Source organism: Pyrus communis, chromosome 4 (genome assembly GCF_963583255.1).
Source record: "Pyrus communis chromosome 4, drPyrComm1.1, whole genome shotgun sequence".
In the NCBI taxonomy this organism is placed as follows: Eukaryota; Viridiplantae; Streptophyta; class Magnoliopsida; order Rosales; family Rosaceae; genus Pyrus; species Pyrus communis.
The window spans coordinates 4,462,376-4,579,607 of NC_084806.1; the positions used below are offsets into that span (position 1 = coordinate 4,462,376).

Sequence of the window (117,232 nt, forward strand, 5' to 3'; positions counted from 1 at the left end):
ACCTGTAGCATGGTTCGGTTCAAAGCCTGGTAGCCCACCACCAATAATTAGCCTTCTTTGCTTCACATCTTTGTCATCTCATCCAGAAATGGATTCTCTCCGGTTTTCTTCCACCAAATTCACTAATCTAGGCTTTTAAAATTTGATCAAACGACTAAAATTATTATAAATTTTAAAAGGAGCACATGTTTTTAGCCGTTGTATCAAATTTTAAGAACCTGAATTGGTGTATTTGATGAAAGGGATCCGTAGATGATCCTCTTCCTTCTCATCCAATCTCGTCTGTAATGGACCAACACTAACAAATGGTTATGCTAGAAATAAGAAAATAATAATAATATCACAAAAATATCTTCTTCTTCTTCTTCTTTTCTTAAAAGAGAAACAATTGGTGGCAAACCACGATTATTTATCCTTTTTGGAGGCTCGAAATACTCATAGAGGCATTTCAGCCTCCCATGGACACATGTGACATCCCACATCACACAGGGAAGTGATCCTTATATGTATATTCCCATCCTTACCTAGCACGAGGCCTTTTGGGAGCTCACTGGCTTCTGGTTCCGTAGGAAATCCAAAGTTAAGCGAGAAGGGGGCTAGAGCAATCCCATGATGGGTGACCCACTGGGAAGTTGCTCGTGAGTTCCCAAAAACAAAACCGTGAGGGAATGGTAAGCCCAAAGCGGACAATATTGTGCTACGGTGGTGAAGTGGGCCCGGGAAGTGGTTCCGCCCCGGGCCGGGATGTGACAATTTGGTATCAGAGCCTAACCCTGACCGTGGTGTACCGATGAGGACGTCGGGCCCCTAAGGGGGGTGGATTGTGACATCCTACATCACCCAGGGGAGTGATCCTTATGTGTATATTCTCATCCTTACCTAGCACGAGGCCTTTTAGGAGCTCACTGGCTTCGGGTTCCGTAGGAACTCCGAAGTTAAGCGAGAATGGGGCTAGAGCAATCCCATGATGGGTGACCCATTGGGAAGTTGCTCGTGAGTTCCCAAAAATAAAACCGTGAGGGAATGGTAAGCTCAAAGCGGACAATATTGTGCTATAGTGGTGGAGTGGGACCGGGAAATGGTTTCGTCCCGGGCTGGGATGTGACAACACAAGTCTGGCTTCCACACCAGCATCGACAAAAATATCTTTTTAGTGAGGAGGAATATTTCAATATACTGGAAACACGGCCTGATACATCAAATGTTATAATAAAACTAGTTGAATTTTTCTTTTAAGTATTCAATCACTTGTATTATGACAGTTGATGTATCGGACTGTGTTCCTGACATACTAAAAAAACCTCTCCATATCTCTAGTAGAGATTGAATTCACATATGTTGATAGATATTAACTCTATTAGAAAAATGATACAAATATGGTGTAAAAAATAAGATGCGTAGAATTGCTCGTATTTTATGGTCAACCTTTCAATGTTTAGGATGTTATTAATTTTTTCTCTTAAAATAAAAAAAATAAAAAAAATCTTAACCATGTTTTGTTACACGTGTTACTAAATGCCCAAATATTTTTATTTCAAATTTGGATGATATTTTTTTACAATAAGAGCTATGTCTTTATTTATTTTGTATTTAGATGATTTTTTTACTACGAGTGATACGATATTTTAAAGAAGGAAATTGCCTGCACAATAGATAAGTTACTAATTAGATTTTTAATTTAACAAAAATATAATATGCAGTCTTTTTTATATGAATTTTTTTTAACAAACGATATTATTTACATTAAACGAAAGGAATGAGGGCTCAGCTTCACAATGGGCTAGCAATAATGTAGTTCAAACTCGTATTTTACAAGAATTGAATCTAAGATGTAACATCTCATATCGCCCAGGGGAGTGATCCTTAAATGTATATTCCCATCCCTACCTAGCACGAGGCATTTTAGGAGCTCATTGGCTTCGGGTTCTATCGAAACTCCGAAGTCATATTGTCACATCCCGGCCAGGGGGGGACCACTTCCTGGCCCCGCTCCACCACCGTAGCACGATATTGTCTGCTTTAGGCTTACCATTCCCTCACGGTTTTGTTTCTGGGAACTCACACGAGAACTTCCCAATGGGTCATCCATCATGGGATTGCTCTAGCCCCCTTCTCGCTTAACTTCGGAGTTCCTACGGAACCCGAAGCCAGTGAGCTCCCAAAAGGCATCGTGCTAGGTAGGGATGAGAATATACATTTAAGGATCACTCCCCTGGGCGATGTAGGATCCCGGCCCGGGAGGACCACTTCCCAGGCCCGCTCCACCACCGTAGCACGATATTGTCCGTTTGGGCTTACCATTCCCTCACGGTTTTATTTCTGGGAACTCACACGAGAACTTCCCAGTGGGTCACCCCCATCATGGGATTGCTCTAACCCCCTTCTCGCTTAACTTTGGAGTTCCTACGGAACCCGAAGCCAGTGAGCTCCCAAAAGACATCGTGCTAGGTAGGGATGGGAATATACATTTAAGGATCACTCCCCTGGGCGATGTGGGATGTTACATAAGACCTCTCATTTATAAGTGAAAAGAAATACTAATAAATGTAATACTAAGTGACGAATTTAAATTATTTTTAAAACTTAACAAATAAACCGTTGACATCATTGAAATACATTATTGGATAAACTTAAGAAAGAGGCACTTAAATGATTGATTGTTTGGCAGAAAACGGAAGAAAATTGATATGAATGCCACGTCATACGGTATATATGCCAACAGGATCCTTTTCGGATTTTTTTGGTGAAGATTATAAGAATTCGTGAATTGTGTTCGTTTATCGTATATCGTGCGTTTAATTTATCTATAGTACTATTTGTATTTAATTTTAAATAAAAATATTTAAATAATTTTTAACTGCACATTTACAGATTATCCTGATAAAGAGGATCCGACGTGGATCGGATTCTATGCATTGTGACGCTGTCTGGATTAAAATTCCAGGTGGAGGGTGGTGGAGCTAAGAGCGGAGCAAACGCAACTTATTTCCAAACAGAGAAGAAGCAGAAGAAGAAGAAACAAGAAAAAATATAATTCTAGAGAGAGAAAGCAGACGACGGCGTATGAGACTGTCCAGAATGATCTCCTCCGTCACCGCCTTCTCATCCGCCATTAACAAAACCTCATCAACCCTTTACTCTCTCACTCCTCTCCAACCAAACGTTAATCCCATCACCATCTCCCGGAGGAATTTCATCTCCCTCACCAAATCATCATCCTTTCCCCTCAAACATTCAATCTCCATGAACAAGCAATCTCTCTCTACCCTTTCCAGCTCCAGATCAGACAACGGAACATCCCTTGATCTGCCTGCCCAGGTTCGATTGTCATCTGTTGTTAATTTTCAATATTTTTATCCAACTCGTCCTCCATGAGAGTCGATCCTGAGACCTTTCGGCTGACAGAGAGGAATACCGCTAGACAGTAGTGCGTATTTGCTATTTAGATTAATTGATCATGTTTTGCAGGGAGCCGAATCATTTTTCAGGGCAGTGTTGGCAAGCATGGAGGCTGTCTACTTAAGCAGAAACCCAACTGCAAAAGCAATCTTGGAGCTTGTTGGGTCGGCTTCCGATGAACAAATTTACTATGACCATTTCGCATTCAGGACTTTTGGGGTAATTGAATTCTGTTCCCTTGGATCAACGGATTGTTATAAAAAAAAGTATTGATTCGTGTTTTCGTTTAGACATTAAACTCTGTATGTGATGAAATTGATGATATGCGTTCATTTTTGTTGACAAAATCGATGTTCCAAAGAATATAAACTACGAGGATATTTCCGTGGCTAACTGACTTAATTCACATCTGCAATATTCCTTAGTTTTAAATTGATCTTGTTAGCATTGGTGCTGAAGTTTGTTTTAATTTGGAACAATAAATAGGTGAATGGTTATGGCATTGATTCCATGGCCAAAATTTTCCTGGATTTTGGGTACACGCCCCGGGAGGAATTGAGATTCCCGGCCAAAAAATTGAGAGCATTGTGGTTTTCTCCCCCCAGTGTTCCCATTCCTCATGGCGGCAGTGGTGTGAATGGGCCTCTGCCGAGAGTTTTCATATCCGAGCTTCTTGTAGATCAGATGAGTCCCCAAACTCAGGTATATATCAGTATATGTTCCTCTGTTCATGGAAAATAGATAACATGTTGTGTTCATACGGTTCCTGTTTCGCATATGGTGAAACTGTTGTTTCAACATTCAGGATATAATAAAAAAGTACACTGAAATATCTGGTTCTGGAAATAAACATGCTGCTCTAGCAAGTGCTCTCGGATCTTTAACGTGGGAGAAGCCGTTACATTCTGAATTCCAACAATTGGCTAGGTACTTGATTTTCATTCTGTTCTTGTGTCAATATCCATGTCTTACTATTTGCGTAAGCAAAATTTCGTATATGCCAGGGAGGTTGGGTTTGAATATTGTAGCAGCCCTGAAGTTGAACAATGTGAACATTGCCTTTCCTGGCATCGTATTGTTATTATCTCGATCTTTATAAGGCTTATATCTTATGGATATGTAGGGAAAGCGAATATGCTGCCTGGACGCTTGTCAATGGGTATGCACTGAACCATGCCACCATCTCCACTCATCAGCTGCAATCGCACTTGAGAGATATTAAAAGCCTCAATCAGTTCATTGAGAAGAATGGTTTCAAGTTGAATTCTGAAGGGGGAATTCTTAAAGGTTTGTTCCATGATTTCTAGCACAACAAAATGTCTTAGAAATGATCTTGTGGTGTTTTTGTACACGATTGATGCTTCTTTGCAATATGAAATGGGAGACATTATTGGCATTTGGAAACCGAGTTTAGTGAAATTTCATGAAGCATCTTTTATTACATATATGACTCAATGCTGTTATGACCAAATTACATGTACAATTCCGGAGATTATGTTGCAATGAGTTTAATTTTGGCATTAACAGTGAGCCCCGATGGCCTTCTTCAGCAAAGTTCAACGGTCGCAGATTCTATCCATTTCCAATTTGCGGATGGTGTAACTGAATCAGTACCCTGCTCCTACATCGAGTTTGCTGAACGCCTGGTTCTGCCTCAATACAGCAATCTGCCCCTTGACGAGGTGACCAAACTTCCGTCTCTTAGTAATTTCAGGTCTTTAAGTTTCTTTTAGTGTTGCACAGTTGAGAACAATTGAACTACGAACTTGCACAGGTTAAAGAGCATCACAGGCGAGACGGATTTGAGGTTGGAAATGCAGACAAGATCTTCGAGAGCACATCAAAGGAGCAGCTGACCAGGAAGGCTGCATGAAACAATCATCCTTTATAACGACGATGCGGATTTCACCATCGGAGAACGACCTGCCAAAGAAGAAAAGGAACACAAAACAAAACCTCTCATGGATTAAGCATGGATTTAGTACATCTAGCAAAGTGGTCTTCCAGGCTGAGCTGTTTGTAAATTACAAATGCGCGACACCATGAGAGAGGCTTGAGCATGTACATATTTATTTCACAGAAGTAATAAAAGAAGGCAGATTTTATGCGTTTACTTCAAATGCAAATAATCCCCTTTGGAAATATATGGTCCCAAAAAAACATAATAATACTCTAATCTACAAGTAGAGAATTTGACTACCAACAATATTATAACACGTGAAATAATAATACTTAACAATCCAACGATCACACTCAACTGACGTCTCGCACTCGATTGAAGTCTAGTCTAGTTAGTTGATGTAGAACAAGATTGAATCTTGCCGAGTCCAAAAGGTAAGGCCATGTAGACGACAGATGTTAGGAGACGGGAATTTGTACAGAAAATATTGAATTCGTAGGTAAAGTTCTTAACCACTTGAGGTACAAGTTTTGCAAACCCGTTGTTTGAATGTACTCATTGAGTCAAAAGACTTGTACTAATAAGAAGACAAATTAAGGGGAGGCAACAATTATGGTCTTTCTAACCAGATATTGCACAACAAATTTTTGCTCAAAGAAGCTTGGCCTGCCCTTACATTCTAAACATAACATCAAAAGCAAACATGAATCTCTGCTGATTTTCCAGTTGGTTCAAGAACAAATGCTTTAACCGAAAATTACATTTATACGGATCGAGGAAGCGGAAAAAGGGGGGAAAAGAAGAAAATGATTGCTCACAAGAGGTGGGAAATGATACAGAGAGCTGCCAACCCTATCTTACGGTTTGACATTAGGTTTTGGCGATGGATGGGGATGTTGATGGTGATATGGAGAAGCATGGGTACCATTTGGTATCGAAAGGCTCCTCTGCTGATGATGCCCGTTCCTCATCAGCAATCCTCCTTGCGGTCTGACGCTGTTTCTGGTATTTGGGCTGGAACCGACACGGTCACCTTGCATTGTCTGGAAATAATATGATGAGCTTGCCATATCCTTGAGGGCTGGCAGGGGCTTTAAGACTTCCACAACTTCACTCATTAGGGGCCTGGCTTTTGGATCTCGACTAAGGCAGTGGGCAGCTAGTTGTGCGGCTTTTTGGACACCTTTTATCGAAAAGTGGCCTTCAAGCCGAGGGTCTATCAACCGGTAGAATCTTCTTCTTTCTCCTAGATGTGGCCGTGCCCATTCCACAAGGTTATGTTCGCCATTGGGTCGGTTTTTGTCCATGGATCTTCTGCCGGTCAGCATCTCGAGTAAAACCACGCCAAAACTATATACATCACTCCTGGATGTAAGATGTCCTGCAACAAAATACAAGTGAATATACTCAGACTTCAACAAAGTATCAAGAATCTTTACGTGTATCGAAAACATAATGTCCAAGAGGATGAGCATTAATTGCACCCACCATCTTCGACCTAGCTCATGTGTAACTAACACTCAACACCAGATAATGCGTATAACTTCTACATGCTCAAGACATGAAGTTTGAGAAATTAAAGTACACAAACTAGTGAAGCGGATGGAAAATTACAGGAAAAACGAAGACAAGGCCATCTTAACTAATTATATTTGAGAGATATACTATCAATTCCTTACCAGTCATTACATATTCAGGAGCTGCATAACCATAAGTTCCCATCACACGGGTGGAGACATGAGTTTTATCACCCTCAGGACCATCTTTGGCAAGTCCGAAGTCAGACAGCTTGGCATTATAATCCTGAAATGGCACTTTATTAGATAGATGAATGATATTAAGGGGAAGTATGTGAGTTAGCCAAAGCTTTAAGCACATACGGCGTCCAATAAGATGTTGGAGGTTTTAAAGTCACGATAGATCACAGGTCTTTCTGCTTCCTCGTGGAGAAAAGCAAGGCCTTTTGCAGCACCTAATGCAATCTTCATTCGAATAGACCATGGAAGAGGCAACGACCCTGCAAATAGCAGATATTGTCAAAGAATGCCAAATAATACTCCTAATTGGCTAATTGGGTGCACTGAATGAAAATTAGATTTTCAAAAAGGCAATTACTTACTCCTAAATAGATGGTTCTCCAAGCTCCCTCGAGGCATGAACTCATACACTAGCAGCCTTTGATCATCTTCAATGCAGTATCCTACAAGTTTAACTAAGTTTGGATGGACAAGGTCACCAAGATAATTTACTTCAGCCTGCCACATAGAAAGCGAAACAAAAATCAATACTTGAATACAAGATAGGCAGAGACCACCAAAATATTTAGTAGTGCTAAAGTTACAAAAAAAATAAGGACAGATCCAAACCAGCCATTCTTTATGACCCTGAAGTCCATCATGGTTAAGAGTTTTAACGGCAACAGTAAGACCCGTGCCAGGTTTTACTGGAGCAGTTCCATTTTCTTCTATCCACCCCTTGAACACACAACCAAAACCACCTTCACCAAGAAGACTTTCAGGTCTGAAATTTCTTGTTGCCCATTTAAGATCAATAAATGTGAATTTTCGCAACCGTGAAGCAACTTTAAGTTCCTCTTCAAGTTTGGAAGTGGATGCATTACTTTCTGTATTACTAGTAGTTGACGAAGAGACTACAGTAGCTGTTGGTTGGTCCCTGCTCGTATCATTTATAGATTTAGTTTCTGCACACAAAAAAGGAGAAAACAATACATTAGACTACAGATACAAATTAAAAAACATGGTTTCTTAAAAGTACTAAGTTGAAAACATGTTCCCGGTAAGCAAATTAAGTTTAAAGCATACAGTATGTAAGAACTTATTCTTGAAGACAAGTACACATAACCGATGAATTGCACAAAAAGATATACCAGATTTATACAATGTCAAATAGAAGTGCTCTATCATATGAGTCAGTAGAGTTGAATAGGAAATTAGAAGACCAGCTAAATTAGACACCGTAACGACAGCCATCTGACATAGGCCATGTATCTTAAAAAACTTAGTTTATATCTAGAATTACCATGTAGTCAACTCAAAAACCACTCTTCCAAACCCAGGAAAATGTTGCTAAAGCCATAAATTCTATCCTCCAATAGCACACACCCCTTATGGCTTCATTTCCCGTACCATAATGATATACCCTCACCGCTGCCACCAAAATTTCATCCGCATGCCCAACCATCTCCTTGCCAATTCCTTAATTATCAACCTCACTGTCATAAATCACAACAGACTGAGCTTCCTAGTTGGTGATTAGTTTTCATTTCCTTCCATACAAGACGGCCCTAGTTTGTTGGTTGACAATCCTCAGAAGAAACAGAAAAGTTTTATACAAAGCATCCAACAAACTAAAAGAAAGTGAAAATTACAGGGTAGTACGGTATCAGAAGACACGAGCCTTCATCTTTTTAATAAGGCAGAACATACTTCAAGTTTCCGCAAACGTGTCTTATGTATTCATTTAGTCATACAGTCTGGAATTAGGATATTGTTTCCCCGCTATAGGAGACAGCAAAGAGGAGGGATTACTGTTGTTCTAAAAAACAAACTCACATGTTTCTGTGGAATGTTTCTTTGAGGACCAAGAGAATTTTTCAGCCACCAACCAGGCTATTCTCGTATGAGAAAGAAAAAAGAGCTCAATTGGGTTTCATCTCTAAAACCCCCCTCCAAAACTCAAAATTTACCCCCGTCACTGCAGGTGTACTCTTCACAAGTTCTGGGAATTATCATGCCTTGATTAAAATCTACCAAGAGCAAAGCTCTTCGGATTGACCAAAGTAGTATAATGCAGCTAACTTATGGGAGGCTAAATTTGCTTATGCTATGACTAACAAAGTAAGAACTCTACAGGTTACACAACACAAGCTCAAACAGAAACAACAGAACAATCCCCAAAAGCAATCAATCTCAACAAACACACTTGAAGCATATGAGCTCGTAAAAAAAGTGATTCCAAGAGAAGCAGAAAGTTACCACCACAGTTAGTATTACTGGTCCCACTGATTGAGCTATCAACTTTGGATCTTGAAGAAATGCAGCTTCCAAAGTACCTCAGCCTAACCCAACACCCACTCCCCTCCTCCTCCACGTCATCATCATCATCCCCATCAGCTTTCTGCTTCTTCTTCCTCCTCACCTTCGATTTGCAGATGTCCCAGGCCTCCACTTTACCATCCTCAGCTTTCAAACCCATTTCTCACAAACCCTAAAACAATCAAATCCAGATACCATCAAACACCCAAACCCACCACCTTCCCACCCCCGCAGAACCACCCAGAACCGCCTCTATCCGCCGTCGACACAACCCATACGAAAAACCCACCAAAATCCCTGAAATTTCCGAACTTTACAAAAACCCAACTGAATTTAGAGGAAAAAAAAAGACGACCCAGCTGAGAAAACAGCTAGATCACGCGGAAAGCAGATCAAATTCGACGAACCCTTGAAGCGAAATCAATCAGCTCGTGGGGAAAAAGAAGAAAAAGAAAACCCAAGAGGGAAGTGTCCTTTTTATCAGATAGGAACAGCCAAATTTTCAGTTTTAACCCAGAAATGTCTGCAGAAATCTCAGAAAATGGACTCCCACAAGCTGACAGTTTAAGTTTGGTGAAAAAAATAAATATTGTTTTTTTGGGACCAAAATAAATAATAATTAGCCAAAATATCGTTACTAGACGTATAATATTCCGAATTATCGGATTCTCTCTGTCCTCGTTTTTTTTTTTAACTATTTTTAATGGAGTAGTGTTATTCATACTATGTTTTTGTATCATATTTTCATACCAACTTAGGTGACATTTGATGTGGTTATCCATATCATTTGAATTAATCAGATTTTTAAATTTAGTTTATTATTCAATAAACTAATAATTAAGAAAAACTAGTTAATTAAATGATGATTGTGGTATACGAATAGTTATTTTTCTTGAAATAGGGATCAAGATCATCTCTTGAGCAAAATGTGAGGATCCTTCTGACCAAGCCCATCAGACCGTTGAAATTTTATTCAACGGCTACAATTTATTATAACTTTTAGAAGGCCCCCTGTTTGTAACCGTTGGATAAAATCTCAATGACCCGATGTGCTTGGTTGGAGGATCATCACCCTTTGCTCAAGAGAGGATCCTAATCCAAAAAATAGGACATGGATCCTTTTCGGATTTAGTTGTCCTAATCCACCTAGTCAAATCATCCAGGTAATTAAAATTTGATCTAAAAATTAAAGTTATTATTATTTTAAAATAGGTTCATGTTTGTAACCGTTGGATCAAATTTCAATAGTCCAGATGATTTGACTGCTAGATTAGGACAACTGGATCCAAAGAGGATCCATGTCCGAAAAAATAGGGACTGTTCGGGCAGGAGATGGAAATGGAGAGGGTGGGACTCAGTTGGATGATGACGTGGCTGGCTGCGGGCGTCAGGTTTATATCGTCACGTCACTACTCAAAGCCCGCAATGTGTGCTTCTTATAGTTCTCATCTATTTTTTTGGGTTTTTTTATTTATTTAATTTTTTTTTCATTCCAGACCACTTCTCTTTTTTTCTTTTTTCAATTTTCCACTTGTTTTTTGTTCAGAAAAAAAAAATCCACTTGTTTTTGTTATCTAAATTGAAAAGTACTTCAGAATGTTAGTTAATTCTCTGAGTCATAAATTCGTGGAGTTCGAAAGCAAAACAATATTGAGAATTTCTTTTTAATAATAGCATTTTATTTGTAATTTTGTATTGTCAAAAAGGATAATGAATTTATGTCTATGCATTATTTAGTTGTTCGATTGAGTAAATTAAACAATAAATGAATAAATACAGAAGGAGAAAACGAGAATGCGTAATCACTAAGTAAAAGAATAAAAAAGAATAAAAAATAGATTTGCTAAGTACATTACTTTAACAGTACCAATAACGCATTGCTTTTTAAAAAATCAAAATAAATAATATTGTATTCCGTTATTAATTTGACATACCGTATCGTATCCGACGCAGGTAAGTCCCCGTGGAAATTTTGCAAAAGGCATCATTGCCTGCAATGCGTGCATCTTATTATTTTCATCTTTTATTTATTTTTTGGGTTTTATTTTTTTATTTAATTTTTCACCCAAGACCACTTCTCATATTTTTCTTCTTTCAATTTTCCACTTGTTTTTGTTATGCTAAATTGAAAGTATTTCAGAATCTTATTTAAGTTGTTCAATTGAATAATTAAAAAAAATGCAAAAGGAGAAAATGAAAATGTGAAATCACTATTAGTAAAAGAAAAAAAAAATACAAATGAACAAAGAATGTTATGCCTGCATTGCACTTAGATTCGCTAGGTACGCTACTATAGCAGTACCAGTAAAGCATTGCTTTTTAAAATGAGAGACTTTTATTGAATACACTCGCTAGGTAAGTTACTATAACAGTAATAGTAATAGTAACACATTGCTTTTCAAAATGAGATACTTTTACTAGGTACGCTACTGTAACAGTACCAGTAACGCACTTCTTTTTCAAAATGAGAGACTTTTACTAGGCAGACTCACTAGGTACACTACTATAACAGTATCAGTAACGCACTACTTTTCAAAATGAGAGACTTTTATTAGAGCCGCTACTTTAATAGTACCAATACCGCATTGCTTTTAAAAAAATTATAACGAACAGCATTATATTGCGTCCTAAGTTTGAAACACGGCACCGACGTACCGGATGCAGGTACGTTCTTGTGGAAATTTGCAAAAGCCATCACATCATGTGGGGAACGGAATAAAGGAAGAAGAAAACAATGAAGAAAAAGAATCAGCCAAATCATTGCCATGTATAAAACTCAATGAAAATCTCTGTAATTTTTTTCTGTATAACATGGTTACATCTCAATACATACAGAGAATAGAGTCTCCCATCGAAGGGATATTTGTAACAATTCCTATCCCCTCTCAACCCACCATTTACAACACACAGGGAACCTTGTATTTCTAGAACGAATTCGAGAATCTCGACTAAAGAAAGCAAAAGCAAACCTCGGTGCAGCGCCTGTTGTTAAGAGCCTGATGCTGGATGACTGCACATGTGACGGTTCCAAATTCTTCAATGGCTCGGTTTAAAGTGAGAGAATGACATGCATGCTGCACTAGATATTTCCTAAATAATCCCTGTGGAAATACTGGAAGTCGCATTAATCTTCAGTGAGTACTCGGGTATATAGGTAACACCTGTTGTGCAAGAAAATGGTACTCGATCAGAACAGCAAATTCATCGGTTGGATTTTCACATTTAAGTAAAGGATAACCCTCGTAAATGATACGAGATTTAGTTCAAAGAGAGGAACCCGAGAGAAGGCAGAAAACCAACCAAAGTGTCTTCTAGATACTGATTCGTTACTTATTGATTAAAATAACTGCCCAATACTCGTTCCTTTTTTCCTAATGCTCCATCTTTAAGCAGTCAAATTAGCGGACCTAGATTCCATAACAGAATACGCCTAAACAAGTGCTATTTATCATTTTCTTTTCAGACCTACTGAGTAATAATTGTTGTTTAACGGTCAAAGCAGGACATAATTTGAACAGTAAAACTGTAGAACATAACCCCTAAGTATCAACTAATGAACCCTTATCCAAACGTACTATTAAATTTTGCTTGACATGAAGGTACATAAACCACTCATTTTTCCTAAAGTGGAGTGTGGAAACAGAAAATGGTAGAATTACGAAGATGTTTACCTTTTTCCTTCACATCAATTTGTAGTGTATCCAGTGTAATTATGCCATCAGTCAATGGAAGTAGCTCAAGCTTGACGGTTGCCATAGATTGAGAGGGGATGCATCTGATGTGACGAGAGAAACTTTTAATAACAGGAATACCCATGAACACAAAATGAAAAAGAGAGAAGAAAATGGAGCATTACCCCAGTGGAACTCTACTCTGAAGCCACAGATGTGTACAACATGGACCGGTACTTGGAATGGCATCAGATAATGGAGAAGTCTGCTCGCTAAAAGAAGCTGGCCAAACTCCACCTTTACCATGTTGTTTCTGATTGTCCGAAAGGAGTGGTGAGCTTATCATCTGCATTGTAGGACTCTTTCCTGTAAACTCAGGTAAACTAACAAATGGACTCATTGGTGAAGTAGGGGATGAGTTCAAGGAGACCACTGAAGGAGGGGAAGTGAATGAAGCTGGAGCAAGAACTGTCAGAGTTAGATCTTCTGACATTAGATTTGAAACCTGAAGAGTTAAGACCTGCAAGATTGAAAAGTTAGATGGAACCTTACCTAATACAACGTGAAAAAAGGAAATCCCCCAAAGACACATTCGAACTACAAAGTATATGAAACCTGAACAGGAAGCTGAGAGACTCCTCCATTGGGTGCACTAGATTGTCCAGACATTTCAGTTGCAACAGAGATCATAAGATCCCTTGAAACACGCGGACACCAACTTGTTGGCTGTTTGAAAAATAATCTCGACTCTGCAGATGTAACATAAAAGGAGAAGAATTAGAAATTAAAACTCAGGTCCTCCAACTACGGAACATTGAGAGATATATAATTACCAGCGTAGTTGCACCGACATGATACCATAATTGCGTACTGATCAGCAGTTGAAGCACTCTTCTTTCCTTCAACAGTCTTAGCCGGCGGACGCAAGCTTGGTGCTGCATTTCCAGCCTGCAGTTGTGATGATTGAGGTCTTCTATCACCACCAGCCTTGAAATTCTTCCACAGGGATGTTACTGGTTTAAGAATAAAGGAATGCTCTTCACCTCTCCTGCCATGAGAAACTTTAATGAGAAGAGAACAAATAAATTGGGATTCCAAAAACTATACATCTTTCTTCAAAAAAAGTGTGATGTAAGTAACAATGTAACATATGAGTTTCAAACTCTAAAGATACGAAGCTCCAACTTTACTCCAAAATGATGGTGCCCTTTTTCTGTCACCAAGTGCGTTTGCTGTGTCAAACCTGCTATCAGAGTAGCCAGAGGTTGTTTTCCTACCCCAAATTTGTATCAAACTAGATGTAAGCCATTTGTGTTTTTTCCCATTTTTCTTAGGCATCTAAGCTCTTTCTAAGTTCAAGAGAATTTGCCAACTGTTATACATGCAAAGGAACTTCTTCTACGTGAACACAGAGTACCAGGAATTTTGCCCGATCCACATAATTTTCTAATCCTAGACATTATTGTGATCAAAAAACACACAATCACCATGAAAAATGAAGTTTCTGTAACAAGGAAAACTACAGTGTGACATGAAAACCAAATTGAGATACCAAAGAGATAACAACCTGAGGGCTAGATTTGGCAAACTGTGATCATTTCCTGCTTCTATACATGCAATTGGTAATGATAAGGACTGTCCGCCTTTTGAAGCCTCCTCAAAAACAATAGTTATAGCATCTATATACACCACTATATTTGGCGCATGTGTTGGAGAAACATTCTGCACAACAAAAGGATAATGTGAGACAAAGCCTAGCAAACATGTCATTCCTAACAAGATATTAGACATAAAAATATCAAGGCAAAACAAGTATTAACCCATTTCTGGAGAAATGTTCTGCAAAACAAAATGCCAACTTAATAGGAATGTGAGACAAAGCCTAACAAAAATGTCATTTCAAATTCAAACAAGCGGGATTAGACATTATAAAACTTCCAGGAGGAAAAACAAAAGCACAATTAACAAACACCTTGACCTAGTCAATCATTGCTCACACCTTTATCTGGACACAAAGAAGGTCATCTGTATTGCAGTCAGCAGCAAAAGAATGGATTTCAACAGGTTGTATGATTTCAAGTTTTCTCCTCCACCTTCTTCCAGGTATATAGATTCCCTCCAATCCACAACAAACGGAAAATCTTTCTCGCTCCAATGACACGCCTCGAAAAGATAAAAGCCCCTCCCCACCAGTTTTTTTATTCTTCAAGAACTTCTGAGATGAATTCTGATCCCAGTCTTCAAGATCAAAGCTTGGCTTAGAACTTGCAGCTTTAATAGGTGCGGGTGGTGGTGTAGTATTTTGTGGTAATGATGACATGGAGTAACTTCTAAAATGGGAGAAGAGTTGAGAACCAGATTTTTGAGATGTGCTACCAATTCCTGAATTGGAAGTTAAAGCAGGAGATAAAGGGCGAGCTGGAGGTGGAAGGGTGTTATCCAAAGGGAGCAACCATTTCAACAATTCTCCACATGGGTCCTGATTTGCATCAACTAAGTTGTCCTGAGTCTCAGCAAACAAACTTCTCTCACGATATTTCTCAAACTGAAGAATCTCAATAACAGGGTCATTCAAAAAATCTATGCCAACATTCACTTGTAAAAGAACCTGCATCCTTCCAAACAAGAAAATGGAATGAGAATAAGTGATCTGAACAACTGCTTACAATAGCCATGAATGTGAGAAGAAAAAGAAAATTCAGTATACTTAAAAATGGAAGGTATAGAATAAACAAAGCAACAGTAGAAAATTTAACATAGGGGTCAGGAATTTGTTATCAGAGTTACAAAACTTACTTATTTTAGTACAAACTAAGACCCACCAGGGATTTTCTCTTATAAAACCTTGCAGGAAGCTTAACAACTAAAGCTGCATGAATATGGAGGAAATTCTACTCTCAACTTTCAGCTAACAAATGAAGACCAATAAACCAGCAAACACAAATAAGACATGGATTCTTCAATGTACGCCTAAAACCTGCTAAACACACCTATCTAATATTCAATTAACATTTTTATCCTACAGTCACCTGAAAACAAAATCATTGGAAATTCGATGAGCACAGAATAACATAAATCTAAAAAAATTCCGGCTGCAATAGTCATTGCCAGTGAGCCGTGGTCAGCCTAAGAAAAAAAATGAAAATTATATCAGAGGTACTTTGGGATTATACGGGGTTAAGTGTGAAGACTAGCTGGATGGGTAAACAAAATCTTTGGTGAAGATAGAAGCTCCCCAGTTTTTCACCATAAAACAATGTGCCGATATCTATTTGATATTTCATTTCTCAAGTGGGTTGAAGTATGATATGAATATACACACAATACGTACATATACAATGAATAACCTACAAGCTTCATTGCACATACCACTATGTCTCCATTAGAAAGAGAGCAACACTTGACATTATTTCTTGCTACGCCTCCAGAGACATTGGGATCAAAATTCCCTTTATCAATAATGGCATTTACTGCAGTTTTCTGGGTTCCATCTTCCGTGGACTCTTGACCATCCACATCAACCGATTCTGAAGACTTCTTAGAAGTACCTTTTTTTGCCCAAAGTGCCTCACTTGAGTCTGCAATCCTAACAAAAAAATGAGATCTCTCAAATCTTTGCAATAAAATTTCCGCCTGTCTCTTGTGATCCTCCATTCTGAGAAGAGATTCACTAGCAGAAACATCCTTTTGTGAACCAGTCTTCTCCTTTGAAAGGGTTTCACCGTTATGATCTGCACCTTGACTATCAGGACTCATATCTCCCTTTCCCAACAATGTACCATTGCCATCTTGCACATTTCCATTTTGTTTCTTTGGGCTGAGTCTTAAGCCATTTTTACTCATGGCTGCAGCTAATTTAAAGGGAGTGATAATTTCTGTGTCCTGCTTACACGCTGACAAGCATGCAAGGACATGGACTTGTTCACCTGGATTAAAAAATAGATTTCAGGTCCTAATGAAGGATGTGTCCTCCATGTGAAATATAAAAAGGCATGTCAAGACCGAAAGAGTCAGGAGATTGAAGAACTACCAGGGAAAACAAAGGACCGGTCCAGAGAGCGTAATGACTGTATATCCGGTGCATCATTCCAATTATCAGGGAGTTCTTCTGCAAGAGAAAAACAAGCTTTATGCATACTATTTTATAATCACCATGATAGAATTACTTATTTAATACATAATGTAAGCACTTAGTCAACTACATTTGTGTATATCATAACTCAGCTAAAGTGCACACCTATAAGAGAACATGCGATCCTGCACTCTATGCAAAATATCAGAACATAGTTCAAGTATAATGGAAAGCACTTACTGTATGGAATGGAGATCCATCCCTCCTCATCAGAGACATCATAATGCTTTGCTATGACAGAGGTTTCTTTCTCTGCACCAATTCCATTTTCACCTCTAGCTTCACTTTCTCCAGCATTATCTTCGATTGTGGAATACTGTGGATATGAATCTTCACCAATTAGACTCTCCAAGCTTGTTGCAGATTTTGGGGTAGGATACGTCTCTGCAGGTGGTTCGTGAACAGGAGGCACAGGCGGTACAAACGGAACAGACGGCTGCTCTGCTGTCACACGCTGTACATGCTGAGTAGATCGCATAAGGAAATTCATTGTCCCACCACTGCAAAATCAATAAATGTTGTCAGTCAAATGAAACATGGGTTATGTTAAAGCAGGCGAATGTGTATGTATAGCTTGAACATGCGAATCCATCCCAATGAAGCTGGTTTGAATCTCATCGACACGGCAATTAAAAGTGCCTAGCTAGTGAAATTCACCACCCGAAAATTCTCCATCACCTTCCTAAACACATTTCTCATGCACCCGAATTTCCGACACCCGCAGTCAAACTCCACTGGCAAGCCATCCAAATCATAGGCTTTTACTACACTACTTCAAAAATGGCCACTTGATCAAACAGTTCAAATACTCTAAATCTGAATTCATGATTCATGGCATTTGTATAACAAATAAGCAAACAAAAATCACAATCTAGAAATCCTCACAACCCGATACGAAATCTGTAAAGCTCTCTCTGGTTCCAAAGATTCGGCATTGGAATTGAATTTCGAGATTGGCCTTCCAATGCCGAATCCAGAGTCACAATTGACTGAGAATTCAAAATCTAAATTCCATTTAGCTGTTCTTCAGAACCAAATCTACTGACCTGAGATCGAGTCGTCCGTCGAACCTCGGCGGTGATCGCAATCCCGGAAGGTTTCGAAGCTGAAAGCCCTAATTGTTCGATTCCGATGCTTCTCTCCCCTGAAATGTCCGAATCCTAAGCTCCGGAAGTTGAACGACGGTGATGCGACGGTGGAGTACGATCAGAGTTCAGAAGGGAGAGTCTGCGAGCTCTGATTGTGAACTTCGGGTTCCCTTTCACCACTGCGTTGCCACCATAACCGTCACTGTAAAAACTAATAGTTTGTTGGTTTTTTCGGCCCCGAGACTTTTAAATTCATGAAGCCCAACAGAGAAGGGAAAAAGACTACGAAATTCGGCCCAAATAAATTGGGCCCTAGCTACAGGTTTTCCTTTTCTTTTTTTTTTCTTTTTTTCTTTTTTTTTTTTAGGAAAATTAATGTTCATCTAGACATTTAATCATTCATATATGTCAAATAAATCGACAATTATGGTATCAAATAACATATTCATGATGAACCTTATATTTATTTAATTTATATGAATAATCAAACGGTCTCCAAATCGATTAGATATTTAAATAGATACCAATGAATGGTTATGATTATAATGTTTGTATAGTAAAATAATGACAACTCGTGTAAAAATTTGTACATATAAAAAGTCAAACAGTGTATAAAAGTAGACTAGTTAAGGAGAGATTTTTTAGTATGCCCAGAACATGGCGTGGACGCCACATGTTTCTATTCAAGTGATATAAAGTTTTTCTTTTAGTGTCATTCCAATTATATAATTAAATGTTGTGTCTCTGCACATTAACAAATCTCTCGTAATTAACATAAGCATGTGAACTAAGTTTGAAAGGCAAATACATTTGGGAACCGGATCCCCTCCTGAGCTTAGAAGGCCGAGCCTCCTAAGCAAAGGACCAAGACGTTGAAATTTGATTAAACGACTGCAATTATTATAACTTTTAGAGAGACTTCCTATTTGTAGCCGTTGGATCAAATTTCAACGCTCCAGATCTTTTGCTCAAGAGAGAATCCGGTTCCATATATTTGTATTTATATGATAACTTAATTAACGATATATATATCTAGGACAAAACGACATCTTTGTTTTATGGACAACGAATTTAATGATCTGCTTTGGTGTTATGAACTAATGAGTATGACACATACGATTTTGAAGATTATCCAAAACAGTCAGTCTCATCACTTGCATTTCTAATTTTAACGTTTACTTTTATTTTTTTAATCTTGTTATATTTTTTTATGAACTACATTTTTTTTATAAATTAAAATGTAGGACGTGAATTTGCCAACCCATGTCCATTACTGGATGCTTGGGAGGAGTGGGCAACTGCTTACACAATTGAACCTAGTTTTTGCATGCGTGGCTCATTAAATAGATTTGCTTACTCAATGACAAGGATTCATACGACACGATCAAAGGTGAAGCCACAAAGAGATCATTATCGTCCCAAGCTCTTCCTGATATATTTTTTAACACAGAAAAGTTAGTGTTATACTTGTGATTTTCAAGATTTTCCGTAAGCGTGGAGCTCCAATCCGACATTTTTACTTTAATTTTGTTTATCGGAGTTGATTTGAGGTTGGTGGCTCTTATCACCAACCTCTTATGAAGTTCAGGCAATTTGTTGTTTGTGAACTTTGAAGAAGACTCTAATTTGAGGGCAATGGAAGGAAAGAGGAAGAAAGTCAGAGATTTAGTGTTTAGGTTTAAGGAAGAGGATGATAAAGACGTTACCATATCAAATCTAAGACACGATAGTCGATTACCAATTGCACGCAGAGTAATTTTTGTAAGCTTAAAAAAGTATTTAGGATTGAGACTTTGAACATCTTCAAGGCTAAAATCCTGATTCCGCTACTAAACACAATTACTCTGTCAAGGACACATCTCATATTAATCAATAAAAACAGTGTAGATTTTTATCTATATGTTCTTATTTTATTAATACGAAACGTGATGTAACAACGAAAGTGCGTTATGTGGATTATTCACCCGCTCAATTAGCCCTTGTACTTACATGGCACGTCAAGCACAGCGGCGCGTAAACGTTGCACAGGATGATGCAGACTGGATAAGTATGATTAGACGTTGGTTAGTGCGTTTTCGAACTCAAACCCCAGTTTTGTTTTGTTTGGACCCAGCTTCGTTTGACAACGACTGGGAACCCACAAAGATTTAATTAATGAAATGGAGCGGTGATTAAGATGTGATTAGGAGGTGAAACCAAGGGAACCCGCATAAATTAATTAATCAATTGGATGAGGCTTACCGACATCTCACCGCCAAACTCCACAAGAGTCACAAAGGTGTGTGGGGGATGTGGACTACCGACATCCAGTTCGGATTATTGTCGGATCTTTTTTGTAAGGATCTTGAGAATTCGTTAATTGTTCTCGTTCATTATATATCGTACGATTAAAAATTATTTTCAATATTTTTATTTAAGAATAAACATAAACAGTACTTGATAAAAACTGATCGCACGATGTACAATAAACAGACACGATTCACGAATCTTTAAGATCTTTATCAAAAGAATCCGAAGAGGATCCTATTGGACCGACATCCACCACAACACTCCAAACGATGACAAAGGGGTGTGTGGGATGAGGATAACCAGAATCCCACCAAAACAATGACAAAGGAAAGATCGTAAGTGGATTTTTTTTCAAATTACCATGTATTCCTCCAAATTTTGGTTCCTCCAAATTTTTTGAAATATAAGCAATGTTGGTAAATTTGGAAATATAAGCAATGTTGGAGAGTTTAAACTCAAAACGCAAGAGTTAAAGCATAAGACTCAACCCACCTAAGCAATCTATCATTGCATCTACTCTTCATTCTTTGTTTTTGTTGAAAGCACTTTTCATTCTTTGATTGATACTTATAAACGTGAATTCACTTACATCATCCCCAATAGATTATCTAAATGAGTTCCTAGCCAAAATATAGAGAGAAATCGAAAAATTTCATCTCCAATCAAACTTTCTATCATGCTCTTATTTAGAGAGAAGTCGGAAAATCTAAAAAGCAAGAAAGAAGGAAGCTACCAGCATTCGTTATTATTGTTTTAATAATATTTTAATAAAAACTTTATTTTCAACTGATCCATAATTATTAAGAAAAACTAATGAAAAGGGTTTGAAATTTTTTATTTTTAATAAAAAAACCATGTTATAAGTTTTGTTTAATGATTAGTACAAGGTCCATATTAAAGTAGTCCAACTAAAAATAGCTCAACTATAATAAATTATGATTTGTCAATTTTACCCCTAACTTTTTTAGGTTGAGTTCCAGATTTTCGTCGTTAATGGAGTTCATCGTTGTTTTGCAGACCTTCTTCTTTTTCTTTGAAACAAAAATATAGATCATCATGCTATTTAATTTATATTTTGTATTATTTCGTTGAAATGTGATCGTTGTTATTATTCATAGTGTATTCGAGGTACTGTAATTTTCATCATTAGTGGAGTTCATCGTTTGTTTATCCAGAAAATAAATTTGAGATTTGCATGTTATTCAATAACAATGACGGGTCACTGTTTCTGGAATGTAAAAATAATTGTTTCTGGAATCTAAGTCACTGTTTCTGAAATATAAGTTACTGTTTCTAGATCCAAATGAAACAGACACATTGTTTCTTAAATGTAAGCTATAAAAGAAATAGTGAAATTCACTGTATTTGGATTCAAGGCAAAATAAGCACTTTATTTTTTAAATATAATCAACTGATGCATGAAAGAAAAAAAAACCTTTGACTGTTTCTGGAACTAAGTTACTATTTTTGGAATATAAGTCACTGTTTATGGAATTTGGGTCATTGTTTATGGATTTTGGGTCATTGTTTATGGAATTTAAGTCACTGTTTATGGATTTTGGTTATTTTCTTTCTAGATACAGTGTTTGTTTATGCGACATTGTATCTGAATTTTTTTTCTTCAGAAACAGTGTTATATTTTGGGTTATCCAGAAACAATTTTATGTTTTGGTTCATTTTTTCGCTAGTTTCTGCCATTAAACCTCTTTGAACTTGTTTCGGTGGCTTTGTTTCAATGAATGCTTCCTTTTTCAACTTTGATTTGAATTTTGATTTGGTTGTTTTTAAAATGTGGGAATTCGATTTGATAAGATTATGGTGGTTTCGTGTTGGGTTGAGGTTGGTGAAGAGTCAAAGACAATATCAAATCATTTTGGGTATTTATGAAAGTGTAGATTTGCAGTAGATTGGGCTTGTAAGTTTGACCCATGGACAATAGTTTTGGATGATTTTTTTTTATTAAACTTTGAGCCCTTTTGATTAAATAATATTTTTAGGATGATTTTTGGTTAAATATTTATTGGTCAAAGTCATTTTCATTTAAGCTTCCTTATTATTATGACTTTCTACTCTTTAGCCAAACTTTTTTCTGAAAAACGAATAGCCCAAACAAAACTATTAGAATAATAAATTAAAATATTTCAATTTGACTCTGCACAGTTTGCTACAGCCTTGCTTCACAAAAAAAAAAGGGAAATTCAGATTTTTTTATTTTTCGCACTAATTGAACCAAAAACGATTGATGGGCATTTCTCAGCGATTATTGTTTATTCGAAAACACAACCTGCACTAGATATTTTCGAATTTGAAAATCCTGATGGGTTCCCTTTCACTATGAGCTCACTTTCTCACAAGAAATGTTCATCAAAGCTGCTATCTTTACATTTCATATGTCATAAAACTCACCCAGTAATCAATGGAAGACGCCAATTGATAAAATTCTCCGAATTTCTGCGTGCTCTGCTCGTTTTATCAACTGGGTTTTCTCCAATTTTTTAACTTTACGGGTGCCCACATGGGATTGGGACTCGATCGAACACAGAGCGGCGAAGGTTTTGTGGAAGTGATTGGAGAACAGGGACGATGGAATCGGAGCTGGGTTTAATTGAGCAGTCGTTCATCAGCCGCTACTCGCTCTGGGTCCAGGAACCTCTGGGGGAATTGGCCGACAGCTTCACGATCACTGACCCTTGGATTTCCGGGCACCCAATCGTGTTCGCGAGCAAAGAGTTCCTGAAAATGTCGGGATATTCGAAGAACGAGGTGGTCGGGAGGAACGGCAGAGTGTTTCAGGGTCCGGGGACTTGCAGGCGGTCGGTCATGGAGGTCCGGGAGGCCATCAGGGAGGAGCGAGCTGTCCAGGTTAATTTGCTGAATTATCGGAAAGACGGGACGCCGTTTTGGATGCTGTTTCATATGTGTCCTGTTTTTGGGAGGGAGGACGGGAGGGTGATTCATTTCGTGGGAGTTCAGGTTCCGATTTCGAGGAAGCCGGGGCGGTCTGGTGGGAGAAATGGGGTGGGTTTGTGTGAGGAGGGGTCTAGGATGAGTGAGATTGTTTACGGATCGTGTCGAAAAGAGGTGTGCTTTGATTCTTTGGTTGATTTGGGTCGTGTTTTGTCATTGGAATCTGCATTGGATGATGCTGATAGCAGAGGTTCGTGTAATGCAATTTCTTAATTTTTTTTTGTTCCAAGTAATGTTGTAATATGTTACTTTTTCAATTGTTGTTTCCTGTTGTCTATGATTGTTGGTTATGTTAATCTTAAACTACATTGTTTTCGGTGTTCTAGCTGTGTTGATTGCGGTTTCTGGTTTTGATTGTGACCAAATTTTTGTTGTGGTTGAGTCTTCGTTTACCAACACGCAGGATTCAACATTGAAGAATCGTGTGAGGCAAGTGATGTAGAGAAGACGAGAGCTGCAACTGCGATTAATAACATCTTGTCCGTACTAACGCACTATAGCGAGTTAACGGGCAGATTAGTTTGTGGGAAGAGATGCAGCTTATCAGGGGTGGGACTTCTCAGTTCAGCCTTAAATATATCTCTTGGTAGAATCAAACAAAGCTTTGTATTGTGAGTTGTTGCAAATTCTCATTTCCTTACTTTGCAGAAGGTTTCATGCTTTCTGAAGATTGCTGATGATTGTACGTTTTGTTTGCTTCGATATGATTGTGTTGGTTTCAGAACTGATTCGCACTTACCGGATATGCCTATAGTTTATGCAAGTGATGCCTTCTTCAAATTGACAGGTAACATGTACAATGTTAGCTATTTGCCAGGGTCTTTCTTAACCATCTAAACTCCATGTTGTTTGCAAATCTTTTGAATGATCCAGCATATGCAGTTACTCGACTTAGTTGTTTTCCCTGTATAGGTTATGCTAGACATGAAGTCTTGGGGCGCAATTGTAGATTTTTGAGTGGGGCGGATACAGATCCCTCAATGATATGTCGGGTATTTTCCCTTTTTCGTCATGATTATGTCGTCGCCATATATTTTGGTGATTGCGTGGAATAGATAGATGCTAGTGCATCATCCCATTTTTGCTTGTTTTCCCCTCAGATAAAGGAAAGCATTCAAAACGAAACAGCATGCACAGTACGTATCTTGAATTACAGGTTGCTGCTTAACTATATGTTCTATATGTTCCACATGCACTACAAATTATTCATCGGATTTGATTTTGTTGCTATTTCATTCTCAGGAGGGATAAAAGCTCATTTTGGAATCTCCTTCACATATCACCTATTCGTAATGCTTCTGGCAAGGTACTTTATGGCTAAAGCTTTCATGACTCTAGTTGAATCTTATTTTTTTGTACTGTTAATTGTTTTTGTCAATGAGATGTATTGGTGTGCCTTTGCTTTTCAATTGATCAGCGTTTTCTGGTATACAAATATGGAGTTTCGTTTTTGGGGGGACTAAGTTTCCTTCCTTTTTCTCTTGTTTTGGGATTGCTTCACAGTTCACATACAGTTGACTTCCATGTTTGTGTGGAACCGTATGAACAAATGAGAAAATTATATTAGCTATGACATTATTAACTTGGAGAGATGTGTTGGCGGAGCTGTAACTATGCGATTTGTGTTGCACAAGCATTGATGGATAATATCATCGGAGGTGTTACAGTTTACCAATTTCTAATCTTTCTCCATTTTATGAAAGAATTGAACCTCTTGATATTTTGGCCTGTTGAATGTGGTTGCTCATTTTCTTTATAAATCCCATTTACGAGTCTTAGGCACGGCATCCTTGAATCCCAAGGATCCAGATTAGTACTCAACTGGCTGTGCTAATTGACAAAATCACTTTAGTTCCACTTTACCCGATCTATTGGTATGGACCCAGTTGCTCATCTTGTGTCTCCCTGTTTCTCTTACTATGTTTATGGCTGTTCAGATTGCGTACTTTGTGGGTGTTCAGATGGAAGAAGGGTGTAAGAACCAGGTCGAACATGGGCTAAGCCCTGAGATGAGGCAGCTTAGCGCTGTTGGTGCAGTCAGAATTGCAGTGCGGAGCTTGACAATGGGTGCCGGCCCTTCCAAGTCTTAAGAGAGTAACAAACTCTGCATCTTGCTTGCTGCTAGTGCCGCCTTATATCTCACCAATATCTCCCACAGTCCCATGCTAGGAATTTATTCCATTGTAACACATTTATGTTCTTATCTGGCAGTAGATGGAAATGCAGACTTCGGAAAAAAGTTTGGTTCGTTGCCACATCCGATCCTTGTTGCACTTAATTGTTCATATATAAAAGGTCTGTCAGTGGAAATTTATCGATTTTCTGCTCGAAACTCTCAGACTCACTCCAGCTTCAAGCTGCTCATGATGATTGGCCGCCTTCTCCGCGGTCGTTTATCTTTCTTCTGGTTTTTGTCCTCTTTCTGTGATGTCTTCCTTGTTTGGTGTATTGTACCTTTCTTTGCAAGAAAAGAAATGTGCAGAAAGCAATTTGGAGTTGCAATCATCTATTAAATTAAACACCAAAGTTTGTGTTCTGGTTTTGTTTTGTTCTTATCAAAAGAATCAAGCTTAGGGCTGGTTTGGTATTGTTGTGCTTTGAAAAAAAACTACTTCTGCTATGCTGTGAGAATAAGCAACTGTGAATAAAACAATAGAATGTTTGGTAAACTTTTTTGTAAAAGTGCTTTTGAAAAAAAAAAAAAAAGCAGTATTATAGTGTTTGGTAAACTTTTATGTAAAACAGATGTGAAAAAGAATCGGTTTTTCAAAGCTAGGTTTTGCAGTTTTTTGTTTTTGGTTTTTTTTCATCCAAAACTGTGAAAAAAAGCTGAAGCTGAATGTTTACCTAACACAAAAACAGCTCCCAATTTTTTTTTATACCAGCTTTTTTCAGAATCACCTCAGTACCAAACCATGCCTTAATATTCCCACTTTAAGTCGGGAAAATAAAATGGCTTCAAAGTTGTAGGTTTGAGCATCTATGCCAGCTTGTATTAGGCAATTTTCTACACTACACCCCAATTCACTAATGACGCGTTTACTAATCCGTAATCAAATTGAGAAGAATTGGATTATGGGGAATTGGATTGAGAAGGCATTGAAATGAGGTGGAATCAGAATCAAATTCCTGTTGAAGTTGTTTACTAAAACTATCTGGAATCGGAGTAGGAATGATGTTGAGTCCATATAAGTTGTTTACTAATTCACTTCAATCGGGATGAAAACTAGGTTGATCACTATATTACCCTTACATAAATAAATTATTTTCATACTAATTAATTTAATTTAATTCTTAATTAAATTTATATAATAAAATTCATCTATATAAGTGTGACATCCCGTCCCGGAAACATCGAAACGTACATTTGAAATTACAATTTTACCCCTAGTTCGTTACTTTACGTGTAGTTTTGTGTTGTGTGGTGTTGTAGGACCACACACACTCGTACACTCTCTTTCTCTCCCGGGATTCCCTCCCTCTTTTCCTTTCTCTCTGTCTCTTTTCTGTCACTTCTCTCTTTTTCTCTCCCGAGCTCCCTTTTCTTCTCTTCCTTCTGAAAACGTACGGACGACACCCAAATCACCCAAACCTTGATGGATCGAAGGAACTAAGGACACCATCGAACTCGTGAAGCTCGTACGAGTGCAACCATACCATTTTCAGGTAAGAAATCATTCGTTTTCACGTCGTTTCGACTTTGGCCGATTCGAGTACTGTTCATGCAAGATTAATCTAGTTAGTTTTTGGACTTTTGAAGCTTGTAGATGTGTTAGTGAGGTCCCAAGGAGCCTCGGAGTACTTCGTTTGAGAAGTTTGGACGTCGGGATCATCGTGGTCAAAGTTGGCCGGAGCTTTCGAGGGGTTTTCCGGCGAATCCACGGCGAGTTAGGGGTCGAGGAAGGTATGGATGTGTTCGTCTCGTCAATACCTTCAATTTGATATATAGTACGTCGAAAATGGTTAAGAAATGAAGAAGTTATGACACTTTGAAGTTTACCCAGAAATTCCGGCAAAACACCCACCGCCGGTGAAACCAGTCCGGCGACGCGAGGAAGAAGACGCGCGCGTGGGCAGCGCGTGAACAGTGCGCGTGGGGGCGCGTGAGAGCTCCAAATTGAGTTCTGAAAATTGTCACGCGTTCGTGACGTCGTGTAGATCACCGTGGTATATTCATACACCCAAATTGAGCAACGTATGAGAAAGTTATGGACGAATATTTGGTGTATGCGCGTTAAATAACGTCAATTTGGTTACTTTTTGTATAGGTGAAAATATTACAGAGGAAGAATGTAACCAAGCTAGGGGAGGTTCAGGGACCTATGAGACGTCGATGTGATCAGTGACTGGGCAGTTATTTTTCAGTATATATATATACGTATGCTTGACGTATTTTAAAAGAAATGCGAATTAAATATCCTGTCATATATGAATCATATTTTAATATGTGCATTACCATAATTATGCATACTGTTGCATGGTGCTGAGGAGGCCCAGGTAAGCTACATTTCAAATACATTTGATATACGTATAAAATACGTTTGGAATACGATTGAAATACTATCATCACATGCATTAGTAGTGGCATACAATTATATATGTGTATTTGGTGCTGTGGACGCACAGGTAAGTGCCAGGTAAGTGATATTCATGTTTGTATGCAGTAGTAGTTTGAGATGTTAGAGAGCTCATAATCTGCACCCCGGTGTTAGTGCTCCCGCCCGAGGCCAGGGCACAGCCTTCACGTGTATGTTCACCAGCACCGCATGCTCGCCTTGGATCCAAGTTAGGTGCAAGCCTGTCGTACAGACCACATTAGGTGGTTCCGACTTGTAGGTGACCCGCGATTTATCGCACAGCTTCACGTGATCGTAGCACTAGAGCATATATATATTACACCCAGCCTGTCGTACAGACCACGTTAGGTGGTTCCGACTTGTGTGCAGATTCAGATATTGAGTTGAGATTGGAGCTCTATCTGCAGCCGTACAGGTCACGTTAGGTGACTCCCGGCTGCCAGATTATATGTTATTGATGTGAATTACGCTTGAGCACTTACATTTGATTATGAGTTTCCGTTGTGGCATATTCTCGAGCATGAATGGCATATTTATGAGCATGAATGATATATCTTTGAGCATGACTGACATATCTATACATACGTATATATGTTAATTTCTGGGAAACTATACTTGTTTTACGGCGAGGGGTTAGTATATGCAAAAGAGAAAAGAAGGTTTTGAATACGTTCGTTTTGCTGACCCACTCAAATTTGTTTTGCGCCCCTCCAGGTTCAAGAAATGCAAAGGTGTGGTGACTACGAGGAAATTCAACGGTGTTCTGACAGAATGGACCAAATTAGGACTCACCTTTGGGTGTTTCATCTTAGAAATTGTATCTTTAAAGCTTCCGTACTGTGTAAATGGTTACGTCACTCTCACGTGACGGCCAGCATGCCCTCCTTCGGGACGGGGTGTGTCAATAAGCATATAGAAATAGGTTTTATTTATTTATTAAAAGTTGGCAAGAATGATGTTGAGTCCATATAAATTGTTTACTAATTTACTTTAATCTGAATGAAAACTAAGTTGATGACTAAATTGCCCTTACATAATTGAATTATTTTCATACTAATTAATTTAATTTAATTTATATAATAAATTTATCTATATAAAAATATATAAATAGGTTTTATTTATTTATTAAAAATGACATAATGAGTGTCAAATGAAGGGCAATGTTGGGATAATAAGAAACAAGTGAGGGCATAATAGGAATAAAAGATGCATTCCCGATTCCCTTACCCTCAGGGAATTCAAATACCTCACAAAACTAGGGAATCCCATTCCTCCAATTTCAGGAATTGGATTCCTTGTTTCGTGTGGGCTCCATCACTTTTTTTATTCCTAAATATTTAGTAAACACTAGAATACTCCGTAATCGAAATTTAATTCCCTTTCTTTATTCCGATTACCCTTACGTAAACGTGCCATAAAATTGTTGATATTTTCAAATTACCTATGAAAATTTTAAAATATCGTGAGAATATAGTGCTTCACCTCTTTTTGATTATTTACAAGCCTGTTTACAAATAATTTTTTTTTCTTAAAAAGGAGGACAATTGGTGACATGTCACAGTTATCCACCCATTTCGAGAGCCGAGAAGACTCACAGAGGTATTTTAGCCTCCCTTGGCCACAAATCTGTCTTCCACACCAACATCGGGTTTCAAATCCGAGACCTCTAATTTTTAGTTTTAAGGAAGCCTCGTAATTCACTCTTTACTGGGCTACCAGCTCGTGGTTCGTTTACAAATACTTTATAATTTTAGAGATATTTATAACCTTACTTGAAATGCTTATGGAAATTAGGTGGTTAATTAAAGACTTGTTTGTAAGTATCATTAAAATGACAAAAAAACGTTTTTGATGAAATTAGTTCAAAAAGTAGTTAAAGTGCTTCTTGTTAAAAAGCACTTAAAATATTTTTCCAGAATAAACTTGATTTTTTACTAAAGATTAGTTTCAAAAACATTTTCATTAAAAACTCTTTCAGACTTTCAGTAATTTAAAATCACTTCCATGTTCCAAACAAGCCATATATCTCCATCAAAAAAAAAAAATTTCTCTTTGCTACAACCCTAGCCCTTAAGATAATTCATCATTTTGTGCTAGAGTTAATAAGAAGACAGATCAACTTCTTCACACTTCATATTACCTGTTCTCTGCACCCCGCAGTGTTCACTTAACCTTTTTAATTGAAAAAGTAATTTCAAATAATTAAAAACGTGTCCCATAAACAATAAAGGTAAATACGCCCATTCGGATTCACCCACTTAATGATTTTATACCAAAACCTCCCATATATGGGCGCATTGGTTAGGCCCGGCCCGGCCCACGAGCCCTGTTTAGAAGTAACGACGCTGTCTGTGGGCTCTCCGAACAGAACAAAACCTACCGCTTTGAGCTAAATAGGTAAAAACACGGCCACCGCCATCTCCATGCACAGCTCAGAGTCACTCCAGTGCAGTGAATCAATAGCCAAGAAACCATGGCTTCCGTTTTCAAGAACCTTTCTTTCTCCTCCTCCATTATCCCCTGCTTCGTCCCCATATTCTTCTCCTGCTTCTTCGTCGTCTCCCATTCCGAATACTTATCCCTGACCACGTCGCTACCCTCCAGTACGACGAAAATTAGTAATGTATCCGACGGCGGCGAGTGGGTTCTTTTGCAAAAGAGCATTGGCGTCTCGGCCATGCACATGCAGCTCCTCAAAAACGACAAAGTCATTATCTTCGACTGGACCGATATGGGCCCTTCTAACCTCTCCCTCCCCGACGGTTCCGCCTGCCGTCATTACCTCTTCCACAACAGGACCATAAATGACTGCACCGCCCACTCCCTCATCTACGACCTCGCCACCGACACATTCCGCCCCCTCTTCGTCGCCTCCGAGACCTGGTGCTCCTCCGGCGCTCTCGATGCCAACGGTACCCTCGTCCAAACAGGCGGATACGGCGACAACGGCATCCGAAGAATCCGCACATTCTCCCCCTGCGACGACGACAGCTGTAAATGGGCCGAGCTCCCGACAAACCTCTCCGACCGCCGCTGGTACGCATCCAACCAGATACTCCCCGACGGACGCGTCATTGTCGTGGGAGGAAGAAAAGCCTTCACCTACGAATTCTACCCCAAGAAAAACGACGAGTCGAACGACGAGTTGTTCCACTTCCGGTTCTTGGCGGAGACCAACGACCAGGGCGAGGAGAACAATCTTTACCCGTTCTTGCACCTTTTGCCCGACGGGAACCTCTTCATCTTTGCAAACAACCGGTCAATCTTGTTTGATCACAGTAACAACCGGATTGTTAAGGAACTCCCCGGTATGCCCGTCGCCGTCAAGCGGAACTATCCCAGTACGGGGTCCTCCGTCCTCCTCCCGCTTAAAATGAACGGGGTCTTGTCCGGGTCGGGTCTGCCCGAAGTTGAAATCTTGATATGTGGCGGGGCGCTTCCCGGCGCTTTTAACTTGTCGAAAAATAAAATACACGTCGGCGCCTCCAACAGCTGCGGTCGGATAAAGTTGTCCGACCCGCATCCGAAATGGGTCATGGAGGAAATGCCCATGCCACGTGTCATGTCCGACATGCTGCTACTGCCTACTGGTGACGTCATCATCATCAACGGCGCATCGAACGGGACGGCAGGCTGGGACGCCGCTGAAAATCCGGTTTTCAACCCGGTCTTGTACCGGACCTACGAATCGGATCCGGACCGGAGATTCGTGGTGCTGAACCCGAGCAGCATTCCAAGAATGTACCACTCCGCCGCTATTCTTGTGCCAGATGGCAAAATATTGGTGGGCGGCAGCAACCCGCACAATGAGTACAACTTCAGGAGAGCTTTTCCCACTGATCTCAGCCTGCAGGCGTTCCACCCGCCGTACCTGGGCCCACTCTTCGCTCCCTTGCGGCCGTCGATCCTGTCCGTCGAAACGAGGGACGATACGGTATCGTACGGGCAGGAGTTTTCTGTTACCTTTGTTTTATCCGTGTACCGGGCGGATCCCGGGATTTCGGTGGCGCTGGTAACGCCGTCGTTTACTACGCACTCGTTCGCAATGAATCAGAGGATGGTGGTTTTGGACGTGGCACTCCTGGAGCCCCTGTCGACGACTGCTTACAAGATTACGGCGTATGGCCCACCGAAGAACACGGTGGCCCCACCTGGATACTACTTGCTGTTTCTTGTCCACGCTGGCACTCCCAGCCACGGTGTCTGGGTTCGAGTGCAGTGAATGCCATTCATTGGCCAACATTAATTTGTATTTTTGGAGGAGTAATTTAGGATTATTCTTTTCGGGATTATTGAGAATTGAAATGAAGGTGACCTAGAGAAATGGAATCAGTTAAACATAATTATTGTGTGATTTTATTGTTAATTACTGCGTTGGTTTAATGCATTAATCCTTAACATTAATAATAATCATAATATAATCATCTATAAAGAATTATTCGACCAAGTCAGCGTTTCATTCAAGGTTCTCTACTTTTTTGATACGAGAATCTATACGATCCTATTTGAAGTGTTAGTTCCAGCTTGCGTACTATAGCCAGTGTAGGTCCCCTCCCCTTATAACCTTCACTGATAGGTTAGTTTCGACAAATCCTCTGTTTATTATCCTTAAAAAAAAAAGAGCACATGTTGCTTCCAAAAGCACGACACATATTCCATCGGACCATTTCCAATCTCACAACATGAACCAAGCTACTACATATTTCTACTAGGACAGATAACTTAAGATCACATGATTAAAAAAAAAAAAAAAAAAAAAAAAAAAAACTGCGCTTAAACCCCATTTTGGCCATCATATTTACAGTCCAAGCAGTTGTCTTGCAGGTTATGATCACCATGCCACATCTTAATTATGATCCTCCCAAAAACAACTCTTTTGCTGAGTACTCTCACGGCACGGGAACGTCCCATGTCAATAATACATAGACATGTTAAGTTTTTGTCCATATAAACTGTAGTGGTAGCGTACCCATGCCATGTAAGATGCTATCTTGTTTTACTTATTTATTCTCGTTGATCTGTATTTGTATCTGACCGCCCAGAAAAGATAGTGCAAGAAATTCAATCCACTCAGCACGCACATGAGCCAATAGAATCTCTCCAGGTGGTATTGATTCAGCTTTTTACCAGCCAGCCATTTGCGCTCGGAGTACTTCCCCGAAACATCATTCACCACAGAGACAATCACCGAGCTTAGGTAATACCCCATTGCCAAGGATGCCCAAGTGAGAGATGTGGCCAGAGACCTCATGCTTTGCGGCGCTTCCGTGAAGAAGAACTCCAACAGTCCGGCCAACGTGAACAGGTCTGCCGACCCCAGGAACAAGTACTGCAGCGCAATCCAAAAGAACGTGATCGGGAGCGGCTCGGTTGAGTCGAGCATCCCGGAGTTGGTCGCTACACGCTTGCGCTTGATCTCGACAAGGGCTGCTATTGCCATGGCAACGATGGAAAGGGCTAGGCCGGTCCCTATGCGCTGCAAGTGGGTGATCCCCATTTCGGATTTTGTGGCCTTACGTGCGAAAGGGATGATGAAGAAGTCGTAGACTGGCGCTAGGATCATGATGAAGAGTACGGGGAAGATGGGGAGGGAGGCCGGCGGGACTTTTAGAGAGCCGAGCTTTGTGTCCATTGTTGCGGCTTGTTGGACGGAGAATGTTGAGAGCTGAGCTAAGCAGCAGTTGAGCATGATTGTGCACGCGAAAATTGGAAAGATTTTAAGCACGATTTTGACTTCTTCGACTTGCTTCACGGTGCAATGTAGTTTATCATGGACTGGCTTGTTCACTAGAACTGCTCTGTTTAGGAACTTGAGGCTTTCTGTTGGAGTTTGATCATGAGTGGCGTAATTCTCCTTCTCCGCGGTGTTTGATTCCGATACCGCGTGGGCAATTGGGGTTGAAGAAGAAGGGCTTGGAGTCATGCTTACAATGGCATTGCTTGGACTTTTGGTCACACAGCTGTGAAGTGTGGCAGCAATCAAAACCTGCTCAATAACAACACAAATTAAATTATTTTACATGGAATTCAAGCAACCTTTTAGATGTTTAGGCCCCTCCCAACATTTTAGATTAGTTTAAAGTAGAATATCATTTGTACCTGTAGATCTCCCTGGCATATTAGTAATGTGTAATTTATGTTATCACGAAAATTAGAATTTACATGGAAGTTGTGCATATTGTCTTAATTTTTTCTTACCTTAAAAATGGTTGTTAGGGGACTTCCATTTGGTATCTTGTTCCGGTAGAGAGCGGAACCAGCAAGAAACACCGGTATAGACAAAAATATGCTAATGGTGGCAATTCCAAAACCCCATTCCCACCCTTTGTTGTCTTCAATCCACACTACCAGTGTCACCGCAATCAGGCCGCCGCAAGAGAGGCAGAAGATAAAGTAGTTGAAGAAGGTTGATCTCTGCTTCCTTCCTTGTGGAGTGCTCTCGTCAAATTGCTCCGCACCATGTGAGGGTAAGGAGCCCTTTATCCCTCCGACCCCCAGTGCCACCAGATACAGGCCTAGGAACAACATGGCAGCTTTTCCGCCTTCGACTTCTTGGCATGGATCGTCGAGGCTGCCTTGAGTGCACGGTGGTGGCTTCAGTGAAGGTAAGCGAGCTTGCACTGTGAGTAGGATCAAACCCTGACGATGTTGGAAATTTGAATTGGTTAATAAGACAGATAAACATTAAGCAAAAGAATAAAACATTTTCAAGTTAAAGAAGTTAAATTCTCAAATTCTGTGATTTTGGTGCAGATGTGAGTTAGCTTGGTCGGTAAGGACAATAGGTTTGCCCTTGGCACCCGCTTTTGACCTTCTTCTCTGTAAATTAGACTAATTTGGAATATCGCCTCGTTGAAGTTGTGAATTTGGGTTTTGTCCCTGTATGGTGGGCCTGGGCGCTGGCCTATTCACATGGCATATGTTGGGCCTTTGTCTCATATCTTGCTGCTAGAGACCTATCAGGTCACCAGCTGATGTAGGACATGATTGGGCCACAAACAATGGGCTCCACACCCTTCAAAGTGACCAATATAAGAGTTATAAAGTTTCAGCATGTTCCATCAACAATAAGCCCCAAAAATTTCAATGTATCCTTTTCATTGGGGAGGAAAAAAAATTGAGAAATGGCATTGTACAGATGTGATAAATCCAATAAGCAAACAAGGAAACCTTAAAAAATTGGGTCCCACATCCACGTGTTGAATCCCCACTACAATTTTTGGACGTTCTGCACAAACAAGGACTTGCTGTATGAACTGTCACTACACATGAAAAAAATGTTTTTGGGGTCTTACTTATCCTAAAAACCATGATTGATGGCCCTAATTTGATGCACATTTTATCGAATTTCACATCTCTCCGGCTCCGGCTCCTTATCAGATCTGTAACCACACACGTGGTTCAGTGAATTTGGACAGAAGACACCGCCGTCGGATTTGAAAAAACTTTCCTCTTGCATGGTTATAGGAGATCCAAAATAAGGAAATTTAATGTTGGGTATGGGTCTTTCATCTATCATGTATATGATTGAATTTACTTGGTCCAATCATGTTTCCCAAAACATGGGTGTACGTGGCAGAAAAAGGGCCGGCACATGGGTGGAGGTGGTACACTAATGGGTGATAAGAGTGAGATTTTATCATGTAGTACTGCGTAGTGTTTCTATCAAGCAAGTCTAAGCAAAGACAAGATTGTCAAGGGAGAAGACAAAGATAGATTGTATTAATGCATGCGTTGCTGTCAAGCTGAAATTGAGTAATCGAAGTTTCTCATTGTCATGGCATGATATGAGACAACAAATGCATAGCCATACATGGCCCTCAATTTTGAAAGCAATTTATATGATACCTGTTATCGTGATGTTTAATACAAATGATACATTGTCATAGGGACAAAGGTGGAGCTAGGAAAATCTATAGGAGTGAGCTATGTTTCTTTCTTGTTCGAGATAAGCTAATTTTGCCAAAAAAAAATTCTAGGCTAGTATGGAATTAGACAACTTTTGCGAGTAAAATTACATGTAATTTTATAAAAATCCAACTTGATTATTAAAACTCATAATATTAGATTACTATGGCCCCTAACTTTGACTTTGTTGCCTAACAAATCCTATCTGAAGATCACAGTGACTATAATAAGAGATTCTAATGTGTAACCGAAAGTGTGTCTCTAATACCGGTCTTGCCATCCTGCACTATATGTAAGAATTTCTCCTTATTAACTTAATAAGGCTATTACGTTTTTCCCATGAAAAAAAGAAAGAAGTATAGTGATATATTTTCTCTAGGCCTCAACTGCAACCAAGTGAACTCATTGACCACAATAAATTATGCTTTATCCAATATATCCATACGGTTTTCAATTCCTGAGAGGCTGAGGGTTTTATGGCGCTTGCTTCCAACCCAGCTCGCATAGACTCAGTTCCGACTGAAACGTGATCTTGCAAGCTACGGCCCTTTGGACTCCCTCGAGAGAACCATATATACATATATATACACACACACACACACACATATACATACATATATATATAAATATTATTTAGAATTAGTAGTCTTAAAAATATGATGTATGATGCAAAAGGTAAGGGGAAAGGAATGGAAGAAATGCATAGAGATGTGCAGATTTCAACATATACAGAGCAACTAACAAAAGAGCAAGATAAAGCTTGTAACTGAAAACAGAAAAAGGAAAGAGAAAGTTGCAAGCAGAAGTAACCAAAAAAAACGGTGAGAGAGAGGAGAGAGAGAGAGAGAGAGAGAGAGAGAGGGGGACTGGAAACTGTATTTACCAGAAATTCAATAACTGTACTTATCAGGTAGATGTGATAAGTTGTGAAAAAGGCGTCGGATAAGAAACCACCGAGAAGGGCCAGAAGGAAGGCGGTGCCCATGAAATCTGTGACATCGTTTGCCGCTTTGGACGGAGATAAATGCATGTAGTCCGATAGGTACCTGACCAAGTTGCTTGCATTTGCCAGATATGCCAAGTTCTCCAATACCTCGGCCACTAAATACATATGGATAACAACACACACAAAACGCAGCAAAATCAGTGAAAAAAACCACCAAAAACTTAGAAATACAACATCATCAATGATTTCAAAAGCCCGATTCTTTGTTTTGGGGATTGGAGTGATCAGGATTAGGTAGAAATGTTCTGTTGTTCATCAGGTGACCAACAAATGAATCATCACTCACCCTTGAATTTGATATCAAGGGTGGAGAATGAATGAACGTGCTTTCTATGTTTTAGCTAGTCTCAATCCTCATGTGAAATCCAAGGGTATACATATACCCAGGTGATCAGTTGGCCAAGAGAACGGGACTATAGAATTAGGGAACATACCCAGCACAAACGAGGAAGCAAGCATGCCACCATGCCGGCCTCTGATTGCAGATCGGCTTCTCCAGTCAACATAGCCTTCCCATCTGGTGCTGAGATGCTGTTCTTGCTCCTACAGGAACCATTACCAAAATTCATGAGGCATAATTGCAATAAAGAAAAAGCAGCATGAAAGGAAGAAAAAGGAGAAAAAACAGAGGAGGAACCCACCATTTTCTCTCTTGTGCGTCCTCCTTTTTTTTTCCCACTCTGAGGAGTGGGGGTGGGGGGTTTCAGTTTAATTTGGATCGAATCCCTGGTGCCAGAGGAGTTTGATTAGAAATAAAGAGCGGTGACTGGTGGGAGATTTAAAGAGTTGTGAAGGATAGGAGGGAAGGAGTCCCAACTTGGGGAGAGAATGGTCTTGAGTCAACAGACCCTTTAAATTAATGAAGATTAGATTAGTACTGTTTAGTCTTTACATCTAAAAGTCAATAGACCCTTTTAAAAGTAATTTTATTAATTTGTGTATACATATTAAATTGTAACTTGCATAAGAATTCTTCGTATGTAAGCACGTATTTTTTAACTTTATAGGTCTTAGATCATATTAAATTTATAGGCTAGTGATACTTTGACATTGTTTAATGTTTTTCTTTCTATTCAATATGTCAACTTATAAACATAAATTTCAGATTATAGTAAATGCTTTAAACCAATAAAAAGCACGGTCAATTAACAATCACCTTGATAAATGTTTAAACCAATAAAAATTTAATAAAAAAAATTTAATAATTAAGTAAAAATTAATTGAAGCTGCTATCAAATTTAGCAGCCCCTTTGTTGCCAATCCATGTCATGACTTGGACAACACTTGTGTTGTTTTTTTTTTGTTTTTTTTTTTGCTTTTTAAATCTCTTTTGGAGATGCTTTTATTGTCTAATTAGTGTCCCTTAATTTTATTTTTGACTGAAAAATTACAGCAAGTTCTATTAGTAAATATTAGATGGAGCCTGGTACTGTGTGTTTAAATATAAAAAATTTAAAAAGAAATAAAAAATATATCATGGAAGAGAGAGAAGTTGGAGATAAATGTGATGGAGAAAAAGAGAGAGAGAGAGAGAGAGAGAGAGAGAGAGAGAGAGAGAGAGAGAGAGAGAGAGAGAGAGAGAGAGAGAGAGAGAGAGAGAGAGAGAAATGTGAGTTATTTTTATACTTTTTATAAAATTAGAAACATGCTTTAACGACAATGTGGGAGAGATTAAAAAAAAGGTAAATTTTTTTATGTAAAATTACTTTAACGCCCATGAATTTTCTGATATTTTCTTTCAATTATGCATGAAAGGGTATAATAGTATTTTTATTGATTCTGAGTTAACAAATAATGTTTTATTAATATGTAGTATAAGAATTTAACTTTTAGAAATAGATATGCTTTGGTTTTACAGAAGTTGTGTATATATATATATATATATATATATATATATATATATATATATATTTCTTAGACAAAGAGATAGGGAAGCATCAAATCATCCAAAAAAGAAGAAAAATATGAGCCAAAAACTTTAGGGTATCCCTTGTAATGTTTGATCACCAAACTATATATTAATGTAAAGGTGTTGGTGCCTCACCTTCCTAATTATGGTATGTAGGTTGTCACAGAATGGCGATGTTAAAAGGGTGCTCAATACACACACACACACACACACATATATATATATATATGATCCTCTTTCGACTGTTACTAGCTCTCCATTCAAATGTACAAAATAAAAAATAAATAAAGAACATATTCTCTGTTCTTTTAATCTTCAACACAAGCATAACGATCAACTTACTTAAATTATAGATCCCCTGACAGATGGAAATCCAAGTTGCATGACAGAGTGGAGCTTAAACATATGGCATTATCACAATGCTTTTGGACATTTGTGAGTAAAAGATTAGTGATGGAAAATTGAAGGTCAGTCAAAATTTTAGCTTTTTAACGACTTACTTGATACCTACCATCAACAAAGGCTCACAAGTCATCGGTCTTATACTCATCAACTGCTAGTGCTACGACAGCGGATTTATTTGTCCTAATGCAAATAAGATAATATATATAATAGTATCGAGATTATCTATTTTATAAATTGTTGCCTGAACCGCTAGGTCAATAAAATTTTGTAGATCTAACATTTTTTTTCATATATTATATATCTTTATCTGACAAAACTTTCGTACAATTAGGGTGAAACATGGTTGAAAATGATCATATAGTCCATTATTAAAAAGTGGAATCTATATATAGTATTCCCCACGTTCACAAAGATATGCATTCAATCATCAGCTTTATGAAAAAACTTGATCTCTTTTTGTGCATATATACACGCGCACGCACACACAACGGCCAAGGGCCGACAGAGAATGTGGTCGCATTTTGATTATCTGACCTGTGAGAGTCTGAGAGTGTGCTGCTCTGGTCTCTACCACGACTTCAATTCAGTGTTCTGTGGACCAAGGTCTTTGCTTGGAGTTGGAGAAAACACGTATCCAGATGAAAACATTGGGGAGGCATTGGGAATCAATTTCATAGTTATACAAAATTAGGTTTTGTTTCTATAACTTGCAACAGTCCGATTCTTCGTACATATCACAATAAATATATTAAGTAAATTTTAACCTCAAACTACGTACATGTCTCTTAAAATCAGAGCTTGCATTATAAATTTTATGACGTTCAAATATAACTTTCTACTTAATTAACAATATGTGTTGTTTGAAATTGAATGGTAGGTAAACTAATTTTTAGACCAAACATATAAATTATGTGATGTGTCACTAATACAAAAATAAATACGTTGATCAATATTTAAGTAATAATCCAATCTATCAACAACCACGTTATCTGATTTACAAAATATAATTTATATAAATGGCATGTTTCCCGAGCATTACTCATGTTGTTAGTTCTATTAGAAGCCCTGTGGGTTTAAACTCAAATTCAAACAGAGTACTTACGATAAGAATCCAACTCTTTTTTACATAACAGTAAACCACACTGGAATTAGCCTAGCTAGTAGGTAGGGTAAATAAGATGATGGGTAAGATTAAGTTGGTCTACGTTCAAAACTCCTCTAAAATTTAAATTAAAAGTCAACTAATTTTTTTATACAAACGGTTTATTTACACTAAGATGATGAAAAATAAATTAGTTGAGAACTCGATATTCTCAAAATTTGACTAAAAGTCAGATAATGTTAAATAAACAAAACATACAAATTAGGTTTAAACACATGCACGGTGAGAAGACATTGCATTATGTAGCTCGTGTTTATTTATTAACTGGTTTATTTTCCTTAACATGAAAAGATGCAAAACTGAAAGAGACATGCAAGTAGGTTAATGAGCAGAAACAACACGGGGTTTCCCTTCTTCTAAAGTTTTTGACAGTAATTTTCAACTTGTGGGTTGTGGCCTCTCGTAAGTCACGATAAGCAAGTAACCCTAGCTGTCGCGTTACTTTGACTGGAGGTCACTGTTCAACAAAGACAGCACTGTTGATACATATCAGTTCAAATCAAATGCCGTTTGGATACGATTCTGGGAAGTTTGGATATGCAACTGCAATTAATCAATTTATCTCTAGGCATATATTCTACGTATCATGAAGTATACTTAATATCTTCCTTTCTTTTTTTATTCTATGATTTTATATAATATATGATCCCTTATATATATTCCTAATTTCTATGATTCATAATTTTTATACCAACTGCTAAAAGGAAAATTGGAAAACCAAATACATAATTTATCACAAGAATGACCTAGTTACGCTAATTGGTCATCTACATATACAAAGCCGGAAGGCAAAAAGGGTGAATCATCATAATTTCAAAAACATCCTCCAACAAAATAAAAAGAATAAAATTACAAGTAACGAATAACATGTAAAATAACAAATTGTTGTACGTGTGAGCATGTGGCAAAAGGCTAGTCAACAATTAAATTAACATCAAAATATAGACTACGGAACTAAATTTTCTTGAAAATTCTTTGAACGTGACAATATATCATATTTTAAGTTGAATGGGAAATGATCAAAACTATTTTTCAGAATCACGGCAAAAGGCTAGTCAACAATTAAATTAATATCACAATACAGACTACAAAACTAGATTTTATTGAAAATCTTTGAACATGACAATATATCACATTTTAAGTTGAACGGAAAATGATGAAAACTATTTTTTAGGATTATGCGTGTGGGTCAAAAATTAAATTAACGTCACGAGACAGACTATGAGACCATATTTTGTTGAAAAATCTTTGAACACGACAATATGTCATATTTTAAGTTGAACGGAAAATGCTCAAAAGTATTTCGGAATCAAATACGTTTTTATCGTATTATAAATAAATTGTTAAATTTTTATATGGAAAAAGGAAGGAAGACTATCTGGAAAATGATATCCACATCACTTTATTCACAAGTAATCTACTATATATATCCATCTTTGACTGCAATTGTGGCCGCATCGCAATTTACAACATATGATAACAAATGATTAAGGTCAGTCTGGTAAGAAATAAAGTAATAATATCTCAAATAGGTAAGAAATCCATAGTGCAACGTGGAAGATTATTATCAACACCAGATCATCCATGTAAGATCTTGTTCATTAACTGATCATTGACGGGTGACGTTCCATGAGAGTTTGAGCAAACCTGGCGTTTACGTAATTTTGTGTGTCGAGTTGTTTGTCACAACTCATCTAAACTATTGTCTGTATTTCCCGATATGCTAAGAATTGTGTTAATATACATCATTTCTCAAGTACGACATCATATGGGTAGTTGAGCTTGTGAACCCGTTCCTTTTAGATAATGACAAAACTCTTATTTTTTCAATTTCTTACACATCCTTATTTAATTATATCTGTTATTTTTGTTTGACATATTTAATTTGCCGGCAAGAAATAAAAATAGTTTATAAGAAGTTAAAAAGTGTAAAATTCACCTCTTTTTATATCATTTGCAAAAATTATGTCTACTTATATTACAATATGGGTAGCTACTTATTAAATATTCTCCAAGTCCATACAATATTTGCAATTATTATCAATTTTGAGATTGTTCACAGTGGAAAGTTTATTCTTGGTTACTCTCAAGGTTTTGACACTCGAATCATTCTTTATTGGGGATCCAACCTATCTCTCACAAGGTGCCTACTATTCTTCATGTCCTTTGGTCTCCTCATTGGTTTCCTTGGATTAAACTTAATACAAATGGTTTGTCTAATAAAAATTCTGCTGCTTGTGGAGGAGTTTTCAGGAACTACCACAGTCATTTTCTTGGTGGTTTCTACCAATAGATTGGTTATTGCAACTCTTTTTTTTTTTTTTTTTGCACAATTATCTAAAATTATTATTGGGGTAAAGTTTTCATATTAGTTGGGTTAACATTATCTTTGGTTGGAAAGTAACAGCTCTAGTGTTATTTTTGCTTTTCAATTGTCTATTTTTGATCATCCTTGGTCTCTTCGTATGCAATGGTCTATTTGTTTGGACTGCATTTGGAAAATTACTTTATACGCATTTCATATATATCGGGAAGGATTTTTTGTTGTGGGCAATTTTGCTAACATGGGTTTGTCTTGTCCAACTTTAACTTAACATGATTTTCCTTCGCCGACGGCTCGTGCTGCATTGTTTCCAAACTCTGTTGGCTTGCATGGCTACCACTTCTCAAATTAATGTGCATTTTGGCGTCCATGTTTGTCTCACTTTCTTGTTTTCTTTCCTAACTGTGTGGTGTTGCTCAACTTGTTTTGAAGGTTTAGATCTTTATGTTTGGTTTCAGAGGGGTTAGGTTTCATGTCCTCCCTCCCCCCCCCCCCCCCCCCCAAACATTTTCTTTGTATCTTTCTTGTTTATTTCTAAATGGGTAAGGTTTATGTCCCGCACCTTCTTTTTCGTATATTGTTTTTGTTATCTCCATTTTATGAGAGGTGAGATTTATGTTTTCCCTGATTAGGTGTAACTTTTTTTTTTCGTTATCAATAAAATTTTCCTCATACCGTCAAGGTTTTCAAAAAAAAAAAAAAAAAACAATTCATTCACACCCAAACATTTTGGTCCTGAAGATGTTCTATGAGTAAGTGTGTCTGAATGGTCAACAAAATTTTCATTTTTGTATTTCTCCTTTTTCCCCGTCACAATGACATCATATGTGTGTTCAATTCACGCCATTGCTTTGAATAATGGACCTGTCTTTAGTTCACAATGACCTCATATGTGTGTTCAATTCACGCTATTGCTTTGAATGCATACATCACATCATACATGTAGGCAAAAACTCTGGGTTAGAGCATGGAGTTAGACAGCAATCCATAAATAAACGTCCCAAAAATATTTATATATTTTTTGTTTGGTACGTAGAAATTGGATATAAAAAACGTCTTTATAAATACATAAGACAGCGAGACAAATGAAAAAGTCTACCCTTTTTGTCGTAACCCTAACTAAAAGTACCTACGTACATCCTTATCTCCATGCTAAGCACAGATCACCACACAAAGAATTTCATCGTATGCAGAACCAGTATTGTTCTCGTTACTATCATTAATCACTCAGAGCAATATCTTGGTGTTGGTATCCAGTGTGTGTGCATGATCCAGTGATCTGGGGTGCATGCTAGGGTTTTTGACTGCATGCATATGGTTGAATTCTTTTTTGAACTGACTTTGGAGACGACCCACGTGTGAACTGTGAATTCCGGAACCTCCAAGAGTCCGGCGGATCCATTGTTCATGGTCATTTTGCCCCATTAGTCTAAGCCCTGAGGCCAAGGGCGTTCTTCGTTTTGGTCCCCCACAATGGTTGGTATATAATGAGAAATGCAACTACAGTCCGAGAATCATTACAAGAGTGTGGATGACAATCAATTGTTAATTATAGTGAGAAATACAGTTTACAGTCTGATAGTCGTTATGATAAAACATGAATAGCGGTCAACTGTTAATTATATCAAGTTTATCAGCACATCAATAGATGACAGTCACCTGCATACATGCAATCCCAATAACTAATAATTTGTGGGTCCACCTTTAAAGAAGAGTAAATTGGAGCAATGGTCCATTAACCAAAAATCCATTACCATTAGTCTCTCAACTCATCAAAACGTGCAACTATGGTTCATCAACTAAAAATCCATTACCATTGGTCCCTTAACTTTAACTCAATTGGAGCAATAGTCCCTTAAATCTTAACCCAATTGTAGCAATGATCCTTCCAACATAACTCATTTTAACAAAATTTTGACAAAGTTGGTGAAAATGACCATAACTACACGTTGTGATGAGTTGAGGGATCCCAATTGTAGCAATGATCCTTTCAACATAACTCATTTTGACAAAATTTTGACGAACTTGACGAAATGACCATAGCCACACATTTTGATGAGTTGAGAGACCAATGGTAATGAATTTTTAGTTGAGGGACCATTGCTCCAATTAAATTAAAGTTGAGGGACCATTACTACAATTTACTCTAAATGATACAGTCAAACTCATTTGTTGCACTCGAGAATATATGATCCCCAAATATGAAGAGGAAAAATTCTTATATTTCCATACGCTACTTATCTATTTTTACTACAAATTCCGATCTTGCTAATGGTTTAGGTTGGTGTTATAATATTGAAGTATATGAAGTAAAATTTAAATAAAAAAGGTAAATAAACCCTAGCTATCACGTGATTTTATTGTTAAATGATTTTCACACTACTACATTTTCTCCACTTATACAGTTATACTCAACTTTTTTGTTAGTCCTTCAATTGAACAAGTTAATAAAGGAATCATCAACTGATTTCAACCGAATAAAAAAAAAAAAAAATCATCAATTGGTAAGAATAATGAATTGAGTGCAAATAAAGGAAGCATCGATTGATAACACACTTCTCCTCAAACCCATGATTCAGTTTCAAGCTAGCTACTTTTTTCCAAATTATATATATCTTTTGGATGGTTAAAGACGAAACTAAAGTAGGGTTTGAAGGTAATAACAAGGATATGAAAATTTTGGCAATTTTTCCTTCATTATAAATTTAGAGCAATTAATCTAGCTATACCAGATAATAGCAATTTTAAAAGATGCCGAAGAAGAGGCCAGAAAATATTCTTAATTGTATAGATGGATAAACAGAAAAACAAAATGTAGAAAAATACAGATGCTGTTGAAATATACATGGAAGATATATAACCAAAGGTTGATAGAATATATCATATGTTCTCCCTATATGCGGTCGAAATCAAACCCAAATTCCCTTGAAAATATAAGTGAAACATACATGGCCGCCCGAATCACTTATAGCTAGCCTTCCGCTATATATCAGAGATTCTTATTCCCCCCAGAGCCCAAAAAAATTGGCATCTTCGTGATAGGAATTAATCTTAGAATATGTCTTGTTGCAGCATTTGTTATCGGTTTTATTATATACACCCTCCATCCATCCAGTAGCTCTATCTTAATTTTGTTCCTTCAACTGCAAAATACGATGATCAGGAGTTACATCTCAAGGTTTGCACTTTTTCACAAAATTAAGTCAGCTAGAAACCCTAGTAAAGAAAGATGCCTAAACTAACCATAATATGCACTTTTGGTGCTTTTCTTCTGTTTTCTAGGTTTAATTATATGAGCTGCGTGTTTTTTAGTTGAGTGAGAGCGTTAACGGTTAAACAGTTAGTTCAATAAAGGAGGATGATACGTGGGGATCAAACCCGTATCACGGTACATAGGTAAAATTGCTTTACGCAACTGCCGTAAATAACTATATGCATATAATAAACTTCATGATAGATTGCTAATGATAGACGTATCGCCTTATTATATGCATACAAACGATTATGATCTTATAATATGTATGAACGACTGATGTTGTCATGTATATATTGCCTAGTGATGATCCGAACTAATACAAGACTTGCGAGTATGTGAAACTTGACTTTCATTCCAAACCATAAAGAAAACAAACAAAAACATTAATTTCTTAATCTAAGAATATCTTCCATTCTTTCTAAAAAGTAGAGGCGGCGTACGCTATAGAGTTTTCGTCCCAGAATTTGAAAATTAATTGTTTTCAGTCACGATTTGCTCATTTTAATTTTTAGATAACAAATGATGCTTCAGTTTGAAGAAAGGAATTTTGGTGGTGTATTTTCCTTGGCAAAGAAGGAAGCACATACCTTGCAACTTGCTTGGACACTAGTAAACTAGTGGCAAAAAATTATTGCTTTTTCAAGAAAAATATGTCACATAGATAAATCTGGAGCGGTTTTATGTGACATCTCAAAAGATTTAAAATCAAATTTAATTGGAAAACATCAATCCAATAAACGGTAACTCTTCTAATTTTTGTTGGCTAACACACAATATAGTTCAGTGAGATGTTTGTCATCTTATGGATCAAAACCACTAAAGAGTGGGAACACTTTAACTTTAACACATATATATTTTGGATCAATTAAATAAGTGGTAAATTGTTCTAATAGATAAAACATTAAATAATTATTAATTTTAGTATAACTTAAAATGGTAATATCTCTTGTAATTAATCGAAATGAAATATCAAAGATCAATTAATGGCAAGGTTTTCATTTTGTAAATTAAAACAAATATTTCATCAGAAAAAAAATTTTAAATATAGTCCTCTATGTGTACTATAAATTGTCAACACTGATCAGTAATGATGAAAGAGGATAAAAGCTGGTATTGACTATAGTGTTAATTAAATCAACGGCTATAGCTGAGTCCATCTCACACAAAGACCTCGAGTTTCAACATCAACCAGCCGCCTTGGCCAAGTTGACAGAAAACCTACCACGCCAATCACCACCGTTACCTTGTAACACTCCCCCAACTGGGAAATTTTTAGTTGTGATAAGAATACGGATAATACATTGCGTGTTTTTATATAAGTGGTGAAAATTTTTAAATTTTAAGTTATTAATCTTTTAACACACATAACACACTATTTATATAAAAACACATGATGTACCAACTCATGTGACGATGATACTGAAAAAATCTCTCTACCACTTGGAGCCGAGAGACATTCACATGAAGTTTAACTATTTCTTCAGGAGGTGGGTCCCAAGCTGGAGACAATATTACACTAATCCATAGAGTATGAGAGACGTCAACCCGTTCACAACCTTAACAATAATATTTTTTGGAAGGTACGGCACATCGAACACAACTTCCTTTGAAATGTCCATGCACTCTTTGTAATTATATTAGTAATTAATTTTCTAATCAAAACCTTGAATATACTAGAAGCTTGCAAGGATTAAAATATTTGCGAGCATAGTCGAGTAATGTAGCTGTTATTTTGGGGCACAAACAGCGCTTCGAAATTGTTTTGTCTGCAATTTAATTGGTGTGGAGACCAAGCTTAAACAAAGATTAAAGAACTTAATGGTGACACATTTGAATATGATCCGCGAATTAATTAATTATACAATATTTTATATGATTCGAATTTCGTGCTTTGTCTCCCAAGAAATATAATACCCACAACAGAGATGGATTGAGATTCACATAGAATTTCTATGTCCACAGTATGCGGATTAAGAGAGAGATTGTTTAAGAGAGAGAAAAAGAGATATGAATTGTTCAAGTTTTTGAATTTTTGTAAAGTGAACTAATGAAATGGATTAATAAGGGCATATGATTGAATTAAGTGGTTTAGATCTCTTGTCCGCATGCTCTGAACACAAAAATCTAAAATGAAACTCGATCGCAACAAACATGATCATAACAATGATCTGAGTTGAGGATTGGGATTCTCATCTCTCCTACCATTGACCTTAGAGAATTATTATGATTAATACATAATTTGTTTATGTGGATATTCCTTCTTGCCTACCTATAATAACGAAGGTTAGGGCCTGAAAGTAACAGATTAATATGTCAGCATTATAAACTAATTCAAATTCAACTATTGAAGCAAAAGAATTGTAATTGAAATTGGATTTAGGTATGGAGAAGTCTTAAGTTGACCTAAAATTGGTGCATGGACATCCATGCATCATTGAACTTGATTATTAATGTTGCATTAGTGGTTAAACGAGATTAGCTTCTCATTGTCAGTCATAATCACAAAGTGTCACGTTCAATTTGATAAAAAAAAAGAGGACTAACACATTATGAAAAAGATAACCTCACACATCCAGATAAATATATTATGATGAAAAGTAGTATGTAGCGCAAGAAGGACAAGAACTTCACCAGTGAACTCCAGGACGAGCTTAATGTTGCATCATGAATCATACACAGAGATTTGAAGATTCTTTCTCAATTGTGTTACGAGTACGAACTATGCAAGATCCATGATTGCATATTTAATTAAAATTAATATTGGTCTTGTTCATCAGCTAAATGGATTTTAATTGGCTAGTGGTAATGTGTAGTGGTAGTTTTGCCACAACAAAGTTTCTCTATCTTTCCTAAATGTTTTTACTTTACACACAGCAAAAAAAGGGACCAACCAAACAACAACTTAGCCCGAAAGCTTGTTAATTTCATATATATCAAAAAGGAAACCATGCCTAATTTTACAAAGACGTGTAGATTTTTTCTTGGAAATGTCTCTTTTCTTAAGTTGGTCACAGTAGAAGGACCATTTCGGTGAATGTTTTTAAAGAGAAATTATATCTTTCATTAGAAGATTAAAGCAGAACGTATAAAACAAAGGAGTTGCAGACAGATGCTGCAACCTAATTACATCAATATTCAATTAACAGATCATAGATGAGGTCCTGGGGATCCTTAAACCAACAACAAAAGCAACTACTGTGAAGGGCATATTGAGCAAGTTGATGGACGATGGTGTTAGCTTGGCAGCGCACATGGAAAGGATGAACTCTAGTAATTGTAGCCATCATTGATATAACATCTTTCACAATAGGCCTAACGGTGGACAAATTAATGGAGATGGATGACTCCTTCAAAGCAACAACAATCTGAAACGAGTCACTCTCGAGAATTAGATTTTGTAAACAAATACATTTTTTTTCAAAATACTACTAATAATGGCGGTGAGGATGATGAAGGTGATCAAAGTGGCACCTCAAAAACAGAAGATTTAGAAATTCGAATGAATCTTACAGATGACGTATAAGTGTTCAAAGAAAATAATTGTTTTTCTTATGAAATCATTAAGCCTTTTATGGTAATTATATATATAAGTATAAGTTTTTTCTTTTCTTTTTTTAAATAAAATTAATGGGTGTCAGATAAAACTTGGGCGTACAAAGAAATACTCTGAAGTCTAAACAATTGTGGTGGCTTGGCTGGACTGTAGCATAATGGACTCTTATAGCCCATTAATGATTAGATTTTTGGTCCAAAAATAATGTCAGAAGGAAGTATAAATAAAAAATAATTTTAACGAAACAACCGTTTATTTTTAATGAAAAATCACATTTTTATATTTTTTTAGTACTATTTACTGCATCTTTATTTATCATTTTTCATTAAAATTAAATTTTTTTTTTAAACTTTTCGTTAGTTTTCCTTAAAAAAAAATTGTCACAAGATGAAAGCTCTACACAAAGCAAACAGTGTTTTTCTTGATCGCTTTTGACTTTTGAGATAGTATACAACAAAGAAAAATTGCAAATGACCTCAAAGAACAAATAGTGAATAATCAGCTTTATTTTGCATTACCTTTTTCCAGTCAAACTTAAGGGACAAAAATCCTAATGAACATTTTGCATCACCAGTAACCCTTGCAAGAACACTCATCATCTTTAAGATGGTGAAACCTATTCCAATCTCTCACAGTAATCTCTCTGTCCAAAAGGTTAGATATCATTTTGGTACATCATGGCAATCCCAACAGACCCTGAGGTTCTTCACAATCCTATCCGGCACGCCTTCTTTTAAACTGATCAATCCAAAAGCAATCGCAACCTTCTCGCTATGTTTACACAACGAATCCTTTCTCTTCTTCTTCTATGTCGAACAGCACAGGGTTTGTAGTAGCCACATAACCCGCCAACTTCAGTCGCGGGAGATTTCTCCCAACATTGTCTCAATTTCATTATATCGAGAATGAGACTTATCTCCTACGACCATCAACCTCTAGGACACTGCACCGGGAAGCTTCCTCAGTCCTCACACCTTTTGCCTTCATAGTCAGCCGCACGTTACTAACTTCGTCCCAAAGCTTGGAATCGGCATATATGTTGGACAAAAGCACATAAGCCCCATGATTCTTGGCCTCTAGTTCTACTATCTTTCTTGATGCAAGCTCAACTATTTCCATATTCTTGTAAATCCTACTAGCGTTAAGCAAAGCCCCCCAAGGCTTCATTGGCATGTTGTTTATGAAGTTCAAGGCTTCATCTAAATTGCCCGGCATGGCCATATAAATCTAATACGCATCCGCAGTGCTTTAGTTGAGGTTCAATCCCATATGATTTCCTCATTGAATCGAAATGACGGCCTTTCTCAACTAGCCCAACCACAGTGCAGCCCTTTAGAACCAAAACGAACGTAACTTCATTTGGATGGACCCCTTCTTTGTTCATAAGGGAGAAAAGCTTAAGACGCTTCTCAGCAAGTCCATTCATGGCTAGTCCTCCCAATGCACTACTCCACGTATACGCATTCTTTTCTTTCATCCCAAAACACCTCCATGGCCTTTTTCATGTTCCCGCATTTCACATACATGTCGATGAGTGCAGTCCCCAACGTCATTGTCATCCGCACCTTGTTCCTCTCTATATATGCATGAGCACATCTAACTTGATCCAATGCCCCCATGTGGGAACATGCTGATAAGACCGAAACCATATACACCTCATTCACCCTCACACCCTCCATTTACATCAAATGGAACAAATTCAAGGCTTCTCTAGACTTCCCACATTGCGCATAACCTGCAATCATCGCATTCCAAGCAATGGGGTCCCTCTGAGGCATTTCATCAAACAGCTCCCGTGCAAAACCAACATCACCGCACCTTACGCAAGCACTCACCATAGCAGTCTGCCATACCAGATCAGGCCCAAAAGTTTTCTCAAACACTCTGGCACGAACCTGACAAACCCAGTTCAGCATACATGAAACTTAATCCGCTTTGAACACGTGGGTCGTTCTCAAACCCGTTTTTATCAAGCCGCTATGGCCGGAGGGACTGGTCTCACGTGCCAAAAGCTGTGCGCACGTGCGAACCAAGAAGTTGAAGGTGTAGTTATAGGGTGAAAGATTGTCACTTGATCGGAGAATTCTGCTGTAAAAGTCAAAACTTTTGGATGGCGTGGAGCCTTTGGAATAGGTCTGATCATGGAGTTGAAGGCGAAGACTGTTGGGTTCTGGCATTGGTCGAGGACTTGATCGGAATAATACAAATTGGTGGGGTTTCTGAGCGCAATGGCGGCGACAAAGTGAGGGTCGTTGGTTTTCCATAAAAAAAGTGAGGGTCGTTGAGAACACCGTTAACGAGCGGTTGGGAGTGGATTTGCTTGAGCTCTCTGAAGGTGCTGTATGAGTCTACGAGGGAAATTGTTGGGTGTTTTGCAATGAATCTTAGGGAGCTCACGATTGGCAAATAATCATAGCGATGTGCTATTGTTTCGAGTGGCTATATGATGCATTTGTGTGTCAAACATCTAACAAAAATACTTAAAATCAAAACACCCTTTTGTTCTCATGCAACGTCATTAGGCAAATAACATTGGAAATTTCACTCTCGTTTATCACTAATTCGTGGATATTTGATTGATATGTTATCCATAATTAGTTTTAATTAGTTTCCATGTTTTGTTTCTTGTCAGTTTAGTACATTTTCATAAATATAGAAAAAATTAGTTGCATCTACTAACCTGGAAATACTTAAATAGTAAAACGTATAGTACGATTGTGTCTATCTCATTCCTCACTTATTAAGTCATCGGAGAAGGTTAATTAGGCACAATTTATAATAGGTGACAGAGTATTCAGTGAGACTGCCATCTTGACAACATATAAAGATTATGGCTTTTGTGTGTGAGGACTCGCGGGTGGATGAGTCACGTTGTCCAATTGCACGTACTATAGTTTTTCTCTTTGCTCGGTAAATTTTCCTCCTATGATCCTATTAACCATGCTTGGAACCCGTTGGCAGGGAAAGAAGATATTACCTTTTATATGCAATGCAGCACCTAAAACATGAAGTGTTACATCTTACATGACGAGACCTTTTGTTGAGGATGACATCTGGGTGCTCCATAAATTTTGTCTGTTCGGAAAGCTTTGCATCTCTAGCTTGGAAAGAATGAAGGCGAGCTAGGATTAGCTAGCAGAATTGCATCTACTCGTTGCTAGCTAGCAACCAATAAAATACAGGTAGCTAGGGCAGTAGTACAGTTTCTATATTCCTCATGACTCATGCATGTACTCGTAACCAGGGCACGAGTGTTTCCTTCAGATGACACAAACAGAACAATGTACGACCCGAAGCCTCACAAGTTAAAGTGGCTATATATATAGAGCAATGTGCTTGATGTTGGATGCATTCTGCTCTCAGTCCTCAATAACAGATTGGGTTTACTTCTTATGTTCTATCTTCATGGCCAATGCTTTTTTCTGCTATCAGTTAATTGTGATCTATGAGATTTAAATTTCGAACTGATGGTCTCCTAAGAAAACCGGAAACTGGGTGCACAAGAGTAGATGGTCACAAGCAATTCACGATGCCTCAAAGGAAACAGAAGGGAAGTGATTTTCATAAATCAAACAGAACCAACGATCATGATTAAGCATGAGTGTGTAAGAGGCTAAATACGGTGTGTAGAAATCAATTTCCAAACAAAAAAGAAAGCAGTACAAATTAAGAACATTATTCTAACCAAATCCAGTTGATTAATCACCAGGCTTGATTTGCAGGTCCTTGGTCACAACTTAATTTGTCCTCAAATCAGTCATGCATATATGGTAAAATCAAAATCAAGAATCTGGACATGTAAACGATGATCGTTCGGAATTATGGAAAGTTGATGCAAAAAGAAATCCAGATATGTAATTTGTGTTTTCCATTAGAACATTTCACCATTGTAGTTTTTCTAGTAGTCGTTTTACAATAATTGGAGGACTAGATTTAAATATTGTAGACGAAATCATCACGCATCTGACCGTCTAAATAATCTACAGTTGAGTGCAAATAGAGATCATAACCATGCTTGATGGGATAACACGATCAGGTCCTCCAATGATCTGATTAGGGAAGCCGGCTATATGTATAATGCACTAATGCATGATATGCATGCCAGACTCAATATGTCAACTAAGTCGATGAGAAGTTGAACTTAAGCAACGAAATCTAGGCTACTCCAAATTATTTTATAAACCGAAGTTTTTAGCCGTTAAAATATCAACAACAAAAAAATAACTGTTGAAAACCTGGCTCGATCGTAGCATAAAATATATCAGATAGGCGGAAATCCAAGCAAAGTCTTTTGACATTGTGAGAGTTGAGTCTGAGTAGTGGAACCAAAATTCAAAACGTACGGCGTTCGCAAGTCCATGCATCCACTGGCAGCCTTGACTTTGGACATGACACCCAACTGCCCGATCGCAGCAGCAAGCTTATCAAGAAGAACATCTCTGTTGAATATTATACCCACCCCCACCAACTTGCTTTGCTGCAACCTGAACTCTCAAGTCCTAAGCACCAATAAACTATTAATATAGTTAAAGATTTGTTAAACTCGTAGCCCGTATATATAACTTCAATTTTTATACCAATAAAAAGAAAAAAAGAAAATACTTTGGCTTGTTCGAAACTGTTTTTAAAAATATCACAAGTTTTTTGTGATATTATCACCGTTTATAGGTGTTTTTTATTGAACAAATTAAAATGCTTTTAGGTTTAAAATCTTTTAAGTCGACCGAATCTAGAATTTTTTTTTTTTTTGTTTTGTCTATGTCAATAAAATTCTTTTGTATCATAAATTTTCAAAGTAAAACAGTTGAAGTTGTGACTCGTGAGCATGTAAAAATAATATAAAATACAATAAAATTAGGGAATTATTATTAGTACTTTAAAAATTTTATTATACATTTCAAACTTTCTATATTAAGAAAGAAAAAAAAACACTTAGAAGGGGTGTAAAATAAAAATTTTAAAATACTAATACCTATTATTTAAAATTAAAGCAAGAGCCGATATTGAGGACACGCGGCGGCTGGGGAGGTTGCGCCGATGGAGCCACGGAGTCGGAAGGAAAACTGAGAGCGTGGTAGGTCAGTCATCAGTACCCTACAAAATTAAAATTAAAATTAAAGAGCCGTAGGGCCATAGCATGGGGCTCATTGACCCTTCCCTTCTTGTAATCTTATATACTGTACTCATATCCATTTACCAAAATACCCTCCTTTGGAAGGTGGAAGGTTTCACAGATGATTAACTTTTAGTCCTTAATTTTTTTTTATTTAACGGTCAAAAATTAAAAAATATATATATAAATATAAATAGCATGACTTTATTTTATAATTATAAAAGAATATATCGATTAACACTTAAGTTCGTACCTTAGCGAAGCTTTGAAATTGAGAAGGAGACGTTGACCTTCTGTTTAGTAATATTTTTTGAGCCAAAAGGATCACATCGCTCAAACGTAAAATGACCACTTGTGCATTGAGTAGCAGAACACAAGCAGCTTAATTTGGCCATTTTTCTTCAAACAAATAGTTCAAATATCTTTGAACCCAAAACTTTTTACCTTAACCAAACAAGTGGTAAATCTGTGGATCTGCTTAATATTTTGCAAGTTGTGAATTTGATTAATCATGACTACAAATTGGGTGCAATTCTCAACTGGCATTTTTCGGACTCGAAAGAAAAATATAACCGTGATTCGTCAACAGTTTTTCCTCTTTTATATATATATATAAAAAAAAAAGCAAATGGTAAATCAAATCGTCACAAGTTTAACCACTATTTTTTCATTTGAATTCTCAAAAAGAAATTGTTATTGGCACTATAGATTTCTTATTCTACACTTCAAATTTTTTAATTTAGAAAGAAAAATACACTTATAAGAAACGTAGAATGAAATTTTTTAAGTGCCAATAACGCTTCTCTTCTCAAAATTATCCAATTAATCCTTAAGCCTAGAACAAGTTCATTGTTAGAAGCCTCGGTATTCAAACATGTAGTTGCTAGTTTCATAAAAATAGAAAGTAAAAAAAACACTATTATTTTACTCTATTGTCTAGAATTGCAAGCAAGGAATTGGATAAGAGAAACCAGAAGTGGGGGCAATTCGGTAATTCCACCACCTGTCCACTCTCCCAGTCTCCCCGCAGAAAAGAAAGCCTCCTGTCTGGCTGTCTGTTTTCAGTAGAGCTCCTTATAACCCCACCACCAAGCTCTTACCCGAACAGAAGAATCTCTCCTCCTCTCCTCTCCTCGCCTCTCCTCTGTCTCTCTCTCTGCCCTCTGTCTCTCTCTCTCTCTCTCAAAGTTTTAAAACTTCTGGTTTTCACAAGTTCCCAGCCATAGAAAAAGCAAAACCTTGCAGTTGCAGAACACTTTCTTCCTCCGCAGAAAAAAAAAAACCCCATGATTTCACCATATTTTTCTCTCTCATCCAAGCTCTTAGTAACTTTCACAGCTTCTCGTGAGTGATGGGCGTGATCTCCTCTTTCTCTCATACTTACCACATTACAGTGATTCTGACATTAAACCCACCACTTTTAAGCCCCTGATAATCCGATTAAATTGTGTAAACTGATTACGTTAACATATATGACGAGTGGGAAACTCCACGGTTCTTCTGCGGACATGAAAGTCATTTTCCGAAACGAAAAGCGACCTCGCTCTTCTGACGTTCTCGAGTCTCTCTGGATTCCCACTCCTTCCTCTTCTTTTCATGGTAATTTTTTTTATCTGCTTTGCATTTTTACTTTTGCTATTTTATTTGTTGGGATTGTTGCCTTTCTGATTTTTTTTTTCTTTTCTGAAAATTTAGACTAATGGGTTTTTATTGGTTGACTTGATGGATTAATGTTAAAGCTTGAAACTTTCACACTTCCCATTTGAATTAATGTAAGAATTGGTAAAAGATCGATTGTTTCTACATTTTTTCTTCTAATTGTTGCCAGTTCTTGCTGAATTAACGTGTTAAGATTGAAAGTTTGAAGCTTTTTGAATCTTTAGATCGAAAGCTTGAAGCTTTTTGCATGTTCGGATGAAACGCTTGAAGCTTTTTACATGTTTAGATGGAAAGTTCGAAGCTTTTTGCAAGTGAAGATTGAAAGATCGAAGCTTTTTGCTGACATATGTTGAATATCTCTAGTTGCTAATTTCAGCCCGTAAACAACATTAGAGGACTTTCATAATTTGGTTGCTCCATTTTTTGTGCAGGTTCAAATTCAATGGTTAATTTTGAAAATGTAAGTGAAGGGGACTGCTTGGATAGGCCATTCTTCCAACCCAAACAAGAAAACGAGGATGAGGATTATTACGGTAGCTACCTTCATCAACCCGGAAAGAAAAGGCGGCTCACGGCGAATCAAGTTCAGTTTCTGGAGAAGAAATTTGAGTCAGAAAACAAGCTTGAACCTGAGAGGAAGGTGCAACTTGCTAACGAACTTGGCTTGCAGCCTCGCCAGGTAGCAATTTGGTTTCAAAACCGCCGGGCGCGGTATAAAAACAAGCAGTTGGAAAAGGATTATGATTCATTGAAAGCCAGCTATGATAAGCTCAAGGTTGATGTTGATAATCTCCTCAAGGAGAATGGAAGTTTGAGGAACGAGGTATAATAAATTCCTAAATTCGTCAGGCATTGCCTTTTAGTCGCTCACATTCGCATGATGAACTCGATCCTTGATCGCACATTCAGCCGTTAAATTCAGCTATGTGTGTCATACTTTGAGTAAACGGTAATGGTTTAGTTTTCTTATGTGTAAGCAGGTTGATTCCCTCAAGGACATTTTGCTTTCGAGAGAGAAAGGAAAGCCTGACGGCGGAAATTCGGATTCACACAACGCAATCGATTCATCGGATTTGGTGACCCGGAGTGCAATTCCGAATGAAGATTCTGAAACTGTGACCAAAGGGGCAATGGTGGTGTGCAAGCAAGAGGATGCAAGTTCGGCGAAAAGCGATATTTTTGACTCGGATAGCCCGCATTGCACCGAAAACCATTCACCGTTGTTAGAGCCGGCGGATTCCTCTCATGTGTTTGAACCAGCTGATCAGTCCGATTTCTCGCAGGAGGAAGATGATGACCTCGGGAAGACGCTTTTGCCCCCACCACAGCCATACTTGTTAAAGCTTGAAGATTGCTGCTATGATAATTTACCCCCTCCAAATTCTAGTAATTTCGGGTACATCCCCTTGGAAGATCAGCAGCCCTTTTGTTTCTGGCCTTATTGAGGGAGAGATGGTCATGTTTCAGAGCGTAGACTGCTGCAGTGCTGCTCCATTGTGCTATCTAATTAGTTCTGAGTTGTGATTATGGTTAAAAGGAGAAATGAATCAAATAATTAGCCACTAATTATGTGTATGTTTCCGGTTTATGAATCGACAATTTTTCATTGACCATACTGCCAAAGATCTCAGGTTTGAATATTCATGCCTCCGATCGGAAAACAATATCGACACAAAAAAAAACCTATCTTGGCAGATGTTCACAGAGAATTATCTAAAGCAGATTGTTTTAAATTTCTGAGAAAGATTACATTAAAATTTGAATTATTATCGAGTTTTAAATTTCTAACTAATTATATAATTATATTTGTTGCACTAGATCGTTTTTTCGGCATGCTAAAAACTCGCATCACTTGATGCGCAATAAAGCACACGCACTCCAAAGAAGATTAAATTATTATCAATAATGTTTAATATTTTTGTGTTTTTTTTTTTAAAGTAAATTAATGTGTTGAATGCTAAATGTTTGTGAAGCAAGGTCATTTCTAATCGAAGGATAACCAGATGGTCGAAAATAGTTCGAAAATCATCTTCAATTGAGGGTTAAGCCAAATGGCTCGTGGGCCCCACTGGACAAACATGGGCCAAAGGGCCAACCGATTGGCCCAACCCAGCCAGCCAACCCCGGGTCAAGCCATAAATTTGAATGCAACGGCTAGTTGACGCCAGCTAGCAGTTATATTTGAATTTTTTTTTTACAAATATTTTCCTATAAATTTAAGTTGTAGTTTTTAAATTTAATTTGTAGTTTTTAAATATAAGTTGTAGTTTTTAAATTTAAGTTGTAATTTTGAAATTGAAGTTGTAGTTTTTAAATTTAAATAATAAATTATGTTTGGCCCTCAGTTGAAGATGTTTTTTTGTTACTGGACTATGTTGGCCCTATAATCGCTCTCGATTGAAGATGATAAAAAATATGATCATGCACCATTTATTAAAATATTAATTTCTTGAAGAAAATTAAAATGAACCATCTTGCCCTCGTTCGGTTCAAGATGGAATGACGGCCAAGACAAGTATTTAATTTAATAACAGCGTGAGAGAGAGGAACACATGAAAAAAATGGTGGATATTTAGAGAAATAAGGCTTTTAAAAAGTCAAATTTTCTGGTATGGTTCTTCTTCCGTGACAATTACTTGTGTGTGACTGGCAATGGCAATGACTTTTTGGACAACCCCGATCCCAATAGCTTATTGCGGATGTTGACACCTTCTGTAGGTTATTTAAAATTTAAATATCCCACCGTGCAACAAATTCGGTGTTAATTTATTATTCCTTAACGTACGAGTTAATTTTAATTTTATAACCAATATTGTTCATTTAAAAATATGAAAATATTATATAATAAATATTTCAACTTTTGTACATACAATTTTCTAAGAAAATTGTTATTGACACTCTAAAATTCTCATTTAACATTTTAAACTTTATATGATTAAAAAGAAAAATACACTTGTGAAGAGTGTGAAATGAAATTTTTGAAGTGCAAATAACAGTTTCATTTTCTAATATTTTAAGCTTATTATATACATATTTGTCTTCAAGATTGCGTCCGTTGCAGAAAAATCTTGCTGATGCAAGCGTGGGATTTTGCACAAGAAATCGAGTCCTTGAAATTGTAAAACAAACCCTAATGAGGGAATATAATATTTACGGATATGGTCCTCTGATTTATTTAATTTAATTTTATAGAATAAAGATTGCATCATGCATGGTCCATGAGAAATATAAAAATGGAAAAATTTAATGGGATAGAGAGATATGAGTTCTACTGGTTTGTTACACTTCACGTGAAAAAAAAATAGAAACAGTAACTTTGAGAGATATGAGTTCTACTGGTCTAGATGTGAAAATTTTTAACTTGCTGGATGGAAGAGAAAGAAACAGTAACTTTGATTTGACCCCAATTAAGTTATAGGATTCTCTTTGGATCCCTTTTCTTCGGAATTCTCTAATCCTGAGAGTTCAACACATTATGAACGGTTAAAGTTTAGGTTTGTGGTGAAGAAGAGAAGGATTGTCAGTGCTGGTGCAATAGGTGCAAAGCTTCGGTTTGGGCTGGCGTTCAACACACAATGAACCTTGACCTTTAATTGTCTATTGAACGCTCAGGATTAGAAAATCTCAATAAAAACGATTTGGAGATGATTCCAGCCTCTTAATTTTTTACTAAAATTATAGTGCATGGATTTCAACCATGTTTTTATATCATTTGTTTTCTTCGTTATGCTTAGTCTTTAACCGCATTTTTCGTAAAATTTGCTCTTAAGTCCCGGCTAGCTGCGTAATCAACTTGAAAAAGATGAAGGGGCATATAAGATACAAGGAGTGGGATAAAAGATGCTGCCGTCCAAGTTGGACTAATGTGTAAACTCCAAAGCAATGGGGGTTATTTTCTAAATGGCTTAATTTAATCATCAAAAAACTTTTTAATCGTGTTTGTGAAGTTCTATTATAATTAATTTCTGACGTGAAGAGATTTAAAAACTCTGTCAATTCTTAAGGCGGACGTTATTGGATGATATGTTCGACTCGATAGGGAAGCAATAGGATACGAAGGTGGAAACTTCATCGCCCAAACATGCTCTACTCGATTGGGAAACAAAAAAAATTCGATCGAGGGTTAGGAGGAGTTTTTGTCACGACAAACATTCCCAATCACACATGAGAAAAAGAAAGCGTTTATTCACTCAAGCAAACTATTAACTTGTACATTTGGGGCAAATCAGTTCACTCTTTAAGCTCGAGATAAACTATGATTGTAAGTTTGGGTTAGACGGTAGAAACACATGAAAGCTCTGATTTGTAAGATCAATCTAACAATACAAATGATTGACTGTCCTACATAAGTTTTTATCTTAATTAGTTACTAGCATATGGACACACACAGTGTATGTGAGAAGATTTTTTATTTTTGTTTTTGAAATAGAAGGAGAGAGGAAGAGAGTGATCGAGAATGTGGGAGTGGAAAGTTTTTTTTTTTTTTTTTAATTAGAGATACGTTAGAATTACATGTAGGTGCGGCTTAAAAAAAAACAGTAAAATTTGGTTGTATGAAATTACATTTCTGCCCCATATTTCTTCTTCATATTCTGTTTTAATAAAGGGTTAAACTGATAATTTTATAAAATTTTGGTTGACAATGAGTGTTTTATTAAGAGTGGTGTTATACCCACCCCTCAACCCTCCATTCACACCCACTTTTTAATAAAAATGTAATGTCATATTTGGCCATTTGTGAAATGATTTTTAAAACCCTAATAAAAATGAACCCTCATCTATTTATTTTTTTTTAGCTAAAAAACATAAAAATAAAAGCGAAAGAACAATGTTTTATTTCTAAAGAAGAATATGAGAAGCCATGAACAATCCTATCGAAGAAGAATATGAGAAGCCATGAACAATCCCATCCGAGAAGAATATTACAAGCTCAAGCCACGCATCCAATCAATGTTAAAATTGGAAGCAAACAAAATTGAAAATTAGAAGAAAAGGGAATATCCCAGCAACCCCTTCACCCCACCCTAAGCCAGAGCCATTTCCAAACCAAATTGACTTCTGACTGCAGTCATCCTCTTTTTTCTGCAACCCTAATCATTTTTCTTTCTCCATCTCAATCAAACTCAATTCAATTGAAATTGTCATTCCTCTTTTTTTCTGCAACTCTAATCATTTTTCTTTCTTCATCTCAATCAAACTCAATTCAATTGAAATCGTCATTGTCGGTTTGTGAACAATTACATCGAGGATGTCGTTGCTAGTTAATGTTTTCTCCTCCAAATTTCCATAGAGAGAAAAGGTCAGCTGGCAGTGAAAGAGGTTGTCGTCGAGTTGGGTTTTGTGGTGTCAGGCTCGTGTGGGAGGGTGGCTTTCTTATTCTCAGTTTTTATTTATTTTAATTTTTAGCGAAAAGTTAAATCAATGCAAAGACATTTTAGGAATATTAGGGGTGAGAAAATAGTGTTTTTATTTTTTCATTTCTTTATGAAGGATGAAAATATAAAATGGGTGAAGAAATAGAATTGTGAGATGGGTCTATTAGCTCTCTTTATTAATTAGCATCCAAACACGCATGAATGGATTCCGTGTGAGATGTGGGAGCTCCAACAGTGACCACACTACAAGTTCTAATGGCTCAAGAAAACTCCCCAGCAAGTAGTGCATTAGTTGGCAAACTATGCCACGTGGATCCAAGCCATTTGCCAATGGCCAGTTCAATATTTCCGACTTTTAGATTTTTTTTTTTCGAATTAGGACACTCTTTGGATCCTCTACATGATAATCCTGAAAATTCTCACATCGTGTTCGTTTATCGTACATAGTGAGATAAAAAATTATTTTAAATATTTTTATTTAAAATTCAATATAAATATTATGTGATAGAATTTGATCGTATAATATATAATGAACGAATACGATGTAATAATTCTTAGAAAGGAGAAGATGAGGAGAGGATCTCATTATTTTTTATCAAACCAGACCACCAGAGTACCGACGATCTCATAATCCCCACTTCTGAAGAGGACAATCACATTGTCCGGAGGTGTCAGAAGGGGCGAGAACAATCCATGTACGTGGCACCTTTCTATTGGGACAGCACAACACCAGATAGCATTTTAAATGGACAGGGCCCACATTGGAGGCCGTGGTTGCAGATACGCATGCTACGTGGCAAGCATTCCATGGTGGTTGATAAGGCGATGATGGGTCCCTTTCAGTATACTGTGTTTCATGGGTGGCAGGATAAGATGTAAATGGGCGGGCAATACGTTGAAATTGGGCCCCCGGATTGTGATATGGGCTTTTGTTTGTATTCGCAGGTCTGCCTTTGTTTGACCGTCCACACTCCGCTCCGGGTGATGTCACAAGTGTACGGTCGTTTTCGTGGGTCCTACTACCCACGTGGCCGCCCACACCTTGTCAGCTGATGCAAGAATGGAAGTGGACCAGTCATTTAGACAAGCTAACTGGGGTCCGTTTGCTTTATGCATAGCAGCAGGAAACTGGTTGGACAAGCTGACCATCTTCTGGGTCTAATAAAACAATGTTCCAGGAAATGTCGATTTTAAGTTTTTATCTATATAATATTGCATTATTAGATTAAAACGTCATGTAAATGTAAGTCCGGTTCATTAAATTGCTCATTTAAGCATAGAGGTTATTGTTGGTAGAAAAAAGAATGTACATTCGTTTCATCATTTATTCCTCTCTCTCTTGCCGAGTGATTCTATGACTGAGAAAGAGTTGGTCATGCCAAGTCCACAAAATGAAGATCTTAAGTGAGCATCACTGCTTTCTCGCCACATGAGTTCATGTGGCAAGAGAAAAAGAAAAAGAAAGTATGAAACATGGAATATGAGAGCTTTTTCCTCATCTAGTAGAAGCTTTCGTGTCACGTTACACGTTCGTCTAAGACATACAAAAGCTATTCATGTATTAGGGTCCACCCAAAGTAGTTCAATGTGGAACACGAATGTGGGTATCGCTCTCATGTATATTAGCATACGGATGATGTGTCACGGACGCCCTTACCGAAGAATGTCTCATATGCAACGCACTGTGAAGTGTAGTCCAACGCTTTACATTTCAACGTAACTTTGGGTCACTTAAGATGCCTACAACATTAAAACAAAAGCAATCCAATACTAAAGCCCAATAAGAACAGTTGACACCTAGCCCATTCCCTGCAATCTAGCACATGACAGGATATACCCTAACGAAACCAGAATGCTCAACTCCCAACTCCTCGAGAGATTTTTGGATGTCATCAGTTATATACAAGTATGCGTCTATCTCTCTTTGTCATGATGAGAGAGAGGCAAGCAGAGAGGATAGAATTAGATCGATGATTATGTAAAACCTAATGAACTGAGTGTTTCACTTTAATTGCATACCCCATCAAATGACAAGGAACTTAATCCAAAGGCAAGCATATCATAGATCATAGCAATTCAGTTCCGATACACGTGCATTAATTGCCCCGAACCACAACTGAACAAATCATAGTTGTAACAAAATACAAGGTTATTAGGGTTTCCGACCGCTAAACTAAATATTTAAGAGTCGTCATTGCTTCATTTCCCAGATTCAGCACATCGCAAAGCATTCATAGAACTTCTACAGCAAGTTGTGTATTGAATCAAACTATGCATTGAGAACCAGAAATATCACCCTTCCTGCAGTACGAAAATCCCCAACCTTTGATACCATGTATTCTCTACTTTTTGTGGATTTATGACCAACCCCAGGGCTGTTACCTGGTGTTGTAGGTCTAAAATCATCTTTATATGCTGCATAAGTACCTGAAATATCACCAAAATTATGAGCAGTACTGTGAGGTGTATCCTGGGACTAGCACTGTGGTGATGGGAAGCGGGTTGGCTGACATGCTCTCCCAATTCTCTTTTAGGCTTCGATTGTTTTGATCGACTCTTTGTTCTTTGGCAAAAGCGACCTACCTTCAGTGCAGACCATTTTAATGCATGCAATTAGGGCAAGAAGAATTGCACATTTAGCCTTAATGTGCTATTCTTCTTGCCCTGAAGCTAAATGTGCTATTCTTCTTGCCCTAATTGCATGCTCGGTTGTAAAAGTAAATGTTCTTAGTCACTTGAGCTATGAAAAAAATATTAACATACTGATGGTTTTTTCTGAATACTTTGGAATTACAAGGCTGAGGGAAAGTAATCAAATTGCAGGAGAGAACTGGAAGGAATGGAAGATGCAGAAGCAAACACTTGGTGGGTATTTATAATCTTGGCAAAGTAAACACTTGGTGGGTATTTATAATCTTGGCAAAGTATGCCCTGTTAAGATCCTAACCTCTACTTTAATTGAAAAAAAAAAAAAAAAAAAAAAGAAGAAAAAATTCAATTTGCATGGTTCCTCCAATAATTAGGAGATTAGTGAATGTTTTGGCATTTCTCAAAGATCTTTCTCATCTCCATAATTTGCTAGTCCACCATTGCTACTTCTCTCTTTTCTAAGCTTACACATCTCTTAACTTGATATATAAAACAATATTACCATAATTTGATTTGCTTAACGAGGTGGAAAACTAGGATGAACTTCTCTGATATATGGTTGATTGAGTGTCCGGTGCTGTTTAGTATGAGTGTAACAATGTGTTATTAAATCTGAAATATAAGTATAAATTTATAACGCATTAATTGGACAGTGTCTACTACTCAAGTTTCCTAGTGACATGAAAGTGTTTACCAACACCAAACTTTAACGCTTAAGATATATTTTTCAGATGTAGTTTTCATTTTATGAATCCTAGAGTCGTCCTTGCTTGATCTTTCATTGTTCTCAAGTGATGCTTTATTGTTTGAACATTGCAGGGCAGGTTATCTAATCATCAATGAAATTTAGGAAAGTTTATAGGGTAGTTAAAGAGCTAGGGTGATTAGTTTAGGATGAATAAAACAAGCTAAGTTGGCCTCCTCCACCACCGAAAAGCACGAAGCTTTAGAGATTCTTGTGCCAAGGTGGTTAGGGTGAATAAAACAAGCTAAGTTGGCCTCCCCCCTCCACCACCGAAATGCACCAAGCTTTAGAGATTCTCGTCTACCATCCTATTTGTTATATGTATAGTAAAATATGCATATATATAGGCCTTTTAAGGGAAGATATTCTCATTTTTTTTCTTAAAAAAATAGGGATTAGTTGTGGAATTCATTCTACATCGAACTTCTACGATTTGAACACTCTATTTTGTAAGTCTCAATTCATAGATCATCCTTACAAAAATTCAATTCAATCTTAAACCATTTGCGTGTATTTATCACATGAAGTTTTATTATTTCTTATAGAACAAAGTTTTTGTAAATTTCCTTGAACTCAATTAGATATATTTTCGATTTGGCTAATATTTTACAAAAATGATCTAAGAAGTGCAACTAAAAAAATAAACGGTTCGGATTATTGAAGTTTAATGTGGTGTAAACCCCACAACTAATCCTAATTTTTTAAATACGGGATCCCTTCTCTTTTAAGTCCTCTAGATATGTGGATGGTTATAACTACTTGTACAAGCGTAATTACAACTCTTTGGTCCACAAAATTCAACTGAAGCACATATGTCCTTACTCTAATCAGGTTTGAATTTCTAGCACTTGATCTTTTTAATTCCAAAGCACTGTAATCTGTTGTTGCATTGGTGCATTTAAGAAATAATTTGCGACTGACTGCCACTAACTCACAAAAGCTATTTGCGGATAGTAAATGGTTGGTTGCAATCAATAAGACCAGAAATTTGACCTAACTTGATCCGAACTTTTGCTTTTGAGAGGTAATTATCAACTTTTATATGCGCCATTCGAGTCCGACAAATGAATATTATATAAATATTAGTTTGAGTTCCAAAAGTTTGCTCTAACTTAATATGTGTGGCTAACAGGCTCCAAGAAAGAAAGAAAAGAGGGCACCAGCTTCCTCACCAGTTACAATCAATTATCATTCTTGAGGACAATTTCAAGGAATTAGAATTTGACTTAACCATAGAAAATTATATCATGTACATTTTGCTTAAGTTCTATCGATTACGACATTGCATATTTAGTGAGAATTTGAACTTGAATGTGAGAGAATTTGTATATACCACAACTCATTTCAGAAGATACGTATTTTGTGTGATGAATTGTTGGGTATATATGTTAGAATGTGAGTATGATAATAAGATTTAAACCCGGTTATAATGTTCAAATTGGTACGTAAAAATCTACTAGAAAAGATGATGATCGTTCTATTTTGTTTCGGATTGAAACTCAATATGAATACTGCACCTTACACTCGAAATTGGACAAGAAAATCAATTGCATTTCTTATGTTGATTCTAATATAAACACAACATGAAATGAACTAATATATGGTTTGTTTGGGAGTGCTTTAAAAATAGATTTTGGATTCGAAAGCATTTAAGTGCTTTTTGAAAGAAGCACTAGATACATTCTTCTTTCAATAAGCACTTAAAATACTTTTGCAAGATCCACTTGGATTTTTACTGATGATTGATTTCAAAAATATTTTCATCAAAAGCTTTCAGTCATTTTAAAAACACTTCCAAACGAGTCTAAGAATAGTGATCTATGCTGTTACAAAAATATGCTTAATTTTTACCTATTATTAGTTTAACCTTCGAGCTTCTACTTCCAAATTATTATAAGATGTATGTTTGCACGTTTGTGATTCCATAAAACAGTGCAAGTCTGCAGTTATGGAAACAGTGTAAGCTTATATGAGCAGTCGGATTTACCTTTCAACCCTACTTTGGGCCACTTGAGATGCCTACAAATCATTCAAGCAAAAGCAATCCAATGCTAAGGCCCAATACGAATAGTTCACCTCGCCATCCACTTCAGTCCCAGAATGCTCAACTTCCAACTCCTTGAGAGATTCTCAGGTGTTACCGATTATATACAAGCATGCGTCTATCTCGCTTGCCATGATGAGAGAGATATGCACATGATTGTACAAAACCAATGAGTAGGAAAAATTCCCTCCAATGCTAGAATGTTTCATTCTTTAGCAATGCTTGGGAAATAGATTTAGACAAGCGGAGAGGATAGATTTAGATCGACAACTAAACCTATCCCATATGTTCCCAATCATTGTGTTTAACAAGCATAATTCATCAAATGACAAGGCAAGACAAAACTTAACCCAAAGGCAAGCATATCATAGATCACAGCAACTCAATTCCGATACATTTGCTTTAATTGCCCCGAACCACAACTGAACAGATCAAATTAGTAACACAGTACAAGGTTATTAGGGTTTATGACCGCTAAACTAAATATTCAAGAGTCGTCACACATTCCTTCATTTTCCATATTCACATCATCGCAAAGCATTCATAGATTTTCGACAACATGTTGAGTATTGAGTCAAATTATCCATTGAAAATTTGAGAAAACAGACATGTAGCAAGTGGATGGATACTGTACACAATCTTAAAAACTCAACCATCAGTTAAAATTTAAAATTTCATGTCAGTTTCATGAGCGAAAAGACTTCTTAAGATTGCGAAGGATGGTCCACATGAATGTGGAAATAAAGAAGAGGACAATACCAGCAACAATTGCGTATTTGAGGCCAAGGTTCACCAGCAAATTTACCAGAAGCCCGGCCAGCACAACACCAAAGAAATTTGCAGACAATGCTGACCAGAATGGCATGTCGAGAATCGAAGCTATGAAGGCCCCTGTCCATGCTCCTGTTCCGGGGAAGGGCACAGCCACAAAAAGCATCAGACCAATCCACTGGAACTCCTCTACGGGGCCAGCCTTCTCTTTAGCCCTCACAAATAGCAAGTCAAGGAACTGAGCTGCGGCCTTGTTCTTTCCAGCAAGGAACGATGCAAACCTCTTCAAGTAAAGTATGATGAAGGGCACAGGAACCATGTTCCTACATATACATAGTCCCAAACTCAGTCAATTCCCAGACTCCCTTACTTCATGAATTTTAATGAAAAACTTATAGATCACAAAAATATCACATTGGACACCACAACGCCATCGCTAGTGCAGAAAGGTAAAATGCTAAAACTTGAAGCACCCTTTTGATTGAATGGGCAAGGGGCAATAGACATTACGAATGTCAGAACTTCAGACAGACATTCTAGCGGCCCACTTTTAATAACACCGATAGCAGTGGAACCATTCACTATGTTCTGTCTTTCAATCTGTCAATTTACCGATGTGGGACGTTTTACATTCTTCATCGAGTACAAAATACTAAATGCACCATAAGCAGGCAGATTCTATCAAACAGATACGAAGCAATCATTAAAGGCAACATCGTAACTTGTCAAACAACATTGGCGAAACAAATCCCAACAAAACTCATGTAGAATTTAAAAAGTGCTGATTGGCTATAGTAGGGAAAAAAGACTAACCCAAGAACAGATAGAACTGTTAGCAGAACAGGCTTAAGTTGCAACCAGTAACCAACAGGAATAGCCCCACGAAGCTCAATGACCGGAAGTGTGGCAAGAGCAAACACCACAGCCTCATCAGGCCAGCCGGAGCTTCGAAGCACCGTCGCAATCTTCAAGCCAAAGTTGGAGGCTCTAATGGAATCAGCCGCAGCATTTGCATCCCCGGAAGCCGCGAACCAGGCAAGCGACACAGATGCCCAGATCAAAACCCAGAAGGCAAATTTGACCGGCCGCTCCTCAAACAACGGCAAAAGCTCATCTTCCTCGTCTGTTTCAGGAAACCCACGTGAGGAAACTCCCGTTGCAGCGCGAGCGAGGGGTGAAATTGCTAAAAAGGGATTTGATTGGGGCAAAGTTTGAAACTTAAAGTCTGCATTGGGGCTGAAAGGGGATTGTTTGTTGCGGTTAGTGATTGGGCGGCAATTTTTTGGTGAAAATACGAAGTGGGTTTTTCTGAGAGACAAAAATGACGTCAATGGCGATGGGGATGCTGATAGAGATGCAGCCATTGCTGCAGAGTTCGATTGATAGAACCCAAAATATTGTGGCTTTCGAATTGAGGCAAGGTTTTAGGGGGTTTCTGTTGGGGAGTTAAGCTCTTTGAGTGAGGATTTTACTGCGTCCAGGCAGGGATTTATAGACACCCATCAGAATATCCGAAAGTGGGTGGAAATTGTAGGGTGGTTTTATTTAAAGTTTGGGTTTTTATAGTGAAATTTCCGGAATTGGCCAAGGTTTTGAGATGAGCATCGGGGGCTGAACGGCACAAGGTAACAAGCGTGGAGGAATTAACGAGGTTCCGATGGAGTCAAAAGTTATGCACTGAGTTGTGGGAAAGCTACAAATAAATTGGTCCAATTTTCTCTCAACAAAGACAATCGGAGTTGACTTAGTTATTGCATCCCCTTCCATTTTTACGTAATGTTATATGCCACTTGGTATTACTGTATTCCTCTTCAGGTATTAGTAAGAGATTTGAAGCTCGATTTTCGTTAAATATGAATTTGACTCTCAAGACAAGAAGGTCATAGAGAAACTCTTTTTCATTCATTTGTCTCGAACTTCGTGAAAAACTCCATTCTCTCTCTCGTTACGATAAAAAAAAGTAATAGTGATCACCACTACTTTAGTATAGATAATATCGTTTGTTAAAAAAAAAACAAATAAATAAAAATTATACACATTTCTTGCATTATAAGAAATGATCCCCATTCCGTAGAGTTGATTTTTCACGCACACTCTTGTTACAAACTACAACAGATCAAAAGAAATAGTTGGTTGTTTTTCATTTTTCTTACAAAATACAATATTACAAAAACTACTTCATTTTCTTACGGATAAAATATCATCAAAACTGTGTGTGTATGTGATACAACCCATGATATATTGATATAAGGTATTGTTGGAGGACTTTTTTAGTGTGCCGAAACACTGATTAGTACACTAATTGTAATATATAATTGATTGTAAATTTAAAAATAAAAATCTAACTGATTGTATTATAACGCTGTGTTTCCGAAACTTAAAAATTTTATTAGAGTTGTAGTCATTATAATTGTGGTCAGTACCACCAATAGTCAACCCACATGGACGGTCAAACTCCGAACTCACACATCACTATATCGCAACAACAACCCGGGAACTGAACTGTCCACTCGAACATCTAAACGAAACAACACCATGAGCCGGAAGGGAGATAAACCCTACTTCTCCCACCACGCCCACTACTCCGGGTCCAAACGCCTCCGTCCCCTGCCTCCTCATCCGGAACCCGAAACCGAGCAAATAGTAGGGTCCCATCCGGATCCAAATAGTGGGATCCTTCCTCACATCTTAACTTAACATCTTCCAATTAGAAATCATTTATTTATTTAAAATTAAACACATTTTTACGGGTCTATCCAAGCCCAAGATCCTTCAGTCGGAGCCCAAAGAGCCCAAACGATGAGAAATTTAATAGAATCACAGAAAGCAGAAGTTATTGAGAAGGAAGAGTATCAGGGGGCACCGTAGTGATGAAAGAGAGTGAAGAAAGCAGAGTAGCAAAGCACGACGATGAAGGAAGCAGCGAGCAACAGATATGGAGTTGGGGGGCAGGAACGGACGGGCAACTGGGCACGGGCAGGCTACAGGACGAGCACCTCCCTCAGCTGCTTCGCCTCCCTTCTCTCTCCCCCGCCGCCGGATCCATCTGCTCCCTCGCCTGCGGCGGCGCTCACGTTCTCGCCTTAACCTCAGGTCTCATCCTTTCCTTCACCGAATACCATAAAACTTACAATTTTTCTTCTTTCTTAGAAAAAACAAACATCTGTTGCAGGTGGGAAGGTGCTGACATGGGGAAGGGGCACGTCTGGTCAACTGGGTCATCCTGATACGGTCAACAGTCCAAATCCTAAGTTTGTAATGTCTTTGAACAACCTCTTCATTACTCATGTTTCTGCTGGTTGGAACCACTCCGGTTTTGTTTCAGGTATTCTACTTTAAACTAATATAGTCCATGTAGAACTCGGGTGCATAGGGGAAGCACGTTTCCTCTAACCAATGTGGCTATGCCGACGTCCGCTCTCAGGCAGTTGATATTTTACATTCTGTGGTGGAATACGTTAGTGAATCTCTGATAGTTTTACGCATGTTTGTATCCGTCGAGAATCGAAAACCAAGTTAGATTTTGCCCAATAGTCGATTTTTTCTTCTTTTGCTGCATTGTGTTTAACTTGGTGGCAACTTCAAGTGCGGGGCTTCTTAACTTATTTCTGGTTCTCGGAATTTTCTCGCTTGTTTTCAGATGCAGGGGATCTTTTCACGTGCGGAGATGGCTCGTTTGGCCAGCTCGGGCATGCTGATTTCCAGTCGCATTGCTATCCTGTCAAAGTCCCCTTCTTTGTTGATAAGAACGTGGAGCAGATAGCATGCGGGATGCGCCATTCGCTTGTTTTGGTGAAAGGTAATTTGTAAGGTTGATCTTGTATATTTCTCGCTGACCCGAGCTTTAAGGTAGAGATGCTGATTTTTATGATGTATATGCTTTACGACATGCTTAAAGCTTTGCAATTTTGTATTACAACATGAAGGAATTTCATTTATTCAATATTTAGCCTATTAGTTCGAGTGTATAATGTTTCTCAAATCAAGTATATTGCAGGTGTTTCAGGGGATGAAGTTTATGGGTTTGGTTCGGGGAAGCGTGGTCAACTGGGTATCTCTGAGGATAAGATCAAATTAGTTAATATTCCTCAACAAATTCATGGAATTGACAGCGTAAAAATCTCTAGCATTGCTGCAAATGGAGATCAAAGTGCAGCGTTATCTGGTGAGGCCAACAAACTTACTCTTTCTTGATTTGGTCATATAAAACAGATGATATTGCTTCTATCATGGATGCCGAGCTTTGAAATCTTCCAGTCGATGTAAGAGCTAAGAACTTTCCATGCCAGCCACTGTCCAATTGAACGCTATTCGCCTCAGTAATTTAGTTTTCTGATTGCTGTTTTCTTTTCTTGCCTATGACATTAGCTGATGGGCATTTGTACACTTGGGGAAGAGGGTTCGGTGACATCTTAAGCGCTCACTCCCCACAGCATTTATCTACATCGTTCTTGTTTACCAAAGTTGCTGTCGGATGGAATCATTCTTTAGTATTGACGGGTATGGGCATTCATTTCATGCCATAACGAGTTCCGTTTATTAGTTTTTTGCTTCCTTTTACCTGGTGAAAAGATGGTGTCCTTATGTAGCAGCCTCGAATATATTTTCAACAGGTGGAGAAGTTTTTATGCTTGGTGGAAATCACCATGGAGTTCTTAGTAATCCTGAAAAAATTACTCCAATAAAGCACTTAGCAGGTAATGCCTTTGATCTGACCCAAACAACACTCGCATAAACTTGACATATCTGAATGATCATCGTACATTTGTACTAGAATTGCGATCACTGCTGATTGCGTGTGTGATTCTTTGCACATTTGACAGATCCGAGGGAAGTTGTCCTGGAGAAAGTCCCCGACCTCGAAGGGAGTAGAATTGTGCACATTGCAGCTGGAGCTGAGCACTCTGCTATTGTGACCGAGGATGGAGTGATTAAAACATGGGGTTGGGGTGAACATGGTCAGCTTGGCTTGGGAAATACAGATGACCAAACGAGTCCTCAAGAAGTGAGTTTCGGCCACAAATTTCGGAAAGAAGCTGACACAATCGAGATTTACTGCGGTAGCGGGTTTACAATTGTCGTAAGAACTTCACGTCGCTGTTCTCAGACAGATTAACAAACCATTTACCCGAGCTTTACCTAGTTCATGTTGTGTAAGTATATGTTATACAGGGTTGTATTATTTGGACAATCATTTCTAATACGAAAAAAGAATTTTAGTTTTACTACCTAATTAAGCAACGAACTTTACTTTCGAAACAAGAAACGCTGCAGAGTGATTGTCGAGATAGAAAAGTAGAAAGTTTCCTGGGAAACTCTTCATTGAATTACTTGTCACAATTAAAAAATTCGGGTTTTACATGAAAAAGGAGAAACGACACCATGTTACGTATGAATCATGACAGAAAAGAATCACGAGTTAAAATCTACTGCCTATATGTTGAATCTGGGGAAGAATTGGTGCTTGTTCTCGATGAATATCCTCTTACGCTTGCTGGGGGGCTTCCGTTGAGTGTGTTATGTTATGATCAGGATGTTGTTTTCGTATCCGTTGTTGCGAACAATTGGGCGTAGGGGATCAATCCGCCATTTACCATCGACAATGAACTTGATCTGAAATGCAAGATGAAAAAACATTAATCGACGGGGTTCTAACGTTGTAAAGACTCGACCACATATAACACAATTTACTTGCCTCGTATCTGCCCGGATACAATTTAAGGCACAAGGAGAAGATTCCTGTACGCAACTTCTCCATCTTTCTCTGCAAGCAACCACCACAGGTAACAACATTTGTATTACAAAAGCAAGTAGAAGACTAAATACTAAGAAACATTACCACAAAGTAGTACTAATATTTCCGAAAATGCAGGTAAATGCAAGTATAAATACCTCACAAAACAAAAAAATACATGCACATGGTAATATAACTTATCAATCTTTTAAAGTATTTCCCCATCTAATAATAAAAGCTAAGTAAGAAAATAAATGAACGAGTGGACAAAAACATGGATCCACTAATATTACTTGAGCCTAACCTAACTGATACATTCAAGAGAAGATCAGACCTGGGTCGTCCAACCATCATATGATCCAGCTATGAGAACTTCTGAGGCTGAATTCGGCCAAACTATGCAAGCAGTACGAAGAAGTTGTAAGGTCCTACGAGCATCATTAATCCTCTTTTGTTTCTCCTCCACAATCTTTTGCGCTTCGCTGGTATGGTTGGGTAAGATGTCAATGGTAAAGTAAGTTATAGTCTTGTTTTTAAACTAAAATAAATTGTGCATACATTATTGCCATTGCCATCTTTCCTTCCAAAACAGCCAACTTTGCACGTGTTGACCGCAACTTGTCCTGGGCATGCATAATCTCATTTTCCTGAAACTCTAAGGTATCTGAAAGCTTCTGCACATCTTCAGAGGAGCTTTCATGACCCTGATGAAAAATATAGACGAGTTTAATATGATGCCCCAAATCCTCCAAAACATTATCACAGCATGAGAATGCTGCTCGGCAAAGAAAACGAAAGTGAATATATTGTTAAAATTTTGGAGTAAAAACTTTCAAAATTTTCATACAAATTTACATAACGAGGACTGATCATCCCCACCTTCTGTGCTGCAGCATCATCAGCTTTAGACCTCAATGAGCGGAGTGCAGAGGAGAGCTCTGATTCAAGGTGCTTAATCCGACTACGTATTTGCTTGTGATCGATCTCTTTCTTATCAGAATCCAGTTTAATCCTTTGATAAGGTTCATGAAATATTTCATCTCTTGAACCATCCTTTAGTCCCATTTTATCATATGAAAATTCATCAGCTGTACATTACAAACATTTCATTAACAATCAAAGGTTACTTGAACCAAACCATTTAATCATAAAGCTACTTAAAAGTGAAAACAATTAACTATAAAATACCTTCAAAATCAAGATTCGAAACTCCAGCCCTATGGGTGCTCCAAGTTCTCCACGTGTCAGGTCTGGGTGAGTCTGTTAGCACACCATTGTTTGAAAGAGAACTGCTGTGGTTAGGCCTGTCTCTTGAATCGTTAAGAATGGCTTTGGTGGGGTTTAATGATGCAGGTCTGCTGCTTCTAACAAGGCCAGCAACTGTCTTTTATAATATAACAAGCATCACGTTATGTTATAGAATTTCTACATGCAAAGGAAACAATCACATCAAACTCTTAAAAATAAATTATTTTCACGCAGATGCTGTAATGGTGACTGCCCGCATAAAAGTTATCCTCCCTTTCAAGCTGCAAATGAAATTGACAGTGAAAAGGCCAAACTATAGTTAAGGTTTCATTAACGCATGCTGATAAATATAAAATTTATTTTGTTTATATATTACCAAATCCTAAAGAAATATACCGAATGCAATTCGACTCTCAAATATCTATCATCATCTTACCACCATAACGGAATATAGAAGTACATCTAAACTGAAAACTAGAGAAAATTTCAGGACTTTACATAATGCTTGCCCCTACAATATCACCCCACCAAAAGACAATCAATTCAAAATAACTTAAAACCAACTTACTACATCAGCAGAGGAAGCACTGCCTTCTTTCTCTCCCAAAGCAAACGCAAGTGCTAAATTTCTCTGCTTCTCCAATCGATTCAATATACCTACAACGCCAGTATTGTCCTCTGTTGTAGCAGCTTCTCTACACAAAGCGAACATTTGAGTTGATTCCCCTTCCTAAAAAACTATTCATCGATTCAATTGTTGAAATAGAGCATCAACAAATAACGAATATCTTGTCATCACCTGTTATTTTGGATAATAATTCTCATCCACACAACCTATGGTGCACTTATTCAATGAAAATTTTACCATTTGAAGTGGTTCTAAGTCAATCTCTTGGTCCAAAGATACAAACATTTTGCACGTCTCTTTCCAAATTAAAGACAGAGAAAACAAATAGAACAATTATACCATGGAATATAACAAATCTAAAAACATCAACCAGTTTCAATTATAACAGAATCCTCACAGTGATGATCTACCAGACGACGAGGCTACTTGAGAAGAATCATCAAGAATGGAAGAACCCACGCCGGAAACCCCAATTTGACTGCTGCTCGAGGCACCGCTGTCGAATTCTTTCGCCATTGTCAAATCCCAATTCTTAAATTTGCTTTCTTGAGCTCTCTCTTCTTCTTCCAAATCCCAACCCAACGAAAGCCAACCACCTTTCTTCGCGATAGCATCGACCAAATCTTCTCTCCCAGCTTCCAGCAGTTCCTTCTTGCTGGGAAACGCCCCGGGCTTCTTGGAGCTCTTCATGAACTCCAGAATCTCAGCTTCCAAGTTGAAATCATCCCCCTCGCCATCCCAATCTTTACACCGCCTCGCAAACCCAGAACACCCACAATACAACCCGCTGTAATCGTACCGTTTTCTTGACTCAGAAAACCCTACAATCAAAGAAAACCCGCTCATCGGGTGAAGCCGCTGCCGCTGCCTGGCTATGGCTCTTGAATTGACGACGAAAAGAATCGAGAGAGAGGCGCGAGGGATGAAGTTTGGGGAGGAGCGGGGCGGCGGGAGGAGGTGGGTCGCGGCGGTGGTGTAGGAGAGCATGGCTTAGGCATTTCAACGAACAGTTGGAGGGTAAGGTGGAGAAATGGGAAAAAGGAGGGAGGGCGAGCGAAGCAACGAACAAAACCACCGAAAAGCGTAGACGGACATTAATGCGGAAGGATGCGAAATAAGCTGATGATGTACGAATTTAAATTTTTAGAATAAGTTTTCCATTTTTTTATAATAAAAACAATTGTTTGCTGATTACTGTGGCAGATATTTGGGCGCGCAATGTGGAAATTTGAGAGAGAGAGAGAGTGTGTGTGTGTGTCATTAGCTCGAGTTTTAATCGTTAATTAATGCATGTTGGATGAGGTTAAAAGGAGGTCTTTTCTTTCTTTTTTTTTAATGAGAGATTCTTTTTTGAAATCGAAGGTTTTATTGGTTTTTAAATGTTGTTGTTATTCTTAAAAAAAATTTCATTGTCATAAGACGTTATTGATTATGTGAAAATATCTTTTATTAATTAAAGATTTTGATGTTATGTCGTTCGTGTATATGAGATAGATACAGGAAAACCTCAGGCGTTCGTGTCGACTAAAATGGTTTCATGTGGAACTTGAATTCAAAAGATCCCCCCCTTGTGGTGTGTCTTAGTCCTTGGGCGTGGAAGCTCCTGTCCAAAAATTTATCAAGTAAAAGGGGTTTATCTTATAGGATTAATTCCAACTAAACATGCATGTTCGGTTGGTAAAGTCTCCTAACAAAAGCAACGCTTTATTTGGTATAAAAGATTGGAACAAAATGTATAAGTTATTATTTTCAATGAACGTTGAAAGTGGATGAGAATGGATTTTCATTTTGAGGAGAATACATGACTGAAGCTTCTCTCTTTCGAGGGTGCACCGGACACCACTCGACGTGCCATATTTATACGTCGTTCTCATTTCTAATCATATCTTTTTGAGAGGGTTAGAATTGATTTCTTAACGAGTAATTCATATTCTGCTTCCAAGTTGGATGCAATTTATTGATGCATTCCCTCAACACCTTAGAAAAGTAACTTATCTATTATAATTCAATGATCTATACCAAATGAGAAACAATAGAAGAAGAAAAAATCTCACTTATCAATTGTTTAATATCTAGTGTAATAATAACTAAATGTAATAACAATTCGGTTTATAAATTTTCGGGTGTGCTATCCACACACTCCTTTTTACTTCTCACACATCTTTTGTTAATTTCTGTCCGTTGATCCTCTTTAATTCATCCAATCCGACGACCGAAAATTAAAAGAATATGTAAGAAGTAAAAAGAAGTGTGTGGATATCACACCTCTAAATTTTTTGTCCCTTTCAAAATGCAACATTTAAGTGTTTTGACTATGAAATAAAGTTTTTAGGAATTTATTTACCCTTAAACCCGCGGTTTGGAAATTATGGTCGCGTACAAAAAATATTTCTGAAATTGGGTAGTGGGATCAAACATCATGTCTAAAATTTGAAATATATTTGGATGCTATAAGTAATAATTAAGAGGGAGGTAGTTACTATTAATAACCTTATTAGGAAATTTCGAAATTTGGGTGCTTAAAACACAATTAGTTTAATTCATAAGTTGGATTCGGTAGAATCCAGGCTCTGGATACTCCATTGGTGTATTTAATTGATAATTTGAGAGACTTTAATGGATTTATAATCCATGAATTTTTATGGAATTTAATTGATTTGTAGAGATTCCATATAAAATTTTGATTCAATTCCCTTAAAATCTTATGGGGAGATGTGAGATTTATGGATACTTAAAATACATTACGAAATCTCTCAAATTCCTTATAATTTCTCAACTTTCTCAAATTCTTTAAAATCAATTTCTAATTAAATACACCTGGAATGTTATAAACTTCTTTGAATACACCAGGATTTCTAAAGATTTTAATAAACTTTCTTAAAATTCTATTTGAATACACCTTGAATTTCAGAAAATAACTTAAAATCCTGATTGAATACCCCTAAATTCATTAAAAGAATTAAAATCCCAATAGAATACACCCCCTAAATTTTGTATATCTACGCTTAAGTAATCGATTTTTTTTTCCAGGGAAAAAAGGTTAATAAATCGATTAGTTTGGATAAAAATATGGCTGAATGCTCAATGGATCAAGGACGTGAGGTATAAATAGTTGAGAGATGGAAGATTTTGCCAATGTCCACAGGTTAATCAGAAACCAAATCACAAGAAGGATGATGGGGGATAAAAGCAACTCTTTCTTGTCCCTCTGCTTTAGAAAACTCAAATGCGACTCTCCGTCCTCGTAGCCATTATTGCAGCAAAAGGATGAAGATCTTCATCAGTTACTAGATCCAAACACAACCAAAAAAAAGTTTGGATGGAAAGCCATGCCTTACATCCTAGGTACGTTTCTCGCTTTCTCAAGAAATTTTTCATGTTACCGGATCCCATAACTATAGAGCACTTGTTTAATATCGTGATAAGTGTTGTACATTTGTGATATACAATATATTTTCGACGACACAAAAGAATTATTTTAACTAGTTCAGGACCTATATATAAAACGTAGAACCTGCTCATTTAAAAACGAGCCAAATAAAATTTGATCTTACGATTAGCCAGATCGAACCATGATCCAAAAAATTAGAATCGAATTCAAACTGGCTCATCAGGCCCGACCCTTTTAACATGCCTAATTTGAGTCCAATCTTTCTCTCCCTCTTTTTTTTTTTTTTTTTTTTTTTTAAATTTCCTTTTATTTTCTTCGAAAGTTATACTTCGGCTTGAGTTGCCTAGTTTGGCTTGGATTCCTCGTATCAAAACCGGAAGATGCCTGCCTTGTTGCATGGGGGGGCACGTGTCCGTCATGCCCAAGGTAATTGGCTTCTCCTTCGCCGAATTTCTCCCTGCACACATATAATAACGTCCTCCATCACACTCCTCCAAATTAACATCAGACCTAAAGAGAGAGAGAGAGACCAGAGAACAGATGGCGAGGGATAAGAAGAGCAGCTGTAGCAGCTCTTTCTTGTCCTTCTACTCCCCCAAACCCACCTCAATAACCCCTTCTTCTTATGATAACCACTCTCCTTCCTCCGAGCCATTATTATTGCCACAAAACCATGACCAAACAAGGCCTGTGTGGAAGTCCATGCCTCACATCTTAGGTGTGTGTGTGTGTGGGTGTGTATATACGCGTGTGTTTATTTATTCTTCTTTGAATTATTCATTCCAAATCTCAAAAATAATTGCAAGCGGAGAAAATAATTGTAAGAACCCATTTTTCCCATTACATATTTTAACTTTTCACACGCTTGCTCAATTTTCAGTTGTTAAATCAAATGAATTGTAAGAAAATCAACGGTAAAAAATTAACAAAGTGTGCGAGAAGTAAAAATGAATGTATAGATAAAACTATGCATTATATATACATGACTTTTATTTGTGTGAGTGCAGGTACTGAATCAATTTCGATGAAGGCAACATTTGGAATGACAGCAAATTTAATGGTGTATTTGGTGAGGGAGTATCACATGGAGCAGGTGACTGCTGCCAACATAATTAACATTTCGATATGCTCCTATTGTTTATTATCAATCGTTGGTGCCTCCATTGCTGATATTTATCTAGGCTAATTTCTCACAATTGCTTTCGCTTCCTTAGCAACTCTCACGGTACACTACATTTTCTTAAGGAGAAATTAGGTTCTCATCCTTCCTTTTGCTACTCCTTTGATTAAAACCTTATTCATTTTCATTTTTTGATCAAGGTTCTTGGTATTAATAGCATCATTAATTATTTCAATAATAAAATATTTTTTATTTCTAAATATATTCATTTAAAGTTAAAAATGTTACAATTAGTATATTTATATTTATTGTCACATTCCGGCCCCGGACGGATCATTTCCCGGGCCCGCTCCACCACCGTAGCACGATATTGTCCGCTTTGGGCTTACCATTCCCTCACGGTTTTGTTTTTTTGGGAACTCATGAGCAACTTCCCAGTGGTTCACCCATCATGGGATTGCTCTAGCCCCCTTCTCGCTTAACTTCGGAGTTCCTACGGAACCCGAAGCCAATGAGCTCCCAAAAGGCCTCGCGCTAGGTAGGGATGGGAATATACATGTAAGGATTACTCCCTTGGGCGATGTGGGATGTCACAATTCACCCCCCTTAGGGGCCCGACGTCCTCGTCGGCACACACGCGGCCAAGGTTAGGCTCTGATACCAAATTGTCACATCCCGGCCCGGGGCGGACCACTTCCCGGGTCCGCTCCACCACCGTAGCACGATATTGTCCGCTTTGGGCTTACCATTCCCTCAACGTTTTGTTTTTTTGGGAACTCATGAGCAACTTCCCAGTGGGTCACCCATCATGGGATTGCTCTAGGCCCCTTCTCGCTTAACTTCGGAGTTCCTATGGAACCCGAAGCCAATGAGCTCCCAAAAGGCCTCGCGCTAGGTAGGGATGGGAATATACATTTAAGGATTACTCCCTTGGGCGATGTGAGATGTCACATTTATGGCTAAATTTTTTATCGTATATTTTTATTTTTAGTTTGTACCCATTTTTAATTTGCAATCCTTTTTTAATTTGTTCCAATTTTCTTTTCAGTTTTAATTTGTACCCATATATTAATTTCTTTTTGTGCCCATATTTTATAAAGTTTTATTTGTATTTGTACCTATATTTTTTTATTTATTTTTACCCATTTTTAATTTTGCTAAATGTACCCATGCTAATTATATGTACCATTCATGTAATTTTTTTTCAAATTTTTAATCTTAAAATGTACTCATTCTTAAATATACCAATTCGTTATAGGTAAAATGTACCATTTTTTTTTATATAAAATCTACTCAATTTTTTTCTAATCCATTTTTAAACTTATATGGGTACTTTTTTTTTTTTTTTGTTGATTTGAGAATGTATCCATGTTAAGTTTAATCGAAGAAATTTACTAATATTATTAAGCCTAATATATATATATATATATATTTTTTGGTGATTTTGAAGAATGTACCCATGTTTTGGTACAATAATTTTTTGGTTAATTTTGATGAATGTACCCATGTTTACACACACACACAATAATATATTTATATTTTAATATTTTTAATCCCACAAATTATGGTTTTTTATTTAAAATCTCATTAATATAAACAACTATAAATTTTAATTTTTAATTTAAAAAAATATAGTAACGTACATAAAAATAAATTATCACATTAATTTCAGGGACTTGGATCAAAAATTGAAAGCCAACAAGGTTTTAGTCAAAGAATTTTTATGGTTAGGGACCGCATCCAAAGTCTCCATTTTCTTAATCTTCTCAATTAATCACCATTTATTTATTTTAATCATAGTTATAATCAGCTTAATTAATTGCCCATTAATCATTGATTAGGGAATGGTAACAATACCGTAGTGCCACAACTGAGGCCTCCACCTTGCATCCTTGATGATAGTCTGCAATGTGTCTCCAGAGCTACAATTAATAACCCCAGCCGGGTTTCTTGCTTGCTGGGTTATGCTGGTTGGGTATAGGAACTGGAGGAATTAGGCCCTGCAGCATTCCCTTTGGGATCGATCAATTCGACTCGACCACCATAGAAGGAAGAAAATCAGTGGGTAGCTATTTGAATTGGTACTACACTTTATCTAGTTTGGTACTGATGATCAATCAAACCCTAGTTGTGTACATTCAAGACTCTGTGAGTTGGTCAGTAGGGTTTGGGATCCCCACCCTGCTCATTTTATGTACAATTCCCTTGTTTTTAGCGCGGTCCAAAATTTAGTTCTACGTGAAGCCGGAAGGAAGCACATTTTCCAGCTTTGCACATGTTCTCGTTGCAGCGTACAAGAAGCGGTGTCTCAAGCTTCACAATGACAAAAGGGTACGCGGAGTTTTCTTTGACACTTCACCAAAGGTAGACGGAAAAGGAAATGTAGTACAGTCCAAGCTCCTCCTCTCAACAGAATTTAGGTAAATATCTTGGATAATTATCCGTCCACAAATTAAAGCTTGTAAACTTTGTTGCGTGATATATGTTTTTGTCCAATGGTTTGAACCGTCAATTTTGGCTTAGCTTGCAACATTGTTGCAAGAATATGTAAGTCCCCAAACTCAAGTACAATTAACTGACTAAATTGCTTTGCATACTCATACTAAATCCATTGCTATTTTGGTGGCTCAGATTCTTGAAGAAAGCTGCTTTAGTGGTGGGCAATGAAGTAAGCGATGATGGATCTTGCGCAAATCCATGGAGGCTGTGTAGCATCCAACACGTTGAGGAGGTAATATGTGTTGTAAAAACTCTCCCAATATGGGCTTCTGGTGACATTTTCTTGATTGCATAAGCGCAAGAAGGAACATTTGTAGTATCACAAGCCCTAAGAATGGACCGGCACTTTGGACTGAATTTTGAAATGCCTGCTGGGTCAATCAAATTGATGTCAATGATGACAGTAATTATCAGTCTCCCATTGTATAACCGTGTCCTACAACCAGCCATAAGAAAAATCACTAAGCACGAAAATGGACTCCCGGCCCTGCAAAGAATAGGAATCGGGTATTTCTTCTCGATTCTATGCATGATGGTGGCCAGACTAATTGAGCAGCGAAGAAGAGCTTTGGCCACGTCACAAGATTCATCAAACGGGATAGCAGCCATGTCCGTGTTTTGGCTATTTCCACAGCAAATATTGCTTGGTCTTCTTGAGGTGTTTGGCACTGTTGGGCACATTGAGTTTTACAACAAAGAGTTTCCTGAGAGCATGAAAAGTGTTGGGAATTCTCTGCCATATCTTTGCTTGGCCGGGGCTCTACTTATTTGAGTAGCGTGGTGGTGAGCATTGTGCATAGTGTTACAGGAAAGCATGGTCAACCCAACTGGTTGGACAATGATATCAATGTCGGCAGATTGGACAATTACTACTTCCTGATAGCTGGTTTGGGGGTGCTGAATTTTCTCTATTTTCTATCTTGTGCTTGTGGATATACTTATAAGGCTAGTGTAAAAGCAGGAGAGAGTGTAGAAACCAACCCTATTGTCTAAGAAAGCTTGAGGGCATCATTGTAACCTGCTGGATTTATAGTATACAACTATTAGTCTATTACAGTGTATTTATCTCTATTTGTAAGTGAGAGATTTTATAAAAAATGTCAATTTATCTTTATTTGTGAGTGAGAGTTTTCATAAATAAAACAATTTATCCCTCTGCTATAAGAATTTATCCTTGTAACCTGTTGGTTTTAGAACAAGTTACTATATATTATTGGCTGAAACATTCAGTGATTCACATCATCGAAGTTTGTTTGTCAGTTCAAAGTGGGCGGGTTGCGGGATTTCAATTGTTTTACATTGCAACCCGATCGACGTTTTATAATGCGACGATTCCCACTTAATCTCGAAACAAAAGTCATTTTTCACTCCTATTTTCTCCCCTTAGAGTCAATTATTTCTAGCTATTAGATTATTAAATAAATCAACGAAAAATCACAAGACATAAATAAAATGATGAATACAAAATGGAAAAAAACAAGTGTGAAAATCACTATGACCTATCTCGAAAAACTGGCCTTGATATGGTTAATGAGTTTGGGGGGTGATTCTTAAGAGATCAAATCTTCTACAACTAAAATGAGTGTGGCCTCTGCGGCCCCAATAATTAAATGACACGTGTTTCTAAACTTAATTTTTCTTAATTTTGTTTTCATAAACTTAATATGTGTCAAACAATGATTAGAGTCACGAAGAGACCACACTCATTTTAAGTGCAAAAGATTTGATATAGATTCTTACACTATAACATCACCAATTCCTCACAAAAATTATAATTTGATCAAACGTCAAATAATGTAAGAAAATTGAAACCTTATAACTTCTCCCTAATTTTAGTGGTGTGAAATGTACTTAGTATTGATATTTTAATATTTTAAATTACTATTATTAGAAAGGAGAAAGGAAAGCATTCGAAACTATCATAATAATTTTGGGCAGAGTGAAATTTTAAACTCAAGACGTTACTCAACAACCTATCCACTAAGATATTAGACTACATAGAAAAATGAAAAATGAAAGTATAAAAGAACGAACTTTGCCTCTAGAGGGCTAAGTACATATATTGGAAACTGGAAAGTTTACTTGGTATGTGTCACCAAGTTTGTCTTTGCTTCCCCATAATTAATGACCAAAAGAAAACTGCCCTCTTTTCTGTGCAGAGATGCCTCAAGAGCTTGACAAGTCGGCATGAAAATATGGAAGCTGCCATCATGCATGGGGGGCACGTGCCCTTCATCAGTTCCCCGATATTTTGCCTGTATATGTGCTTAACCAGAATCCTAATTAATTAACACGACTGCGAGGGAAAGAGAAGAATGGCTAGGGATAAAATTAAGAACAGCTCTTTCTTCTCCTTCTGCTTCATCAGAAAACTTAAACGAGCAAACCCTAACTATGATCAGTCTCCATCCTCAGAGGCATTGTTGCCTCCGAACGGTGACCATCTCCACCGATCTGATTCGAGCACAGTAGTCCAATCAAAGCCCGGATGGAAGGCGGTGATTTACATCTTAGGTATAATATATTAAGATATATATGAGCATTTTTATTTACAGAGAAATCAAAAGCTACAATTGGGAGGTTTTTTATTTTTTATTTTTTGCAGGAAATGAATCAATTGAGAAGATGGCATCATATGGGCTGACAATAAACTTCATGGTATATTTGGTGAGGGAGTATCACATGGAGCAGGTTCCTGCTGCCAACATGATTAACATTTGGGCATCTTCCTGCTTTTTATTGACAGTCATTGGTGGCTTCATCGCTGATATCTACCTTGGCAAATTTCTCACCATTGCCTTGGCTTCCTTTGCAACACTTCTGGTAAAATTAGCTAATTTATGTAGCATAATTTTGTAGTTTATTTATGTAAGATTAATTAATCATGATTAATTAGTTTAGGTTAAAGTTAATTAGCAAGTTAGCAATTATATTAGGTATTTTTGGTACTCTACGTCTTAGGGTTTTCTATCTGTATGTTACCAAGGTGCATTTTTTTCCGCCAGTGTGCTAAAGCACTATCTACAAATGTTGCCATGAGTATGAGGTATATTTATGGTGGCTTTGATCCTGACTGATTCTCTCATCCTAACATTTAATAATTTAACCCACTAATGCTATATTTTGTCAAAAAAATAAAATAAAAATAAAAAGAAGGTCATGGCAACATCTAAAACGTTTAGATATATATGTTTCTGTCTTTGCAACGTGTAGTCCTCTTATTTCTTTTGGTGCCAACGAAATAAAAATCAAATTTGCAATTACTTTTTTCTTCTTTTCTCTTTCTTTGATTTGTTAACAGCTTAACGAATAGCCAATTAATCTCATGATTAGGGGATGCTAACAGTAACCCTGACAGCCTTTGTGCCACAACTGAGGCCTCCACCTTGCACCCTTAATGGACAACAACAGCAATGTGTCTCCAGCACAAAAACCCAGCTGGGTTTTTTGATTGTTGGGTTATGCGGGCTGGGTTTAGGAACTGGAGGAATTAGGCCCTGCAGTATTCCCTTTGGCGTTGATCAATTTGATTCCGCCACCGTCGAAGGAAGAAAATCAGTCACTAGATTTTTGAATTTGTATTACGCTTTGTCTTGTATGGTAATTTTGATCAACCAATCCCTAGTGATGTACATTCAAGACTCTGTGAGTTGGGCATTAGGATTTGCAATTCCTACGCTGCTCATGTCATGTGCAATTCTCCTCTTTTTTGGGGGGTCCAAAATTTACTTCTATGTGAAGCCGGAAGGAAGCACATTTTCCAGTTTTGCACAAGTTCTTGTAGCGGCATACAAGAAGCGTCATCTTAAGCTTCACAATGATGATAGGGTTCGTGGTGTTTTCTCCGATGATGATTCATCAAATGGAAATGGCAATGGAAATGGACGTAGAGTACTCAACAAGCTTCATCTCTCAACAGAATTTAGGTAAATATCTCGAATAATTCTCTAGACTCTGAAGTGTACTGTCCACATTTTCTCCAGTGCGTCATCAAATGATGCGGACCGTTATCACTATTTGCCTTCCCTAACTTAATTACATTCCAGGATTGTTTATATGACTAATTTTCACTTCTAAATTGTTGGCTCCCAGCTTCTTGAAGAAAGCTGCTTTAGTAGTGGACAATGAACTAAAAGATGATGGGTCTTGTGCAACTCCATCGAGGCTATGTAGCATTCAACAAGTTGGAGAGGTAATACGTGTTATGAAAATCCTCCCAGTTTCTGTTTCTGGTGTCATCAGCTTGCTGGCCCTTGCCCAAGAACCAACATTTGTAGTATCACAAGCCATGAAAATGGATCGTCACATTGGACCGAATTTCGCAATCCCTGCTGGCTCGGTCAAAATGATGTCAATTATGACGCTCTTTATTTCCCTTACGTTGTATGACCGATTCTTACAACGAGCCCTAACAAAGTTCACTAAATGTGAAGATGGGATCCCACCTCTTCGAAGAATAGGAATCGGGTATTTCTTCTCTGCTATGTGCATGGTGGTGGCGGGACTAGTTGAGCAACAAAGGAGAGCTTTGGCCACATCACAAGCTTCATCGAACGGGGTTGTAGCCATGTCAGTTTTTTGGCTATTTCCACAGGAAATGTTGCTTGGACTTTGTGAGATGTTTGGCGTTGTTGGACTCCTTGAGTTTTACAACAAAGAGTTTCCTGAGACCATGAAAAGTATTGGGAATTCTCTGCTCTATCTTTGCTTGGCCGGGGCTAGTTATTTGAGTAGTGTGTCGGTAAGCATTGTGCATGGGGTAACAGGAAAGCGTGGCCGGCCCAACTGGTTGGACAATGATATCAATGCCGGCAGATTGGACTATTTTTACTTCCTGATTGCTGGTCTGGGAGTGGTGAATTTCTTCTATTTTCTGTTTTGTGCTCGGGGATATGCATACAAGACTAGTGCAGAAACAGTAGAGAGTTTAGATACTGACATTACTGCCCAAGAAAGGTTGGGGCATCCTTTGGTTTAACCATTTGTCTTGTAAACCACTAAACCTAATGGTTTTCTAAACCCATGTGTTTAGTTGTATAATTAAATCCATCAATTAACTGTATTTAATTGTATATGCATGTATGTCTAATAATTATTATTATCACATAGAGATACATAATTTAACGCTTGATCACTGATAAATTCATACCTTAGATTTTAAAAAGAATAACTTGTAGTTAACATCAGCTAGTAATTGATTTAGAAAAATAAAATAGGATTGTCATTGGTGATTCATAACTCTAGTTTTCCATCACTTGATTGTTAAACACTATTTTTGTTGTGACCTTTTATATATCCGTCACTTGATAGTTAAACACTATTTTTGTTGTGACCTTTTATATATCCGTCTTATTTCTTGTTAAATTAAAACCCAGTCTAACCTCCTTTTGTGTTTAAGTGCGCATCTATGTGTTTAGTTAAAGTATATATTTTCTTGTTAAATTAAAACCCGTCTTATTTCTTCCTTTTGTGTTTAAGTTGAGAAATGCAAGGGAGACATTTTTTTTATGAACTCTCAGTCACCTCACAGTTTAGCATCAATATACATACTAAAATTATAAAATAATATGTCAAAAATATGAGGTGATAAAAAATTTATGAAAAGTTTCATTTTGAAAAAGTTCTCTTTTATAACATTTCTTGACTAATGTGAAAGTTTCATGTCTCTCAATGGGGACGAATATAATAGTCATGAAAATCGTGAGTCGAGATGGTTCATCACATAAATTGGGCCTCAATTTGTTTGTAATGGGCCTTTCTTTTTTTACTTTACAGAAAAGTTGGCCAGAATTAATGGAGGGTCCGCACAATTTTGGTGTGCCCCCTGTCAATAGTGCCACGGCTTCATCACATCCATACCTACATTCATTTTCGCCGCCCTTTTTATCCTCTTCCTTCCCCATCTTCCCTATATATATACGTCTGCCCCAGCCAAGCTTGTTAGCTTAACCTCACAACTTCTTACAGTGCTTTTAGAAAATCACTTCCTCAAAACTTAGCTAGCTAGTGCCCACTTTTTTTCTGGCATGTTGAAAAGCTGATGATGGCTGAAGGCAAGAAGCAGAAGCAGCAGCAATCAAGCCACTGCCTCTACGTCACAAAGTTCTTTCAGAAAAGCACTTCCTCAGAGTTGTTACACAAATTTCCTTTAAGCCCAGCTAAAGAACCAGTTGATAGAAAACGTGATGTCGCAAGGAAACCTGGTGGTTGGAAGGCCATGCCTTTCATCTTAGGTCTCTCTCTCTCTCTCTCTCTCTCTCTCTCTCTCTCTCTCTCTCTCTCTCATTTCGTGGAGGATACTGCACCGAAATGGTTGTGTCCCCGGTCAATGATAAAAAAATATGTAAATTTTTGGTCGACATGATCGAGCACAGAACGTAGCTACGGTGGCAGTGTCAGATCTCAGTTACTCTCATTCCATGATGTGTCACTGTAATCACATATAGGTGCATTGAATATTAATCCATCTTTATCCCTGATATGAGGTGAAAGTGTCTAATTTATTAAAAGGCGACAAAAACAGAACACGTTTTTAATGGTGGTTGTTGTGGTGGTGGTGGTGGTGGTGCAGGAAATGATACGTTCGAAAGGTTGGCTTCTATTGGGTTGCTGGCAAACTTTATGGTGTACTTGACGAGGATGCTACACCTGGACCAGGTTTCCGCTTCCAACATTATCAACGTCTGGTCTGGTTTGACCAACTTCGCTCCTCTCCTCGGCGCCTTCATCTCCGACGCCTACGTCGGCCGCTTTCGGACTATTGTTTTTGCGTCCATTTCCTCTCTCATGGTACCTCTCTTTCTCTCTAGCTCTCTACCAATTATTATTTTTTGTTATTTTCTAATTTATTTGGCCAATGTGTTGATTGTTTTAAGGTAATTTCATTATGTTCAACAACGGTTTGTAGACGCTAGAGAAATTATTTATTTGAATCATATTTTGTAATTACATGATGTGCCAGTTGATAATTAATTTTTTTTTTAATTATTAATTAAAGAATCCAATCATTGACTACCGTATTGCGCGGGGTTAAATTATAGTCTAAAAATATGGTCTCTCTAACATATTTTATTGTACTTAATATGTTAATATTCAGTTATTATTAAACATTATATTGACTAAGAGAATTATTGTTTTCACTCTCAAAATTTCTTTAAGCACACCAAACTTTTTATATCTAAAAAGAAGGGAAATGCTAGGGAGACTAAATGTAGACCAAATTTTGTAAACTAAACAACATGAAAGTTGATAAGTTGTTGATTACTTAAGAGTTGATTAACATATTTATTTCTTATTGGTGATACATAATTTAGTTTGCAAAATTAGTTTGGCTAGCTCCCATAGAAAGAAATATACGTTTGTCAGGAATGCACAATAAAATTTTTGAAGTGTCAACACGAGTTTCCACTTATGTGATTAATAATGTATATATATTTTTAGTTTATTACGGACTAGATTAAATTATGTATCAAATACGTAGATTGTTTATATTAAGTTTACCGATCGACTAGCCACTCCCCAATCGTGTATATATTTTCACACCAGTTTCATAAACCTGTGTTTTTGAGTGGTTGTCCCCTACCTCCAATATTACTGATAGGTGTGTATATGGTGAAAAGAAAAGTGTTCTATAATTATCCCTTTCTATGGCCCTTCTACATTAAATAATAACCAACAATTTGTCTTTGGCTTCGTGGCTAGGTAACGTATAAATTTCTATCGTGGGTCATATATACTCTACGTTTTGGGGTTTTAAATTTTAGTGGGTGGGAGAGGATGGTGATGATCTTGTGGTTGAATCTGTTGTTGTACGTAAAATCCCAGAAAATCTTTGAAAGGGTAGTAGGTGGTGGTATGGAGTTGAAAGGGTAAGAGTTCCTTAGCGAAACCTACCCTTAATTTAACCATAATGAATTGAAAATTTGAGTTAAATCACGCAATAAATCAAGTATGATTTTGTATCGTCATCTAGGGAAATGGAGAAGCGACAAAACTGTAGCGTTTGTGATTGATCTCGGTTGCGGTTGAAGTTGAACAACTAGTACTACTTCGTCAACTATTGGGGAACTCCGATTAGCTAGTAATATGAAACCTAACAATTGAAACTAGAGTTACAGTCAATATGGTGACGGGTTTGGAAAACTAAGCTAGCGAACAACATTTTGAAAATACGAAAAGGTAGGCGGGTGCTTAGGCGGACTATGCGGATTTAACTAAATCCATTATATTTCATGTAAATAAGTATCTGTTTATACTTAAAATATATATAATTTCATCATAAATTACAAAATAGAATGACACATAAATTATGAAGTTTTGTAACATTATGAAAACATGGGGAACAAACATATAATGTATACTCATTTAAGTATTCAACAAATCTCTTACAATTTATTGAAAAAAAAAAAGCAAAATGAAAGTTATCTATTTTTCTGTATAAGTGAGTCACAACCTAGACAAGTCTGGAAGGGCTAAGCGGGTACCTAGGCGGTCTAGGCGGATGCTTAGGCGATCTAGGTAGGTGCCTCAACAGGTCTAGGCGTTATTTCTTAATTTTCAAACGCCTAGACATTAATCGGGACGGTGGCCAACTGCCTAGCATTTAGGTGGAGGCCTAGACGGCGCTAAGCGGAAATTTTAGAACAGTGGTCAAGATACACCAATTGATTAAAAGGAGGGGATGTGAGGTTTCATGATCCCTCTTTGGACAACCTCATCCAAGCTAATTAAAAGGATTTGTGAGAACACTAATACAACCGAATGTAGCTAATTCATATATAATTTATAGATAAATTAATAATATTACGTGACAATATTGTTAAATCTAAATTCTCATTTAAGAAATTTAAATCGAGTATCAATATTCAAGAAATTTGAAGTATAAACCAATATTAGTGGGCAAAAGTTTAGAGTTTGCTAAATAAAAACCCGATCGTACTAAAGCATGAGTAAGCAACTGAGTAATAAAATTGTCAAATATCCCTTCGTGCGGCCAAAACTGAAAATAACGTATACCAACAAATTTGCCTTTCATGTGGTTTAGCATAGAAATTGAGGATCGTAGGAGATCAACCCTGCTGTTTTAGTGACTGTCACTTTCATCAGTTTTAGTGGATATTACTTTCATTAAGTGTGTTCTGAGGTGTGGACTAGGTTGTTTTAGTGGATTTTTTTTCTTAATTAGAAGAAAAGATTTGCAACAAATTTTGAAGTAAATACAAGTTCAACAGGGAATGACGACAGTTACTTTAACGTTATTTATTTGTTGTGTAACATTATTTATCTATCAACAGGGAATGGCGACAGTTACTTTAACAGCGTGGCTTCCGCATCTGCATCCTCCGCCATGCAGCCCACAACAGCAAGCACTGAGCCAGTGCACCGGTCCAACCCGAGCTCAACTCGGTATATTGCTATCGGGTCTAGGGTTTCTATCCATAGGCACAGCTGGCATCAGGCCATGCAGCATCCCATTTGGTGTTGACCAGTTTGACCCAACCACCGAAGAAGGAAAGAAAGGAGTGAACAGCTTTTTCAACTGGTACTATGCCACGTTCACAGTGGTCTTACTCCTCTCCCAAACCGTAGTGGTTTACATCCAAGACAAAGTCAGCTGGAGTTTAGGGTTTGGGATCCCAACTGTGCTCATGGCTTGCTCGATCCTGCTTCTGTTTATCGGGTCTAGGGTTTACGTGCATGTAAAGCCACAGGGCAGTATGTTCTCTGGGATTGCACAAGTACTTGTTGCTGCTCATAAGAAACGCCACATTAAGCTTGCGGAAGAAGCAGAAATTATAGATGTTGACAAATTCTATCAACCTCCAATATTCAAGGGGTATTACGCGTGTAAGCTCCCTCTCACCAACCAGCTCAGGTAACAAATTTTTGTATAGATCGATCATTTCTTTAATAATTAATTACGATTGATTTGAAGTATTAATATGTGTAGAGTTGGTTAATCTATCGATTTTTATAGATTATAGGTTTACCTTACTAACTTATATGGAGTGGCCAAGGCCCAAAATAAAGTTTAATTAGTTAGGTTTCTTGAGGACGTGTTTGAATTTAGTACTTTATTAGTGTCGACTGAACTCTTTGTATTACATTCTAATGTATTGTCTTCTATTTGTTGATGGAAGATTTTAGATTTGACTTTTAGTTTGATCGCCACTGAGTGACTTGGCCTGATTGAATTGCAGAAAAATCATAAGCTAATCAATAACCATCATCAGATCAGATTAACACTCAGATTACATATGTATTCATAAGATAAGTTTATGGGTAAATTACACTGACCACCTTAGATTTGACGTCTATTACAATCTTATACAACATCTTTAAAACATTTCACTTTCATACCTCAAATACTATTTTATTTTAAATTTGAGGTGTATTATATTGAAATAAAGTAGTAAGTGAGGTATGAAAATAAAATATTTTGGAGATATTGTATGGGGTTACAATAGACCCCAAACCTAAGGTGGTAAAGTATAATTTACCCTAAGTTTATCATTAACCACACGTCGCATTTAACTACGTAAGACTCACAGCTTGTAAGGTGGGGGTCTACTTCCACCATCATACATTTGACCAAGCTCACATTATGTCAGTCAGGTGGGGGTCCAGACTTCCACCCTCACATTAGATAAATGGCTGGTTTGGTATTGCTGTGCTTCGAAAAAAACTGCTTCTGTTGTGTTGTGAGAATAAACTTATTTTTGCTGCTTCACGTTTTCAGTTTTTTTCCACCCAAAACTGTGAAAATAAGTTGTTTTTAAGTGTTTACCAAACATCTTTTTGAGTTCAACTTTTTTTATACCCATTTTTTATAAAAGCACCTCAATACCAAACCAATCATAAAGGAGTGTTTACTAGCGCCGCTGCGGAGATTTTTCAAACCGTTTTCCTTTGTTTTCTTTACTTTGCTTATTTCTTTAATCATTTTAAATAAATTAGTTTTTATTATTTTTAAATTTAAAATCAACCTTTTTTAATTTTTGTTTTCAAATAATTAACTAAGATTTTGGTTTTATATAAATTGTTTTAAATAATTCAAACTACCTTACTTGAGTCGTTTATACTACAATGACCTTGTTCTCTTGCAAGTATTTTTTTAGTGTTTTTATCTCTACTTTTGCAAGTGGTAAAAATTCTATCATTTACGTTTCTGTAATCGGAATAAAAATTTAGAATTGAATTCCGATTATGGAACAATCCGGTGTTTACTAAACATTGAGAAACAAAAAAAAAAAATAGTGGGGCCCACATAAATTTTGGAATTAAATTCCTTGTATTGGTGGAATTGGATCCCATACATCTAGATGGTAATCCAATTTCTGATTGTTTGTGCAATCGGAATGACACTTTTGTTTCCTTTATGCCCTCACTTACTTTTTTTATCTCCAAGACTATCCTTTATAAACCCATTAACCCTAGTTTAATTATGCACAACTCCTTACTTTTTTTATTTCCACGCTCATTCATATTATGCACAACTCCATGCTTATTCACATTATGTACAACTCTATGCATATGTCGAAGAGAAGAAACTATAACTTGAGTGAGAAAATTTAAATATTAAAGTAAATACTTAAATTTATAAATAAATAAATAAAACAAAAGCATTTTAGTGTGTCTATGAAACAAAAAAGCAATTTAATTTTTTTCTTACTATTATATATTATATCAAATTTTATTAAAAGAAGTATATAAAATATTTGATTTGGGACAAGGGCATTTTAGTAATCATATTAGTTTATATTCTGATTCTGCTGAATTAGTAAAAAGCTTCTACAGGAATCCGATTCTGACTTCTCCACATTCCAACTCCTCCTCGATTCAAATCCTCCTATTTTTATTACGGTTACGTAAACGCGTTATAAGTGTAAGACACATGATCTGTAAGGTGGGACACTGACGCTGTTAAATGACATATTTTTCAGTGTGCTCAGAATAAGTGATGAAACACCACCTGTTATTATACAATTGGAGGTACTCTCTGAAAAGCCAAAAAAAAAAAAAAAAAACAATTTTCTCCAATTGTGTAATGACATGTGTGTTCGGCCCGTGTTTGAAGCACACTATCTCTCATTTGAACAAGCACATCCATCGTACATTGTTTGTTTGGTGAACAAATTTAGTGGCTGTGTACTGTGAACTTTGTTTCCCTGATTTTTTGACTCGTTGATCGTGTTAATTGACTTTTTTTGTTCATCATTTTATTTTCATTAGGTTCTTGAACAAGGCTGCTGTAATATTGGATAACGATTTGAAGCCTGATGGTTCTCCGGTCGATAACTGGAGGCTGTGCAGCGTGCAACAAGTGGAAGAACTTAAATGCGTATTAAAAACAATCCCGATATGGGCATCGGCCATAGTTAGCCTGACCGCCATGACACAGCAGGGCACCTTTACTGTGTCCCAAGCCCTAAAAATGGACCGTCATCTCGGCGCTAACTTCGAAGTCCCAGCTGGGTCCATCAGCGTCATCTCCTTTCTCACCATTGGCCTCTGGCTTCCAATCTACGATCGGATTCTAGTCCCATCCCTCAGAAAAATCACAAAGCGCGAAGGTGGGGTTACTGTCCTGCAAAGATGTGGAATCGGGATCATATTCTCCGTCCTGTCGATGGCAGTGGCCGGACTAATTGAAAAGGAGAGAAGGAACTTTGCCAATTTGCACCCTGCCGCACACGTGTCATTCCTCTGGCTGGCCCCACAACTTATACTGATGGGACTCTGTGAGGCGTTCAATATGATAGCTCTGCTGGAGTTTTTCAACCGGGAGTTCCCCGACCACATGCGCAGTATTGGAAATGCCCTCGTGTCTTGCTCCTTTGCTGGTTCGAGCTACTTGAGCAGTTTGGTCGTGAATGTGGTGCACCATGTTAGTGGTACAGAGAAGCATCCGGATTGGTTGACCAATGACATCAATGCGGGGAGATTGGACTACTTCTACTTCCTAATTGCTGGGATTGGGGTTCTGAATTTTGCCTACTTTCTGTATTGTGCACAACGTTATCATTACAAAGCCACAAATGTGTACGTAGATGAGGAGAAGCCGTATGATAGTGATCATGTGTAGTTAGGTTCAACCAATCATTATATATGGCTATGTATGTATGCAAATAAAACTTAATCAAATCGAATCAAACTGCTTTAATCAGTATTAGATATATACCAGGAAGATGTAGTTTAATTTTACATTATGTGAGGTGTAACATGGTATGGCTTAGTATATTCATAAGGACAATTAATGATAAGGGTTCTACAACTTTGGATTTTAACCAAAAACTGTAAAGAGTTTATTTAAAGGAAAACTAATGAAAAGAGCTTGAAAAATTTTAGTTTTAATAAAAAACCATGTTATAAGTTTTGTTTAATGATTAGTACAAGGCCCATATTAAAATAGTCCAACTAAAAATGGTCTAACTATAATAAATTATGATTTATCGATTTTACCCCTAACTTCTTAGGTTGAGTTTCAGATTTTTATCATTAATGGAGTTCATTGTTGTTTTGCAGACCTTTTTCTTTTTCTTTGAAACAAAAATATAGATCCTCATGCTATTTAATTTATATTTTGTATTATTTCGTTGAAATGTGATCGTCGTTATTATTCATAAAGTATTTGAGGTACTATTTTTCAATTTTTCTTCGTTAGTAGAGTTCATCGTTTGTTTCTCCAAAAAATAAATTTGAGATCTAGATGTTAGTCAATAACAACGACGGGGGTCACTGTTTCTAGACTATAAAAATAAACTGTTTCTGGATTTTAAGTAACACTATTTCTGGAATCTAAGTCACTGTTTCTAGATCCAAATAAAATAGACACACTATTTCTTAAATGTCAGCTGGAAAAGAAATAGCGAAATTCATTGTATTTGGATTCAAAGCAAAATAAACATCCTGTTTCTTAAATATAATCAATTGATGCATGAAAAAAAAAGAAACAATCAAAGGTTAAAACATAGACTGCTTTTGAAATCTAAGTTACTGTGTCTGGAATTTGGTTCTTCTCTTTACAGATACAGTGTTTGTTTGTGCATAGGAAAAACAAACACTGTATCTGATTTTTTTTTTTTTTCCAGAAACAGTGTTATATTTTGAGTTCCCCATAAACAGTTTTATGTTTTGGTTTTTTTTTTTTCCTATTTACAGACGCCTGATATGTACGTACATCACCGGGACTGTAGGTCCTTATTGGATCTGATTGGAATAAAATACTAACACTATAAATTGTTCGTGGTGCAAATAAGAGGATGAGGATGAGGACTATGACGAGGAAGATGAGGATAAGGGCACGAAAAAGGTAGACAATAGCTTTGGATAATTTTTTATTGAACTTTGAGTCATTTTGGTTAAATAACATTTTAAGATGCTTTTTTGTTAAATATTTGTTGACCCAATCATTTTTCATTAAAACTCCATTTATTTAATAGTTAGGACAAAGCTAAATACTTAACCAATCCAATCAACATGGCCAATTGAAATAATCTAATGTGTTTCCAATTTTACCCTTAACTTTTACTCTGACGATTTTTGATCTTTCTGTTAGTTTATTGGGTAAATTACAATTTACCTTCTTAAGTTTGAGGTTAATTGCAACCTCATACATTTACTACTATTTCATACAGCCGTTACTTAAATCTGTTAAATTGACTGTTAAAGTGGTGATGTGGCAACTATATGGGCCATTTTTTGATGACGTGTCAAATAAAAATATTTGAATATTATTTAAAAATTAATTTAAAAATAGAGAGTTTTAACAAAAGGCTCGTGCTACTATTCACTATAACAAAAAACCATATTATTACATTAAAAAGTCAATTCTAGTACTATTCACTTTACCCTTTATTTTGTCATTATCGTTAAAATTTAAAGCTTTTAAATCATTTTCATTAGTTTTACTTTAAAAATAAACTTGAATTAAAATAAAGTGGACCCCACCCAGAAATTTGTTCTTGTTGTCATCGTTCATCCAACACTGCCACCACCGTTGCCGATTGGAGCCTTGCACCCTGCCCTCCTCATCCTCAGATTCCACGGCTTCGCCACGGCGGCTCCGGAGACGGAGCCCTTCAAGCTCCCCATGGTAAATCATTCATTTATCATCTTTTTCTTTCGAATTTTTGGTTTTTTTTTTGTATTTTTGTTTTTATTATTACATTTCTTCAGTCGAATTGATGGAGGTGGAGACGAGAAAGGTCAAACATGACAGGTACCGCCAATGGTTGATAAAAACCCTCTAGAACTCTTTCCTTTCCCCCCCCCCTCTCTCTCTCTCTCTCTTTCTCTCTCTCTCTCTCTCTCTCTCTCTCTCTCTTTCTCTCTCTCTCTCTCTAAAACAATTCCTCTTTCGTGGTGGTTCGTTGAAGGGTTTCTGGAGGAACTTTTGGGGTTGCCATATTTGTGGTCGGTTTTGGTCCAGGAGATTCTACTTTGACATTAATTTCTTGGGGTTTTTCTAAATCTAGTGGATAGAAAATTGGCAGTAAGTTCACAAATTTTTGGGGTTTTTTGGTGCTTTATTTTTTAGAATGTATGAATTTTCTGTTTGCTTGTGGAAAAAAGAAGAAGAGAATTTATTGAATTCCAGAAAAATATGATCTTTCTCTGATTTAATTTCTTCTAATTTTGGAAATTTTCTTTAGAGATTGGAATGGAAAAACATGAAGTGGGATTAAAAGTTTACTAATTTAATTTCTGAATTAATAAGGGCGGGAGCACAAGAAATCATATCTGCATAAGGGCGGGCAGCTGGAGCTGCCATATTTGGTCGGCAGGTGAAGAAGAATTTTTTATATTGAAGAGACTTAGAGTGGTACATTATGTGTTTTTATATAAGTAATAAGAAATTTTATTTTTTAAGTTATTAATATTTTAACATACATATCTTATTAATTATATAATAACACGTGATATATCATATCGTATGTCGATCACACTGGAAAATCTTTCTAAACGAAGACGAGGAGGTCGACAACTTGAACAAAGGGTTAAATCCGTTCTTCATGCTTCTGCTTTTCGTTTTGTTGTTCTCAAGGTGGGTCATGAATCTGTAATAAGTGCCCGATATGGTGATCTCCCTGGCAATGCACAACCTGTGGCCTTAGGTTCAAGTGCCAAGAAGAACACATTAGTTTTGAAACTGAACGAAAATAATTTATATTATTTCTGAAATTACAACAAAATAACTTATTTTATCTTTAAAATTTGATCAAAATAATCCACATTATTTTTAAAAGGTAACAAATAAATATTATTTCTAAAACCACAACAAAATAACCAACACTATTTCTGAAAGTGAACCAAATAACTTATAGTATTTCTGAAATTACAACAAAATTACGCACTATTTATGAAAATTGAACCAAATTAACCCACATTATTTTTTAAACTACATCAAAATAACTCACACTATTTAAAAAATTACACCAAAATAACGCACACTATTTCTGGAATTATAACAAAATAACTCACATAATTTCTGAAATTTAACCAAAATAAGCCACACTATTTATGGAAGGGAACAAAACAGACACTATTTTTGAAAGTGAACCAAAATAACTCATAGTATTTCTGAAATTACAGCAACATTACACACTATTTATGAAAATTGAACCAAAATAACCCACATTATTTTTTAAACTATATCAAAATAACTCACACTATTTACGAAACTACACAAAAATAGCGCACACTATTTCTGGAATTACAACAAAATAACTCACATAATTTCTGAAATTTAACCAAAATAAGCCACACTATTTATGGAAGGAAACAAAACAAACACTATTTCTGAAACTACAACAAAATAACTCACACTAATTATGGATTTGAACAAAAAAATAACACAGATTAATGCGGGAACCATTAGAAAATTATACACTATTTATGAAACTGAACCAAAATAACCCACACTGTTTTTTTATGGGAAGAAAACACTCGGTTAACAAACCAATTTTTTTTATAGAGAAAATAGTGCAAAAACATACAATTTTATAAAAGGGAACTTTAACGAAAAGCTCTTGGTACTGTTCACATTAACGAAAAACCACATTTTACACTAAAAAGTTAATCATAGTACTATTTATTTTACCTTTTATTTTGACATTTTCGTTAAAATTTGAAGTTTTTAAGTTATTTTTTTTTAGTTTTCCTTTTATAAAACTAAAGAAAACACTCATTATTTCTATATCTGAAAAGAAAAAAAATAGTGATCAAAGTGCAGTGAAAACAAAATTCATCATTTTGTATTTATTTTTTATAGAAAAATTTATCAGTTTATGGAATCACAAGCATGAAAACATATTACAGTACTTTGGAAGTAAAAATTTTACAAGAATATGAGATTAGCATCTCTTTTTTGCCAGTTTGCTGTGACGAATTTTCTGTTTCTTGTGCCATTTGGTTTCATCCTGCTTTAGAATTTTGCATCATGCTTGGGTCCATATGTGAAGCTATAGTAAAATCCACAGAGTTAATTAGTCTGAAAGGAATCTTATGTGTATCCAATGAAAGTGACGACAGTCATTGGATTAGGATAGAAACGAATGGGAAATTTGGTGGGTAAAGTGGCACCAAGTGATCTGACGGATGGGGCGTCCCATTAAAAACCACCATGATTAAATAGCCATCTTTATATTTAGCAATCCCACTTCTCCGCTTGAACATGGTTCCTTGCTCTTTTGCCATATTTTTTCTCATCATTTTGAAGTAACGGTGATGCTTACTATCTTGCTTATTACTGTTAAATAAGTTTAAATTTTGAAATCTGTGCAATAAATTGACATGAATCTTAAAATTTTAATTCATTCAATAGTAATAAGTAGGATAATGAGCGCTACCGCTACTTGAAGATGGTAAGGAAAAATGCACTCTCCACTTAAAAGAGATTTCAAACACTATTAGGGCAGACTCTCGAGGGTCATAATCATAATCATGTAGCTCCAGCTAATGTAGTGATAATTCCATGATCTAAACATTTGTGCTGTCAGTATCATAAATGATAAGCAAATAATGCTAGACAGCCTTTGAAAAACAAGGTGAATAGTTTTTTTTGGCGTTTGAAAGAAGCTTAAGGGTTTGCAAAATTGGAGTTTTAACAAAAAGTTTGCAGTAGTGTTCATTTTAATGAAAAATCACGTTTTTATACTAAAATGTCAAACCTGATACTATTTGCTTTACCCTTTATTTTGTCCTTATCGTTAAAACTCAAAGTTTTCAAGCTATTTTTCATTAGTTTTCCTTTGCAAAATAGGATGTACAAGATGGAAGTTATGGTTTAGTGGTGGTTTTACATTAATGGCGGTTGGTGAGAGGGTGTTGGCACAATTGTAAATAGGAAATTTTAACAAAAAACTTCTGGTATTGTTCACTATAACGAAAAACCATATTTTTATACTAAAAAGTCAATCCTAGTACTATTCATGTTACTCTTTATTTTTTTATTATTGTTAAAACTCAAAGTTTTCAATATCTTTTCATTAGTTTTCCTTTGTAAATATTCTAAGGTATGTAACGGGCTGGGTTAGTTTCTATTAGGGGGTAATTATGGAAAGTCATATTTTCAACCGTTGGGCTTTCTAAGGCAGCCCGTGCATAATTTGCAATCTTTATCCTTATGATTAAATTTTAGGCCCCTTTAGTTAAATAATAATTTAGGATGATTTTTGGTTAAATAAAAGTTGGTTCAAACCCATTAAAACACCTATATTCATATAATTAATGAATAAGAGTTACTAGAATAAAAGCATGTATAATCCTAATTGGATAATATGTCTTACTTTTATATAGCGATATAATGTACTAAGAGGGAATAAATCAGTTTTGAACTCGACACTCACGAGATTTGAACCTAAAATCTCTTACTTATAATTGAGATGGAATATCATTAGCTGTAATATTAATTGGATAAATTAATGTTGTAATTTTAAAATAATACCCGAAAAAAATTAATGGAATTTTTTAGTAAACCAACTTTTTATTGTCCTATTTTTGTTTGCAGTACTAGCTATGTGTAACACATAACATTATAGTCGCAAATTGGTAAATTTAAGTTATGAGCGGGTAAAAAACAAGAAAATGTGAGCGAACAAAAACAATTTTTTTCAAAAATCATTTCATTTGTGAACATATTGAAAACCATATATACGGCAAAACATACAATATATATACTTACATACATAGTACCAACAAAATTAAGCATGCCAGGATAAGTGAAGAATCCAGCAAATCCAGTGAACCACATCGTGACAAACTTATCTGTTGTATAGCTAGCATAAATAGGAACTGACTTACCAGCAAAAACGTGAAATGCTGGCGCTATCGTCAACCAACACAAATATGAAATGTAGTGGGAGGATGTGGTGGACTTGACAGGCTTCTACGTATATGTTCGAATATAAAAGCTTTCAACGTCGGATTAATGTGATAGTGACCGGTCAGTGCGCGCCACGCAATTTGCAAGGTCGACGAGACGAGATATTATCGTTTGATTATTTTTATTTTGTTAATTACTTGTATATGTATATAAATAGATAGGGAAAGAAGTGATAAACAAGGGAAATGACGGGTGAAATGTGAGAGATGGGATAATTAAAAAATGAAATTCAACCACTAATGAATCCTTTAAAAATATGATTTCCTAAATTCACTTTATAATGTGTGTGTAGACAATGTTAAATAGATCAACTTTTAGATCATATTTATAAACTTTATGACATGTCACAAATAAACCACGTCACGTAATTAATAATTTACAAAATATGATTTAAATAGATTCTCTCTATCATACCTTACACACACACACACAACAAAACATGCACCCCTACCAATTTGATCCTCATCTCCTAGAATGTTCATGCAAATCCTTACCAAAAATTCGAGCCTCGTCTCCTAGAATACTCATGTACACCAGCAGAATCTCCGACGTACTCGATCTACTGAGGTAGACAGGGAGTGGTCCTATTTCGTGTGGGTAAAGTCGTTTAATCAAATTGAAGATTCATATTCATATATATATATATATAAGAATGCAGGCTGCAAGTGCTGTGTATGGTTCAAATTGAATGTTAGCTTTTTAGTACCCCTGCGCAACTACCTAATTAACTCTGGTCGTAATGTTTGTTACTAATAGTCTGATATCTACCTGTCCTTGCCATAAGAAGCTACCGTGTAGTGAGAAGTCGACCTGCGCATGGATGGACAGACCAGGACCAGCTGCTTAGTTATATAAAATAGACCGGAGTTAGGGAGTATGGTAGATTTTTCGCTCTCAATATTTATACAGTAATCTCAATGCAATATTTAAAAGGAAATTTAATTAAAATGATTTAAAAACTTTGAGTTTTAACGATAAAGACAAAATAAATGATAAGGTGAATAGTACCATGATTGACTTTTTAGTGTAAAAATATGATTTTTCGTTAAAATAAACAGTACCAGATACTTTTCGTTAAAATTCTCATATTTAAATTCCCTAAATTCTTATATTTGGTTCTGAAAGTGGTGGGATTTTAAGACGTGTACGAATGCATATATGGGTTGTAAATGTTGGATTAATGGCTCAATTTTGATTGGGCCTTTGGTTTTGTCTAAAGCCCAAATATTGGTTGCTTAATAGCCCATAATGGGCTAGGGTTTAATTTGAAGGGAATTTTGACGAAAATCTCCCGTTACTGTTTATTTTAACGAAAAACCACATTTTAACACTAAAAAGTTATTTCTAGCACTATTCACTTTACCTTTTATTTTGTTATTTTTGTTAAAATTCAAAGTTTTCAAATCATTTTCATTAGTTTTTCATAATTTGAAAGCGGATATAAGGCATTCTTTATGCCTTTTGGTTTGGAGCGGCGGCAGATGAGAGAAAAATGAGCTGTCTGCCGACAACTCTAATTAGTGAGAAAAAGAGTTGATGCTCCCCTTTTGTTAGTAATCACTCAGTCAAAGATATTAATGCTACGTTTTGTGGTTTTTGGGAGAGAAGGGATTTGATATGTGTTTTCATCTTTTCTATTTGAATTTTTATATGAGTGAGAGCTATTGGGTATATGTGGGTTTTGAGATTTGAGAGTTAAACTCTATGTGTAATCTTCATTTTGATATTAGTGGAATTTTCTTGTCGTCTTCGAACTGGATGCAGGCTTAAGCCGAACCAGTATAAATTCTTGTATCATTATAGATTGTTTGTCTTGTCATATTTTTTCGTATATGTTTATTGGTTTTATATTTGACGCTTATGTATAACAGTAAAATATTCAAAACCAATCTAATGAGAAGCCCTAAAGTATAGTTTGACTGATATCGATCTACCCAGCATTGGTCTCTTTATTATTGGAGATTGCCTAATTGATTGATTGAACCTTATGCTTTCATTACTAAAAGTTGCTCAAAAGGGATTGATGGAAATCCATTTAATTTAGAATTCAGTTCCAAAAAGGGATTTGATTTGAAATCCATTTTAGAATTTGGTTTGGATTCTCGATGGTTGTTTGCTACTTAGTATTACAGTTTAGTGACATTTTTTTCAATTTGTATAGCTATCTCATTGTTTGCTTTAACCCAAATCCTTGCAGCATAACCTACTTACATATGCTGAAGCGTGCAACATAACCTACTTGGGGAGAGTAGGTAAGATTTGCCTCATTTGTCTAATCTCTATATTATTGGAACAAGTTTTTGCCGATATGGTTGATCAAACCTTTGCTTATTGCCTATTCAATTACCTATAACAATATTGTAGATGTTTCGAATCAACTAAAATATTACCATTCAAATGTTGTGCAATTCTTACTTCACTTTTGGTCCAAAACCAGTCATATGCATGCATGACTCGGATCCTGCCTAGTCTCCACCACCTCCACAGCTCCACTCCACCATCATCACCATCCCCACCATATCCCACCATATCTGCAATGCGGCTACCTAGACAAAATGAACAAGGTATTGCAGAAAGGTAAGAAACTGTATACTTTCTAGTACGTCGAATACTGGTCACAAACTTAACCCACTACTGGGGACAGACCATCAACAGTTCATGAACTATTTATTAGTCAATTTGAAAATCCTCTCTCCCACATATGAACAATGTGTCGTTAGTTACTACTTGTATGATTTGGAGATCGTACGTAATGTTAGCAAGTGATTGTAACTGTCAAAAAGATACACTTGATAAGCCTAAAATTAACTCAGTGGAAATACCTTTCAAAATCACAACATCAAACGTGATCCTGGTTGCATGATGGATCCATCTTTCACGTTTCTACCTCCGTGCAGTGTCATGCATGCGTGTACGCAAAAGAGCCTTCCACTCCCTGAATTTCATATACATATAGGTCCAATGGTGGATTCAGTGTTTAAAGTATCAATATAAGTGGAAATATCGAGATTTGCATATCGATATATATATATATATATATATATATATATATATATATATATATATATATATATATATATCGATATCGATATTTGTTGTATTCAATGTAAATTATGGAAATTTATAATGGTGTAGGTATGTCAACTCATTCAGATTTACTCAAAATTAGAGAAACATTTCTAAAGAAAACATGCATAAGTTCAAAATTTGCAATGGATTTCGGAAAAATTTATATAGCTAATTGGTAAACATCGTTGATATTCATTGATGTTCCAAGATCTCTCTGATACAAGGTGAAGTTTGCATTTCACCCCCTTTTCCATACCGATCCTTATTTTTTTGTTGTTGATATTTTGACAGAAATATCGACAATTTCGTGATTATTTAAACTTTGAACAAAGCTAGAAATCGAGGTTAGGCAGTGCCTCATGGCCGTATGAAGAAATCAAACAAAATATAATATAATTAATAGGGTCAAAAAAATTCTTCTTTTGTATTGGAAGGTAATATTTTAATTTAAAAAGAGTAATTGAGTCACAAAAAATAGCATTGAGATCATAAGCACCGATCTTGTTTGTAAGTTTTGCTAAATCAAATACTACTACAGTAAAATTGAACCAAAATAAATAATCATGGCTCAAAACTGCAAGTACAATAATTTTTTTCAAGATTGATTATTCTTCTATTCCATAGAGGTGTGGTTTTATTGTAGAACAAAAATACATGCAAAATGGTGAACTAACTACGAAATACTAGTTGAAATTAGCTTTAGTTTAATAACAATATGGTAAAACACTTTCTTTTTTTGTAAAATGAGAAAAACAAAAGCACACACCAAAACTACAAGCTAATAAATATAAACAAAGGCATAAAAAGTGAAGAAATTTCAAAATAAGCCTGAGCCTCTCCTGGTCTTCTTGTGGCTTTACCACTGTATAGATCAAGATCGAAGAACACACATTTTGACATATGTTTTTGGGGACTATGATAGAGAGTGTTGTGATTCCGTGTGGGTAGGTGGGCGAAGTTAGCAACTATGGAGAGGAACTGTGAAAGAATTCTGGGCCAATATTAGGTTGAAACACTTGATTCCTAAGTTAGTTGAAGGCCCATGAAGAAATAGGTTTATGACTCCCCACTGAAGAGAACAACTCAATTGTTGCTAAGGATATGACTATCTCGAACAATTTGGATAAAGTTACTTAGTATTACGGTTTGATAGTATTTTTATTTATTTGTAAGTGAAAAGTCTTAAGTTTGAAGAAAAAATCACGAGTTTGCAACCAATTAATTATTTCCCCACTCCCAATACTGTGAAAATATCTTTGAATAAAAGAAAAGTTGAACAAGTGTCCTAACGGTTCTACTTCTTGCTTCACCAACAACGATTATATGCTAATTTGAAATGATGGACTAGAGTCTTGACATAACCACGTCCAAATGTCCCTCGTACTTCATTGCCGATGGAACATGACACATTTCTACACTAAAAGCCAAGTCCAAAGTTATCCAGTAAACAAGAAGTTGGTTATCTTTAGCCCAATTCAGTTGAGCCATTAAAAAGAACCCTAAAACGAATTGTACTATATATGGAACTCTGAAGCCTCAGTTGGTGGTCTGGATTGGATCGAACTTTGTATTTCGGACCGGTTTGGCTAGGATTTGAATGAATAAATTGGGAGTCTTGTCTAATGTTTAGTGCGGACAACTGCCCAGAACTTGTGCAACCCACTCGCCTCTCCTTGAACCAACAACCCACAAAGGAGATGAGAAAAGGAACCAAAGATGAAAAAGGAGACGAGAGCAACTCCAGCGTTGCAAAGGTTTTATAGGGCAACTCACTATTGAATCGCCCACAGTGAACAATAACTTCCTTTAATGAACAGTAATTGCTTTTGGCACTTCCACTCCTAAACTGAATAGCTATGACAATAGGCAATAAAATATTAGTATTTTTTATTTCATAAAATAATAAAAAATAATTTTATTTCAAATTTCGCATATGATTTTTAATCGGTCTCGTTGTACCATGTTTCATTAAATAAGAAATTACAATCCAAAGTATTTGAGAAAATATAAAATTGTAGTGTAAGGTGGAAGATAATGATAAGATATTTATAAAAAAATTAAATCTTTTTTTTTATTTTTGGATTTTTTATTAATTATTTACATTTTTTAAAAATTTAATTTAATTTTTAAATTTTTATTGCTTTTTTTACGTTTTTTTTTAATTTTATAATGTGACTGACGTCATCCTGACGTTAGCCTTGCATCATGTGGCCTCAGGCTCTCGGATCATCAATTCGAGCTAAGCCTCTCACTCAGGCCTCCCTCGAGCTCCATTGCCCATGGGCTGGAGTAGATTGCTGGTACAATTAGGTTGGAGCAACAGCCAGTCTACCGGACTATTCAATATGGTGGAGCTGCTCTGAAGAAGGTGTTGCGTGGAAAGACAGGAAGGTGAGCCGCGGGAATCGGTCGCCATAACCAAGAAGAAGAATGCCAACATCAACCGTTGAAACTACGAGGTTGGTCGAGCGAGCTCATTGTCATTGATTCTAGGATTCCAAACAGATTGGGTGATTGGGTTTCAGAGTCCGTAATATTTTAACTAAACCAAATAACTTTTTGAGAAAATCATGCATATATTTGTAGTCAAGCAAAATGGTAGTCGATTCATTTTTGTTTTTAGAACAAATAATACATTTTGTTTCCGATGTAATTAAGTGTCAAAGTTTCAAAGACAGTGATTCGGTCACTATTGATCTTATTTCTAACTTAATTCACAATAAAAGAGACTCAATTTCATTAAACTTCCATACATCAACGTGAGATACATTCTTAAAATAATACATTCACTAATCCTACTCTATGCAAGCGTCGTTGGATTTTTCTACAACTCCAACAACTAATACACAATGATTCTAATACTTCTTTAAACTATACCAACATCAATTTTATAATTAAACCGATATTCTTAATTATATCATAGCAGGCATTTATGCCGCTAGCAATAAGCAATAATTTGGAACCCTTTAAAATCGGGGCTCTATGCAGGTGCACTACCTGCACTTAGGCCATCTCCAATCGACCCGACCATAGGTCAAGATATATCATGTTTTGACACGAAAATAATCTCTAATCGAGGGTTAGGCCAAAGCGTTTGTGGGCCCCACCCGGCCAAAAATCAAACACAGGCCAGCAAACTGGCCAAAATGAGCGAGCGAGCCAGCCCGACACATCAGCCCAACCAGCGCCATTTATCAATTCCATTCCATTTTCCAGCCTGAATTTCCAAAAGCTGCTCCATTCTATTTTTTCGATAAAAGAACAAAACTTAATTTTATGAAGCTGTTTATTCCAGCACCATATGTCAGGTGCATTTGGCATTAAAATAATTTAATCTTATGATAAATTACAAAGCTTTTTAGACGAAATTCAAAAAAAAAAAAAAAAAAATCTAATTATTTTTTTCCTATAAATACCTAATCAATTCCTACACCATTTCTCACATCCTTTTTCACCATTTCATACAATCTTACCTCATTTTATTTCAATATGGTAGTTTAATTCAATTATGTCCGAAAACCTTAGCGACAAGTGATACTCAAAATATGTCCGAAAACCTTATTTTAATATGGTAATTTAATTCAATTAATGATATTAATTCAACTAAAATAATAAATTATTGAGTGGACTAAAAAAATAACCCCCTTCGGTTGGAGATGGATTTTTTGTCAAAGGGTTATGTTTTGGCCTTTGACCTTTTGACCCCCTTGGTTGGAGATGGTATAAATTATGGCTTGACATTGTTCCCCTTTCGGTTGGAGATGGCCTTAAATTTGAACAAGGGGACTTGATTTGAACAAGTTAAGTCCTTTTAAAAAATAATTTATCATCCATTATTATTTGAACAAAAGGACTTCATTTGTTAAAAGAATCAATTAAATTGTACAAGTGAACACACTAGATTAATAAAATTTAATTAATATTTGTTTGGACTGCAGCCTTTGGGCTTCAATTAGATAAAATCCGTATGGGCTTTGGTAAGTCTAGGTCACAATGTGTGTTGTTGCATAGGCCCAAAGGTATATCCTCCTTGTCATGCGCCTATGTGTGGTTGGAATTTGGCCTATCAATATGCACCTATCTTACATTACCTCAAAAGGTTTAGTAATAGTTAAATTTGCCGCTACCACGGTTGTACAATATCTACAAAAATATGGGAATCGTCACCTCTTTCCAGAATATTTTAGACAATGTGTTCATCCCACTCTTTGAAACTGCAGTCAATCCACACTCTCATCCTCAACTACATTTGTTCTAGTTACATATCAAATGTGTTAACGTGATTATCGTTTAAAAACAGGTGGTAAGTTTTAACGTTGTAGATAATAAAAGTAAACCAGAACGGCGTCTAACTAAACATATGCCTACACCATCTGAATGGACTAATGAATTCAATCCCGCTTTCTTTTATTATGCGTATTACTGCTATGCAACTGTACACTCTTAATAAGGTTAGCAACTTCCTATCCCTTTAAATAAAAACCATGATCAATTAAGTTCGGTTGATATTGAAATTGGTTTCACTCTCTTGTTTTCCTTTGTTTCAGCTGCGTGAATCAAAAGGAATGCAAACAATCAAATTTCGGCCTCACTGTGGAGAGGTTATTGTCTGCAGCCTAAACTCAGGTATTACTGTTTAGTGATCATTGTGATCTCATGATTTTTACTCATGCAGGCGGGTGATGTTGACCATTTGGCTGCCGGATTCCTTCTATGCCATAATATCTCTCATGGGATGAATCTTCGGAAAACCCCCGGTTTGCAGTATCTGTATTACCTGGCACATGTTAGCTCTTGTGACTTCTGTTTCGCTGGAATTTGTCCATTTGATGCGATATTTGTTTATGGAGTTTCATTTTCCTGTTTGTTATTGACCTTTGCTTCTGCATTGTATGTGATGTGATATCAATACAATTAGTAACCTCCTCTAAATGCAGGTTGGATTAGCAATGTCACCTTTGAGCAACAATTCCCTTTTCCTGCGTTCTTCCAACATGGTCTAAATGTTTCACTCTCAAGCGATGATCCTCTCCAAATTCATTTGACAAAAGAACCACTTGTGGAAGAATATAGTGTTGCAGCAAAGGTTTGTTAATTTATGATATTTGCCAGTCTTCATACTCGTGATCGTGTAATGTGCATCTTATCAAATCAGTACGATGCAGGTATGGAAGCTCAGTGCTTGCGACCTCTGCGAGATAGTGAGAAATTCTGTCTACCAATCTGGATTTTCACATGTAGCAAAGGTGAAGAAATATACCAACGGAACATTCTGTGTTCCTGAGAAATTTGTACCATCCAATTATACCCTAAAGGCCTTTCACCATGATTAATTCCTCTTTTTTCCTCGTGCAGGCACATTGGCTTGGTATCAAGTACTTGCTGGGAGGGCCTGAAGGAAACGATATGCAGAAGTCAAAAGTGCCCCATTTGAGGATTGCCTGTTCGACACGACGTAACTGTTTAGGGTTAAACTAGTCCAAAATCCGTCCCTCCCCCTTCCACTTTTTCATGCTGAATGATCGGCTTTTTGCAGACTTGGAAGGAGGAAATACAGTATATCTTTTCGGGAAAAGCTAGCTTTCCGGAAGAAGTAGATCCATGAAGCAATGCACGACCAAAGTGTTGCTTCTTCCTGGCAGTCCTATTCCATTGACATGACAGTAGTTAGCGCTGACATCAATACTTCCCGAGGCCCTTGTTCTGCTGATTTTGAATCGAAATTGGGCGGTACTAATATATGTAAAAGAATTGACAGAAACAGCAGAGGCAGTTCCCTACAGCTTTGAAGGAAGAAACATGGCAACAAAAAAAAAAGGAGCTTGAACCGTTTCCCGTGCATATACCCAAGTTTGAGTTTGAATTATAATGTTTTCTCCATCAGCTATGTGCACACACTGAACTTAAATTTCAAAAGTATAATATTTGGCTGTGTGTGTTGAAAGAGTCAGGAGCGACGAGTTGGAGATGACCTAAAGTAATTAAAATTCGAGAGTCACAAATTCAATGTTCAAAACTGTTATATTATGCATAAAAAAATGTTTTTTCTTTTATCAACCGGAGGGAATTCTAACCAAATTTGCAATGTGTACCTACTAAAATAAAAATAAAAAACTGAAAATTTGTAATTCAAGTGATTAAGAGCATAAAAAAATGTGTCGAGTGTTGTTTACACAATTTAATGAGCATTATCGAGAGCATTTATTGAGTGTTGTTGGCGCAACATGCAACATATCGAGTGGTGCTGAGATATGCCTAAAAATATTACATTACACTTAGTGCTAGTGCACATAAAAAGGAGTACTAAAAGAAGATCTTTGAAAGACATCCACATGCTTATTTTCTGGTCTACAGATGGTTTTGGGATCACCTTGATCTCAATGGTGGACCGATTGTGCAAATAAGCCAAAGAAAGAGAGAGAGAGAGGGAGAAGCTCTTGGCAAATTTTTCTTAGTATTTATTGTTGACCTGGCATAACAAGAAGTGGATTCCACTTTATGCCAGATCAACCTCTAACATAATTATTAATAATATTTTGACAGCATGATGTAATGTGAGATCAATTTGAGTTTTAAGGTGTTAATTGAGAAAAATTAGAATTTTAGAGTTGAGAGATACTGAAGTTAAGTAAGCGTTTTCATAAATAAGTCAATCAGAAATATTCAACAAATTTTTTTTAATTATACCTAACAATAAATGATACAAATAATGAATAATGAACTACTGTGATTGAAAATAAAAAATAAATAATAAATAATTATGACAATTGAATTTAAAATGTTAGTTAGCATTGAAAATTGCCAATAGGATTCTCTCCGAATTCATTTGGTGAGGATCTTAAAGATCCGTAAACCGTGTCCGTTTATTATACATCGTATAATTATTTTTTATCAGATATTATTTATATTTAATTTAAATAAATATATTTAAAATAATTTATAATTATAAAATATACGAATATAATTGACGAATTTCTGAACTCTTACAAAGAAAATCTGGATCCGAAAATTGAAGCGGAGTTGAATAAGAACACAGAAAAATTGTGGTTGTGTTCCATAAAAAAAAGAGTGTGTTTGTGTCGTGCCCGAAACATTTCACCTGCTATTTAGTATTTGGCAACCTTCTCACCCTGCTTCTCTCTCTCTCTCTCTCTTCCCAAATTCCCTCCCGCCGCTTCGTTGTCTGCAAAACCCTCACCACCACACCGCCCCCGCCTGGTGGTGCTTCTCCGATCACCCGAATCACAAAGCCCTAGAACTTCCCCAGAAGCCGAAATGGCAGCCACAGCGGCTTCGGACCTCTCCGACGGACCAGTCCTCAGCCTCATCAACAAGCGCCTCCGAGCTCTCCGCAAAAAGCAGAACCGCATAATCCAGATGGAGGAGTCTCTTGCCCAAGGCAAGGACCTCAACAAGGAGCAGGAGGGCGTCCTCCAATCCAAGCCCGGGGTCGTTGCCCTAATCGAAGAACTCGAGAAGCTTCGCCAGCCTCTCGCCGACGCCGTCGCTGAAGAGCAAAGCCTCGCCGTGCAGCGCCATCAGGTCTCAGCCTCCACCCAGCCTATCTCAGATGAGAAGCCCCAACACGACGACATGCCCAATGTCGTCCAGCCCAGTGAATCAGACGACCGCCAAGCTGCCGCCGTCGAGGAGCTTCTGAATCTGCTCTACTTTGGGTCCTTGTTCGACGTGAAGTCGCAGAGTGACTTCACCCGGATTATTCTAACCAGGACCCACGAGAGAGAGTGCTGCTTGACTTACGATACCATCACTGACGACGACACTGAGATGCTGGCCCCGAGGGACTTGGATTTGATTTCGTCGCTAGGTCAGTTGTTGATCTCGCGGCCCGGCGATTCAAGCTTGTCTCATAAGAATGCATTGCAGCAATGCCTCGAGCACGCCAAGCTTTGGCTTGCTAATTCGGACCAACCCATTGAGCCGAATTCCAGTGTGACATGTAAAGTTTCTATCTTTTTTGTGAAATATTTAGTTGGTTTCTGTAAATGATTGAAATTATGTTTTATATGTGGCTGCTTTGATGACATCAATGGTTTAATTTGTGTGTAGATGCGGGGTTAAGAGAGAGGCTCAGTAAGATTATGGCATCGGACTACTTTACCATAACACCGCAAATGAAAGAAGTTGCAGCTGCAGGGAACTATGCTCCGTTTCAGGTGCCGGTACAGGGGTCCATTTCGCCTGTTCAGGTGCCGGTTCAGCTGGATTTTCAGCAGAAGGTATCATTGATTTAGTTGTAAATTTTCGTCATTTGTGATTTGCTTTGAGTTGTTCTAATAACAATGTAGGTGCTTATTTCATTATGATGTTTTGGTGTTTTGATTGCGATGCATATGATTTGTACTATTGTGGTATTTCTTATGAGTTATTCTTTTATATTTTCTATGAGCTGCTCTGCCTCTTGGTATTTGTTATAGAACAAAAATAAAGACTAATTCCACATCTCTGTTTATAATTTGTGCATAGGAATAGTGCGTTCTTATTCGTGCTAATGTTTCTCGTGGGTGATGCCAACCTTAAAGTGTAAGATGTAGTGATCTGATTTGACTTTATTACTCTCAGGCATGGTAGTAGCTTTCACAAGGTTATGGAGGGTTTAAATTGAGTGGAAGCTGGAAGTTTGCATTAACAGTCTTAGGAAGGAATGAGTTGTTGGGTACTGCATTCCCTTCCAGATGCGAGGGAAACTATGAAATACTGAATGATTCATTTATTTTAAACTTACCAGCATAAAATAGAATAGAAGAGATTTGTATTTGGTGTTGAATGAAACTATGATTGTTTGAAAGCCAAGCACAATTAGGTCTTGAAGAAGTTATGTTTTATCTATTGGAAATAAAAAAAAATTTATTCTTGCTTGTGTGCATTTCTGTTTGTTGGGTTTTATGGCTCAAAATTAGGATGATGCAAAAAATAAGGTTTGTGTTACCTATTTGGTTTTGGTGTCCTATTTGGGTTTGGATTTTGACTTCTTAGTTGGTTTCCTTGGTGGAGAGATTTTGTTAATTACCTATTTGATTAGGATTTGTATTTACTTCCTATTAGGATTCTTATTGTTACCCAAGTCCTATGCACTATAAATAGGACCTTAGGGTTAATGTATTTTGTGTGGCTCATTTGTGTGACAATTTGGTGAGAGTCAATATGTGAGTTTGTGAGTTAGAGAGCAATTTGGGAGAATCTTCTTCGTTTGTTTGAGTTCTCTACTCGTTTGGTTTAGGTTTTGTAATTTGTGGGATTTGGGTTGTGAGAGATTGTTTGTTTAGAGAAATTCCTCGCCGTGCTTTGCTCGTGGACGTAGGCTTTACGCCGAACCACGTAAATCTCTTGTGTTAGTTTGAGATTGTTTGTTTTAGCTTTCACCTACAACGTTGATATTGGTACTTTGTTAGAATTCGCTTCCGTTTGCGCATAAAAGTACAACATTGTTTGGATTTGTGCACCCTTGCCTCCCCAACATTGATCGGTGAAAATTTTCATTAAAATTTTATGTACTTCTTGTATGTAGGACAACACGAATCACAATTGTTCTGAACACTTTGCCTAATAATGATTAGAGGATTCCAACATGCACAGGTGTATTGGTTTGAGATTAATATTAGTGTTTTTAGCTCAAATGAAACATCGGTATCTCCTTCTCAGATGAACTATGCATAATAAAAGTCCGTTTTTTGTTTTGTTCTTTATAAGGATTAAGGACACTGGATATGATGAATCTATGCTTCAAAACTTTTACCTTGTTAGGTTAGGTACTTTTTGGTTTCCCTCCGACCTTGTCTGAATTGAGTGCTCTTAGAGGATTATATTAATCTATTTCTTGGTGTCCCTTCTTTTTATTTGAATGCAACTTCAGACTTTGAGGAGGTATTTGAACTCGTCCACTTTTTCTGGTCCTTGGGAACAGCGTGACGAATAATTCAGAATCAGAATAAGTTCAGTCTAGGGGACAAATCAATAGTAAATTCTATGCGCTGTGTAGAAGTAATTTATGCTTCCCACTTTTGGAGGCAGACATTACTGCCATCTGGAATTTCAATCCTGCACTAATTAAATTTTGGATTAGGGTAAAGTACTCTCTTTTCTTCTTAAGGTCAGAGGTAGAAAGGTGGTAGTGGTTGTATTAATTAAAAAATAAAGAATATAAAGAAAAATTGAAGGGTATTAAAAGATTAAACCTTCATGTATGGGCAGGGGAATGAAACATCTGCTTTAGTCTCACCCTATGTTGCATATGCGGGACAATATGAACAAGTGCATTGTAATCGATCTATATATAGATTCCAGACTGTCTAATGCATGCCTAACTTTCTCTTATCATATCTCTTTGATATACTAAAGCTATATTTCTTTTCAAGGTTTTGGTGATATGCTAAAGCTATGTTTCTTTTCAAGGTTTCGATTAGGTTGGTACTTTCATGGCTTACTTTTCATTTTTTGGTTTAGCCGAGTGTGGATGAAAAATAAGTGAAAATGCAATTTTTACTTGTTTCCTTTTGACAATTTGGCATCGTTATCCTTGTTCCAAGGTCATTGCTGTGCTGTTTTTTGGTCTCACCCCTTCCCATCTTCTAGCATCCATCCTGCTGTGCTGTTAACAGTCACACTCCGTCTCATCTTCCAGTCACCACCTTTCTCAACTTCAGTTATCTTTGTGCATGCTTTACAGCTTATTTGTTTGAAGTTGTTGTGAACAATAAATTTTTAGCATGTAGTCTTCAAACTTAATGAAAGTTGTTTAATCAATTACGGTTAGTGTAATGTGATTAATTGATTTTGTTCCTGTTGTTAACTGAGTAATAAATTTTGGTCAAGTGATATGTGTTGAATTTTCTTTTTATGCTCTGTAGGTTGAAGACACTGCAAATTTTCAAGGACATGAGGCTGGTGATAGCCAATCGAGTCATATAGAGGAATTTCAGAAGGTGCTCTTAGCTTAGCGTTCGACAGATTCTTCTTGTGTTATCATTTCACCTTCAATTCTTTTTGGAATTTGCATCTAGTTTATTGAAATGTGGGAGGTTATTGCTTTTGCAGGATGAAGTGGTGACCGAATATCCGTCGGAGGCTGTTTCAGCTCAACAAGAAGAAGTTCAGCTAGAAACAGAAGCAGACTACAACCAGAGAGATGTAGAATTCGAGCAACAGCATGCTTCTCGCAGACCATATCAAAACCAAAGAGGCGGTCGTGGGGGAGGTGGCCGCAGAGGTTACACTAATGGCCGTGGAGGCCGAGGCAATGGCAGAGGAGGTGGTTCCTTCCAGAATGGTCGTAACCAGTATTACGACCAGCCTGGAAATTATTATCCAAGACCCCACTATAACAATAGGGGTAGGGGCGGTAGGGGTGGCGCGGCATCTTACAACCACCAAGGTGCAGCTCAAGAGGGTCATGCCTCGGCCAACGTTGGAGTTGCTTCGTAACGGTACATTCAGTCTCTGCAGAATGCTTCTTTCTAGTTTTTGTATGGGGCGGTGGGGGTAAGACGTTTGCTGCCTTGCATGAAACATGGTTTGTATGTGGGTGGTTGACGGATTCACCATCTGGGATGTTTTTTGGTCGACTGTAGTTCAGTTAATGCGTCTTGTGTTCGAAAACATTCAAAGACATAAGATGTTGAAGTATTTTTGGGACATGATTTGACATAATTTAATTCCGGTGCCTGATGGATTAATATTTTTCTGACTATAATACATTTTGTTGGCAATGGTTTGGTGTTTGGATTTACTTATATCCATGTCGAGTCTCAGCACATAGGTTGATCAACACACAAAATGGTATAAAATAAAAGGTTATTTAGCCAAAAATCAATAATACTCTACTATTTAACGATATATCAATGACCTATTTTAGTTTACAACGGATCCTAGGTATTATTTATTTACACAATTTTTACAAAGGTTTTTGTAAGGTTCATTTCGTAATATATTTTAATGATTCGAACCGTTTATTTTTTAGGACTTCCATTAAATATCATATCTATGAAAAATCATTCAAAACTGAATCATATAACCGTTGGATTAAGGGTTAAGATTTTCTTTGTAGAAGGGTGTTCGTCTATTTTTTTCACTAAAAATAAGTATTTTAATGATTTTAAATTTGTTTACTTTTTTACAAAAAAGATTTATGAATAATATTCTATAAGATAAACAATTCGATTATTAAAACCCACAAAAAAGTGTGT

The 117,232-nt window shown here is 36.9% G+C and overlaps 13 protein-coding genes and 3 pseudogenes across 15 annotated transcripts; 10 read left to right on the plus strand and 6 right to left on the minus strand.

The window, feature by feature from the left end:
- The first annotated feature begins 2,950 nt into the window (after positions 1 to 2,950).
- LOC137731933 (2-oxoadipate dioxygenase/decarboxylase, chloroplastic-like) lies at positions 2,951 to 5,512 on the plus strand. The gene is made up of 7 exons (XM_068471196.1): positions 2,951 to 3,318; positions 3,469 to 3,618; positions 3,886 to 4,101; positions 4,205 to 4,326; positions 4,523 to 4,686; positions 4,927 to 5,081; positions 5,174 to 5,512. The coding sequence occupies exons 1-7, from the start codon at positions 3,064 to 3,066 to the stop codon at positions 5,270 to 5,272; spliced, it is 1,161 nt and encodes a 386-aa protein (XP_068327297.1). The 5' UTR covers positions 2,951 to 3,063; the 3' UTR covers positions 5,273 to 5,512.
- Positions 5,513 to 5,929: 417 nt separating this feature from the next.
- Positions 5,930 to 9,929, minus strand: LOC137731932 (serine/threonine-protein kinase PBL34-like). Its single transcript, XM_068471195.1, has 6 exons — positions 9,295 to 9,929; positions 7,666 to 8,000; positions 7,419 to 7,554; positions 7,180 to 7,316; positions 6,979 to 7,102; positions 5,930 to 6,680 (listed from the first exon to the last, which is right to left on the minus strand). The coding sequence occupies exons 1-6, from the start codon at positions 9,512 to 9,514 to the stop codon at positions 6,157 to 6,159; spliced, it is 1,476 nt and encodes a 491-aa protein (XP_068327296.1). The 5' UTR covers positions 9,515 to 9,929; the 3' UTR covers positions 5,930 to 6,156.
- A 2,185-nt stretch (positions 9,930 to 12,114) lies between these two features.
- LOC137731934 (uncharacterized) lies at positions 12,115 to 18,454 on the minus strand. The gene is made up of 11 exons (XM_068471197.1): positions 18,204 to 18,454; positions 17,338 to 17,657; positions 17,056 to 17,133; positions 16,395 to 16,951; positions 15,025 to 15,633; positions 14,593 to 14,747; positions 13,859 to 14,073; positions 13,641 to 13,774; positions 13,211 to 13,545; positions 13,026 to 13,129; positions 12,115 to 12,515 (listed from the first exon to the last, which is right to left on the minus strand). The coding sequence occupies exons 2-11, from the start codon at positions 17,645 to 17,647 to the stop codon at positions 12,445 to 12,447; spliced, it is 2,568 nt and encodes an 855-aa protein (XP_068327298.1). The 5' UTR covers positions 17,648 to 17,657; positions 18,204 to 18,454; the 3' UTR covers positions 12,115 to 12,444.
- A 4,330-nt stretch (positions 18,455 to 22,784) lies between these two features.
- Positions 22,785 to 26,037, plus strand: LOC137731024 (protein TWIN LOV 1-like). 3 transcript variants are annotated; one of them, XM_068470066.1, is made up of 8 exons: positions 22,786 to 23,691; positions 23,905 to 24,112; positions 24,224 to 24,288; positions 24,414 to 24,493; positions 24,602 to 24,657; positions 24,744 to 24,807; positions 25,439 to 25,595; positions 25,713 to 26,037. In XM_068470066.1, exons 1-7 carry the CDS (start codon positions 23,118 to 23,120, stop codon positions 25,589 to 25,591), a joined length of 1,200 nt encoding a protein of 399 aa, XP_068326167.1. In that variant the 5' UTR covers positions 22,786 to 23,117; the 3' UTR covers positions 25,592 to 25,595; positions 25,713 to 26,037. The 3 variants fall into 3 exon arrangements, 2 of the variants coding, with proteins under 2 accessions (XP_068326169.1, XP_068326167.1); XR_011068235.1 differs by lacking the exon at positions 25,713 to 26,037 and having other exon boundaries at positions 22,785 to 23,691; positions 24,602 to 24,637; positions 25,439 to 25,522; XM_068470068.1 differs by having other exon boundaries at positions 22,785 to 23,691; positions 25,463 to 26,037.
- A 4,514-nt stretch (positions 26,038 to 30,551) lies between these two features.
- On the plus strand, positions 30,552 to 32,300 carry LOC137730747 (aldehyde oxidase GLOX). Its single transcript, XM_068469707.1, has one exon. The coding sequence runs from the start codon at positions 30,552 to 30,554 to the stop codon at positions 32,298 to 32,300; it is 1,749 nt and encodes a 582-aa protein (XP_068325808.1).
- Positions 32,301 to 32,824: 524 nt separating this feature from the next.
- On the minus strand, positions 32,825 to 37,794 carry LOC137731803 (protein NRT1/ PTR FAMILY 4.6-like). The gene is made up of 5 exons (XM_068471028.1): positions 37,634 to 37,794; positions 37,427 to 37,535; positions 36,870 to 37,087; positions 34,277 to 34,717; positions 32,825 to 34,064 (listed from the first exon to the last, which is right to left on the minus strand). Exons 1-5 carry the CDS (start codon positions 37,634 to 37,636, stop codon positions 33,075 to 33,077), a joined length of 1,761 nt encoding a protein of 586 aa, XP_068327129.1. The 5' UTR covers positions 37,637 to 37,794; the 3' UTR covers positions 32,825 to 33,074.
- A 12,373-nt stretch (positions 37,795 to 50,167) lies between these two features.
- LOC137731352 (putative pentatricopeptide repeat-containing protein At5g40405) lies at positions 50,168 to 52,666 on the minus strand (annotated as a pseudogene).
- Positions 52,667 to 55,820: 3,154 nt separating this feature from the next.
- LOC137731528 (homeobox-leucine zipper protein ATHB-54-like) lies at positions 55,821 to 57,938 on the plus strand. Its single transcript, XM_068470651.1, has 3 exons — positions 55,821 to 56,312; positions 56,804 to 57,195; positions 57,353 to 57,938. The coding sequence occupies exons 1-3, from the start codon at positions 56,186 to 56,188 to the stop codon at positions 57,815 to 57,817; spliced, it is 984 nt and encodes a 327-aa protein (XP_068326752.1). The 5' UTR covers positions 55,821 to 56,185; the 3' UTR covers positions 57,818 to 57,938.
- Positions 57,939 to 67,827: 9,889 nt separating this feature from the next.
- LOC137732505 (uncharacterized) lies at positions 67,828 to 69,464 on the minus strand. The gene is made up of 2 exons (XM_068471823.1): positions 68,770 to 69,464; positions 67,828 to 68,279 (listed from the first exon to the last, which is right to left on the minus strand). The coding sequence occupies exons 1-2, from the start codon at positions 69,318 to 69,320 to the stop codon at positions 67,871 to 67,873; spliced, it is 960 nt and encodes a 319-aa protein (XP_068327924.1). The 5' UTR covers positions 69,321 to 69,464; the 3' UTR covers positions 67,828 to 67,870.
- A 1,319-nt stretch (positions 69,465 to 70,783) lies between these two features.
- LOC137731425 (ultraviolet-B receptor UVR8-like) lies at positions 70,784 to 73,181 on the plus strand. Its single transcript, XM_068470533.1, has 7 exons — positions 70,784 to 71,049; positions 71,129 to 71,281; positions 71,597 to 71,755; positions 71,954 to 72,121; positions 72,325 to 72,456; positions 72,570 to 72,653; positions 72,780 to 73,181. Exons 1-7 carry the CDS (start codon positions 70,827 to 70,829, stop codon positions 73,070 to 73,072), a joined length of 1,212 nt encoding a protein of 403 aa, XP_068326634.1. The 5' UTR covers positions 70,784 to 70,826; the 3' UTR covers positions 73,073 to 73,181.
- Positions 73,182 to 73,272: 91 nt separating this feature from the next.
- Positions 73,273 to 76,805, minus strand: LOC137731424 (protein PTST homolog 2, chloroplastic-like). Its single transcript, XM_068470532.1, has 8 exons — positions 75,964 to 76,805; positions 75,507 to 75,633; positions 74,879 to 75,074; positions 74,570 to 74,778; positions 74,249 to 74,394; positions 74,025 to 74,172; positions 73,652 to 73,720; positions 73,273 to 73,569 (listed from the first exon to the last, which is right to left on the minus strand). Exons 1-8 carry the CDS (start codon positions 76,551 to 76,553, stop codon positions 73,474 to 73,476), a joined length of 1,581 nt encoding a protein of 526 aa, XP_068326633.1. The 5' UTR covers positions 76,554 to 76,805; the 3' UTR covers positions 73,273 to 73,473.
- Positions 76,806 to 79,497: 2,692 nt separating this feature from the next.
- LOC137731353 (protein NRT1/ PTR FAMILY 2.13-like) lies at positions 79,498 to 83,569 on the plus strand (annotated as a pseudogene).
- A 1,322-nt stretch (positions 83,570 to 84,891) lies between these two features.
- Positions 84,892 to 87,554, plus strand: LOC137731354 (protein NRT1/ PTR FAMILY 2.13-like). The gene is made up of 4 exons (XM_068470456.1): positions 84,892 to 85,090; positions 85,182 to 85,399; positions 85,910 to 86,502; positions 86,669 to 87,554. The coding sequence occupies exons 1-4, from the start codon at positions 84,892 to 84,894 to the stop codon at positions 87,552 to 87,554; spliced, it is 1,896 nt and encodes a 631-aa protein (XP_068326557.1).
- A 988-nt stretch (positions 87,555 to 88,542) lies between these two features.
- On the plus strand, positions 88,543 to 95,829 carry LOC137732530 (protein NRT1/ PTR FAMILY 2.13-like). The gene is made up of 4 exons (XM_068471849.1): positions 88,543 to 88,809; positions 89,148 to 89,365; positions 91,870 to 92,450; positions 94,808 to 95,829. The coding sequence occupies exons 1-4, from the start codon at positions 88,617 to 88,619 to the stop codon at positions 95,658 to 95,660; spliced, it is 1,845 nt and encodes a 614-aa protein (XP_068327950.1). The 5' UTR covers positions 88,543 to 88,616; the 3' UTR covers positions 95,661 to 95,829.
- Positions 95,830 to 106,651: 10,822 nt separating this feature from the next.
- LOC137731355 (AMP deaminase-like) lies at positions 106,652 to 110,634 on the plus strand (annotated as a pseudogene).
- A 1,465-nt stretch (positions 110,635 to 112,099) lies between these two features.
- LOC137731157 (uncharacterized) lies at positions 112,100 to 116,724 on the plus strand. Its single transcript, XM_068470267.1, has 4 exons — positions 112,100 to 112,989; positions 113,100 to 113,269; positions 115,898 to 115,972; positions 116,085 to 116,724. The coding sequence occupies exons 1-4, from the start codon at positions 112,305 to 112,307 to the stop codon at positions 116,469 to 116,471; spliced, it is 1,317 nt and encodes a 438-aa protein (XP_068326368.1). The 5' UTR covers positions 112,100 to 112,304; the 3' UTR covers positions 116,472 to 116,724.
- Positions 116,725 to 117,232: the final 508 nt, after the last annotated feature.

Bases quoted from the DNA above. Each gene is read 5' to 3' on its own strand.
- LOC137731933 (XM_068471196.1), top strand. From the start codon at position 3,064: ATGAGACTGTCCAGAATGATCTCCTCCGTCACCGCCTTCTCATCCGCC. The intron at 4,102-4,204 runs GTATATATCAGT...TTCAACATTCAG, and splicing joins AGATGAGTCCCCAAACTCAG to GATATAATAAAAAAGTACAC. The intron at 4,327-4,522 runs GTACTTGATTTT...ATGGATATGTAG, and splicing joins GAATTCCAACAATTGGCTAG to GGAAAGCGAATATGCTGCCT.
- LOC137731932 (XM_068471195.1), bottom strand. From the start codon at position 9,514: ATGGGTTTGAAAGCTGAGGATGGTAAAGTGGAGGCCTGGGACATCTGC. The intron at 7,317-7,418 runs GTAAGTAATTGC...TGCTATTTGCAG, and splicing joins GGAGAACCATCTATTTAGGA to GGTCGTTGCCTCTTCCATGG. The intron at 6,681-6,978 runs GTAAGGAATTGA...ATTTTGTTGCAG, and splicing joins TCCTGAATATGTAATGACTG to GACATCTTACATCCAGGAGT.
- LOC137731934 (XM_068471197.1), bottom strand. From the start codon at position 17,647: ATGAATTTCCTTATGCGATCTACTCAGCATGTACAGCGTGTGACAGCA. The intron at 13,775-13,858 runs GTAATTATATAT...TTACATCTGCAG, and splicing joins ATGTCGGTGCAACTACGCTG to AGTCGAGATTATTTTTCAAA. The intron at 12,516-13,025 runs GTAAACATCTTC...CTTGCACAACAG, and splicing joins AATTGATGTGAAGGAAAAAG to GTGTTACCTATATACCCGAG.
- LOC137731024 (XM_068470066.1), top strand. From the start codon at position 23,118: ATGGAATCGGAGCTGGGTTTAATTGAGCAGTCGTTCATCAGCCGCTAC. The intron at 23,692-23,904 runs GTTCGTGTAATG...ACCAACACGCAG, and splicing joins GGATGATGCTGATAGCAGAG to GATTCAACATTGAAGAATCG. The intron at 24,808-25,438 runs GTACTTTATGGC...ATGGCTGTTCAG, and splicing joins TTCGTAATGCTTCTGGCAAG to ATTGCGTACTTTGTGGGTGT.
- LOC137730747 (XM_068469707.1), top strand. From the start codon at position 30,552: ATGGCTTCCGTTTTCAAGAACCTTTCTTTCTCCTCCTCCATTATCCCC.
- LOC137731803 (XM_068471028.1), bottom strand. The intron at 37,088-37,426 runs GTATGTTCCCTA...ATATGTATTTAG, and splicing joins TGCTTCCTCGTTTGTGCTGG to TGGCCGAGGTATTGGAGAAC. The intron at 34,065-34,276 runs GTAAGAAAAAAT...GTTATTGAGCAG, and splicing joins CCCTAACAACCATTTTTAAG to GTTTTGATTGCTGCCACACT.
- LOC137731528 (XM_068470651.1), top strand. From the start codon at position 56,186: ATGACGAGTGGGAAACTCCACGGTTCTTCTGCGGACATGAAAGTCATT. The intron at 56,313-56,803 runs GTAATTTTTTTT...TTTTTTGTGCAG, and splicing joins TCCTTCCTCTTCTTTTCATG to GTTCAAATTCAATGGTTAAT. The intron at 57,196-57,352 runs GTATAATAAATT...ATGTGTAAGCAG, and splicing joins ATGGAAGTTTGAGGAACGAG to GTTGATTCCCTCAAGGACAT.
- LOC137732505 (XM_068471823.1), bottom strand. From the start codon at position 69,320: ATGGCTGCATCTCTATCAGCATCCCCATCGCCATTGACGTCATTTTTG. The intron at 68,280-68,769 runs GTTAGTCTTTTT...ATGTATATGTAG, and splicing joins ACAGTTCTATCTGTTCTTGG to GAACATGGTTCCTGTGCCCT.
- LOC137731425 (XM_068470533.1), top strand. From the start codon at position 70,827: ATGAAAGAGAGTGAAGAAAGCAGAGTAGCAAAGCACGACGATGAAGGA. The intron at 71,756-71,953 runs GTAATTTGTAAG...AGTATATTGCAG, and splicing joins TTCGCTTGTTTTGGTGAAAG to GTGTTTCAGGGGATGAAGTT. The intron at 72,654-72,779 runs GTAATGCCTTTG...CACATTTGACAG, and splicing joins TCCAATAAAGCACTTAGCAG to ATCCGAGGGAAGTTGTCCTG.
- LOC137731424 (XM_068470532.1), bottom strand. From the start codon at position 76,553: ATGCTCTCCTACACCACCGCCGCGACCCACCTCCTCCCGCCGCCCCGC. The intron at 75,075-75,506 runs GTAAGTTGGTTT...ATATTATAAAAG, and splicing joins GTGCTTCCTCTGCTGATGTA to ACAGTTGCTGGCCTTGTTAG. The intron at 73,570-73,651 runs GCAAGTAAATTG...CTTGCATTTCAG, and splicing joins TGTATCCGGGCAGATACGAG to ATCAAGTTCATTGTCGATGG.
- LOC137731354 (XM_068470456.1), top strand. From the start codon at position 84,892: ATGGCTAGGGATAAAATTAAGAACAGCTCTTTCTTCTCCTTCTGCTTC. The intron at 85,400-85,909 runs GTAAAATTAGCT...TCTCATGATTAG, and splicing joins CTTCCTTTGCAACACTTCTG to GGGATGCTAACAGTAACCCT. The intron at 86,503-86,668 runs GTAAATATCTCG...GTTGGCTCCCAG, and splicing joins CATCTCTCAACAGAATTTAG to CTTCTTGAAGAAAGCTGCTT.
- LOC137732530 (XM_068471849.1), top strand. From the start codon at position 88,617: ATGATGGCTGAAGGCAAGAAGCAGAAGCAGCAGCAATCAAGCCACTGC. The intron at 88,810-89,147 runs GTCTCTCTCTCT...GTGGTGGTGCAG, and splicing joins GGCCATGCCTTTCATCTTAG to GAAATGATACGTTCGAAAGG. The intron at 92,451-94,807 runs GTAACAAATTTT...TATTTTCATTAG, and splicing joins CCTCTCACCAACCAGCTCAG to GTTCTTGAACAAGGCTGCTG.
- LOC137731157 (XM_068470267.1), top strand. From the start codon at position 112,305: ATGGCAGCCACAGCGGCTTCGGACCTCTCCGACGGACCAGTCCTCAGC. The intron at 113,270-115,897 runs GTATCATTGATT...TATGCTCTGTAG, and splicing joins AGCTGGATTTTCAGCAGAAG to GTTGAAGACACTGCAAATTT. The intron at 115,973-116,084 runs GTGCTCTTAGCT...TTGCTTTTGCAG, and splicing joins ATATAGAGGAATTTCAGAAG to GATGAAGTGGTGACCGAATA.